Below are 124480 nucleotides of genomic sequence, written 5' to 3'. Positions count from 1 at the left end.
GTTTTCAATTCGCATACGTTTTCGTAAGTTCTTTTATAAATAACATCCTTCACGTATCCCCACAAAAAGTAGTCCAATGGTGTTAGATCCGGAGATCTGGCCGGCCATTTAATATTCCCTTTTGTACCGATCCATGTCTGGAAATGGTTATTTAGATATGTAGTCGATAACCTGCTGTTATGTGCTGGTGCACCGTCTTGTTGGAAAATAAAAGTGTCGTATTCTTCGGGTAGATAATTTAATGCATTTCGCAATAGGTCCAGGATTTCGAGGTATTTTACTGTATTCAGGTGTCCTTCAAATATGTGAACCATAACAACCCTGTTTTTCATTATCCCGCACCAAACGTTAAAAGAGAATCTCACCTGATTATTAGTTTCATGTGTACGCAGCGGGTTTATACGGGACCAATAATGGTTATTGTGACGATTGTACATACCATTATTACTAAAGTTACTTTCATCTGACCATATTATGTAATCCAAAAAATTTTCGTCTTGAGCCAATTTTGCCTTTTTCGTTTACAATTTTCATGGCCTTCCGTTATTCTGATTGTATTTGTTATTTAGAGAAAAATGAACCTTATCAGTAACCCTTTCAATCTGCATCATAAAATACAGCACATTATTTTTTGTCACATTTGACCGGTTCGAGTCCCGACTGAGGCAAGCGATTTTTCATAAATCCTTAAATGCAGTATTTATTGTTTTTAAAAACAAAGGAAAGTCTCCCTTACACAAAATGTGCTATTTACAATATTTAAGGTAGTTGCCATCCATGTGGCATTCGATTTTTCCACCCCGTATAGTTGTCTGAGTACCCACAATACAAGCCTTCTTGGCTTACCGTGGGACTTAGTCGATTTGTGTAAGAATGTTCCTATAATAATAAAAAGATATACATAGAAAGAGTTAGGCCTCGTTTCGCTAATCTATTAACTTTTTTACCAGACCAGGGCTATGGCAAAGTGTTTATGGCTATGGCAGGCAGGAATATATGTGAGTTGAAAGACAAAGGAAAACCAAATACATTTTTGAAATGAGCTTATCTAGTGCCTTGATACATGCATTACAGTTCGGCTCCAAATTATAACATATAATCATTTACTTCATAACTAGGGCCGTAAGCATAATAAATCTCTAGCCACGGAGTACCTAATCCATGCGTTTATGCAAAGACTCAATACAGTAACAAACCACTCTCTCATTCGTTCGTTGGAACAAAAGCATGTAATTTTACATAAAATATTAATACTTCAATATTTTGTATGTTTCCGTCATGCTAATGGCATGTACTACTAGGTAATAGTATCTAGAATTGTTTTTTTTTTTTTTTTCACCTACTTAATCATGTATTCTGCATTCATTATTTAACGATGTTATTGTTTTCAATTGGGACCTCTCTATTTTGTATAATAAACGTAACGTAACGTAAGAAATATATTAACATTATGATGATTAGTTATATGAAGTGCACTCCCGTTGTACCATTAATAAAACAAAAGGACTTACCGATATCACCATATCGCATCTGCGATACAAAATTATGAAAATACATTTCTCTTAAATGTAATTTTCGTAAAATTTATTTATTACTTCATTTCACAACTGCATGTCTTAAAGCACACGAATTAAATTACAAGCATATTGTTTCCAAAATTCCTTGAAGTACATACAGTATATCACTACAATGTATTGTGCGAAATGTATATGTATAACTGCGGCGGCATCATGGTTCCACTTTTATCACTTGTCACTATGCCCGTCACTTTCGCGCTTACATACTTGTTAGAGCGTGACAGGCATGGTGACAATTTGTCACTGACAAATGATAAAGAGCCAACCATCTTAGCCCTACTGGACAAACAGCGTCATCACAGTCATCTGTTTCCTTTCAAATTTTGAACTTAGGTAAGGACCAAACACCTATAATTTCGTTCATTTCGGCCATTTCGTGGCACTTTATACTTTCTTTTTGTTATATTATGTAATATAATGTGTCTTGTTTGTGTTTACGAATAAAAATTATTCTATTCTATATTTGACGCGGTCAATAATAATGGAGGTATGCTTGAATTCGCTTATGAATAGACTTAATTTGAAATAAATAGATTATTACCGTATTTTTAAATAAAACAATGTATTAAAGTACCAAAAAAATCCAAAAACATTTGGCATTGACAGTTACTCCATATGAAAATGAACTGTCGTAGGAATCATGATTGGCGGCGTCAAGTATAGGTATAAGTAATGAGATTCACGGTTTGATTAACTATGTATACGGTAAGGTACCTACTCTACGTACGATCTTGGGAATATTTTTTGTGTCACGTCGTACCTTGTCACAGTGACAATATTCGATCTGTAGGGTGATGTTGATTGCCACTGCGATAAAAAACGAAGTGGCACAATAATTAAATTTTTGTCAGCACATAACGCACGGGTACATTGCAACGTCCACATAACAAAGGGTTTTTTACCCAGAATCAAATTCATTTGTCTTCGTATAATTTTTCATTAGTAAAAAAATATATGGGAGAATTAGCGTTTGACTTTAATACTCTGGGAGGGGTAGCTTTGGCCCCACTCAAAAGATGCATCAGCTGGTTTGGTTTGTGGGCATAATGCTACAAAAAGACCTATTTGGAAAAAAATATTGAAACCAATTTTTATTAGGGGCTAAAGTTACTCTCCATACATTTTCATGTATAATTGTATACCGATGAGCAAATTGCGGAAAATTTCCAAAAAGTTGTAAAAGTACTAAGAAATTTCGGAAAATTTTACAGGAAATAAAAGAAACTTTCATTTTGATGGAACACTTCGATCTTCAGAAAAATAGGAGAAGTTTCCGATTTTTATCCACGTGGAAATTTCGCAATTTTGGAATCTTGCCGATGGCACATCTGGGTGCCTAGCCAAGGTGACAATCGTTTGCGCTATGATAACGAAACTCTTAGTATCTCTATCACTCTTCCATATTAGTACAACAGTGACAATTGCGTTTCTCTCGGTACAGAACGTAAGCGATTAGCATGTTGGCTCCGCACCAAGACACAATAAACTGCATTTTTCCTTAGAACAACGAAAGGTGCCTATGAACGTCTCATTAAATAGTAAACGACATTGCAATCATTTTAATTGGGATCAATATTTTATTTTCACATAAAAAATAATCAATAAAGATCATCAATCATTACCTACTCAAATACATGGTTTGGATTTAAACTAACTGGAAATATCATTTTTTATCAAATAGTTAATGTCAAAATCAGGTAAGTATTTATAAAAACATAACAAATATAATATTATAAATTAATAATACTAGGTATCTAACCTATTTGTTCATTTGTTACTTAATTATAGCGATAGCATTTTTATAGACATCCAGAAAGAGGAAGTAAGCACAGTCGTAACTAGTCCTTTTTGCACTGATATTTCTGAAATAGCCAGTTTATTTGTATATTCACATGAAATTAATGTGAAACATAATGTACAATTACTCGTTGGTGTCAATCTTTCCATTAACTCTGGCATCCGAACTTTCGTTTTATTCGCATAATGGTCCCGTACGGCCAAAGAGCACCGCGATATTCCGATCTATTTTGTCCATATAGAACTTATAGAAAAAAATATATCATAACCCGATGTACATCGGGGTTTTCGGTGCGGGAATCATTTCGTTTATTGTAATATAATTAGGTACTTTAATAAGTAGTAAGCTCCAAATGTGCTTATACAGTTTTTATCTATTTTTAGGCTAGTGTAAAACATTCCCGCACCAAAATTCTCGATGTATGATAAAACATATGTTATGCATTACATATTTGTTACAGCTCCAACAATTAGAATGAATAGTACATTGTGATACAAGTGTGCTAAGTTGGTCATCACACACGAGGGATTTTGTGCGCGCGAGCTGTAAGCGAGCGCGCAATAAGAAAGCCGATGTGGGTAATGACCAATGCACACGCGTTTCATACGACGTTTTTCAACATACTTGCGAGGAAAAAACAGAACTTATACATTCGATTTTTTTTGTCAAAACAGTAAAAGTATAATTTTCAAAATGGTTGCTTAGAGTTTTATCATCGAATAATTGCACCAAAGCGTGTGGGCTTGTAAGCACTTATTCGCCAGTTCATTGAAGTAAGCTACCAACACGTTTTCCAAGAATTACTGGACGTTTTCGCTGATATTCCGTTGAATAAAAGATTCATATGACGCCAATTATTTTTCACCCAATTTTGATGGTAAAAGACTATCGTTCTCGGCTCTTGCCTCTATTAGTATTACTGACAGCGTTCATTTTATGTGTTCTTCATTTTCAATGTTTGAAAATGACATTTCCGTCAATATATAAACTAAAAACATGCAAAACTATTCAAATTTTATGACAATTACGGTACCCCTAGTGTAAATATTTTCGACAGCGAAACGTGACGTACGCGTTTGTATGAGATTTTTGACTTTCCAAAACGTCCCGCTTGGCGCGCTGTTCAAAAACCCATACAAAATGAGACTTAACGCAAACGCGTACGTCACGTTTCGCTATCGACTAAATTTACACTAGGGGTAAGGAAAATTACTGCCCGTTAATTTTTCCCGCACGATTCCAAAGTGCGCAAGGCAAAGGCGCGAACGAAATCGACAAACAGAAAATTAAAAAAGTAAAAAAGCTAATATTTCTGTATTTCTATTCGACGGATGGAAATCAAATCGATAAAATGTTATGTTTATTCATTAATGTAATTTACGAGATAATTTAATCTATAAATTATGTTTGGTGTGATAAAATCTCTTTGAACTAACATTTGAAACCTAAGTTGGTTAAAAAATATGTATTACTCGACCAAATTAAGAAGGCTCGGTTTCATGCATATTATTAGCAATCAGTTACCTTCTTAACACAATCGGATAATATAATGAAAAAGCACGCGTGTTTAATATCTAGGATTATGAGCCCAATATCGGTACAATAAAAACGTTGTTTTGAGCAAGTATGTTGAAAAGTAAATTATACGTGCATAATTTTATCTACATTGTATTTTTGACCCTTAGAGAAGAGCTGAAAAGTAGTATAAATAAATAAAGGCGCGGTAATACTTTTGCATAAAATCTTTTCACAATTCCATAAACGATTTATCCCCAGCCGACTCGACCCACCCATTTCATCCAAACGATGCACACTTCTCTGTAATTCAAATAGCCTGAACTTAATACAAAATTCACAAAACTTCTCTAGCCTACTTTATTTTACATTATTACATGGGTTACACAGGTCCCGCAAAACAAATATTACATTTAAATTTGAGTCCGAGCACTAGTAGCCTTACCACGACTGCCTTAGGGCCTGTTTCACAATGTCCAAGTAAATTCCTGGATAATAGGCTACTTGTCACCTATCTGACAAATAAAGTCATCTTTGGCGTTTCAAAATCTTCAAATAAGCTTACTGGTATATAAAGTGCTAAGTTTTGCAGGAAGTTTTATCGGTTCGGAAGTTTCGGCGGTTAATTTATTTGTTAATTGGCTATCCAATACTTTACTTGGACATTGTGAAACGGGCCCTGAGCCTCCTTAACGTCTGTGTAACTTACTTTATATACATCTTGCTCGTACTATAAGCAAGTACGAGCAAGATCCATAGAAAGTTAGTTACGCACACGCTAGTGACATGTCAGTGTCAAACTGGTGGTAGCCATACGAGTATAGGTACTTATTAAGATTACGAGTTGTTAGACAACATCAAATTATAATTATTTAAAATACCAGTCGGAACCAGTCTTCATCGTCTTCCATACTTAAGTTGCCAATGACAAGCTCGTCTTTTATAATAAGCAAATAGGTATCTTTCTTGCGAGATGGTTTCGATAATTACCTAATTTTAGAGCCCTCGTTTAGCGTAGCTTATGTTTTGATGAAGCTGTAGGTATTATAAAATCATCAAACCTAAGGCGAGGGTTGATGAAACTTATCAGTATTATTCTACAAAGCTACACACTGACATAGATTAATAAGTAAGCTTAGAGTGCTCTAGTAGCAGAGAAAGCGCTATTATTGTTTGTCCTTGTCACAGTCTCATATTTTTTATTCCCCGTCGTAAATTTAGTCATGGTTTATGGTGGCTAACAGATTACCCGACCAAATTACGTAGATTGTATTTGGTATGTTGTCAGAAATGTTAAAACGTGTTTTTAATTTTGTTGCAATGCGTGTGTTCTGACCCTCACGGGCGCACTCGTATGGCTCATCTACAGGATCCTACCAGAATTTATGACAAAGTTTAAGCTTAATAGGTATTAAGTTATATTTATTTTTTATTTTTATTTTTATTTTTTATTATTTATTTATTATTTAACTTAGAAAGCTTCAGTCGGTGTGGATTAATGTTAAATATATGCTATTCAAAACTTATAGTGCCAAATCGAAGGCCAAGATAATATATGTTAGTTACATATAGACGGTGTATAAGTTATTGCTTACTCCCCTTCGTTTTCGCTTCATGAAATTAAAACGCTATAAAAACGAATAAAAGCCCCTAAAACGAACCAACCCTGAGTTGACCGTTTAGTAGACCTCATTTCATTGAATTAAGGTTCATATTTGGTTAATGAGCAATATAAGAGCCAGACATTCAACCTCCTTAAAAGACATAACCACCACTTAATGTAATAGTCAAAGAATTCAATATATTTATACATTTAAAATATATTTGAAATCACATTAACAGAGATCCTTACTATATCAAAATAATTTTTTGGTCATTAAATAGACCACATGAAATTTAACGAAAGAGAATTCATAAGTTATAAGCAATGCACAACTGTGAGTGTAGTCGGTGTATTGAACTATATAATAAATAATAATGACACTAGGGTAAAGGATATTAGCCGGTACCCTTCCTACTCGTATTGTTGTGGCAACATTGACAACAGTGCCAGCGACAAGTCAGTCGCCAACCTCATGAATAAAGCCCGTCGTGTTGGAAGGAGGGCTATAACCGCGAAAATCGAAGTTCGTCAATTGTGGGCATTTTTCTCTGTCACTCTAATTACTTCTTACAGATGCCCGCAATTTTCGAATTTCGGTTTTCACGGTAGGCTGCAATTACTTTACTTACACAGCCGTTATTGATACCTAAATATAAGATGATCTATATCTTAATATAGTTGTACCACCAATTCGTGGCAATAACACAACGAACTGTAGTAAAGCTCATACTCATACTTTCCCTGACTCGTGAGGTTTTTATTATAACATAGGTTCAAGTTATGCGTCAGTTACATACAAATTGTAATACACCCATGTTATTATGTCGCCATATAACCGTTACATGTCCACTCTCAGCGATACGAAACGAACATATGGAAACTACCGTGACATACATACGTGTAGTGCGTAGTTTAACCCTTTGAGCCCTAACGTAATTTATCGCGAGTTCGCTAGAATTCTACTACACCAGTCAGTTTGTTTTCCTAGTAACATGTGTTGTGCCTGTAAAACTGATTTCATACAAAAATATTTCATATAATATATGCACCAACAACAGCAGGTGACTTGACTAACTACTGGCTTGATACGTCAAACATTTGCTAAAGATACGATATGAATTAGATATACATATCCAATCCATATCCTATCTTTAGTAAATTTTTGACGTATCCTAAAGTTCGAATCGGACCGTTATCGAGTTTACTTATTCGGTTTTGGAATCAGCTCGTCCGTCCATTGTCAGTATATGTACACAATAAATCTCCCTAAAAAGAACTACGAAACTGTCTGTCAAACAAAGGAGAAAAACTACAAAAAATAACGTGTAAACCGTTTTTGTAGCGCTTTAAATACAAAAGTAGGCATTGTCTAATTGACGAGCTCAATTCATAATCGAATTAGTACACATCGGCGATACAGCTATCGGCATTAGCGCAATAGGTAAAGTTAAGAAAGCTTATTCAGCCATGTCAAATATCGGTCAACAAAGCTTCTCGGCTTTTGAATGTTTACTAGGCCTAGTGTTGCTCACTGCTCTCGTTGTGACAAACATGTCGGTTTGCGGAACTATAACTATAATAGTAAATGCAGACATTTGGTTCCCTAATCATCTCACGCTTCAGTCATTCAATCGATTCATTTCATATTCGAATTGTACAGTACATTGTACTTAGATAAATATGGTCGATAGAACAAATGTTTTGAAGGAGCCTAACGCGCGACGGGGAAAAATATTGAATGCCGTATATTTTATTGAACCGTCTACTTAAACAGTTAAACGGGCGAAAGTATTAAATATCTGAACAGCTGGAAATTTTGACTTAGATAATAACCACGCCAATAGGTTTTAAAATAACTTCTCCATATTACTCTACCAGTCATCGAGCGATATGGAAGGCACATCATTTTATGAATAAACCAAAAAACAAAACAAAAGAATAGAACATATTTTTGAAATGATTCTAATCTGTTTATTATTACTGCTGTAGTGACTAAATATCATTATAAAATATTATTGCTTACATATCGCCCATGTAACTGTATCTGTATTTACATATAATATAGGCCCTTAACACATCGATTCTAATTACTTGGTAAAATAAGTCAAAGAAGTTTCAGTATACATAATTTAAAAATGGAATAAGTCGTCATGCTTTGAAATAATACTAATTGTAGTTAGGCACTGTGGTAAAATTTTTGTGGTGTTGAAGACGTCACGTACTAAGACCGCATGGAATCTTAGCCATACCCGACACTCGTATAAAATTATACCACCTTTAAAAATATCTGAATATGCTGCTGTAATTACGTCCAAAATCGTGTTGAAGTATTATTTCTGTATGTACCATAAAATTACAAGTCAGTCGTCTAAATATCTGTGCCTAAATGTAAGCCTGTTGTTACTGTTGTATATTATAAATTAGCCTCATGCATGAAGTTTAAATATGAACCAAATATTTTTTATACGGATGATTGTTATCGTTATAGGATGTTACAAATGCATTTCCTTTATAAAATTATCATTTAATTGCTTAAAATAATAAATAAAAATTACATAAATTGCGCGCGTAATGCTCATTAAAGCGAAACGCAATGCCATTGGTCGAAACGTCACGTGACGTCACAGTTCAGTCAGATTTGTTGTTTTGTTCTACGTCGCACTGATTTTGAAACAAATCTGAGATAAAAATGTATTTTAGTCGCGTTTTATTATTATTATTTTTTATTAATTAACTAAAAAATATAACCAATATCTCAAATATCTGTTATTGTCGACTACTTCTAGATAAACACTTGGTTGAGTTTCAATACTGTTATTATTTAAATTTGCACGTACTTACATACAACACGTCGATCAAAAGTTTTATCGCCAGCTACACACTAGTTTCTAGTTTGCAGTTAGTAACACGAAATTACGGATTTTTTTGCATTAGTATAGGTGTGTCGATGCATGTATTATTGTAGATGTCTATCACCAGTATAACTTCAGTTAACTTATTATCAATAATTACAATTCCGAAACAATACATCCAAGTATTTTCCCCTCCTCCCAATATCACACGCTTTGCTTTTTTTTTAATTTTCGCATTCCCGCCAATAGGCAAAACCTCGCCAACAGTGCCAACTTCAGAGCTAATCAGCCAAACAAATTGTCATTTTAAAAGATCTTCTAAAATTAAATTAAACATTGAAAATAAATATTGAACCACACCCAACTTGTTAGTAGAAAAATGCAAGAAATTCAAATTTTCTATGGGAAGTTGTTGTGTCATAGTTACTTAGGAACTAAATATACTTTGTGTATTTTATTTTATTATTTATTTATTTGGAGCCTGTCGTGTCCCACTGCTGGGCAAAGGCCTCCCCCCAATCTCTCCACTGATCTCTGTCGAGTGCTATGTCTGGCCACTCCTTCAAGAAGGAGTCCAGTTCATCCCGCCATCGCCGGTGAGGTCTGCCAGATCCCCGATTCGAGTTTTCGGGCTCCCACTCTGTAGTGACTTTGCCCCACAACTCATTCGGCATTCGGCAGACGTGACCAGCCCAATCCCATTTTGTGTAATAAAACTAAAATTGTAATTGTAAATAGAACCAAATTGTCGCTCAGGGGCGCATGTTAACATAGAATTAATTAATGCATGTATGTATTTCATTAAATGAAATGTATATTTCTTTTGAAATCAATAAAAATTTTTGAACCTCAAGTCAACTCCTTTCTACAATTTACTAGAATCCTTGTAGCTTTTCTCCTATTCGCGTTTCGCCGTGATAGCGTATTTTGTTGTAGCGTGTAATATCGGTGGTATATTTTGTTACTCACATATATTTTTAATAGATTTTTACAACAGTAGCAAATTTTGATGTATCATGTTTTATTATCAATAGCCTATTTAGTTAGCCGCATATATTTTCAATATATGTTTACAACAGTAGCAAATTTTGATGTAGCATGTATTATCAATAGCCCAATTAGTTAGCCGCAAATAATTTTAGTTGCATTTTACCTGGGTCGCAAATTGTTGTAGTGCATTGTATTAATCGTAAAAAAATGGCTATATCACTGGGATATAATAAAAATACGGTCGCTTTTTGACCTCATTGTTACAGCCATATATTAACTAGCTTTGGAGAATTTGTTATTTAGGAAATCTACCTCTAATGCGACACGATGATTTGGGAAAGTAGTTGTCGAAATTTAAACAATTAGGTTATCAATTGATTTTATTAGTCACATCAGTGATATGCACAACGAGGTTACATGTATCACACTCATAACCAAGAGATAGACTACAAGAGCGAAATTCATTTACAAAACAAAACTATAGAGGTAAAGTGCTTAAAGGAAATATCGCCATATGTAATAACGCATTAGAAACAAATATCTATCGAGGTGAAAAGCGACTACAGTGAAGAAAGGCAGGGAAGTAAATATACTATGAATGTTATACACCATTGTAATTGGCGACCAGAAAAAATACTACTAGAAAAAAAATCTGTTCAGAAATTTTGAGATCGCGGCGAAACGCGAATAGGTGAAAAGCTACAAGGATTTTTTGATTTCGAGGTATACGACTAACAAACGCCTAGAACGCATTAGTATGCGTGTTTGAGGACATTTTTTTTTAATTTGAGCGCTTGAATGTTATTGTAAATCTAAAATTGGTGATTAAAATTGTGTATTGTGAACGCTAATAGGTGAGATTGATGCCAATTAATTTACTGATCAAATTGGTCAATTTGATAATCCCGTCTGACGTGCCTTAAAAACTGGCAAATTGTCTATGCTATACAATTTAGTTAAATCAAAAACTTTACATTAAATTAATGAATATAGGTGATATACAGGCTTCATACCTACTACTTACTTCCGAAGCTTATGGTCCAGCCCAAAAGGTAAGAAGTATTTTGTTACCAGATCGATTCATATCTACAAACATAATTGGTTTACTCTTGTATACTTCGATTTAATTTGTATTGGAAAAAATATTGAGTGCTATTATACATTGTGAGCTGCACTTGTATTTCTTTGTATGCTTTGGCAATAGATAATGCCTATATAACGGTTTTCAGGTTCATCCATGGTATTTAAAAATAACAAAACGAATTATTAGTGACATTAGTGTCGAGTAGCTGTAATACACGAACAGATTTTTTTTTTTGACAGAAGCGCCGTGTGAGTCTGTTCACTTTTAGGTTATATTCCTTTATAAATAACAAATTCATCCTTTTTTTATTAACTTGGTTGTGGTTTATTTATATAAATTAGGTTAAATATACATTTGCTCTGATATAAAGCTAGGGTAAGGCCTTTTTGGCCCTTAGGCCAATGGACGGGAATGAGAAGGAAAAGCCCCCTGACGAAGCCGATGGTAACTCTAATGTTGGCATGGACATTGACAATAATACTAGAAAAAGAAACCTGCAAACATTAGGCTTATCACCGGTAGGTAGCCCACAAGAACCAGCTCCTAAAAAAATTACAATCCACGTTCACAAAGAGATCTCGGACCAGGTAGCGACAGTATGTGAGAATGTCGTCATCCCCCACGTAGATAAACAACCCGATGAGAATGCTGCGAACCCACTTTTGTATAAACACCCTGATCTTAGCACAGAAGCCCGCGGATACAATGCTGACGACGATGGCCCATTTGTGGTTCACATCTCAAAGGAATCCTCTGCTGACTCCAAGTCATCACTAAAAGCTATCTACGTAGGTATGCTCTTAACACAGGCAAATGTCACAAATATTAAGAAGGACGGGATAAAATCTGTAGGTCGTAATAGAGTTTCAGTAACTTTTGATAAAGCTGCTGATGCCAACTCCATTCTAAAAAACCCTATGCTAGACAAATACAAACTATCGGCAAACATACCAACATACAACATATCTCGTATGGGGCTAGTTCGAGGAGTTCCAACAGATTGGTCCATGACAGATTTTGTAAAAGGTACGAATTTAGAAGAAGGTAAAGGTAGGATTCTGAAAGCGCGCCGTCTACAGAGAAAGGTGACCAAAGAAGATGGCTCCCCATCCTGGGTACCAACCCAGACAGTGGTAGTCACTTTTGAAGGCCAATCTTTGCCATCTAGAATATTTGCTTATTATACCTCTCTAGTGGTGGAGGTATACCAACTGCCAACAATTCAATGCCGGAAATGCCTCAGATTTGGACACATTCAGACCCAATGTCGCTCAGATGCCCGCTGCTACAAGTGTGCCCAGAAGCATCCGGGTGATGGTTGTAATGTAGCTCCCGAACACATCTCTTGTATTTTCTGCACCGCCCGACACTATGCCACTGATAGAAACTGCCCAGAACATCATCGCCAAAAGTCCATAAAATTGATAATGTCTGAAAGAAATATTTCATATGCTGAAGCAGCCGCACAAGTGCCAGTTGTAAATCGTAGGCCCTATGCGGATGTTGCAAATATAATGTTCGGCCCCACAAGGGAATCACCCCCCCCATCACAATCTCCCTTTGACCCAACTGATTTACCTTCTACCCCTCCTAGAACCTCTCACCGCAAGACAGTCTTTTTGTCACCTAGACCAAGGCCTTCCCTGTCCCCAGGTTACGACAGACAGGCCCATAATAATATTGTCCGACCCCCTCCATCTGAAATTCCCAACGGACAGGCCCTTAATAATCCTTACAATAGAGTAACTCCGAATGAGGACCTCATGGAGCTCCTCCTTAAACTCTTAACTAATATCATCGCCAAATGGAGTGATTGCTTACCGAACGACGTTGCACCTTTAATGTTGACCCTTGTCGAGAAATTGTCTTTCCCTAACGGCCCCCCAGGTCACCTTTCTACAATGGAATAGCCGCAGTCTAATCCCAAAAAAAACAGAACTCACCCAGCTGATCAATGACCATGCTGTGTCTGTCGCGGCCATCTCGGAGACGTGGCTGAGACCCGGATCTCGGTTTCGGCTCCCGGGCTTCTCATGCCTCCGGGAGGACCGCGTTGACGGACGTGCAGGATGTGCTTTATTGATTAAGCAATCTTACCCCTTTTCCCAAATTCCTCTCCCTCCTCATGGAGATGAAATTAATGTCGTAGCCGCTAAGGTTATGGGCATTAATTTCATTTCAATATATATTCCTCATCCTGACCTTGACCTTATTCCTGAAATATCTTCTATCCTAACCTCTGTCCCACCTCCCCTTATAGTTTTAGGTGATTTTAATTCACATAACATTTCTTGGGGATCATACCATTCGGACAGGTTTTCATCACTCTTGTTGGAAATCTTCGATGAGATTGACGTTTGCGTTATAAACGATGGAACGCCCACACATCGAGTCTATCCAGGACAAAACCCACAATCCGTTCCTGACTTATCAGCTTGCTCCCCCAATTTGGCCTCATTATTATCTTGGACCGTACTTCGTCAGTCCTTTGGCAGCGATCACTTCCCCATTATTATTTCCAAGCCCTCCTCCGTTCTTCCATCTCCGGCTCCTGAACCGCTTCTGAAATACAGATTGCAATCAGCTGACTGGTCGAAATTTTCTCTTTATGTCGAAACAAAAATTAAAGAATGGGACACGAACTTAAATGACCATAGGGAAAACTACTCAAAATTCAAAAATTTACTTTTAGAAGCAGCTGATAAGTATTTCCCCCGGAAAAAAACACAAAAAGGATAAAATCTCTTCGCCACCATGGTGGAACGCCGACTGCACAGCTGCCGTAAAAGAAAGAGATGAAGCAGAACAAAGATTTAATGAATCAGGTGCTATGGAGGACTTTATCAATTTTAGGAAAACCTCGGCCCGCACAAAACGCCTATTGTCCAAAACCAAGAAAAAGGGATGGAAGGGGTTCTGTGAGAGCCTGTCCCCTAGAACACCTCCATCAATTATTTGGAAAAACATAAAGCGGTTTAGAGGCTCCTTTAATCCAGATATCTTGTGTTCTGTTGACAAATCGGCTTGGCTCTTGGACTTTGCTGACAGACTGGCACCCCCAACTGCCCCAGAATTATCCTGTGTAGTATTACCACCACTCCCTCGTCCGTCAACCACCCTTGACGAACCATTCTCGTTTGCGGAGCTCAAAATAGCTTTGGATGGACTACGCAACACTTCACCGGGGGAAGATGGTATTCCTTATTGTTTTATAGCAAACCTTAGCTCCTTCTCACAAGAATATTTCCTTGGCATTTTGAATCGCGTGTTTGACACAGGAGAGGTCCCAGAAGATTGGAAAACCCAAATTGTCATCCCAATCTTGAAACCGGCTAAAAATCCAGAAGAGGCCAGCTCGTACCGACCAATTGCGCTCTCCGCTACAATGGGCAAGATTCTTGAGCATTTAATAAAGAATAGGCTGGAATGGTACGTTGAGAGCAGGGGACTGTTAGCAAACACTCAATTCGGATTCCGTAAAGGTAGGAGCACAATGGACAGCTTAAACATACTAACCACGGATATCAGACTATCACTCTCTAAAAATGAGGAGCTACTAGGATGTTTTCTTGATATTTCGGCAGCCTATGACAATGTCCTTCTTCCGGTGCTCAGAGCAAAAATGCTACATCTGAGCATTGCCGTGAAGATTGTACAAATTGTCTCCAAACTATTCATAGGAAGATCCATCAAAATCCGTGATGGTAACTCATATCTTCCTCCTCGTACATTGTGGCAGGGCCTCCCTCAAGGATCCGTTTTGAGTCCAATACTTTATAGCATTTATACATATGACCTAGAGCAGTCCGTGTTACCCTTTTGTAATATTCTACAGTATGCAGACGATCTAGTCCTCTATGCTTCTGCAAAATCCATTGATACAGCGGCTACCAGGTTGAACATGGGCCTTAGTTACCTCAAGGATTGGCTTGAGGAGCATGGTTTGTCTTTGTCACCTTCCAAGAGCTGTGCCGTGACTTTCAGTCGCAGAAGGAACATGCCCATCGCAGATGTTCATTTTGGTGAGGAAAACATTCCCAATGCAGAATCAACCAAATTCCTGGGTGTTGTCTTGGACTGGAAAATGTGTGGAAAACAGCATCTGAAATACATACAAGACAAGTGTGAAAAAGGAATCAACATTTTGCGAGCACTATCAGGAGTTTGGTGGGGATCTCATCCATATTGTCAAAAGCTACTTTATAATGCTATTATTCGCAGCCACATGGACTATGGATCCTTCATATTAGAACCATGTAATAAGGAAGCCTTAGAAAGGTTGGATTTAATACAGGCTAAATGCTTAAGAATCGTACTTGGTGCCATGAGGTCTTCTCCAAAAAACGCAATGCAAGTAGAATGTGTGGAGCCTCCACTGGCACTGCGCAGGCAATATCTTGCCAACAGGTTCCTCATAAGAGCTATCTCCAATTCCAATCACTTGCTGATTCCACGCTTGCAGGCTCTTGCTTCACTGGTCACTGAAAACCCATATTGGATGCATAAGGAGTTTCCAAAAAATATTATTACTTATTCTAAATTAAATCGTATAAACCCTATATTATATAAATCAGGAACAAACCCCATATTTGAAACAAAGTTTGAAACTTTAATTTACTCTCCTAGGATTATTCTAGACCTAGGAATATTTAAAAATGATCCGGGAGCTAATAGCAAATTTAAAAAACTTTTAGAAAAGTGGGCAGGCTACTTACCAGTGTTTACTGACGCATCAAAAAGTGATCCCACAAAGTGTGTTGGAGCCGCAGTGGTGATTCCAAAATATAACATTGTCTTGATGTTTAAGTGCCCTCCAGAATCATCAATTTTTACAGGCGAGGCTGTTGCCATCTTAGAAGCTGTAACGTATGCTGACTCTCACAATATAACAAAAATGATAATATTTACAGATAGCAGGAGTTGTCTGCAAGCTATTATGGGCAATCAGTTTAAAATGAAGACAAAATTTCCCTTAGTACTTCAGATCAAAACCTTATTAAGAAAATGTGACTTAAAGGGGTTAAAAATAGTACTCGGGTGGATCCCAGGCCATTGTGGTATTGCTGGAAATGAGTCTGCAGACTTATGGGCAAGGCAAGCTATTGTGATGGGATCACCAGGTCACGATAAGATATACAGCTCTGACCTTCTGAGCCATGCACAGACTGATCTGTTTAACATGTGGCAAAATCTCTGGGATTCTTCCAGATTGGAGGTAGGAAAGCATTATGGCCACATTCAACCCAACATCCCCCGTAAACCATGGTTTTTTAAATTCCGAGCTTATCCGAAATGGGCCACGTCTACAATCTGTCGTTTACGCTTAGGGCCAGTTTGTACGCCAGTATTTCTTGCTAAGATACGGGTCCGGGATACCTCACTGTGCGAATGCGGGTTCGATGAAGGCACCGTAGATCACATTTTCTTTTCTTGTCCGAGATTCAATTACTCTTTGTATGATGTGCTACCTGAAAATATTCCACGACCTATAAATTTCTACTCACTTCTCACTCTAATGGACCCGCCTCTAACTTCTATTCTTATTAAGTATATACAGGAGCATGATATAAAACTTTAATTTTTACTCTTACTATATTTCTATCTATCTATATATTTTAATTTCTATGTTTTTTCCTCCATTTCATCCGCTATGTTGCTTGCCTTAACAATCTGTCATCCGCTTTCCGCTCTTTTTACTAATGTTGGTATTATGTGAAATGTGTCATGTCATGTGTTTGTCTGTGTTGTCCATAATATTTGTTTGTTTTAGGTTCCCAGTCTATCCTTCCACAAAAATCAAAATTAAACCGAACATTCTCTGCTCACATAAGTCAAAAGTCCACACCTCGACATTGGCAGAATCCACCTTGCTAAATTAGCGAGGAGTAAAAGCCATTTATGGAAAAAAAAAAAAAAAAAAAAAAAATACACGAACAACGTTAGTAACAAACGTCAGTTGTGTCCGAACTGTGATGTCATCGGCTCTGTAGAATTCGCGCCAAAACTTATGAGCGTTTCAACCGCTCAAAATTTTTCAACATTTTAAATATTGTTTAATAAAATAATGTGAAGATTTATAAAAGTATTTTAATTTTTTTCGGTGTTAAACCGATATAAATAATGATTAAAAAAATAAAAAAAAATATTCATGCATGAAGCTAATTGATTGTACAATGTACAGAGTTAAATTTGCGATGTTAATAGGTTTCCCTTTTATTTACATATAAACGGTTTCCAACTCAAGCTACTGACTAAGAGTCGCAATGCATTTCGTCGACCATAATTTATGTACAAAACGAACGAATAAAAAATACGCTTAGCAAAATTATTGCAATTAAATATTAAAAAATATTGCTTATTCTGAGATGCATTGATTACAATGGCAAATTATCGAGCAATATTATATTATATTACAACGTTCATAAAGGCTTGTTAAGTCCTGCATTCACTGCACGATGGGCACCGCATCGCCGCGTACATTCTATAGACAAATATACCGCGGGTGCATATCGCAATTAACCGCGCTATTGTCGCCAGCGACAAATCCGCGTACACCCGCGTGAATGCTTTGTAGTTTAGCAAAAATATCAAGTGCTAAATGGTGTACTTTGTGATATAAAAGTGTTGACCTGTTAAACGCTATACAAGTAGCTGTCGAGCTTCGTCTTGATGGAGGGCTGTGTGAAAGGCGAGAACCAGAATATTGAGAAGCGGCCGAACACTTGCTGGATGTTCTTCCACCGCGACTTGCGCACCCACCGCGCCTGCTCCTTCTTTAGTTGTTCGATGCCCTGTTTAAACATTGCCAATTTAATCGTCGCTCAAGAGAGATCTTAGCGCAATCGGTTCGCGATCAGTTTGGAGCAGCTAACGAAGTAGAGTTTCACAACTTGTGCTTCGTACATAGCTCATGATTCTGAATAAGATCCAAATATAAAATATACACATATGGTATTACTGGACAGTCATCAATCGTGTTAAATGTGTTCAATGAATATCAACAGACGCATTGTTTTCGCTGGCCGCATTCGCAGCACTCGTCTCGCTCGCACACTTACCGTTTCATCGTTCCATATGGCGTGCAACTGCGTGCCGAGCATGACCACGGTGAAGATGGCGAACAGCAGCGCCTCCGCTATGAGAAATAGCAGCAAAACCACCTGTAATCGCAGGCTTTCAGGTTATACGGTGTTCTTGTTTAAATACTAGCATTTCAATGTTGATCTCTGTTTAATTCCTTGTCCCATTTCGTACCTTGTCACAGTGACAAGCAACATGAAACTCGCTGGAGACCTCATACTATTGTCACTGTGACAAGGTACGAAATGGGTAGGAAATTAAATTCTTTGACTGAACCTGAACTATGCTCATTAAAATGGCCAAAATATGCCGATGTTACAACTTCAGAAGACATTTGTTTTAGCAAGTCTTATTTTATGCCCAATGTTAGATAGCTTGAAGACGCATCAGTAGTAAAAGGCTAAGACTGTCAATCCTTTAAAAACCAAAAGATATATTATACTTGTGAATTTCCTACAAGTTTCTCTCACACAGTCCATCCACCTTCTCCTTGCTAGGCTTTCCTCTTACATCCCTCCACATTTATTTGTAAGTAACGCTAGTTAATACTAATTTTTAATAGTCATCGAACATCACTTACAGGTAAGTTCGTGTGATTATCTATTTCTCGACAATTTACAACTAACATTACAAGCAGAAGGAGTTATAGAATTCCAGTTAATCCGGTTATAATATTAGCTGAAAATAGTTGAGCATTAGACTTTTCGTACCGTCGCAACATCTATTGTCAAGTAGCAGTACTGAAAATTCCGCTACTCGATGCTAGATGTCTACTACGAAATAATAAACGTTTTGGTACCAAAACTAATGGAGTAAGCACTAGCTCTATGCTATGGCTAAAGTGTACGCACCGTGGCGGGCGGCGAGTATGTGCTGCAGTCGCGCCACTCGTGCCGTATGCACGTCACGAACTGGTAAAGCGACAGCGCCAGCGAGTGGATCGATATCGCCGCGATATAAAACTGTAACAACGTAACACACATCAGACCAGAGTCGGCAAACCTCGGCTTACGAGCTACATGTCATCAGGTATCTTCTAAACAGGGCATCACAACCTTATTTGCCGTCGAACCCCGTTTGGAAAATGTTCAATATATTTTATTCCTCATTTCGATTCTTTCAATCCGGTTCCTCTGATAATTTAACTTCCTGAATTTTTTTTATAAAAAATTTCATAAAAAATAACGATCCTTTAACCTCGATTGTTCAGTGAAAGTGACATCAAGTCAAGGACGTGTCATGTTTTGTAAAATGTACATTCCTGCCATTTCTAACTCGACTCATAAAGTATCTCGACAGTAATGAGTGCCTTTCATCTCTTGTTTAACAACCTATGCCTGTTCCAATTTTGTGATTCCACGTTTTTTCGTTTCCGTTTTTCCCCCTGCCCATGTTTGTACATCAAAATAACAGAAATCATGTTTTCCTGTCTCCCACACAACGCGTGATTTCTGGACTCAGACTTGCCAAGTCAACCTCTAGCTACGGTACGCCCGGTAAGTAATGAGGGATAACCGTCACAATAATAGGTAAAACGAGAATAGAATAATTCCGAAGAGTCTAGTGACTTATGAATTACCAATGGCGACAGCAAGTGGATCGATATATATCACCCAGTTGTAATGGTACCATAACTAGAACGAGTATTTTAAAAATGTATGACGCCCCAGCCGCTTTTAAGGGCTGCTTTGACGGACTGATCATTGATCAACGGCAATTAGCAGTCACCTATAAAATTTCCGATACATACAATAAAAAATAGTGAAGGTTTTAACGGGGACAAACGGTCTGGGGAGTCTTAACGAACACTTCTTGATGCGTCTAAACTGCCAATAATTTTCAGGGTTTTCTAATGGAAAAATGTAGTAAATATAGGTACATCATATAAATACAACTACAAAGCTACACAGCCTGTTGGAATGCATGTGGCAGAGTTCACGTGATTAAAGTATAGGTAAGATAAATTATTGTCGGGTAGGTATGTTTGAATGGATAATAATGACTTTGCATTCGTAAAATTAAACTGTGGGCACGTGTAAACACATTTACAAGTGAAAAGTTTTTAATGAAGTTTAACATTCATAATAAGATATTGGTAACGAAGTTATGAGCTTCAATGTTGTGTCCCTTACTTATAATGATTTAAACTGACCGTGAAAAGCACAAAGTACTTCTGGTTGTTCTCTCCCACGCAGTTGTTGACCCAGGGGCAGTGGTGGTCCATCTTGCGGATGCACCGCTGGCACACCGAGCAGTGGTGCGCGCGCTCCGGCTTGATGCTGCAGCACTTGGTGCACTTGAAGATAACCTGGCCCTCGCGGAAACTCATCTGTTTGATTATCTTCTTGGTGGCATTGCCTTTTGGCACCGCGCCCTGGAAAGTATGACTAGGGATATGACACAACAGATTCATTTCATCATCTCAGGAGGTATACTTTGGGTACTCAGGTAAATTACAAAATATAGACTAAAATTACGTTAAATGCATGTCGGCTTGATATATCATAAAATGGTTAGGAATCCAATGCAACTGACAGTACTGACACATTTCAGCATGGCTCGCGGCAGTACTAGAAAACAAAAGTAGGCGATGTAATATTCGTAGTGTAAGTTACCGGGTCGGTGAACATGGTGCGGAGATGGCTCGCGAACGCCAGGAAGGCGAGGCTCTGGAACAGGAATATGTTGACGTAGCTGTAGAGCGGGTAGGCCGATACGGCGGGCAGCAGCATGACCATCATCACCACGAACTCCGCGTATAGGATCAACATCCATGTTAGCACCGCGCATATTATACCGCATATGTCCTGAAGCAAAAAAAGGGGTTATTTCCCGATTCACCGGATGCTTGTTTCGCCGGATTCCTGTTTCGCCGGATTTAGTTTAGTAATCCGAATTTACGAGAATCCGACGAAACTAGATTCCGGCGAATCGGGAACTAAGTAACCAAAAAAGGAGGTACAGTCTTTGAGTAAATATAAAAATAAGTTCAAAAATTATATTTAAAAAAGTTTTTTTTCTAAAATGTTATTCTTGATATCACTCTGAGCTTTTCTTTCAACAGTCATCCACTAAGTACTCGTCGAAACTATACTAGTAACCTCAAATTCTATGAGGAGGAGGAGGGGTTATCTTCGGTTTTCATTATCATCCTCATGTCATCATCTAGGTGGTATTATAATGTTGCATTGTCACGGGTCTTATATAAGTTAAGCTATATTGCAGTTCAACAACAAGTGGTCAAAAATTGGTTGACTAATTTTGAAGACAATAAAGGCCTGTGCACACCGGGAGCATGTACGTAGACGTGCACGTCCACGTGCTCGTTGTAATATACAGATCCTTATGAGAGAAGGCACATCCCTTGCGTGACGTGTGCGTGCGCAGATCAGACTCACACACACGACACGACCTCCGTCTACGATCACACAGCCGGTGAGCTCTGGCTTTTGCTAGTGTACCTTCTATTATACCTTATATTATATATTCCATCTCTACACAGATGGTGGAGGTTATTTGCCAAACCTATGTCATCTTCAACAGGTGTATTCTGTACAGCTAATGAAACACTGATCGGGACTTCTGAACAGGCTCGTATAAAGTACCTTAATACACCAGGCCTTGCCACCGCAGCAGCGATTATGCATGTCGCGGTTGGGCCGCGTGAGACCGGCGCGCTCTGGGTCGATGTCACACGGACTCTCGAGGTCCTCCTCATCTGAACTCACGAACATCTCGCGAATCATAGTCCCCGACCTACAAATTTAAAAAGTTAGCGTTTTCTTTACTAGTTAACTCAGGCTTACACTTGAAACTTTGACTTTGTAAGGCATTACTTTCTTATTCTAAGAAAAGTGTTTTTGCATACAAAATTATGCAGCAACATCTAAATTATTATAAATTATAAATATTATAAGGTTCCATGATATTATAATAAAGTATATAAAGTGGGTTAAAAAACAAAGGGGTTAAAAACAATAATCAACAAAGTATGCATTTCTGAAAATGTTTAAATATTTACATGTTAAAAAATAAAAGTTTGCGCTGCAGACTTTCATGTTAAATGAGTTCGCTTTGCAGAAACTAAAAATTAATGTAGTATCTAATTAGATACCTACTACCATACTGAAACACGTCAAATTACTGCACCTTATTTATTAATTAGTTAATATGGAAATAATATAATTCACAGTTTTTTTTCAAAAACTATTCCACTGCAAACCTTAATCCAAGAAATTTTAATTAGTTCTAACCTTTTTCCATACTGTTAACTAACAATCAGTAAACCTGATTGCAAAGTAGATATTGTAAAGAAGGCCTGTTCTACACAGCCGCCTATTATTAGAACGGCGGAAAATCGTGCAAAATGGAGAGCCTTGGGGCACAAAGGATCCTCATGTACTTGCAATGCTCAGTCATGAGCACACGATGAAGAAGATAAATAAAATAAATAATAAATAAATATTATAGCACATTATTACACAAATTGACTAAGTCCCACTTGTGTTGAGGGTACTTAGACAACGATTTCAATTCGCTAATTGGCAGCAAATAATCATCACCATAACACACAATTGATGATCACAGACTTCCGGTCCCAAGAGTGGGCCCAAGCCAAAGAGGATTTGGGACCTCAATATGACTAGGCCAGACTGGTTGTTTTACCTTTGAATCACCCAAGTACACTTGGAAAGATTATTGTTTTTATAGTATCATTAGCAATGTGTGTCCATTAACAAGACTGTATGTTGATGAAAAAGCAATTTGCACTTTAATTAGCAAATATGTGCACTGATTTAGCTTACTTTACTGTATGTTTCAACTAGTGGAATTGCAAATCAATCTAAGAGGCATATATTAAGATTAGAGATGTCACAAATATTCGACAACCATTCTGTATTCTGCCTGTTCAGCCACTTCAAATATTCGGTATTCGGCCGAATGTTGGCTACTATTCGACCGAATACTGAATATCTGTTATACTTGCCTAAGTTGAAAAAATACACGATATATATATAATACATATGAATACGCGTTTTTTGGGAATTTGTTAATTGATTACAAATAATTATATTTTTATCATGAGCCTGATTTCACGGAGTCTAACCACATTCACTGATTGGTGAATGATTATCACAATAAAAGTGACTCAAAATGTTTACATGTTATGCCATGCCATATATTCGTAACATATTTACTGTCTTTACCATGCCACAGGGGAATGTGTGAATACTATTCAAATATAATAATATTATACAAAAAGTCAGTAAACATAAGATAAAATTGCTTGCAAGCATTTTTATCCATTTACACAAAAAATAAGTATGAAGAAGTGTAAAAATATGGGTGTACACATCTTTCTCAAAAATATATCCCATAGCATCTTATTCCAATGTAATAAGAGCGTAGTACCATATTTATGAAACAATTTTCTCGATACATATTTTTGCAGCTGACTATACAAGGTGTTCAGCTTTCATTAATTAATTTATTATTAGGGCCTGTAACCCTTAACTGTAACTTTTGTTTTAAAATCTGTGCGTGACACAAACACAGATTAAAAAAAAAGGTGTCAGTCATGTGGAAAATAGTCAACAGCTTGTGTGCAGGTCAATATTGAATTTATCACACAAGTTCACCCTTCGTATTCCCTTGTCAAAAATTTGCTACTGAATTTATAACCTTGAAATTGTAAGTTACAGTCCAAATCATCTGGGGACAGTGGTTGTACAGACAAGGTCTGCACAAGGTTAATAGAAAATGATTACCTATTTATATGGGAAAGGTTTTAGTTAGAAAATCTAACTTTATAGCCCTTAACGAAGGGTATGTCCACAGGAGTGATATGAACTATTTAGTATTTTTTTTCTCTGATTTGTCTCGATTACCACATGTAATGTATAATTAGGTTTTCAATAAATTAATATTGCACTGAATATTTCACTGGCCAGTAAGTATAACTTATTAATTATAGATATCTTTTTTACATCTTAGTTTTTAAAAATATTTTTTATTATTATTATGATATAATATGCTTTATAATAACTGATGCATTGGGCCTATAATCACTACCTGCTACCAAAACGTACCTACTAAAGAACTTTAAATGCCTTGCCTTGCCCATAATATAATTTTAGGTGAGTACACTTTGAAAATCCCAAATTTATAAAATAAACAAATATTATAGCACATTATTACACAAGTTGACTAAGTCCCACAGTAAGCTCAATAAGGCTTGTGTTGTGTACCTTAAACAACGATATATATAATATATAAATATTTATAAATACTTAAATACATAGAAAACACCCATGACTCAGGAACAAATATCCATGCTCATCACACGAATAAATGCCCTTACCAGGATTTGAACCTGGGACCATCGGCTTCATAGGCAGGGTCACTACGCACTAGGCCAGACAGATCAACAAATACTTGCTAGGACAAGGTTAGACACCCTAAACAAATAAAAAAAAAAAACAGTATACTAACTTAAAGACATTCATTTTACTTACCAGTAAGATATTATATTTTTCTAAATAACACTATGTCCAAAAACTTTTCCAGCTCATATCATAACCACAAGCCCTTTTGAGTTTAATGAAATGACTTTATAGAAAAGAAAATAGGAACTTAACTTAAGATTGAAACTAGGCTAGAAGTGTACAGTAACGTACTTTCACATTTTAGAAACAAGTGAATTTGTCAGAAATTTACGACGTGACTTAAAATCGTAGCAAGTGTATTTGGAATTTGACTTAATTTTCCCTTCAGTCGGACCTATTATTCAAAATCAATAAGTAAAATCGCTGTCTCAACTCGCAACTCAGAACACTCAGAGGCATTTACCTCAAAACGAATCAATGATTCTGACAGAGAAAGAGTTGGTGCTTTGTATTGGCACTTCTAGCCCAGTACGTGTGACGTATGTAACATCAACCAATAACACAGCAGCGTTTTTAAAGAGCTAAACCCACATTTATTTCAACTTTACAATTGTATAGTTCCAGAGTTATCTTTTTGTGTCTCTACGCAAAAGTTAAAGCACTGATTATTTTAGCCGAAGTATTTCAAATGAATATATTTGAAGTAAAAATTGCTGTAAGGTTAACAAGGTGAAATAATAAATTAGAGGTTTACTCGTATAATTTCCGAACGAACTTCCACGGTGCTATGACATGACAGTTTACGTCTATTTCATCAAAAATTGCCAAATGCCAATCTATAGGTATTATATCTATGAGGTAAAAGAAATCGTAACGTTGATTACACGAGGTTATTTTATTTTAGACCAAATAAAAGTGCACTAAAATATCTAACTAAATACAAATAACAGGAAATTCTTATCTTATCTGCTAAAGTGCGAGTTTGCAGTGTTTTATTGATCAAAGCGAAAGAAGAAAACTTTGTTACAAAATGCCTCCAGTAAGTATCGTATTTCTTGCATTTAATGAATTAAAAATAGCTTATAATGTTGTGACACGTGTTTAGGTGAATCGTTTTTTAACAACAAGAAATACTTATTAAAGTCAACCCATATTTATATAATTAATTTCTTTTTTCAGCCACCAAAAAAGGCACCTACAAAAGGTGCTAAGCAAATCCTCAGTGAAAATACAGCTACAGTTCTGTTCTACCGCAATATGGCCTTAGCTGCGAGTGCGTTTTACGGCATTTTGACTAGCGCATTGTACTACGATCAACTCACTGGATGGATCATTGTAAGTTCATTTAGATGAGCTTATAATAGGCATGTATGCTTTTAAATACTAATGTAAATAAGCATTTTACTCACTGTGCAATAACTGGGGTGTCTATTGCCATGCTGTGGTCATCCTGATAGGAGCTGTTCCTGCAAGATAAAAATCAGCTGATAAATATTGCCAAACCTATAATAGTTTATTTGTAACAGGACCTAGTACAAGCCTTATACACCTTGTTTTTATTGTAATCCGTTAACTATGGGGTATCGGTAAGTATGTTTAAGGAAACTAAATGGCATAGTTAATATACAATTTTTTTTTTAATGATTTTTTTGCTATTTTTATTTTGATGAAAAGTAATTAAATGTTGCATATAGCGTTGTTATAATACAGGCTGTACATTTAACTCAACCAAACCATTGAAACCTGTGACATATAATGTCATTTGGAACATCAATTGTCCCAGATAGTATTTATGTTTAGTAACAAATGTATACACTCGAACTAAATACTTTTCGGATTGATAATACTTTTCTAGAGCCATTTATTTTTAAATAAAATAATCTTACACCAGGGCTATAAAACTCATGTCTGGGCATGCTAGGCTCATGACTGTTCAAGTGCTTATGTAATTATTTGTGCCATTGGTATATGACCAATAGCCATTTCACATGTTAACAAAATAGTTTTTCTTCAAACTTGTGAGCAATTCTTTCATCTCAAAAAAAAAATGTGACTGCTGATTTTAGTTCTATCTTTTGCAATAGTTTTATATGATTTAGTTTCTATTGTGATATTTTTGATTAGGTGCACCAAATTGCTTCAGTTGTGTATCTTATACTTATATAAAGCGTTTATTTCACACAATTTAAAAACACATAGACAAACAGAGAAATAGACAATTAACATAGTACACAATCAATTAAAACAAAAACAAAATCTTATAAATATTATAAACAAACAGGAACAGTGGAATAGTAGTAGTTACAATGTGTGCATTGCAGCAACAACAAAAGGGTGCCGACTCAGCTGTACATTTCACTCTTTTGAGCAAAGCACTGGTATTCTGTCAGAACCCAGATCATGTGGTGAGTGTGATGTAAAAGTATATACATATTATATATATATATATATCAGTGGCGGCGCGTCACAAATATTCGTAGGGAACCCGGAGCTAATTTTGCTTTCCTTTTCTCCATAAACCGATCGTGAAAGTACTCAACGGGCTGAAATTAGACAAGCCGGTGGGAATCGAGTTCTTTGAACGATCCGCCACTGATATATATATATACATATATGTGTGGGTTCAGTGTAATATCTCCTCAAAGCTTGGTCACCCAAATATTATTCCTGATTCGTGTATGGGAATGTAGGCTTTTATGGTGTGTGCATTCACCCAGGCCAGAATATCCACTCTTCCACTTCCTTTCCATGTGGTGTATTGAACAGTACTACTCAAGGACAGCTATGCGTACTAATAAGTCCATATTGGAAGAGCTACGCATAAAACGCCGGTTGGCAACAATATACCAGGACCTGACTCTCATATACTTCAGACATCTGTCCCGCCGCACTCCGGATAGCCTAGAGAGAGTTATTATGACGAGCAAAGTTGAAGGCACCAGATCTCAGGGCCCTCCCCCTAGTAGATGGTGTGCTCAAATCACTGCACCTATGCATTTAAAACTGCACGAGGCCATGCGCTTGGCGAGGAATAGAAGCCTATGGAGGAATCTGGTCTTCAACAGAAGGACATGATGTCACGATCCTCAGCATTGAGGGACCGACTGAAGAAGACTCAAGGACAATTTTTGATTAAATTGAAACAGTTTGCTTTCAAATCAGAAACCTCAAAGATTTAAATTAATGTCCAAAAGATTGGGTTGGAGACAGCCTTAGGCAAAAATTAGGTTTATCGAGACCAATAATTATCTTAGTGTCAAGTTTCATAAAACTGTTCTTCCGTCTATTAATTATTGAGTAACATGCATTTAAATGTATTATTTTACAAACTGACTTATTACAATTGCTGCTGATGTGTTGTAAACTTTAATACTTACATTTCATCTTCAATATCCATTGGAAATTCTAATGATCTGCTCACATTATTCTGTGCACTGCATTTCACATTGTCATTATTTTCTGCAAGATTTAAACTGGATATTTACTTGCATTGGGCTAAACTTAAATGGCTCACCAGGCAATTTTGCATCAAAGGTATTTAGAATTGAATTTGTTTCTTAAATGCATCAATTAAACAAAAGTTACTCTGTTTCATTTAATACTAATTAAAATTTCATTGTAGGTAATGAATACTGACATAAGGATGGCCACTAGGGACTTATTAAGAAATATACAAAACGTACCATAACATCTGTATAACTACAAAATTTAACAACACCTGACAAACACTAACCCTCTTATTCATGAACGTGTACTAAAGTTACGATGCCGCATACCAATACGTCGGAAAGGGCCAAACGATGATCAGCGGCATAGTAACTTTAGTACACGTTTATGAATAAGGAGTTAACTGGTGAATTAAAACCTATCAAATATTTGGAGATATTTTCGAACATTCATTTGTAAATACAAATTCACCAACAGTCTCACCCTAAACATATTATATCACCTCCTTTCTATTTTCAGAGCTACTCAGAAGCGAAAACTGGTCAGTTCATATGAAGTTTTAATCTAACACTAAGAGACACACACACACACACATTTTAGAATGTTGCATGTTATGTGTACATGATGAAACGTACCATGCATCAGCAGTATCATCACCACAACATTTGCGTTCAACAAAGCTAATACACATACACACACAGTCTATGCTGCAGTTCATAATAGACTTAAATGACGTGTGAATAAACATCATTTATTATTGATGGTGACAAGCTAGGTTCTTTTCCAACGCCGATAAATTTTAGAGAAATATTGATTGTCCCACCAGAAATACACTCACATTAATGAGGTTACATGCAACTAGGTTAAATGCAATGTTTCCAACTTATGAGACCACCATCAAACCGTACCAACTCCACCATGCATATACAAATAAAAATTACAGAACAATCAGAATGACATAGTCCCACAGTAGGCTTAATAAAGTTTATGTTGTTGTTACTAATATATAGGTAAAAACGTATATACATACTACATAGAAAACATCCATAACTCAAAAACCAATAGTTGTGATAATGATGCCCATAATAAATATACGTTTTGAGCAACTAACTACGTACCTATAGGTCTAACATAGGCAGTTGAAGTTAGCACTCGGAACGTCCATGCTCCTTGTATTAGAGACCTAATAAGTTCTCCAAAACATCGCTCGTGTGATTAAGAATCAAACGCACCCGCTGCCAAATAGGCTCATACAAATGAAGTTACGCTCTCATTTTAAAACGACATGCTAAAATTACATTAAAGTTGGCATGAACATTAAGGTAGCATATAAGTATTTTTGTCTGGTTCTAGTTTTCATTACTAAAAATTGTTATACTTAATAATAAAATAGAGTAAGTAGAAGTTTTGTTTATAAAAGATTTACTGAGAATTTGTTTGTATTATAATATAATTTCTTGCAACGAAAACTAGTACCAGACATAAATACTTATATTATATGCTACCTTAATGTTCATGCCAAGTTTCATGTAATTATAGCGTGTCGTTTTAAAATGAGAGCGTTACTTCGTTTGTATGGGCCTGTTGGGCAGCGGGTTCGTTTGACTCTTAATCACACATTAGTTGCGGCTAGCTTTACAATATCTAAATAAACTTCGTTTCTTCTTTCAGTTTTTGAATGTGTTCGTGTTGGTGATTTACATCGGGTGCTATCGCATGATGACTTACATCAGCCGACCGACATACTCGGACAACAGCCAGCTCATTGATCCGGGGCTCGACTTGAACATGGAGGGTGGCATGGGAGAGTAAGTGTCTCAAGACTGTCTGTACGGTCATGATATTTGATTTATATCGGGTGCTACCGCTTGATGACGTACATCTGCCGGCCGACGTACTCGGACAACAGCCGACTCATTGATCCGGACCTCGACTTGAATATGGAGGGAGGCATGGGAGAGTATTTCGAGACTCTAAACAGTCTTGATATTTCATTTACATAGTAACCTTATGACTTAGGACACATGAGCAGGATCAACCCTATAGTACTCGTAGTAGGTAGGAGTATTAGTGAGACTAAGGTTCATATCCTTTATTTTTAAGTCTTGAAAACAAAATGTTTTAAATTATTTACAACATGTATGGTCACCCTGCAATTACCGATTGTCAAATACCGATAGTTTTTACTTAAGCCGTGACAAGTATCACATTGAATGTTTTCAACTTTTCACCATCAGTGTCTGGTCACTTTTGAAAAATCGTGTCCCACTTCACACTTGAGGTGTGACAATTTACTTTCTTCATAAACAAATTTAGTGCTGTCATATCGGTTAAAGAGGTTTTATTCTGTAATTCATCGTATTTCATGAACTACCCCCACGGTTGTAGAGTTTCACGTTAAATAGGTCTGATGGTGAACAATCTATTAATATTAACTGAATGTGTAAGGTTGGTCCTGCTCACGTCTCGTGTGTCAAACTGTGTGCTATCCTACGGCTTTTACATGAATTGCCACTGTGACGGGTACTACATGGCACAGAAATCAAATTCTTTCACGGTAATTGCATTTATTTTTTGTCCAGAGGCTAAAGCAGTTGATTCGTATCGATTCCGAGCATAGACAAGGAACATTAACACGCGTAATGTATGTAATAGTATGTAGTTAAACAATATAGACACAAATTTGACGATTGAAGTAGATAGCGCTGTACGGCGCCACCACTTTTATTCTGTCAAACGTTAGCTCTTATACGCACCACAGTACAGTGCCCCACTATTTACTACTTTACGCGTTTTACTGTTCGTCCATATATAACTCTGTAAAGTGACGTTTTGTATTTACATTTAACATTTAAACTATCTGAAATTATTTACGCTAAGCGGGCAAGGTGTAAGATGTATTGGATAATTATGAAAATGTATTTTCTGCTATAGCAACAGTCAGCAAGGTGCCTTTGTAAGCGTTGCAGTAGCGTAAGTGTTGCCATAGTGCGAGTTCTGGTTTAGTAGATATTTGTGATTTTCAAAATTATACCGGTTTCGAAGTTGGGGAATGCACGGTTTTGGTTATTGTTTAGGGGATCTGATCTGCATTTTTTTAACACATGACCCGCTTTAGCTACTTTTGTTCGGATTTTAAACACTATAAAATAATTTATTTCCTTCAGGCACGTGAAAGACATAGTGATCCTAACATCCATAACGCACGTGCTCGCCGTCGCGTCTAACTATTTCTGGCTCCTACTGGTTCTGCTGCCGCTGCGAGCCTTCTGGCTCCTCTGGACCAACATCCTCGGCCCCTGGTTCTTCCAAGAGGCGCCACAGGACACGGAACAGAACGAAAAGAAACAAAAGAAGTTGGAAAGGAAAATGAAGCGGTATCAGCAATAATCGAAGTGCAAGCTTCGCGTTGCAATATGGGTCGTATAAGGCTGATTTTCTATGAGACCTGTTATTATCATTGTTTATGAGGTTATCACACTGATGGGGATCCGCACGCTCCAGTGTGTGAGCAGGACAGCGCTATGCACGTATATGGCGAAGTCTCGCTCACACATTGGAGCGGCATGCAGATCTGCATCCAATATGAAAACCAATGAAGACCGAAGTATTTTCCTCAGCCGAACTAGTTTAAGTATAGGATACTTCGATTACGCATAATTTTTATGAACCTCGAGGTGGTTAAAACACAATCGTTTTACCAAAGATTAATTGATTGCGTAAGAAATATCGCTTTACACCCAGCCGCAAAATTCCATAGCCACTTCATGAATTAATTAATTCATAATGTGTCCATGCAATTTTTCAGCTCGCTGTACTGCGTCATACGTTTGTCGTCATTGAATTGCAAACGTGAGGAGGCTTATAGCGTCAGCTACTTATAACATTTGAAGCGACAATAGGGGATATTACTGCAATAATCTGCCGCCAGAGAGCAGCACTAGCACATATACATATATATTCTATGCCTTAAACAGTTATTTGAAAACTTTTCACTATGATATTGATGCATCAAGGCGGTTTGTTTACAGAGGTCCACCGCGAAACTCAAAAAATCTAAAATTCGTTACCTCGAATACGTTCTATACGCTCGAATATTCAAGAGTGATAGAGACGCAAATAACGAAATTTTGATTTTCGTGTTTCGCGGTAGGCCCTCAGTATACGCTAGTGGTGCCCCCTACGCAGAGTTTTGCGTAATATCCCCTATTTTCCTTAAACTTGCATCTTATACGGTCAATGAATTTTTGGTGTTTCATATGGACAAGTATTGAGCGCATATGTTAGGTTGACCATTCATATATCTGCGAATGTAATGGACACTAGATCGAGCCAGTATTTCAGCACTGGCCAGTATTTAATAAAGACAAAATTATGTACTTGGACGCCACTTTCCTTTAAAAAATGACGTGGTAGGTAATCCCATGAAATACACCCGTAAACGTCCGTTTTTATCTCATTCTGAAAGAGAGAATATGTTTTTCCTAGGTTTATATACATAAAGCTTATTAAATACACATGTATTAATTAAAATTAAGAAGTACATTAAGTGTTGTATACTTAAATTTTTTTTTGTTACTTGCTTATATGTGGATTATGGAAATATAAAAAAAAAATTATATAAGGATTACATTTTGTATAAATAAACTTTTAGGTTATATGATATTTCGTTTTATTCACGTTACCTACCTTATACGTACCGTATCTAAAGATCAGTTGATAAATTTAGGAATTATGTACACTTATGGCGTTATTCTTAAACGCCTACTAAATTTAACAAGCCAATGATAATCGTTTGTCACCTTCTGTCATATCAATAAGTCGCAAAGGGACAAATGATTATTAGCGGCTTGTTAACTTTATTAGATGTTTATGAATAAGGGGGTAAGTCTGTTTCTTTTAACTATGTAGATCGTGTCATTCACGAAAACGCGTGCCTTGACTCGTATTGTCATTTTATTAAAGGTTAGATTTGACAAATCTGCGCGTCATCGTCGTGGATGACTCGAACTATAAAGTACTACGCCATACATTTTCTATGCAAGAAACAAATGAGGTAGTTTAAAGTAAGTATGACGTAAATTAGAATGATGCAGATTTTTCACATATGACCCCCTGAATGGATTACCGATAGAGAGTTTTATTACAGACTGCTAGAAATTGAAGACACGTAAAAATAATAACGAAAACATTAAACTGACGAGGTGTGCATTAGGCGGTAACAGGACAAGCAAGATCAAAAATATTTTAGGGGGTTGCACCGGGTGCATTTACCTCAATTAGGTTGTAGCACTGTGTAGCCAGTTTCAATCCACACTGTTTACGTAATACAAATATATGTGCTACACCTTCAGTGCGGTGATTCAGTGATTCTATTTCTCAATTGTTCTGTCTATAAGTCTTGTGTTTTAGAATTGTTGTACCTAACGTCTGAAATGGGCATGGAAATAAATGTAACGAAATAAAAAACATTCACCTCCTAAACCCCTCGTAGTATTACAAATGTTTGACATATTCCACAATCTACTTTGAAATTTTAAAGAGTAACTAAGAAGTACTTAATAAAAAAACTGATTTTACGTCTGAAGAGATTGAAACCAGAATATTATCTCAAAAAAATAATAGAAGTACAGAAGTACTTCTTAGTTACTCTTTAAAATTTCAAAGTAGATTGTGGAATATGTCAAACATTTGTAATACTACGAGGGGTTTAGGAGGTGAATGTTTTTTATTTCGTACGTACGTATGATACGTACGTACGTACGTTACGTATCTGTTACGATTTTGGGAAATTGCACATTTTCCATATGCACCCTGAAATCAAAAATCTAAAACAAAGTTAAATTATGTTTTTTGATATCCAATTATATGGACATTATGGATCTCCCTGACCTACGTGTTCGTAGGTCTTGTTGTAATATTCAGATCTTTCACAATTCGTATATTACGTCAATTCTATGACCCATGACTTGAGTCATAAGAGCCAAAAACGCCGTTATCTCCGCAGTCCTCCGGTGTATGAGCGTGACAGCGCAGTGCACGTATATAGCTCGCTATATACGCAGAAATTATTTTTCTTGTACTCCAACATAATGCCTTCTTACGAAGTTCGAAAGAAGTATGAAAAAATAAAACTTCACTTTGACTTTGATTCGCTTAGGAGGAAAGGGGACGACCGCTTCTCCATACTAACGTAGTCCCCATTTTCCACTCTGGATATTTACATTATGGATAATATATGAACACAATTTGATATATGGTCACCATTGGTATGCCCCTTCGTTTGACTTTTCGATTCTTTGTTTATTATAAGAATTAGGAGCAAACAACAAATTCCATAAGTACCTACAAGTTCTTATAATCTTATAGGTAAGAAGTAATAAAAAATTCGAAAAAATCAAACGTATCCTTCGACTAGCTGTAGTTGAACTAGATGATAGGGACCGTGCGCATTGGAGGGTCAGCCATCTTGTGGCCTGAATGGGAACAATAAATATGTACATTTACACGTCACGTGTTTTCTTGTGCATAGTAGGTTCTGCCATCTTGTGGGCTACATCAGAACAATAAACATCAAATTTAAGCCTGGCCCCAAAAATCTGACGGCTCCTGTGCTGCCTCCTACAGTTCATGCACGTTCCCTATATACATCAAATTGTGTCAAAAAATTTAATAATGTTAATATCCAGAGAGGAAAATTAGGACTACGTTTGTATGGGAAGGCGATTTCGCGCAGTCGTCCATTTTCGTCTTAACGAATGAATATTTCAAAACGCTGAACCAATATAAAAAGCGTAGAAACATATTCACCGTATTTTGTACAGTTACGTCTGGAACTATCGATAATAAGCTTTAATGTTGCCTTACATCATAGTTTCATAGAGAACGTAGATTTATGTAGAGTAAAACGCAAATTTCTCCAGGATGGTACACATTTTTCATGATGGCTGCGATTCCTCGAGGTCCCCAAATGTCAAATTTATACACATACTAAATTTCAGTACTGTTCCAGAGATTTCGAGGTTAGTCCTATTCAGATTGTGCTAAATATCCGATTATATTTCACGGAATTCGCAAATTACAAATTAATGATGGTAAGCGACAAAGTGTGATGTTTTGCCGACCGTGGTCACATAATCACATTTGTATTCTTTTACATCTTTGTTGTGTTTGCAAACCCAACCCTATAACATCACGATTGCAATAACTAAGTAATTTGAAATAATATCTTAAAAAATAATAACACGTTCAAGTGCCTTTCGTACCTATGTACGGAAGTCAGTGATCGATAAAGATGACGACCGGTCTGGCCTAGTGGGTAGTGACCCTGCCTATGAAGCCGATGGTCCCGGGTTCAAATCCTGGTAAGGGCATTTATTCGTGTGATGAGCATGGATATTTGTTCCTGAGTCATGGGTGTTTTCTATGTATTTAAGTATTTATAAATATTTATATATTATATATATCGTTGTCTAAGTACCCTCAACACAAGCCTTATTGAGCTTACTGTGGGACTTAGTCAATTTGTGTAATAATGTCTTATAATATTTATTTATTTATTTTATATTTATAAAGTCGTAAAAACTAAGTTAATAATTGTAAATCATTTTCTTTGTGCGAATTTTAGTAAGTGCCTCATACATATTACGAGTATGTAGGGTACTTCCTGTCTACCTCTACTACCACACCCATATCAATAATCAAATACCTAACGACCACCTCCTAGTCTAGTCGATAGTGGCCCTGCATCCTAAACAGGAGCTCCCGGGTTCGAATTCTGGTAAGAGCATTTATTTTTTTGTTCAAGAATATTTTTTCCTGGGATATGAATCTTATCTAAGTATCTATATATCAAAATATTTATTATTATTGTACTGTGATATTGGCGCGTATTGTGTAATATGTATTTTAATACGCTAATGCTATAATACTCGTAGTAACACGAGCAAAAGGCAATTATCATGGCTATAGAACAGTCCTGGTCACACAAATGTAGTAAGTACCTAAGTATGTTATGTGAGAATTATGCAAATATCGTATAAGCTGTGTGCTAGCATTATTGCATAGTACTGAGACGTGAAGATAGAAGTCGGCGCCGGAGTTTTTTCGTGACATTGTGCGCTTGCGCTTCGGTCCGATCGCCGCACGGTGTTGAGTGCGGATTCAAGCTACGCGCCAACACTTTAAAGGTAGGTACATAATTTTAATTGGAGGAATGGGGTGACTTTGAGTTTGGGAAATAATCTTTAATAGTCGGAAAATTACATTAAAAAATACGGAATTTGGTTCTGATGAAATTTAATCAGTCGGCAGCGGAAGCCCCATTTACATTAGGTACCTACAACCTTAATTTTACCTGTACCAACAATAAGCACATGTATGTTGTCCATTGATATTTTAACATTAATGTTCTCCGCTGCGCATTTATTTATGCTTTGCAAAATTTCTAAAAACTACATTTTAAGCATTACGACTTTTAAAATTGTTTTCCTTAAGACTTTGCTAAAAAGCGATTTGCAGTGCTGTTTTCAGACTGACATAAACCACAAAAACTGAAACATGATTTTTTGTTGAATATTTTTTTATTTAAAAGTATTAGAAATTATATAGATTCTCACCTTTTATTATTTACATTAGAAAACATCTACTTCAATATCTCTCGTTTCCACTCACCTTCTTAGCTCACCTTTTCTATTTCCTTCCGTTTTCAAGAAAGAAGTTCAGCAAATTTTGTTTTCAATATGATATGACTTCAATATTGCAAATAGGAAAATAGAAAATCTATTAACTTTTTGTCGTCTGTGCTACTGTTAAAGTGTGTCAAAAAGGGGACTGCTTCATAATTAAATGACGTTAACAATGAAATTGCTCTTGTAGGTAATTGTGAGGCAATTGTAAAATAATGATTATTGAGTACACGTGGCTAAGTTAGTACTTAATATATGTTCTCACGTTTGACTTTTAAATTTATTTGAATTTTTCCCTGAGCCTTAGTCTTTTTATGTGGCTCTTGATCGATTCAATAAAATCAATATTATCGTTGTCTTTCCGACTAATACATATAAATGCATGAATTAAACATAGACATAAATCCCGTGGTAAAGTGGGCGTTCGTGTTTAATGTAATAATAACGTAGATTTTTAATGTTTCCTCTCATCATCTGTTGACTAATTAGTAATTACCTAGCTATATCACTAAACATATATTTTGATATCTGTTACTTGTTGAATCTCTTGTGTTCTTATACAGAAAAAAACAACAAATCAAATCAACCATCGCATCGCTATGGAACAATTTCGTCAAGCCGCTTGTTCTGAAGAGCGCGCCTCGTTAAATCAGAATCATAGGTTTTTGTTTCATGACAGAGGGCCGTTCTTTGAATTTCGAGTGCTCGATTTAGTTCAATAGTAAAATAGTATCTCCACTATTAGACATTAAAATTCGTACTAAGAGAATTAAAAACGAGTAATCTTTCGTATATAAAATAACCGGTCAAGTGCGAGTTCGTTTTACTCGCGCACCGAAGGTTCCGTACAAACTTTGAATTATCAGTTGCTACCGCTTATAACAACGAAAATATTATACTTATATTATTATTTTTTGAGGTTGTTTTTTCGTCAAAAAAAGTTTATTCTACAAGCTAATCTGCTTGATAGACTATATTTGGTTGTGGTTTTTAAGCTAAAAGAATCGTATTCGTTTGTAAGTAGGTACAGCAGCTACATACAGCTTTTGTTAATTGACTTGTTGACTTAATGGCGTTACCTTTGACAAGAGTAAATAAAACAGTACAAATATACGTAGGTATTATGTATATACACTCGAGCTCTAACTTTTGTGAGGTACTTAACTTGTTATTTACAACGGCGTATAGCGCGACACGCCAGATTGGAAGTCCAATTAAAAAGTACGTAGTTACCACAGGCTTTTGTAACAAATGTATGACGACATGATGCCGTGGTTGAAAAAAGTTATTCGTAGGTACACAAAAACAATTACACAGATGCACCTAGTCTCCTAAAATATTAATTTAGACCTACTAAAATTATATTGGTCTATATGCTCTTTTTGACTTAGCTTATTGTTATAAATTTCACGTTGAGATGAAGAGCTTCGGGAGTTCCATATCACATTGGTTTTTACAACTTTTAGAGTGTAGTTTCCGAAGATCACAGCCCTAGTATATAGGTATACAGTCAGCATCAAAACTAGCGTATCAGTGTATGCGTCAAAACTATCTACCATTCTCTGACATCTTAACAAAAAGAGATAATTGTGTATGTTATACCAACATGTAAACTGCTTCAGATGCTTTTGAACACTACTTTAAATATATCTCTATTTGGGAAAGTATTAGAGGGTGGCAGATACTTTTGGCGCGTTATTTCAACGCCACTATTGATGCTAACTGTAAAGTCACGTCTGAAAACATCGACACAATCGAAGTGTCAAAAATATGTCTACACGTCTTTATGGCCCATATTAATATATTAGAGTAGTGTATACTTATTTTTGGCACTTTATCCGTATCGATATTTTCAGACGTGACTGTACAGTCAACTTGACAACCCGAGTTTTTGAGAGGTACCGAATGCACTGCTGCCCGCAATCGAAGCATTGTTCAATACGCTCTGAAAGTTTTACCGATTAAGCGTAAAAGTGGATAACAACAATATCTCCCTTATTCAAAATAGAAAATTCTTCTGTGATTTATATAGATTTCTGTTGTATCAAATGTGTATAGGTATACGTCCCACTGCTGGGCGCAGGCCTATGATGCACGAGACTTGGGGTATAGACCCCACGCTGGCCCAAAGCCGGTTGGAGGCTTCACGTACACCTTTGAATTTCTTTAAACAGATATGGACAAATAAATTTTTACTGAAATATAAATTTGACAGCAATATTCTGTTTGATTTTCCATCGTGTCCTTCTGAATTGACCTCAGCTTATAGTCAGGAAGCCCTTTAAAGTAGCAAAACCCCCTGCATTTTATAAAACTGCATGTAACAATAACAAGTTCGCTGTTGGCCCTTTTTTCAAACACACATAGTTTGCTACGGTATTTGGTTACTCTGTAGTTAGCAATGCAATGCAATGTATCGAATATTGCATGCAAGTTCTTGAATCGTCTAAATGGGGCTTTATTGTAGGCGTGCTACTGGAACAATCCAAGATATAAGATACTAGCTCAGCGGTTCCTAACCTGGGGGTAATTACCCCTGTGAGTGTAAAACTGGTATTTCACGGGGATAATATAAGCTTCATTAAAGATAACAAAGATTAGACCTATAAGAAAGACTATTGATGATGATTACTGGCAGGAGGGGTAAAATCAGGATCTCTAGTTAGTCTTAGGGGTGACAGGACACAAAAGGTTAGGAACCACTACTAGCTTCTGCCAACGACTTTGTATGTATGGGATGATGATGAAGATTTATAAAAACTATTCTATGGCCTTCTACGGGTTTCACATACGTATATTTCCATACCACATTTCATCTAATTCGCTTCCAGCAAGCTCGGCTCTCCACACATACCAGCTCTAATTTTAAAACGACTACCGAGAGTGCTCTGAAACTTTGTACTTACAATAGGTAAAGGTTTTTGCTTTATTTTGGTTATTTTATATAAATTAAATAAATAAATTAAATTAAATTAAATATCATTTAATTTCAGGCAACTATGGCCCATATATACATACCTTACAGACTAACATACAAACAATAATAAAAATCTTAAAATATAAATATCATTTTGACGACACAGTTTTCGGTTGCGCCACCTGTTATGGTGCGGTGCGGGATTCGGCAGATTCCCACGAAACCGCCGAAATATCACACCTTTCGGCTAGAAGTCCGCGCTCGCGATGGTTTCCAGCAGCGGCCGCGGGACGCGCACCACAAACGAGCTGAAGTGCACGTAATGCCGCGATAAACTGGAGCTATATAAACTAATTACAGGACTAGATATATCTCATTTCATTGTATGTGCAAAGTTTCATTACAATGCAACACGTAGTAAAATGAAAACGAAACTCTGTTTGTATTGCCAGGGACTCTTAATCGTGAAGAGGTAACAGATAGAGTCACTTTCGTATTTATACATTTAAGTACTAGCTGTTGCCCACGACTTTCAACCCCTTTTGAACCCTATTAGGGGATGAATTTTCATAAACGCTGAAATTACTTTTCTCGTATTTTATGAAAATGTCTTATAACGAAGTTTCAAGTTTTTAACTCAAGATAATGTTTGATCTCCATATATTCTTACATTCCCCTTTTCACCCCCTTAGGGGATGAATTTTCAAAAATGCTGAAACTGTTTTCTTGTATTGTAATAAAATATCTTTTTACTAAGATACAAATTTCTAGTTTAAAAAGTACACAAACTTTCATTCCATTACTAACGCCCTTTGGGGTTGAATTTCTCAACTTTGCTTCTTATCTCTTGTACACATTAAAAATCCCACCAAAAACATTTTCATATAAAATGTTGCCAAGACGAAACCACAAGGCTTACACAGTCATAAAGTAATGAGACCTCTGGGCCAAGCTTCTAACTCTACAAGCCTCCTCTCCTAACTTCACAAACTCTACACCTTAGACAAAATATGTGGCTTGGCCGTTTCGCTACCGTTACATGGGCGTAAGGTGAAAAATTTAATAACTGCACTATTAACAATATATCCCCATATTTTTTTTTATCTGGTATAATCGAAACCCAAGTTATGAAGGTTAAAAAAAACGACGAAGCGTTTAGACAAAAGGTAGGTAGTGCCCTTGCGCTTTGCTTTGATCGTCTTGGCGGGGGCACTACTGTGCCCCCAGATGTAAACTGATGTGCACTACTTTCTAGCATTTGTAGTTTAGGCGCGGCGTTGATGAGGCAGTCAGTAAATACACACGCCTTTATATATATAGTATAGATAGATTAGTAGGAATAATACTGCCTGACTCGTAGGGTTCGAACTTACAGCAATTATGAGCTCCTTTATATACTCTCCTATTTATTTTACTCGGAATCCTACTAGAATTTACTAAGCTTAGTTTTACCTATAGTATTATTACTGGTCCTATTTCAATAAGGAAGTAGCTGAACTGAATGAAGGCAATAAAAAGATTGTTGTAGCGTGTCTGTTTGAGTTATGCACTTTAAATTATTTTTCCTTGTCTGTGATGAGCAACATTGTTGTCCATATGAATTCGGATTTTATTTATACACTAGCCTCTGCCCGCGACTTCGTTGCGTAGAATGATGATCAATTTTTTGTATTTTGATAGAGATTTCTCATACATCGACTTCACCTAAAAAGATAAGATAAATAAGAGTCAAGGCACGCGTCTTCATGAATGACACGATCTATGTCGATGTATACAGGGCGTCCCACGACTTTGCCACATGGAGGGGAAGTACTTTAAATAGGGTAGTGGCACCAAAAGATAAGAAACCTGCAATCGAAACCCTCAATCGTAAGAATTTATGTCTTTTAAATAACGTAGCATCTTAAATGAAAAAAGATCATGAATTATGCATTTAATAAAATAATATCAGTACAATTAAGTGCTACTTTTTAAAACTTTTAAAGTAGCGTGTATCACTGACAAACTCCAGGAAAATCGCCTACGATGGTACGGTCATGTCATGAGGCGAAATAAAGAGCATATGACAAGGGTCGTCATGGAAATCGAAGAACCAAGAAGAGGTCCAGGTCGCCGTCCGACGACCTGGATGGGAACCATTTCCAAGGACATGAAGACGACGGATTTAAAACCCGAAATTGCACAAAAACGCCCAGAATGGCGTCTTAGGACTAGGAGGGCCGACCCCAAGAGACATGGGAAATAGGCTCGGGAGAAGAAGAAGAAGAAGAAGACAATTAAGTGCTACTTACAGTAAATTTAGGTGATTAAATGCTCGAAATGTTTGCCTTCCTGTTCTCTACACAATGCAACTCTTTTAATAATTTACTTACATATGTGTACCAAATTTCAACTTAATTGGTCCATTAGTTTCGGAGCAAATAAACTGTGACAGACGGACAGACAGACAGATGCATGAGTCTTTTCCTTTTGGGGTACGGAACCGTACATATTATGACTATCTACTTTTTTGATAGAGAATCTAACACTTGTTAGCACTAAAGCAGACTTTGAACATGGATTTGAAAAAACACTAAACTGAACTGAGTAAATGTGAAATTGGTGACTATTAACTATTTATTGTTTTCATTTTACATCTCTTAAGTATTTCACATTTTCAACTATGTATTCTAATAATATCAAGAAATATAATAAAAGCAATAAAAGAGTTATTATATTGCTTTTATTATAGTGGATAGTTATCCACTGCGAAAAAACTCTTGTTTTAAAGCTCATTTAGATTATTTTGAAACAACTTTGAAATTATGTATAGAAAAATATATCCAAAGCGTTTATTAGCACACAAAATAAATAAAAAGTTATACTTAGACAAAAAAGGCAGAAAAACGAAGATATTTTTTTTTTCGCCAATATCTCAAAAAGTATTACTATTTAAGAAATTTGAATACAATATTATTAAAGAGGAGGAAATTTATACTTTTTATTGAACGCTGAACATAGCCCCCAGCGCCTCATTTTAGGGATAAGTGCGTGGCGTGAAAATGCTAGTACGTAACATTAAATATTAGTTTAAAGGTATTCAATATATATATGTTCATATGGCGTGTTTTGAACATATACTAAATTATAATTAATTATAAACTAAGCCTATGCATCCAATATGAATATCCTCCCAGTGTTCCCAGAAGGCGCAAGCAGGCGACTCTACAGTAAGCACAAGAGTCTGTTGGAACTGTCACGCACGCGACGCATCAGGGAGGCGGTTTTTTTTATTGTACTGGACTACTAGTGTTAAAAACTTATCTTAAAGTTACATATTTTTTCAACAAGTTAGGCAATTATTAATTAACACATTTTTCTCGAACTTTCGTCTTTATCCTCGTAGAGCTCTTCTTATAGACATAGTTAACAAGATCACGTGATACATTTTTTAATAAATATCGTCTACCAAGCTGAAATGACCTTAGAGCATGTTAGACTGTTTGTGAAGAGATTTGATTGGATAACTATATTATGTTATGCGTGTGTGTGAATTTATTCATTGCATTCGCTTCTCTCGTCTCTCGAAAGCCTATATCGTTGCCTAGATTGAATCGTTTAGCATACTACCTACATAGGTACTAGTAAAAAAACCCGGTTTGTTAGTTGCAGGTATTTTTTAGGGGACTATTTTAAAAGGTGTAGTGATTACGTATGCATCTGTTTTCGTGTTGATTATAACACCTCTGTAGTTGCAGGCGTCCATAGACAACGGTGACGGCTTACCATCATGTATGCTTGTTTGCCACCGACGTGGTATAAAACAACTTATAGCTTACCTAGGCGCGACTAGCGTTGAAAAAACCCGGGAAAATACGGGAAAATTTCCAAACGACTCGTTTTTTCATGTTTCTTTCGAAAAAGACAATGCAAATTTCAGTTAATTTCAAATTTCCTACAATACTTCCGTAAAAACTAATAACGCCGAAAAACATTTTTTTTAAACTCGATAATATGTACTTAAATGGGAATTAAAACAGGTAGGTTAAGATTGTATGTCTAATGTGTTAGTTTCTGACATTTTATGGACTTTGACACTGTCGTCACTCATCAATGGCATTCTGTATGACAAATTTAATTTTTATGAATAAGACTGCAAAAAAAAATGTAAAACTGTCGAAAAATTAATTTGTTTTTTTTTTTCGGAATTTTCATACCTAGGCGCGACTAAAGAGCAACAACTGTACAATTTCAGCGCTTCAACGTTGGCCTATAATCTCTATAGTTATAAAATATCACCATGCATAAATAAATATTTGATAATCTACAAAATAAAATATTAAACAATAAAAATTAAACTATAGCCGTTCAGAAAACTTTGTTAGTAGAAAAAGGCGCTAAATTCAAATTTTCTATGAGAGCCTTTCCCTTCGCGGCTTCTTCTTCTGCTTATTAAAAAATTGTACATGAATACGAGTATGCGATATATTCTAAACCTTTCAGAAACTATTTCAAAATTCAAAACATAGCATCTGGTTTTGGACCTCAGAAAGCTATAAGCAAATCAGTTCCACTTTTTTTGGGTATCTTGGATAACTAACATCAAATAGGAAAAACGTTTTTGAATCGAAAGTAGACATTGTAGGTACTATTTTTACCTTATGTTTGGCTTCGTAAATAACTTAGGTAAATACAGTTTAATAAGTTTTAAGATGTATGTATTACGTAATTAGTTATGAAATGTATAATAAAAATGTTTTTTTCATGATGCCTAATCACGTTGGCTGTGTCTCACTAGTTACTTAGCTTTTTTTCTGTATTCTACTTATTGCAGCATTACCTTGTATGCAATAATTTACGGAGTGAATATAGAGGTCATACTGAGCAACTTTTACTACGGGACCAACACCAAAATCGCGAAAAAAAAATAGTCTCCCATAGAAAATGTAAAGGTCAGACAGCCAAAATGTATGAAACAGATATTTTTTTTTGTTGTCCTTAATTGAGTGAATACACAAGTAATCTTATTTTACAACTATTTAGTTTTTTTTATACTGCACAATGTCAAACCTAAATAAATAATAAATAACTCCATTTTTGAAAACAGAGAAATTTATACTAACGTTAAAAGTAAATACAATTCTAAAATAGATTTAGCAGGTTTCCACTCTTTAACAGTAGGTAATCATGCACAGTTTAGTAAGTAAAAGTCTTTAACTTCCTGAACTGAACTGGAAGGAACGCCTTCTAATTATTAATCCTATCCATCTTACCTTAGTGTTATTTATTATAGCAGTATATTTTCATACTCTGAATATAAAACCGATACCTACTCGTATTGGCATTCCCTTTTTAGGGTTCCGTAGCCAAATGGCAAAAAACGGAACCCTTATAGATTCGTCATGTCCGTCTGTCTGTCCGATTATTTTATGTATTTTGCTTTCACATTACAGAGCAGAAATATATTTTAATTTTGAAATTGTTAAAATACATCCTACGACATTATTATGAAAGGAACCATTCACTGGCTCCGCGTTTAATTGAGCATGTCGGCCGGCACTGAACCTTTGGAGATAGGTACGAACTTTTAAATTGTTTAGTGATTAAACTGATGAAAATGAAAAATGTGGGAAGAGAGCGGCGCAAGTCTCTGCTCTCAGAAACATTTAATAGGTATCCTTTGGCTTTTGACTTTCATAATTCCTATTATGATTATATTTTAACGACTGCTTTTAGTACGTTACCTACTAAAACCTATTAGCTTTCGTTTTGATGTTCTTGTCTGTATACGGACTGCACATCAACTGCGCTGTATATAAGTCGTACGAGTATATTGTGAGATGCAGCTCATCTGGTCTTGTCCACGCATAACACCCGTAACCAGTTTGAATTTGGAATTTACTATGCGGTACTGTAACAATGGATTGTTTTTTCCTATAATTGTTACCGTTGATAAACGTGGTGGGGCAGTGTTAAAGTCATCTTAGGACCACTGGAGGTTACCGTAACTGACTTTACAGCTTAAACATAATGTAAATGAATAACTTCCACTATCGGGTAATAGACAACAGGCTCGCCCGAATCATTTGCGCAACGGACCAAAAGTTTAGGAAACTCTTATGGCACCTCCATAACACTACATAGTCGTCAAAAAATCTATTTACTATCGATTACGCAATGTATGTTCAATTAGAGCCGTGCAAATAGTCTGGTAGGTATCGAGTGTTTAGCCGCGACAAATAGCGCGGTTCATGCTTCCGCTAGCGTCGATTTTTATTTAAATCTGTCTGTTCTATAAGTTCCATTATTTTCCACGGTTTACGTGACTTTTAACTTATTTATATCATAATAAACAAAATATTAATTTTAATAAGTATGGTATATATAATGGAAAGCTTTTCAGTTGAGTACCGTATTTAGGCCCAAGTAAGGCACACTAGATTGAAAAAAATGATGAAGTATATCAATATTGTATTACACAAAATGTAATCAACTAACGATTAAAATTAACCGACTTAATCGGGAGCAACGATTAAAAGTGACTATTAATTAATTTTTGTCTTAGAGTTACGATTTATTTAGTCGCGATTAAATTAATCGTCGACTAATTACCCACGACTATTTATTTCAATAATTAATTATTGACAAAACGCTCGCTACACTCAAGATTTCACTTCTCGAACCACTCGCTACACTCGTGATTCAATTTTGGAATCTTTTGCTTGCTCGGATATCAATATTAGCACGAGCGATTAAACAACAACTTTGCCCCCTTGTAAAACAAATAACCATTAAACGGCTTTGGGTGTTGCATGCTCCAAAGTACCAAAGTTGTAAATAACTTTAAGGATTAGGATAAACTAACATTGATATGTAGGCCTTACTGTAACTAACAAATATGAACTGTATTTTGTCTGAAATAATTTTCCTTCATACACACCTTAGGGGACTAAAGTCAAGTACTTAAGTCGCCGTGCGAGTGGAAAATAGGCAATCCAAGTGCAATAGGGCAGAAATTACTTATATCTTACATAGGAGTCCGGGACTCTTAACCAGAAAAAGTGCCAAAATTTAAATATTTTTATTTTGTCAGAATTCTTATATTCTCCTTACGATACCTATTTGGGCATGAGGCCTGCATACATAAAAATTGGTTTTGGTGTACTACTGTTTTATACAATGGTTTTAGTCGTCCACCGGCGCCAGTCACCCATACTCCCCCTATCTAATACAAAATTAATTTACTTAAACTCATCTAGTTCACGAAACCGATAAAAGAAGTGCAGTTTATATAAGATTCCTTAAGTGAGATTAACTATACTAGCAGTAAAACACACGACGAGTTCTAGTTTCCAATTAGTGAAGTCGGATGCGTCATGTTTCATGCCTTGCTTCTACGACTTTATATTTATTCAAGGATTCAAGAAGAACGCGCGAGCAATGTTACAGCTATAATTGAATAATATACCTACGAGCCAATAAATAGGTGTTTACTCTAAGACTGGATCTGACACAGGTAGTCATCAGTAAAAATGTCTCTACCTTTGAGTAATGGTATTGACAGTGTAGTGAAGTAATGATGATATAATAATTAGATGAAATAATAATTGGAATAAGACAAAGAAATGGCCATTATAGTCAGTTGGTTCACCACAAACCCACACTTGTATTTCAATACCTTTCATTCAGTAGCAGTCACATAAGCTACTATTAATTCCAATAACTACACTGTCAATCAATAGTAATGTCATTACTTAGAAGCATTATGATACTCTTTACTAGTATGATAATAAAACCTGGCTTTCCATCAGAGAAGGGACATTGTATTATGAAGGTTGGAAACCTTCACAGTCTCGTGGTAGATAACTGGCAACGATTATTTGAATTCAGAACTATCGCCCTGCTGAAGGAATAAAGATCTGCAGGCGATTTCATTCTGAAAGAGGCAAGCATACGAGTTAGCCGATATTGCTGTTAATAGTTTTGAAGAAAAAAATATCATTATATATTATCAGAAATCTACCTCGAGTGTTTACATTCCCCACCTCAGATAGACCGTATCTCTTTTACATTATGCATATGGAGTATGAGATCCATTTAGCTATGAAACGCCACAAATTAACGACATAATCTAATCAGAAGGGCTCAAGATGAAGTGATGAGTGTGAAGGAATAAGGATGTCAATGTTAACATCTCATTCCTTCGCAATGAGGTCTTGGCTTTTATTATGTTCATAAAAATAAACTCTACCTAAACAACGAATTTACAAAATTTTAATGTAAGCTATCGAGCGATATGTAAATTTAATGTTAAGATGCTTAGCGATGTGAAGATGTCATCTTAACATGCGAAATATATCTTAACAGCATTAAGGTACGAAATATATTGTAAGGTCCATTTACATAAGGCTAAGATATTTCACATTACACTACCATAAGATATCGAGCAGATATATTATTGTAACATTCGTAACTTAACAGTGTGTGACCAGTGTGACGCCCTTAAAACACTTCAAGGAAAATAAAGTACCTACCCAGTTTTAGTTTGAATCGGATATTACCCATTTATGTTTAGTAAAGAATATAAATAAATTTATTGACATCAATATTACCTAATATTTATTATCACGCGGCAAAGTTATATAAAATTTAATATAGTTTGAATATTGGATTGAAAAAAACAAGAGATATTTGCTCACACATGCATAAATATGACATTATCTATAAAAAGGGACCTTATTGTCGGTGGTGCTTACGCCATTATCAACGATGCTCCCATATTATAAACAACGCCGCGCTACGCAGTGCGGCGTAAGCGCCATCGACAATAAGGTCCCTTTTCATAGATAATGTCACAATAGTCGAAATGAATACGATGTTCTGGGGCCCATTTTTCGAACGGTAATAAATAGACTAATATTGATGAATGGACTGCAGAATGGATGTTTTTTCCTCAATACAATATCAGGGGGCCTAGCATAGAGTATATTGAAATCGCTTACGCTACGACAACGAAACGCTTTGTCTCTCTATCACTCATACATATTAGTGCGACACTGACTGTTGCGTTTCGTTCGCTACGGAGCGTAAACGATTGACATGTTGACTACGCACTCAAACATACCAGTAACACAGGTATATTTGTATTTAACTACACACAACGCTCCATATACTTACTTAGCTATTGTTTAGTTAGAATAGAAAATCTGTTCTAGGATCAGTCTACCGGTTTCGAATACATCAAAGCGTCACGCGTCATCGACAGGTTCGATCAACTGAAATCCAACGCTATAAGTAGGTATGAGTATGTTTAATCCATAATTAAGTCGGCGTCACGTTCCACGAGAATGCTGTTTAGATTAGAGTCCTATTGTAACAATACAGTGAATAGTAAGGATAATAGTTATTTTTCTATTTGTTGTAATTATTTTTCGTCTGATTTTAATAAAAGTGGCACGTTTTCGCATGTTTAAAACGCTCCTCATTCAGGGCGGAATCAAAACTAAACCCCAATTTGACTTAATATATAAAAATAAGTACATCGGGATAACTTAGAAAACGGGGTAGGTAATTTTCAAAATAAAGTCCTGCGAAGCTAACTTTGAATCGACTTAAACAGAACAAAGTGAAAGTGTGTCATTATAAAGGTCACACCTTTATCTTACCTATAGTCATTTGACATTGATGATGAAATTTATTTATTTATTTTATTAGTTTCATTCGTTTTATTAAATGCGTTTTATTCGTTTTATTACGATTATTCATTTTATTTATGATATTTATTTTATTTGATATACTAGCAACCATTGGAGGATGAGTGTATATCACAGTACTTGTGTTTATTTTGCACTTTTTAAAGTTCTAAAATGTCTATCTAGTCTATTTACACACATACATACACACACACGTAGCCACACTTTGTCATTGCAAATGCCATGCAGATGCGATGAGTGAAGATGATATGTAAAGGAATTTCATACAGCCTTATACACCAACGCCTGTAAGGCAACATTTTTTTGTTTTAAACGTCAAATTATGGTACGTCTTGGCCTTTGACCATAAAAACCTATCAGCAAAATTCTGCCAATGTGCATGTTTTTCTTTTCTTGTCTTTGAGTTTTTTTTTTGTGTTTGTAAAATATTATTTCAGGTTTTCCTAAAGGGGAACGACAATTAGATTATTTTTGCGCTACGACGCACGGTTTAGGAGATACAGCCCTATAAAGTTTTTTTTATCAGTCATGCAGTAATCTTTATACGGCCCTAAACCGTGCGTCGTATCTCAAAAATAATCAAATTTTCGTTCCTCTTTTAACAACCTCAAAGTAAAAATAAAAAAAGTGTAATGGCGTGCGTGGTAGCGCCAAATTAATCACATTTTTGTTCCCCTTCAATACCCGACGCACTGAATAACCTATCACATTAGGACATGAAATAATCATAATCATCGTCATCCTATTTTTTTATTATTATTATTTCATTGCAAGTTTGAGAAAAGCACTATAAATCTCGGCGAGAAACGGGGTTGCCGGCCGCGTATCCCTATATCTATCTATATCTACTTGGCCTGTAACCCTTCGTTTGCCGTCCTTTATAGTAATGTAATATTCCTGCACACCTAATACATTGGCATTACATTTCTACACACTAAGCACGTGACGCAATAAGTACACGTCCGCTAAACCCGTGTTTCACAGACTTTACTGCGGGCGGACTCTACATGACGTGTATGTTTGCAGTTCTCTTACATAAACATAAAAGTTAGTTAATGGTGTTCCTGTTCGAGTAACATGAACGATGTCATGTTATCTAACGGACGTATGGGAAGGTTAATGTGAAGTAGGTTTCGCATTAGCCTTAGGTACTTTTTAGGGTTGCGAAGCATAAAGGTAAAAGGGTATTATGGTGCGACTCTGTTCATCGGTCTGTCAGTCACATCTTTAAATATTTCAAGAACGCCATCGATTTGGAATATTTTATGGACAAAGCTAGCCCAGATCCATTGAAAGTGTTTTTGTTTATTTCATTTGAAATACTGTGTTTATGTAGTTGTCTTACAATTCATTTTTTAATAAAATGTAAGGTAATAAATAATTCCAATTACTTTTTTCTTTATAAAAGTAAAAAAAGAATTATGATGAGCCTTTTTTTTTATAATCTCAATATGTCTTTTTAAATTCCACTTTTTTATGGATGGATGGCTCATTTTCTATCCATTTAGCTAAATTTTGTTATGATATTCAACATGTGTCGAGTACCCAATTAAGTCTTTATTATACCCTAATCCATAATTAAATTCCATCAAATCTACCAAGAATCCGCACATACTCTAGAAGTACTGAATAAAACATTTTATGTTATGTTCATCTTATCTTATGACATCATTTATAACGGCCCAACCACTACCTATTTGAAGCCTAGCTTATTTTCCAAGTCTAACGGAACTCTACAGAAAGTTCCTATTACTTAGTTTGCTTGACCCCATTTTTAACGAGATTCTATTAAGCATATGTTACCCTGCCCTATACATACATAGCCTGCTAATATCATAACCTCTTATCTTATCGTTGCGTAGTTGGGTAAAAATTTTAAAAACCCATATCAAAGGGCATTTTCAGTATAGCGTTTTATGCGCGCCTATAAGTTCGTTTTGGAAGCGCGTGTAGGCACGTATACATATACCAAATGTACCTATAAAAAGCGCGTGTGTAATCTCGTAACGCTGAAACGGCGCAGAAAAATACGCTAATATGTAAAACCACTCGTAATCAAATGAAACGCCTTTATTCTCTTTTCTTAGAACGCGTGTTATGAGTCCGATCGATGTTAGCTAGGCGATGAACTATGTATAATTAAGTTGTAGGTAAGTACGTCATTTGTATCGTACAGTCAACATCAGAAACGAATGTAAAAAAAAATACAATTTGTTTATTTGTATATAATATCAAGTCGTTTTTGAAATACTCATCCTCTTTCTACTTCAATACCGGCTGGTATTGAAGTAGAAACCTAAAAACCTAAAACCAAATTTGAAAAGAAATAAAAATACCTATCCTGCCTACCATACATATAACTCAAAATAACCCATACATCACGGGAGATCATATTCAAATGAGGCACGAAAAATAACCATTGCTCCTCTGCCATCTTCTCTACCCTAACAGTTTTAGTTAGTCTGGTTCTACACTGTAGCCTGTCAAGTCATTTTTTAATTTTTGAAATAAGTATAGGTAAGTATCTTGGTCATCGTGGCAATAGTAACATTCTCTATCTGTGGCAGGTATGATTTTGCAGAATAACCAAGCCTGATCTGATTGTCAATATTCCTATAAATATCTAAAATTATATAGATTTTGATAACTAAACTAAGTTGCGGTTTACAGAATACATCTACGTTCATGATATCTACGTTCTAAATTTCAATGAAATATATTCTATAGTTTCCGAATAAAATGGCTATGACATACGGATAGACGGACGGAAATGACGAAATTATAAAGGTTCCGTTTTTGCCATGATGGCTACAGAACCCTAATAAAAACAGACAAGAATAAATTAACAGTTATTTCGTGAGATACATAAATTTCTCTTCCGTATTTTCTTTAATGGGCTCGGGTCTTCGACTGCATTCGTTGGTCAACTTTTTAATAATTTTCTAATGTATTGTGGCTACTTCATAATACCTAAAATAAAACTCAAAATTTTCGCAGAACATCGCATTCGCTACTAAAATCCAATTATGTTATTATACGCACAGTTAATTATCTTAATTTACAGCTGTTTCTTGAATTGTAACCCGCATAAAATAAATAACCGCACTTAATTTCCAACATACTTACTTATTTCTTCTGCTGTGTTCTGTTAGAACCGTTAATAATAAAGCACACTGAGTGTAGTACGCGAGTGCATGCTACACTACCGCCTAAATAAGTAATTAGTTGGCTATACCGACGAATGAGGCGATCATTTGGGTCGAATTAACGGAGCCATAAATACGGCCCTTGCACCGAATAGCTGCAATTGTTACGTCTTAACATGCTGGACAAGACAACAAGAATTTTAATCCCTATAATTTTGCTCCCTCTTTTAATCACTTCTTATGCCATGAAATGCGATGACATATTGGAGTTGCCCGTCGACAAGAAATTGTCGCTGCAGGAGCTACAGATGATTCCGCCAAAAGATATGATACAATGTATGGCCCAACTGGGCCGAGAGCAGATGAAGAATGAGGAAGCGACATATATTTGGACGTCAATCATTAATTACTTCGGAGGCGTAGCTGACGTGCCCGACAATATTCTTATGCTGCTCCACTGGGTCACTCCTGGCATCCCCCCGGAACATTTCTCTAACATGACTTTAAGTAGCATCGACGTGATAGAAAACTTTGGTCTGAATTACAACTTAAATGAAGCTCAAATTGCTGCTCTTGCCGACCGGGTGCGTGAAGATTTTGCCGGAAAGGAGCCAGAAGATTACACATACTATGATTTGACAGCTTTGCGTCAAATATTGTGCGGTTTTAACAGAAGTGAAATCGAGAGGATCCACCCGGCGGCGTACAGAGAAGCCGCTCTGATAATAAGTAAGCTGGAGCGCTGTGATCCGGCCGTGTTGGGAGGGTTTGCGACACTTGCGGTCCAGGAGGACGCGTTTGGGCCACCTGCTTCATGGTCAGAGTCCACGTGGGAAGTCGTGGGCAGTGTCGGAGAGTACGTCGGTGCAAAAGGACCTCAGCGATCCACCGTCGTCACCGCTGCTCCGTCTGGCAACAACACTACATAACAATATTCTTTTTTACAAAAGAAGTAGAAAGTCAGTTTGTAGAAGCAATAGATAGTATGTAGCTATTCGATAAAGATTAATAAGTTATTAGCTTGTCAACAAGGAATTAGCCTGTTTAGTTTATGGCTATTGTAGAACAAAACCCTATTTCCAACCTTTGCCAAATGTGCGGAATGAACCGGAATAGGTATTAAGTAAACAACTTGTGAATTCTCTATTACAATGCAGCCAAAATAATATTCAATCAAATGCAGCCGAGGTTTGACGGGTGCAATTTGGTTTGCCATTCAAAAAGTGCGAGGACAAACTTACTATAAAATTATGACGTAAAACATTGTAGGCACAGTGTAGTTTTTAAATACAATACAGTTAGTTGCTTTTACAATAAAAAGAATTGAATTGCAATCAATGTCAGATGTCAGATAGGTATTTACAGTTGTAATAAGAATAAATTAGAGAGGTTTACAAATAGATAATAAAAAGGAACTAAAACTCTTAATTCATATTATTTACTTCAAGAATGAGTCACGTTTGTTAAATATGATTTAGAAATTAGTTGTTATATAAATCGATAAAACTTGAATCGATATTTAATTAATCACTAGCACTGGTTAGTTTTTGCCCCTGAAAAACCGGGATATGTTAATGTGTGACTGTTTTATCCACCTACGTCCTATGATATGTGTATATTCACCAGAACTTAAGTTTTCGGTTTAAATACAATAATTTAAGTTATTTGCCTGTCGCGTTATTACCAATGTATTTTCATAATTAAATATATTATACCTACAGGTATGTGTAAAATTACTATAACCTCTCCCTCTCCCGTCGAATGATTGTCCCTATGAGGCCCAATGACAGTTCCTTCAAGTCTCTCCTGGTTGGGCTTAATTAAAAAAATAACTGCAGAAATATATTTTACGAGTACGGTCGTTTTATTACTTAAATGTTACATTTTTTAATAAAATAACGTGCAAAATAGCCAGAAAATATTTAATACATTTTACGTGGCAGCTACGTTACTCCATATAAAAATTAACTGTCATAGAGACGATCATTGGACGCGTGAGTTATTGGAGTTTTCAATTTTGGCGATAGGTATTAAATACGAATTAAAAAAGAAAACAATGTGGTTTAACGGAGATCGAGCATGATCAATACTTAGTACCTAATCATTAAGTAGGTTAGGCTCAAGGTTTGTTGTCTATACCTATTTCATGTCCCACTCGGACCTGCACCGGTTGTCGGTAGGTATTAATATTTATGAAAGCCTAATACAGATCCTACGTAGGTAGGTAGATAGGTGATGCATAGAGCGATGAGGACACGTGTCTTTTTTTATTGACGTTGTGGGAATGTAGTTACGCGTTGTTCCCCCCCGGGTGTGAGGTGAGCCCATTCTCTGTAGGTATGTGGAACTCTCACCTACCGGCTCTTTTCACTGTGAAAGAGAGGGCGCAGCGCAGCCTACCCACGAAGCCTACACCGGCATTTCCCGAAATGTGCCATTTCGGGCCGTCATCGTCATGGCATCGCGAAGATTAAATTCTAACCACGACGACCCCGGCAGCCCCAATGTCCACCGAGGCATCCGCGCCAGAGGAGGGGAAGGTCAGAAACGCCTTGATCTTCCCCGAACCCTATGTACTGACACTGAAAAACAGTGTACCTCCATGGTTGTAACCGAGTGAGGTAAATGAAAACTAGGTACTTATAGTAAAACTAAAACAATATAATAGTAAAAATATGTACAATAAAACTAACTAATATCCGTCAGTATGTGAGCCGTATATAAGTGAAAGATAGTCACTATACGATATCGTATAGCCTTAACGTCCATAGGTCCGTAGATTCTTGAGGTAACTCTGAAGAACGTATGTGGCTTCGGATGTATTTATATGTCCGACGAAGTGCGTTCACCAAGGCACCTTCAGATAAAATTGTTCATTTTAGCCTCGTCATATGTATTGTACATGTACAATAATAAACATGATTATATGACAACGCACTCCCAGAGCTACCCATATGAAAAAAATACATATTAAAGCTCGTTGGCGCCTAAGTTATTAGCAGCTGCTAACTGTTCATGTAGATTTAAAACATCATATATTTTTATATTTGATCAACGCTAACGAAGTCGTGAGCGACATCTAGTTATAAATAGCTCCCTACGTATTTAACTTGCCGTTTCTTCCAATAACACTGTTTCGATCACAGAGAGAGGTATAATTGTACCCGCATTACGATACAAGTGCAAAAATAGGAAATTCGCAACGAGTGACGATAAAATTAAATTTTCGAGTGCGGTAAAGTAGCACCATATGTACTGTAAAGAATTTTATTCCTTTTACTCCAAACACAATGTATCGCCTCTGACCCTGACACACCATGGAACTCATCCGAGTTGACCTTTATTTGCCACGAAACCTTGCAAAACATATATGACAAATGTCGATCATGAACTAAATAGAAGTTTAAGTTTTGATTCTACAAACATAATGCGTTTCGTTTACCCTATTAATTGTGCGACGTATTAACATATTGCAATTTAGAAGTCCTCTATGTTAAGGAAATTGTGCATTATTTCCTTTAGCATTCCGTACAATGTTATTAATTTTTATTTTCCTAGAACACATTGTCTTTAAACCGGCTATTAAAGCAATTGTCAACAAATTAGAAGCTCTTCGCTTGATGAGCTATTATTAATTTATTTTAGTGCAGTAATTAGGTACATGTTAGTCGTTTAATTATTAAAAAAATGATAAAATACGTTGTTGACTCCCGTTAATTGATTGTAATTTTGCTAACGGAAATTAGTAGGTATACCAAAAATACAAATTTAAACAATTAAGAGTTTTTTTTTTTTAATATCATTAATAAGATAACGGAAAAAACTAGAGTCATTTGATTTGTATATCTTATTTAAGGTTTTTTTCTTATTAATCCTTAATAAACAAAAATATAGAGTTTGAAGATTTCAAAGGACTTTTGCTTAGCCGTATAATATAGATACAGTCACATGCAATAATATACTAAGTCAACGAATCGCGTAAGATATCTGGCACAATCTTATTTGTAGTTAATGTAGAGCCTTAAGAGGATGTCATATGTGTTTGGTCTTAAGTCCATTAAGTCCCTACTCTTATTTATGCTGAACCTGAAGCATTTCTTTGCTCCCAGAACAAGCTAATAGTGCTCCATCTTCTTGTTGTTTGATAGATTGAGGATCGAACAAATGACTACGGTTACTAGACATAATTTTTAGAATTTAGATTGTCGTTAGAGCCTGCTTTCCTCAACTTTGCAAGATCCAGGGCGTACTCTTTCGATTCCGTGTTCCCTAATGAAGTAATGAGTGACTAAGTATAAATACAATTTATAATTTTATCATAGGGCTCCAACCATGACGACAGCAAGCGTGTTGCTGACAGTGAGCACCTGGAGCTGCAGCGGCGATAAATGTGAGCGCGAGGTGGTGGGGCGCGCGGCAAGGTCCGTGGCGGCCGTGGCGGCGCGCGAGCTACGCGAGACGGCCGCCACCAGGGAGCAGGCGCTGCGGCTCATGAGGGAGTGGCTACGGCAGAACAAGGACGTCGCCAACGTACGACAAGGTACCGCTTTGTACCAACTGGCACCTAGTTTTTAATATTTAGTGACTACAACGGGTCCAACGCGAGATAATTTCGTCATTTTCCATTCATATCCAAAGTTTCAGCTGGGTTGCATCCGTTGTGGTCACGGATGACTGACGCCCTAGCAATGGATGGGTAAACAACACTGAACTATCCGAAAATAGTAATATTACTATGCATTACTAACCCGTTACACTTAGCACTGATTGACTAGCACGTTATCAAAACAAACCTTTATAACATTTATAAAATCACTTTTATATACGTCACGACTGATTACTACTTCAGTTTTACTATGTCACTGAATGGTGATATATTTGCACCATACGAGTATCAGCTTTACACAACCTTCTTAGGTCTTTTATAGAACTACTAGGTGGTATTTGAGATAAGTTCTCTTTCTTTTTCCTCGCGTTGTCCCGGCATTTTGCCACGGCTCATGGGAGCCTGGGGTCCGCTTGACAACTAATCCCAAGATTTGGCGTAGACACTAGTTTTTACGGAAGCGACTGGTATCTGACCTTACAACCCAGAGGGTAAACTAGGCCTTGTTGGGATTAGTCCGGTTTCCTGACGATATTTTCCTTCACCGAAAAGCGATTGGTAAATATTAAATGATATTTCGTACATAAGTTCCGAAAAACTCATTGGTACGAGCCGGGGTTTGAACCCGCGACCTCTGGATTGTAAGTCGCACGCTCTTACCGCTAGGCCACCAGCGCTCTCTTGAGATAAGTTCTCTCGACTGTTATAGCAACCCGAAAATGTTTACTAGGACCCCTAACAGATCTATTAAGCTGTGGGTTCTCCAAAACATATGAAAAAAGACGTGTAAGTACTGCTTTATAAATAAAAACTAAACTGGAAATTTACAAAATCTCTAAGTCATGATCGGTTGGGCCGTTCTTTTTTAGTAAAGGGACCTAAGGCCTTCTATTCGGAATAAACATAAGCCGTTTCCAAGAACGCTAATTCTTGGCTGAGAATTTCACCACAAAATGACACTAATCTGAAGCGTTTATGAAGTCCCACACTAGTGCACGTCTTACTTAATTAGCAAATTAAAGTTTTCCAACACTAAATTTCACACCTGTCTTCTTTTCAAAGGAAAGCCTTTGTTTACCCTAGAACTTGCTTCCTGCAAACTTCGTCCGCAAAGTTTTAAAACCTTTTGATACCTGAAGCTCGAGTGCTGAAGGAAAATCTATTTAGATTCCAGCTGAGTTTGGTTTTGAGTGCCTATTACCTACGCGACTAATAGGGGTTTATAATAACGCACCCGTACATGATCGCTCCCATTTTATACAAGTTTTTATTTAACTTGCAATTTACCTATGTATGTTTGTACGGGTCAATTCTTGCAAGTTAAATTTGACCCACTTCCCGACTTCCAATGAAGCTGAAAATTTGCATACATATGTACGTCGGGAGACAATGCAATATTATGGTACCATCGAGTTGATCTGATGATGGAGACAGGAGGTGGCCATAGAAACTCTGTGATAAAACAACGCAACCTAATTGTGTTTGGGGATTTTAAAATTGTATCGGTGAGTCGGTTCAACTTAGTTCTAAAGAATAATTGCCCGCCGCACTGCGGGCTGAAATTCGGCTCTTATTGACATAGAAACCGGAGTTGTTATTTTTATGTTATTTTGATTGAAATAGGTTTTGCCCAGCATTGTTATGGTAACCTATGAGTTTTAGACGATCAGTACCCCTAGTGTAAATTTTGTCGATAGCGAAACGTGACGTACGCGTTTGCGTTAAGTCTCATTTTGTATGGGATTTTGAACAGCGCGCCAAGCGGGACGTTTTGGAAAGTCAAAAATCTCATACAAAATGACACTTAACGCAAACGCGTACGTCACGTTTCGCTGTCGAAAATATTTACACTAGGGGTACTGGAATGAAAATTGTCTAGTTACGTTTTTTTTTTTTCAAAATAAATGTATGGCGCAGGAACAATAAATCATTATTACTCAAGAACCGCTAAACAAACCGTAATATCCTCGCAGGTGGTTATACTACGAATTGGGTACTTGACACATGTTGAATATTATAACAAAATTTAGTTAAATAGATAGAAAATGAGCCATCCACTATAAAAAAGTGGAATTAAAAAAATTATATTGAGATTATATAAAAATACAAGGCTCCGAAATCTCAAAAAAAAATTTTTTTTGTCTTTCAAAAATAGAAAAGAAAATGGTACCATTCGATTCTTTACATTTTATTGAAAAATAAATTGTATTACAACTATACACATAAACGCAATATTTCAGGGTCAAAATGGCAATTTCCTTGATCTTCCATACATTTAGGACAGGCTTGTATGATGTGACGTCACATCACCTTATCATTTTGTTAGAGGCGTTTCAATCGTCAAGTGCGAGCGTCAGACTTTAACTCTCATTTCTGACCTTTGTGTTGCTTAAATGCCATGAGTCCTGTATAGACATTTGATCCTCAGGAAAATCAAGATCGTTTGACATTATTTACAAAAAACGGTCAAGTAGCCAATTATTTGTTATTTTTTGGCATACTACATATATTCGTCACAGGTGCGGTTTTTTTTAAATCATTAATTGTTTCTATGGAAAAAGCACAAAAACCTAAGTCAACATTTTAAGATTTTTTTGATTTGATTTTGATTGAAATGTGTTTTGCGTAGTGTGTTTATGTTAAGTTATAAGTTTTAGATGATTTTAGTTGAAAATAGTAGAGTTATGGTTTTTTTTTCAAAACAAATGTATGGAGCCGGAACAAAATATCATTATATCTCAAGAAATGTAACAAATACGGCAATATCCTCGCAGATTATAATACGAATTATTTGTGATTTTTTGGCATACTACATATATCCGTCACGATATTCTGTGACATTTATGCTCGAAATGTATGCCCTAATTCATAAGCAATCGAATGTTTTTATAAATGTGCGATAGGTAAATGGACAGATAGTCGTGTTTGGTGGCGCCATAAAACTTTAAAGGGGTGCATTTTTAAATGGTTGGGAAAAAACATAGGAATAAGGGGCTATTTTCTATAAAATTCATCGTACTATATGTGGTTAACGGCTCCACTACCACCACATACGTGTACAAACACATTGTATATAATATATACATATTTACAAATACATACTTAAATACATAGAATAAATCCGTGACTCAGGAACAAATACCCATGCTCATCACACAAATAAATGTCCTTGCTAGGATTTGAACCCGGGACCATCGGCTTCTTAGGCTGTCACTACTCACTAGGCCAGACAGGTCGTCAAAGTGTAGTATATGTATCCGTTGAGACGCACAGGCAACTAATACTGATCCCTGCACTAAGCAGAACTCGATATGCTCTTGGCCGGTTTTTTACTAAACTTCTTTGTTTCAGATGAATCTTTCTTACTGCGATTCCTGAGACAGAAAAAATACAGCATACCCATGGCACAACAGACACTTTTAAAATACCTGAACTTGCGCAAGTTATACCCGGAAGGCTTCTCGCAATTAGACTGTGAAGACGCAAACATAAAAGACATAATAAACAATGGGTAAGTTTTCGTAGAACAAAACATAATGAAAGATTATTTTACTACTTACCTGTTATTTTTGGCGAAGGAAGGATGTGGATAATTTCAGCACTGTAAATGTAGATATATTTTAATAAACCTCGAATGGGCAACTAGATTACCAATGAGATTAGCTCAGGACCGGGACAAGTGGCGTATTGGAAGAGAGGCCTATGCTCAGCAGTGGGCTATAAATGGCTGATATGATGATGATGATGATGAATGAGCAACAGATTTTCTTGGTAAAGTCCATTTTAGGCGAGAACTAGAATACTTCCGTGAGTAAAAAATGATCGAACATGTATCATGTGGCAGTATAAATGCTTTTTACGTAAAAAATATAAGTACATTAAAATGTCAGCTAGCTAACATTTTAATTTACTTATACTACACACACATTACAACATACATTTTAATTTACTTGTACTAAATTATATTTGTAAAGACCGGAGGGCTTGCTTATTTAAATGCCCTAGGTATTTTTTTATTCAAGATATGTATTGGGTTAATAAACCGCCCCACTACCCGGAACTATAACTGACGTACCTGACTGACGAGGCTTGCCACAATTATTTGACGCATCTTACGAGTTATAATCCGAAAGGAAATGAGTGACGAAATTTGTACCTGATGGTTCGTGGGCGATAAGTAAAAGAAAGTTTTGAAATACTTAATATAATATTCTCTAATCTAAAAGCATTAAAATACGAGTGTGGGTTTGTGAAACGAACGAAGTAAGATTCATAAAAGGGTCACCACACGAGTGTGTTAATGCCTGACTAATCTAATAATTATGTCCAGTTACATACACTGTTTTATATTGTTGTAAATGTATAATATGAAAAAAGTAATGAAACATCATCAGAGTTCTGCGTTTTTTACAATACAAATATTCTATGTACTTATTTATTATTTGTATAGACATATCCCCATAAAGGTACATCTATATGTACAGTTAAAATAATAATATTTATGTATTTTAGACCAACTAAAAGATTGTCTCTAGAAATATGTACCTATATTACAAGTTTTATTATTTGCGTTAGCACTTCAGATAATAAATCAGATCAGCATTGTAATATTGACACAAACCAAGTCACGAATGTTACACATTTGTATCAACAAACGACGAATTTCTATCCCCGCGCGTCTAAACTCACGCTCACGCGCGGCGTTACGTATCTTATGCACATAAGAGTACTAACTAGTAATTAACCTAAAAACAATTTGAAATTTCAACATAGTTTCCTAATTTATAGGTACATAATGGTGTCTCCGGTACGCGACAGCATGGGTCGTCGGGTCATAGTCTACAGCATAAGTAAGATTTTTATTGCATCATCAAGATAACATTTGTGTATGAGATTGCTCTCTCTGCAATGCGATTTCCTTATTGTTTGGCGCTCATAAATATTTAAGGGGGTATTGTGTGAGTGAGATCGGTGATCATTGACACTGAAGGTCGTTGCATTAGCGAGGCCGAAGATGGATTGGGAACGAGGCTTAGTAAGTGTTACTCCATATTGTCTAGTGCGCAGTAAGTACCCACCTATAATAAAAAGTAATGGCCATACCTCTAACGAGAGCACTAAAGAGTGAGACTATTAAGGCTCTAACTTTGGTGTTATGTTTTAGTTAGGATGCAGTTGCCTGTATCGTTTTTATAAGTATCTATATTTTCACTAAGTACCTACGCGTAATATTCAAAGTAGCGTTAGCCTAGCTGCAAAATCGTTATTACCTGGTATAAAAAAACTGCCTTTTTCCTAGCCCAACAATAGTACTGTCTTACCTTGTTAATAATGCCTTTAAATCATATTTCTGGGCAGGGAAAGCAAGCTTACTGATTTTATTCTATAGACACAGTTGCAGATAAACCACGAAATATCGAGTATGGCTGGCGATATCTTTAGATTATAATAAAACAGAGCCTTAGTTTTGAAGGAAATAGTAATGTTAGTTCTTTCTCCGGGTAATGGTAAAGACATTTTCACCATATCAGCTCGTAACGGCTAAGTATTGTTCAAAAACTGATGAGAAAGTTGCATTTTACGCGTACCCAAAGCAAACAGTAAAAAGTGGCAAAGTAGTTTGATGCTAATTTTGAGTTGTTTCCTTATGTTGGCTGGTAGAATAGACTTTTAAATGATACCAAAAATTTTAATAACGTTCTTTTGGATTTATTTTGGGTTGATTTTGTTTGATGTTTTAAAGTTAGTATTTTTCTCACGTTGGTGTGGTGAACATTTTTTTGTTTCACTTGGTGGCAAAATTTGTTTTACCCTTGTGCCTAGAAACCCACGCACCGCTCAAGATTCTACTTTTCGAACCACTCAATTTCGGAATCTTTTGCTTGCTTGTTAAACAATAACTTTGGCCCCGTATAAAACTACGTATTAATTAGATCCAGAGACTACCGTTTCGACATATTTTCCACTCTGACGCAAAGGAAATATCAGCATCTCGATCGAAATACTTAGCCGCGTATTTTATAATAACCAGCCGTTTTATGTGCGTCATAAAAATTAGTTCCAGTTCACAGGATTTAGCGACGTTTCTAGGGTTATTGTATCGCATGAAATAGCAAAACGATTAGTTACAATAATCACACATTATTGTTGTGATCAATATATTCCTAGGGATGGTTTAGAACGAATAGGATTGCTAATTGTAGTAGGTAAATTAGGTATATAACATTACGAACGTTATATCTTTTTTTAGCTGTGTTTATGTTCCATTAAAGGTGCCTTAATGAAGTAACTAAATTTTATGTGACTACCATATGGTACGTCTAATGTTCTCATAATGTTAATCTAATGTCGGCATAGTAGGTAATTATAACAGCCAGTCATGTTGTTATTCTTTCGAGTGAAATAGGCCTCCACTTGATATGATTTTTAGAAAAGTGTCGACATATCAGTTAAAGAGCAAAATAAATGTAGGGTACATTTGTGTATGAGTATCATTTAGCATAGTGCAGACTGTGCAATATGCATAGGTACAATTGTAAAACTGTCACACGATATTGTATTGCACAAGTTATATAGTTGGGTTTTAAAAACTAGCTTTTTTTAGGTACTCATACACATACACATAGCTTGCATGGTTGTTGATTGGTTTCATGTGTCCTTTAGCTGTAGTCTATTCTGTTTTGAACAATGGTTTCCGCCGTCCCGTTTATGGCCGATTCTTTTAAAGTAGTTCCAAGTAACCATTTACCTACCTACTTGAAAATGCCACCAGATTTAAGGAGTAAATTACAGTACATATGTTATGTACATATTCAAGGAAAAAATATTCACTGCGAAAAAAAGAGAAGTTTTTCGGGTTAATAAATATCTATAAACCAATAGTCGTTCGTATACGAGTATGTTGCGAATAATTTTTGCCAGTTAACTGGTTTCACGGGTATTAACGAACTTTTCATAGAATCGATAGGCATCCATTTTGATACTCCACGTATGTTTTCGACAGCGGAACTACTTATTGTAGGTACTTTGATGTGGTCAGTCAATCAACGTGGTCAAGAAAGTCCAGCAGATTGAGCTGAAATGTTTAAAAATGTTAAATTAACTTCGTTGATAATGCCGTGATTGTGTCGTTTCGTTAAAAATTGTATCGATAAATGAAAATATTAGGTCCCTTATAGGAATATAAGTACCTTTGTACCTTTATAATTCATTATCATTTATTTGCACATAAAAAGGGTTTAGATAAAAGGTGTTACAATTAAAGTTAAAGTTTAGTTCCGTAGGCAATTATTGTGTTTAACTATTTTTGTCTAAGTACCCATATACTAAAGGGCTTGTGCACAAATCACGCGAGGTTTTTTTCTTGACAACAACCTTACATAACCTCACGTGTCTTTTTTTGTTTTTTTTTTTCATTCGACCTTACTTTAAGATAAATAGTATTGTTTAGAGTAAAATCTTGTTTAGAATCGCAATTTTGAAGTGCTAAGTGAAAATGTATGTTTAACGAAACCGAGAAAAAGTATGTGGTCGATATTTTTTCTTAGTTTCGTTCACTATAGAAAAATACACGAATATATCCTTATACCAGCCCCCCGTGATCTGTCGTTATTTTGTCGTGATCCCCCCCCCCCCCCCCCCCCTTCCGATCGTCGCGTGATTTGTGCACAAGCCCAAAGGGACAATACCAGTGGCGGCCGTAGGGTTTTTTTGGTGGCAAGAGATAAAGAGTATGAGTGCTTTCGATTTCCTGGCGCTCAATCTTCAAACTAGCGCCCCATTGGTTCATTTTAGTACTGGCGCTTGGTGCGCACCCCTCTGAACACTACTACTACAATGAAAGTCATATACCATTTCACCTATCAATAGATAAGTTCAACGCGAACAAGTTCACGTGTTGGGACATGTGCCGAGCGCACGCGCTGGTGTACGAGACGTGCATGGAGGAGCCGGCCGACCAGGTCTGCGGGTTCACACACGTCGGAGACGTCGCCGGTGCCAGCGCCGCGCACGTCACCGCCTGGAATCCGACGGACTTCGCACGCCTCATCAAGTGGGGAGAGGTAAGTCCACGTGCTGTTCGAGTGTCTGGGGACGGAGAACCAGGTACTGACGACAGCGACGAAATAATACTATATTGTGATACAAGTGTGCTAAGTTGGCCATTACACACGAGGCGATATTGTGCGCGCGACCTGCAAGTGAGCGCGCAATAAGAAAGCCGATGTGTGTAAAGACCATAGCACACGTGTTTCATACGACGTTTTTCAACACACTTGCGAGGAAAAAATAAACTTACATATAGGACCCCTGTGCCATTGCCAAGAAATATGAAGCGCGACGACGACTGTTTGACGTGAAATTTACGTTGTTGTGAATTTAACGCCTGTGCATTTCATAACAACAAAACTTCTGTAGTGAAATAACTGGGTTCATGTTTAGTTTAGGCGAAGCCCTACCTAACATATTATATCAATATAGGTAGAACTTCTTCATCCTAGATTGTTTGACGGTTTTATCTTAACTAGACCACAGGAACTTAGCTTAGTAAAAACGTTAAAAATGTAATCACTCTTGTATACTCTTTGAAATTAAGGCTCTTTTAAACGGTGCGAAAACTCACATGCGAGTAGGGAATGCAAACCGGTTTTAACCGAAACCGAAAAAACCGGTTAAAACCGGTTTTTTGACGGAAACCCAAAACCGGGTTTTTAGAATTTGAAAAAACCGGTTTCGGTTTTATTCGGTTTTTTTTTATTTAACTAAGTTGCATGTTTTATTCATTATAAGGGTGTAAATCGGTCCTAAACCGGTTGAATCGACATCAAATCAAATAATGTGGTGTTGTGTTAGTTTGATCAACAAACCAAAAAAAAAATTTTATATAATTGGTTTGTTCCTATTCGTAGTTACAAATAACATTAAGTCATTTGACAATTCCCATACAATACAATAAAATAGTCGGATATTCTGTCTTTAATTTCGTGATAAAATCGTGTATATACGAGGGCTGCTATTTATATATCCGGAAACCGGGATTACAATCTTCTTAAATAGTATATTTGACCTCCATGGTAAAATTTGAACTTGTTTAAGTACTGGCCGGTATATTTTTTCTTTCTTATTAACGCTAGTGTTTTGTTTTTGACGGGTTTTAAATGTCATCTCGCTGCAAGAATGGAACGTCGTGAAAATATTCGTGCTATGATTTATTATGATTTTCGGCCTGGTTTAACGCAACAACAGTGCATAGATCAACTAACTTCAACTTTTGGGGATGAAGCTCCATCTAAAACTACTGTGTATCACTGGTTTAGTGAGTTCAATCGTGGACGTAGTATGCTTACGGACGAAGTTAAGGCAGGTCACCCGAAATCGGTCGTTGTACCACAAAATATTGAGGCTGTGTGAAAACTTATAATGAACGACCGACATGTTACGTACCGCGAGATAGAGTCGACTCTGGGTATTTCTATGACTAGCATTAATAGCATATTACATGATCATTTAGTTGTAAAAAAAATTTGTTCGCGTTGGATACCGCACAACTTAACTAAGGAGCAAAAAGATGCTCGCGTTGAATGGTGCAATAAAATGTTAAAAAAATATAACCGTGGTGCCTCAAAGGCCGTTTATAACATCTATACAGGTGACGAATCCTGGATCTGCATGCGATCCCGTAACGAAGCAACAATCAACGGTATGGGTGTTTCAAAATGAGCCGAACCCTACGAAAGTTACTCGTGCAAAAAGTACATTGAAACAAATGGTGGCCTGCTTCTTCGGTATTAATGGCCATGTAGCTACAGTGCCACTAGAAAACCGTAAAACGGTTAATTCAGATTGGTACACGACCATTTGCTTACCGGAAGTATTTGAACAAATTTGTAAAACTAACCAGCGACGAAGAATCATTCTTCATCATGACAATGCCAGCTGTCATACGTCACGCGAAACAACTCTATTTTTGGAAGGTCAAAATGTGGAATTAACGGGTCATCCGCCGTACAGCCCTGACTTGGCACCCAATGATTTTTATTTATTTCCCAATATAAAAAATAAATTATACGCGGTTAACGATTTTAGACCGCTGAAGATGCTGTCGACGCATTCAAACAACACGTTATGGAGGTACCTCAGGCGGAGTGGTAGAAGTGCTTCAAAAATTGGTTCACACGAATGCAAAAGTGCATAGATCATCAAGGGGAATACTTTGAAAAACAATAAAACCATTTTAGCCGTGTACGTTTGTTTTTTTGTTTCCGGATATATAAGTAGCAACCCTCGTACTATACTAGCATTCGTTTTTACACGTGAAGCAATCTTTTCTTTATTCCATGGCGATGAATTTAAGAATTGTTGATTCTAAAAACCGAAACCGGTTTTAACCGGTTTCGGTTTTTTTTGTGGTAAAACCGAAGAAAAAACCGGTTTTGAAAAACCTCCGGTTTTTGCATTCCCTACATGCGAGATTCGATACATTGCTAATTATTGAGCTATGTACATCCAATGCAATCGACCAATCAAATAGAGTCAGACCAAGTTGGCAGCGATTTGGCCAGCCCAGACAGTGCAAGTGTTATTTTAAACGTGAAGCTTCTATGAAATTATATGACGTTTACAGTACATATGGTGCTACTTTACCGCAGTAGTAGTGCGAAAATTAGCATATTACGTTACTATGTCGAACATTTACAGGGCCATATGTACTGTAAAACGTTGTACGATACATGTGCGAATAGGTAATTCACATCTCGAGTCGATTTAAAACACTCCCTTCGGTCATGTTTTAATTTATCGCCACTCGTTTCGAATTTCCTATTTTTCGCACTTGTATCGTAATGAATGTGCTATTACGTAACCCTTCTAAAACTTTTATTGATGCGGGCTCTTATAACAAATGTTTGTTTGTGGTTTCCAGCAATCTTTACCGATGCGACATAAAGAATGCCATTTGATAAACCTCCCGGCAACCGTGCGCTACGTCATCGACTTTGCGGTCAGCAGGGTACCTCCCAAAATGGCGGAAAGACTGAAAGTAAGTACCTGGGTGCATCAACTATTATTTGTTGTTATTCTGTCCCAGCAGCGATAGTAAAGTAGCTCAGTTTGTATACAAGAACTCTTGTACCAAGTTACTTGGTAGATGGCCCATTGTGGAAAGGGCTTTTAACTACCACAAAAATATGTTTGGTTAATTTAAATGCCCAAGCGTATGACCCAAGCGAACCGTAACCAATGCTAGACCAAGAGAGCTTTTGTTGGGATTGTTTCTGCCTATGCCCGGGTTTTTCACGTCTATTTGCCAAGCCATATCAGAGTATTTCAATCAGTATAAAATACAGCGGCTAAAACATCATAAAATGTATTTACAGATCCATCATAATCTGAAATCCTTGCACAAACAAATCGATATGGCGTGCCTGCCTACAAGTTTTGGGGGCGCCATACAGACGCAGGATATGATCGAGTACACCAAAATACTGCTGAGCGAGCAAAGGAAGAAGTTGCTCTCTCTGGACAACATGGAGATACTCAGCTCGCGGGGCATCATCACCTCTCGGAGTAAGACCACGCCTAACGCTGACGCCGTCGAAGGCAGCTTTCGAAAATTAGAAATTGATTAAACCCTTTGTTTAAGACATAGTGTATCTTTTTATAAGTCTGATGCCTCGTGTTACCGTTCGATGATTGTTAGTAAGTACAATCCACAAAATATATAAGTTAATGGGTTAGTTTATGGAAGAGTAGGTACTGAGTAAAGAAGTAATTTACATAGAGATTTCATTGGTCAATTACCTATATAACATTTCGCTTGGTATATTCAGATCGTAAAATCAGGCAGATCATGAAATTCCTTTGCATATCGTGAATTGTGAAAATCATTGTCTAGTTCGCAGAGTCGACGGAGCCCCCGGCTCCTATTTCTGGACAGTGCCCTTCAGGCATCTGAAGCAACCTAACGAACCTATAATATTATCGTGTCATTCACGAAGACGCGTGCCTTTTGACTCGTATGGCCATGTTATTAAAGGTTAGATTTGACAAATCTGCGCTTAATCGTGGATGACACGAACTATACCGTTGTGCATATACACGACACGACAAAAATACGCTTAAACCTACATTATAATTTGTTAAGAAAATTGGAAATCAATTTAATTTGTTTATACATTTGACACAAACTACCCATTGTATATTCATTACATAAAAGTAACCATGTAGGTTACTACTACTCTTAGATGCAGAACTTCATGTGTATTATTACTGTAGGCAGGGCTATAACCGCGAAAATCAAAGTTCGTCAATTGCGGGCATTGTACTCCGTCACTCTAATTACGTCTTAATGCCTTTCGTGATTTTTCTCACTTGATGGTCTCATCGGAAGATCAGCGCTGGAAGCCACCAGCAACATGCTGAGATGAGGCCATTTCGTGGCACTTTATACTTCTTTTGTTTTTGTTATATCATGTAATTTAATGTCTTGTTTGTGTCTACGAATAAAAAATATTCTATTCTATTCTATTCTAATGAGAGTAAAAGAGAAAGATCCCCGTAATTTGCGAATTTGGGTTTTCGCGTTAGGCCCCCAGACTTCCGAGTCCAACAAAACAATATAGCGAGAGTAATTTTGTAATTATTTTTGCAAGAACTATTTTCACTTATCGGAATTCAAAAGAGCAAAATTGGGAACTATAAAAATACTACACGGTGGTTTCATTATCCTCTTAATTTCGACAGCTTGTCAATGTTGCAGATGTTAGGCCAGAATAAGAACCTAGGTTTAATTATAATTATGACAAGGTAATGTAACGGTTATAGAATAAAACGATTTTTTAATAAATATATATTTTTATTTCTTGTCTACAACTAAATGTTTATTAATTATTAAAAGCCCAGAATTAAAAAGCTCAAATCGTCCGGACCATGTCAAAAATGAGCATTTTTCATACAATTACAATCTTTTCCTGGAAACGGGAACCAGCTGAAAGCTCACCTCAAATCACCACCGGTTCGATTTTCGATATTATTTTTGTGGCGCTGAGCTTTGTCCCGTTCGCAGAACGCGTTAGTTTCAAATGCTATAGTATCTATACAAGTTATAAATGCTTGTGTTATAATCATGACAGGTTTATCCGAAAACACCTCAAAGACTAATAAATGTAGAAGAGTGTGTGAAGTGTCAGCAATTTGGACATTTATTCACATCCCATGTCTATTTACTAAAATTATATTTATAATTCCTACTCTCTGCTTACTTGACTTATACTAATGTTTTTTACGACTTTAATATAGACTCCATTTTATATTCGTGCGTGAAGCTTATCTATTACATGTGGATATGCCACTAGTCACGTTTCTGCTATCGCAATAATTTAATTGATAACAAAAAAATACAAAGCAAATTAATATTTATTTTATTAACCTTATTAAACAAAAACATAAATTACCCAAGTATTAAATAAATTAAATTACCTACTTATTGGTAAACCATAAGTGTTATCCTATCTGGACATAAGACATATCTAGATTGCTTATAAAAATATTCCTAAATAATTCCATAATAGTCTTATTCGAGTTTAATATAACGCTTCTTATTGAAGCACAACCCTTGAAGTTTGAAATGGCCATACTCAACCCGTAGCCCGTACTCGGCCTCTGTAAGCAGCCCACCTGGTAATCCTGGCATAAATCACAGTACATTCAAGGTATTAAATATCGACACAGATAGTGCCAAAAATATGTACACACTACACACAGACAATAGGGCCACAGGCAATAAGGTCGTGTATATATATTTCTGGCACTTCTGTACGTAACGTATTATTGGCACCAGTGACCGACAGGGAACCAGAGAACCACGTTTCACTGATATGTCCTTAAATTTGTTTCGAAACGATGCCGCCATAACTTTGGCCTATGATCTATTAGATGGCGCCACTTTTTGATGTTTAACAAATTTTACACATATCAGTGAAAGAATAAGGATACAAGTCAAATGGCGTTCTAAAAATCTTATCATGTAGAGTGCAGTAAAAATTAAAACAATTTTTTTTTATTTTAGAAGAATTTACAGTAAATACTGTGGCTACAAAGTTTTCTTTGACAATCCACCTCTATTGCAAATTCTTTTTCCCTTGCGGTGTCTGGTGCCACTACGTTAAGTATTTAGGTATATACAGATTATTTTGCGATTTGAGTGCCCAATCGTGGCCCCTGGGCCCTGTGAACAAAAGTTTGAGTATGCTTGGTTTAAAATATTGTGTCACTAAGCATACCTTCCTGCAAAGACTAGGTACATTTACAAAGTATTCAAGTTCATATTTGCCAACAACAGGGCGCAGACTATACTTAGTGGTGCTTAGCGCGACGATAAAGTATTGACTTAATCAAACAGAAACATTTATGATGATATTGATGATAAATGTTGCTTACACGTGACACGGGCCGTGTGTTCACACGCGAACCTTGATCCTACCTTTTACTTTGTAACAAGTGGAATCTTCCGGAGTGCATTTAGTTCTACATAATCAATGCTAACAGTGATAGGAGTATATGTGTCTGACCTACGACCCTTTCGTCTTAACACGCGGTAGCAACACTAGAAACATCCACAACTTGCCTTTCTTATACGATAAAATTGCATAAATGATTGAGGACATTAATTTTGTATCATTTGTTTTCGTGCTTGAATCTTGAGCGTTGTGAGGATTTTAAGACTTGAAAGTTAAACAAACTTTGCCACCGCGTGAAACACAACATTTTTTACCACATCAATGCGAGGAAAATACTAACCGTAAAATATCAAACAAAATCAAATCCAAATGAACATTAATTAGCCAAAATAATAAAACATCTCAAAATTTGCTTCTGATACTTAAAAAACTGATAAGAAAGTTGCATTTTATCCACAACAAATCCTCCCTCCTCTGTGGAATTAACTTTTAAGTGATGATTTTGAATGGTAAAAGCGTTCATGTGGATTTGATTTGTAATGTTTTACTTTACAGTTAATATTTTCTTCGCGTTGATGTGGTGAAAATTTTCGTGTTTCACTCGGTGGCAGATTGTTTAACCGCTCACGATTGCATTGTCGCTTGCTCGGATATCAATATTTAGCACGAGGAGTTAAACAACAACTTTGCCCCCTTGTAAAACAAATAACTATAAGTAGTTTCATTGCATCTAAAAGTTACGAGGCAGAATCAAAAAAATATAACAACTGCATATTTATTATTTAAGTAGGTGCAAAACCATTTTACGCATCCATCTTTATTTATTTTGAGTTGTCCTTGTGACGTATTAATTCACAATTATATTCATTTTACTTATAAAAATACTCCAGCCATTACACTGCTATTCAATTATTTTGTATTTTTATTACGTGCCGTGATAGGTACTTGTGTTGTGTGTAAAATGTCAACCAAAGATGTTTTTGAAAAACAATACAAGATTAGTACACCCAGTCCGCTGTGGTGGACAACCTTTCTTCATCGCGGGCCAGAAAGATTAAGAAATATCAAAGGAGGGCTTTCGCTTTTTATAATTTCGCGGCCTATATACAAATTATTTCGAAAGACCGGTGGCGAGCCGGATAATATCCTTTAGCGGACCGGAGCTGGCCCGCGATCCGTAATTTGCCCACCACTGCATTACATTGTTGACACTAATTTATCGTATTCCACTGCCGCTCATGACCTCTAGCCATCCATTAATTACATCGCACGTTTAAGGGAAGGCAGGGGGTCAAGAAAATGTGACATGTTGTGACAAGGGGGCGGGAGGACTCACAAACTTTGTAACGTCACTTTAACTTCATCAGTAACCAAGTTTTTTTTATTCGCTGTACCGTTAAATTAAGAATTTTTGGAACGATAATCGTTTTTATTCGTTTAATTTCCTTTCCTTATCGGTTTTGTGTCATAAAATCACTTATATTTATTTTATCATAAATATTCTGATAATACACGGTATAAGACGAGGAATTTTAACCAGGCACTTCTGAGGACAAAAGAAAAAAAATGTTTAAGTATATTTCACCAAAAAAAAAAATTCGTTTTTTTTCAAAACTGAATGTATTTTTGTACATAAAAAGTTGTACGTTTTTTTTGTACAACCTAAATTTTGCTAATGTTACTTGTCACTTTTTGACATCTGTCAATAAGGATATTTAGAAAATGGCCTTTAGTGGCATCATCGCCATCAAAAAGGTGTTTTGCTCTAAGTTACAATAAGATTTTTTTATTAAATTGATATTAACTCTGAAACTAGGCGAAATCCAGAAATGTTTATATGACATTTTAGTCTAAATGTGATCAGGAATACACTGTAAAAATCTGTCGGTTTCCTGGTATTACACCGTGTATATTAATAATACCTAATTCGATTTACCGATTTCCTTGAAAACAAAAATGACAAAAAATGTGTGACGTCACACCAGGGGCGGAGGGGTTTGCCATGTGACGAAGTGTGACAAAGGGGGGGGGGGGGGGGGGAAGGGGGGGTGTTAAAAAACCTCGAAATTCGTGTGTCGTAATTAATGAAGGACTCTTTACTGGATTGCTGAATTTTGCAATTGGAGGTTTCAAAGCAAATGCTCAAAATTATCCAACATAGGTAATTCGGACACTATATATTACTATTTATATAGAACTAAATTTCGGAACCGAACTGGCGTCTTCATTCATCACATTTTCTTTTGTTTTTTACCCTATTTCTAGGAAGTGTTGATTCACCCCCATATGATGGAATTTTGTTAATGTTATTTATTTTTTTATTTTTTCTATTGCGTCCATGATTCGTTATACCCTTTGAAATACACTTTTGGTTGCCTATTTTGAGCTTGTTGCCTATCTACTATAATGCGAAAAAGTTAAAATATCGTGTCTTAAACTATTTTTTACCAATTCTTCACTTGGTGAATATAAAAGACCGACCCGTTAGTCCTCGTAAATATAATGTAATCTACTATTCTGGATTAATATATTCCCATAGGAATGTTTTTTACTAATGAGTGAGGGAACAAATAGGAATAGGCTATCGGCGAACCTACAAATGTCACGAGTAACAGAAACAGATACATTCATTTATAAACAACACGACCTATGGTTCTACTGTATACAGCCGATGATAAAATAAGCCATGCTTATTGAAATAATAGCTATCACTATCCACTAAGTACCTAAGCTAAGAAGCTTGTGTTGTTTTTGGGTATGAATACTATTTCGGGTATTTTTAGGTGTTAACAAACAATAGTATCACACTTACAAATGCCATAATGGATGACATTATTGGTACACATATTTCGCTAACTTTGGCACAAGTACTTATCTACTTACGGCAAACATATGAGATTCGTCAGCAAAGACCGAATAAATGCCCAGTTCCCTGCATCTAAGATACTGAATCTCTCTCTCTCTCTCTCTCTATTTACCTCTTCACGTTTAGGCAGCGTTTCCACTAGATATATGCAAGGATGCGTAGCGAGGAATGTGTTTGTCATGCATGAACCAATATAAATTCTTCATTTACCTATCCTCGCTCAGCGCAGCTCTAGTGGAAATAGCTCAGCGGAACGAGGTCTTTGTACATAAAAAACAAGGGAAGGATGTGTGCGAGGAATGTTATGCGAGGGATATGTTGCGAGTAACATGTTGCGAGGGATGTGAAGCGAAACGTAAGCAGCGGCCAGTAGCGCGCGCTCCACTCCCGCCTCAACGCACCCTCTCGCTTATTAGAAAAGAGCCCGCTACACACCCTCGCTATGCATGTACGCATCATCGCACCGCTCCAGCTACCGCACATATCTCTGATGGAAACGCAGTCTTAAACCGCTGAACCACGCCGGAACTTTATTTTCGGTAATATCCGGGCAGTCCGGCCGAAATTTTGGCAGGATTCAACATAAACATTATGTTTCGGCCGAAACCGAACCTTCAGTTTCGGTTCAGCAAAAAATCTGGTTTCGGTGGGACACTAGTCATCAGCAGCGAACGATGATCATCAACGTGTATTGTAATGTTGGTAAAAATACCTAAATACACTATAAAATATTCATACAATCGACAACATATTACCGTCTGATTCAGACTTGATGTATTACAAAGCCGCGTTTTCACTTTGTTTTGAGCAAATATTTGCTCTTCCCATTTACTACTGGAGCAATAGTTTCCATTTACCGGACGAAGAAACGATTGCTCGCTCAGATTTGCTCAGAACACTAAGTAAAAACACGGCTTAAGACCTAACGGATTATATTGCACTAATTGGAACAGCCTGAACAGAGAACAATTATTTGTATGACTGCGGGCGAATACGGAGCCGTACATATCACGGACATCACGGTTAAAACCTGACAAGCAATTTAATACAGCAGGATTGTCTGCGGGACCAGTTATTACATACGACTCTTGACGAGAAACTTTTGGTTATTTGGTTATTGGCTTGGTTACATAGTGTTGATTAAGACGTGAGTCCTTAGAGTCTTAGAGTCCTCTGCTTTAAGACTAGACTCGGTCTCTATAAACTCTTGTGGATTCTTATGTATACTTAAGACCTCTTTAGACTTCAAAAATTCATGGTTTAGGTACTGATCGTATCGATATACCATCAGAGCCGCCATTTTATTGGTTAATGCACACATAGATATTTCCAGTCACTCATTCGTTCCATTCATGTCAGCTCTTATGAATTGACCTGTATACAAATGATACAATAACGTCTATTTTGTTTACTGTTATTTAGATAAAACATACAAATTTGTTGACGTAGTCTTTATTCGTAGTCCTTTTGAGTTGAGTTTAAGTTTTCTATAAGCACTCGACTCCATCAAACCTTTTTTTATAACTCAAGAAAAATATTTAATATTGTCTATCAAATTGAACCTTAAGTCCCATTTAGACGATTCAAGAACTGGCACGCAATTTTCGTTGCAATGCGGTATTGGGTCGATCGACTGAATTTATTGTACTTAGTTAGCAATGTATCGAATGTTGCATGCAAATTCTTGGACCGTCTAAATGGGGCTTTACCATGGCTTTACTTTCATAGTTAAAGACAGAAGACATAGTTAGGCTCCAAAGTATCATGTAATATTTAGTTAATTTATAATAGAGGGAAAAATATACAAACATGCCCTATATTCATGAGACTAGGCTCACTAGGATCTCATTGTTACTTTGCACACTGTGTCACTTTGGTGAGTACATCAATAGACAATAAATGCAATGCAATGAATCATATCCAATTAAAATATACTCAAGTCAAGCCTGATGACAAATTAAGTAGGTAGGATAAACAGTGCGAAGTATTTGTCACGGTACAGTAATTGACAATCAAATTTGAACCAATGGTATTAGAAAATAGAATTTAATTTGTTCGATGTTAATGATTCAAATTTAATTGAAAGTAATATGTATAAGTATTTGAGCTGTAGCACGCTAGAGGATAATATGGAGGTAAACCCGTTATCGTTGCTGATGCTGACATGGTTTGCATACAATGAGGATGACTTGCCGGATAAAAATGGTTTCGAATAATTCGATATTTATGTACATTTCACCCCTTTATTTGGTTTTTCTATTTCTATAATAAGCCCTACATTTTATTATCACACATTCCTGGTTCGTACATACATTTCACCCCTTTATTTGGTTTTTCTATTTCTATAATAAGCCCTACATTTTATTATCACACATACCTAGTTCGCACATAACCGTTATCACTAAAGTCTTCTTAACTCAAATATTTCAAAAATCTAATGCAGCTCCTACAAAAATCCTGTATAAACGATTTACCTTGGCCATTCTCACTGAACACAATAAAAACTCACAAAAAACGTTCGCTCTGCTTCAGTGGCATCTGAAACAATCATAAACACCAAAATAGTAACTAAACCCAAATCAATAACATCTGTCATACCATATATGTATGTAGGTATAGGCTAATAAATTCGCTTTGGTTTCATTGCACCTCACTCATTTACACGAAATAGTATCAAAATGCCTGAATCCCATAACGGCTAAATGTTTTCCTCGAAAAACCACATTCCCAAAATGCCTAAACTTCAAATCGACGTGGTATCATAATATCTCAATCTCATGTTACCACAAATGTTAACAGGAAGAGTGATAGAATAATAGCTGGGAAAGTGATGCTGGAAAACGTCACATTCAATCTATAAGTGACGCTCCTCAGAGTGGATGTGATGAATCCAATCATCATAATACTTTATTCGTGAAAACATAGATAGTTTAAGTTTAAAATTAGAAAATATCAGGTATTTTTTCTGGGGTGAGAAATAATTGTTACTGGTATCATTCTACTGCTACTTTCATATATCGTAAACCTTTGAACTAAAATTATATATTTACACTACATATGTACTATCTCATCTTGTTTTAAAGAAAAATATAATGTGCAAGTGAATTTGTTTATACCGTGGCAGATCCAGCTATCCTTCATACGTACCTTATTTTTAGCATATCTGGCCACTGCGATATAATTATGATAAGTGTATATGACACGTGCTTAAAATTATTGTATTTTTTTTTGTATTTTTCTAAAAGCAAACTATATAATTGATTGAGTTTTATCAAGCGTTTCAACGTAACCCGCCGTTCGTGCGATGGAGGCAACGGTGAGCGGCGGCAATATGTGGGCACGAAAGGTTGGGACACTGTGTTCCACTCCAACCTATGGCCGCCGCACGATATGGTGGCCGTGCCGTGAGAGTGTTCTCCTTACATCGATCTACCCTCCATTTCAAACAAATTAGAAAATTGTTTACGCATGACTCATGTCATTCGGCTTTCAACAGTTTGAACATGCGAATGTGTTTTAAATTTCGTTCACGGGAACTGCCCACTTTGAGATTTTTCAGTAAAATAAGAGAGAGTAAGAAATGTTATTTTCATATAAAAATAATTGACAATAATATGCCCGTTAAAAATGTTTACTATCCCTGAAACGTCAAATACAATAGCTGTCAGAATTCCACGCAATTAAAAACGAAGGCTTAGTAGCCGTCACTATCTACTTGGTGCTGACTGTACTAACCCAAATATTTAATTAATTTTGGACGAAGCAAATTCTTACGCGAACATACATTTTTTACAACTTTTAAATTATACTGGATCCAAAAAAAATCGTATGCAAAGAAAGACTAATCGTAGCAAAGCTATTTGCATCCCCTTAGCGTCTTATGACGCTCCTGGGGGCCTAGCCAAGATGACAATCGTTTGCGCCATAGTGAACGAAACGCTATGTCTCACTATCACTCTTCCATATTAGTGCGACAAGGAGACATATAGCATTTCGTTCGACACGGCGCATACGATTGTCATCCTGGATAGGCCCCCTGGATCTATTCAAGCTCTTAATAAAAGGAAATCAGTAGAGTTAGTTTTTTGTATAAGTTTCAAAACTGGTAAATACTACGTACGTAAATTACAAAAACACTAACTTGAATTATAATAGCTCTGCCTTAATAAGATATCGATTATCCTTTAGTAGGCCATTGCGGCCAGTAGCACAACGAAAACCGATCCGAGTCACCTAATTGTGTTCTAGTCACTAATCAAGGTTCTTCACAATTCATTCAACCAGTAGAGTGTTCTTTGTGAATTTATATAACCTATTGATTAATTCATATTACCTATGTTTGCTTTAATTTAACGTCATCTGGTAAAATAATACTTAACGTACTCGACTCGACGATCCCCTTTGACGTCGGTGGAAGGCCCGAAGCGTAAAATTCAAAATTAAAAACAACTAGCCCGCAAGGTTTTTCATAGTAAACAATATGAGTATAACATTTAGTGCCTGTTTCACATTGTGATGTTTCAAGTCCTGAATATGCTACTTGCCACTTATCTGACCTATAGATAAAGTCATCGTTGGCGTTTCGCAATCTTCAAATAAGCTTAACTGGTAGATAAATTGCTAAGTTTTGCAGGAAGTTTTGTCTGGCAGTTAGTTTATTTATTAATTAGATATCTAATACTTTACTTGGACATTGTGAAGCAGGCCCTTAGTGGCAACATGTAGTGACATGAAAAATACATGGCAACATTAATAAATCCGGCCAGTAATAATCGTCACAGGAGAACAGCTCGAAGACAAGCCAATGGTACGGAGACGCAATATCTCGAAAAATTGTATTGAGATGACATATGTAACCGAACTCGAGCTGTTTCAAAATGACTATAAATCCCGGAAAGAATACATAGGAGGCACCTAGGTTAAGTAACATAAATAAATATAGGACATTCTTACACAATTGTTTGGTTTTTGTTGGGGTTACTGTTACTCAGACAACGATAGGTATACAATATACTTAGTCAGATCATAAGTTCTGTCAAGGTTTTGACTGATAAAAAAACTATAGGTACAGATAATTAATTGGTTGACTGGTAGAGAATGCCTTAAGGCATTAAGTCCGCCATTTGTACCTTCATGTATTGTGCAATAAAGATTAAATAAATAAATAAATAATTCCCTTATTATTCATCTATATGGGTTAAAAGCTTATTTAATGCTGAATTACATACAATATAATTTAACGTAATTTGCTGTCTTGGTTTTGCATAATTCAATGTAATATACGGAAAAATGTTGTAAAAAAACATGCAAGAAATACGCGACCTGTTAAAGGTGATTTTGATCCCATTTATTTATTTTTCTTTAACCTCCTGAGTCCCCGCGTCCGTTATAACGGCCAAAATCATGACACGTGTAAAGACCGGGCGCTAAAAAATAAAGTTATCCATAAAGTCCCAGAGTCCGCTATAACGGCCAAAATCATGACATTTGTAAAGACCGAGCGCTAAAAAATAAAGTTATCCATAAACGCCGAGTGTCCGTTATAAAGGTCTAAATGTTTCGCGCTTAAAATCAGGTGATAGTGGCGTGATCTTGAGAACCAATGGCCGTCGTCCAATCCGAAATGTACCTATCTCTCTTTAGCAAAGGCTATTGCCTAATCATCAAGAATATTCCCTTCAGTACGACGTCACAAGTCCAGGAAGATGTCACGTCGCGCAGGTGGAGGTGAGTCCAATCCAATTTTTTTCGCTTAATCCTTTTTGTTTTTGTTTGCCATTTTATGTATTTAAAGAGTATTTTATATATTTATTATAATTTAATTACTAGTTTTATTGTAAATATGATGTTTGAAGTACAATTACGTGTTAAATTAATTTGACCTTTGTAACGCCCTCTCGGACTTAGTTTATAGTATAGGTCGCCATGTTTCTGGCGTCTTAACGGTCTCTCGGTCAATATGCTATACTTACATTATTGTTGACTAGTGATTTTAAGCATACAAGAAATTGTTTGACCCGTATGTTTTTATGTATGTATGTTTGTTTGTTACTTTTGTTTGGCTTTTGGCTCGCGTTTGGCTAAATCGATTTTAAAACGATTTTCAGAGAGGTATGCGTTACATTTAGGAGAAGGGTTCAGTACTAGAACCGACTAAAAAAAGGGGCTCTCAGTTTGACCCCTATGTTTTTATGTATGTTCGTTCCTGATTTTCTTGCGTTTGGCTGAATCGATTTTCAAAGACGTATTTGATACACTTAGAAGAAGGTTTTAGGACTTAAACCGATTTCTAAAGAGGAGGTACTCTGTTTGATCCGTGTGTATCAAAGTGGCTACTTGAAGTTGGTTCTTTTTCCTTAAAAAATATTGTGTATTTTAGCTCTACGGCAAGAAGACATAAGTCTGATCCTCAACAACTCTTACTTTGAAGACGAATCGGCAGATGAAGATCCCGACTACATGGAGCCCAATATATTCTTATCTTAAACTATTGTGATGTGAGAAGTAGACTGATTTAACTACAACAGTTTTGTATTGAATTGGATTTTAAAAGAAAGGTTTTTATGTTTTTTTTTAACAGAATGGTTCTGTGTTTTTTGTTATTTTTCATAATTATAGCATTTTGACAATTCCTAATATTTTATTTTATTTTTCAAAGATACACCTGATTTCATACAAAATGACACATATTCGCTACATTTATCATATAATCTTAGTGGCATAAAAGCCGAGAGGCCTTTATAATGCCCAAATAATTTGTAAAAAAAAATTAGCTTAAATTATTCCTCTTACAGTCTATAATCAACTTTGTTCCAACGAAAATCTGACAAACTCATTTTCAACCTTAAAATAAGCAACAGAAGGTTCAGGACTCAACACTGATAGTGTTATAAAGGACTCCCGGCTTTTATGCGAGCGGACTCGTTTTTTATCCAGGACTTGACGCTGATGGTGTTAAAAAGGACTCTCGGCTTTTATGCGAGCGTACTCATTTTATATCCAGGACTCAGGAGGTTAAGGTTGAACATAAAAGCTGGATCTTTTATCTTTATAAAGTATATACGACCTTCAAACCTTCAAGAAAAGAGCGTACTCCCATCTTAAAGGCCGGCAACGCACTTACAACCCATCTGGTGTTGCAGGTGTCCATGGGCGGCGGTAATCGCTTACCATCAGGTGATCCGTCTGCTCGTTTGCCTCCTCTACCATAAAAAAAAAACATGTGACGTGTTTTACCAAACCTACTCTACTGTGTCACTGAAAAGTACCCTAAGTTTGATGCGATCTAAATAAACGAATTATATTACGTTTTGATCAGTATAAAAAAAGCTCAGCAGCAAAACATGGCAATTTTTTTTTATTAAAAGCTTAGTATTACATTTTATCAGTCAAAACCTTTCTCACTGAACTTATGGCCTAACTAAGTAATGTATAAATACTTAAATACGTAGAAAACATCCAATACTCAGGAACAAATATCTGTATTCATCACATCTTTTCTTCATAGGCAGGGACGCTAACGATTAGGCCAGACTGGCCGCCAAAATTAAAAGTCATAAGTAACATAAAAGAGATCAACCAGCATAACGTTACCTGCATTTTGCGAACTTGCGCCTTAGCGGTTACATCGCATGGTGTATAGGTAGTTATAAACTTTGCTCCTGGTTATCCAACCTGTTGTTTGCAATTCGACACCGATATTATTGCGCAAAAATTCGGAGCATCCGGGGCGCCTCAACGGGAGGAAGAATGTTTTCTGAAACAATAATAATAGGTTTAACCAACATAAATAAGCTGAATTCTTATATTAAGTCCTGTACAAATGGGTGAGTGAATAATCAGAAACTATAAGAAATAAATTAAGTTCTTAGAAACCAGGGGAGGAGAGTTTCCGGTGCATTTGAACCTAAACTCAAATTACCCTATTACACAGTAAAACCTAATGTCAAAAAAAAACACATATTGCCAGATAAACATAAGTTCAAAATAGCTTAACATCAAAATACCTAAATCCCAAAACACCCCAAAATCTTAAAACCAAAACGAACTTATCTCTATTATGTAGTACTACCGAGATCACCTACTGTCATAAAAGCTGAAGATCAAAACGAGTTATTCCCATAATAGACTAGTCTTCAAATACACCATTCACAAAATATAATAGTCTCAAAACACGCTAGTCCCAAAATGCCCTAAATGAGTATGTGTAGTGTTTCTTCCTGACAAGTTGAAATAAGTGCAAGAAAATAGAACCTTCAGCATTGATCACGGATATCAGGCCACTTATAATAAATGAAATATCACTTTAGAGATAAATGAAGAAATAGGTATTGCTGTCATGAACCACGATTTTTCTATCCATCGCAATGGCGAGTACAGTCAGCATCAAAAGTAGCGGATCAAATAACGTTTCATAAGTATCTACCATTCTGTAACAGCTTTACACACAGTGATGTCTTTAATATAGAACAACTAAGACTGTAAAAGATATACTTTTGAGCACGAATTTTAGAAATTTATCTATATTTGGAAAAGTTATCCGGAATATCAGATACTTTTGGCGCGTTGTTTCATCCGCTACTTTTGATGCTGACTGTACAAGCAAGTTAACGTTTATTAAGAATCAAAAAGGGTACTCTTGTTTGTTCTTTGTCGTTGATCCCTGCGTCTACTTTAACATATTTTTTTTTAATGAATAATTTAAACTATTTAAAGTAAACTTAGTGAGTGAGTTTAGTTATTAAATAAATATTTTTACAAATAAGTTCAGCATTTTGTTTCATTTGAGACCAACTTCTTAAGAAATTTTATTTAATGAAAATTCAACAGGTGAATAGTTATTGTACATATATTTATAACATTAAAAAGTTATCTAATGAAACACTATTTGGCTAAAAAAGTTATTCTTTAGATAACTTTAGTCTTAGTCTAATATTAGACTGATTCGCCCATCCTGGGCCCTGTCCCGTTGCCGGCGGCACTCTAGGTTAGGATTTTTATGTTTTTATTGTTCTTGGTGTTTTTTTTTTCTATTTCAGTTTCATAAATATATTGTTAAAAACCTAACCAAACAACTAATAAATAAATGTGTTAAAACTGCCTAAACACAAAACAAAGTTATTTCTTAAATTACGTATAATAATTATTTATTAATATCTTAATTATTAAGATATAGTATATAGGCTCTTTGATTTAACAGTTCGATCGCGCTAATGAGACCTAAATAAACTAATATTTTTGTACGAGTAACTAGTTCAAAATCTTGTCAACATTCCACGGCCTATCGGATGAATGTAAATGATTGACTCCTTGCCAGGGTGGCCGGTCATCCAAAATCGGATCCGATGAACAGATGAGTTTAATATCCCTTCAGTCTCCCTCGTCTCACTTGTCGTGAGTTTTTTTGGTACCTACCTAAGCATTGTAGAGTAAGGACTCGTTAGGAGTCAGGACTAAAATAATTTAGGGTGTTTTAAGACTTGCGTGTTTTGAGACTATTTTATTTGGAGAATGGTGTATATTAGGACTCGTGTATTATGGGATTAGTTTGTATTCAGCTTCAACCTTTATGACATTAGGTGATCACGAGAGTAGTACTATTCAAGATAAGGTGTTTTGGGACTCAGGTATTTTGACTTTAGGCTATTTTGAATTTATGTTTATATGGCAATATGTGTTTTTGACATTATGTTGTACCTTGTAATAGGGTAATTTGAGTTTAGGTTAAAATGCACCGGAAACGAGCTTTCGCCTTCAACACTAAGTCCTACGCCCTTCTTCGAAATTTGAATGGTTACAAAGTTCAACTAACTCACTTTCGATTTTGGTCCTCAAGCCCAAAATCCTCTTGGAGCGATGAATATCTCTAATGAACTTTTGCCTTTCGTCGCACATGCATGCAGTATAATCATGATAGATTTACCTGAAGAGTTCTAATAACCCTGAAAAGAGAAGAAGAGTGCCTATAATGACTCCGGTGAGCAGGATGAGCAGGAGCAGGCCGACGAGGGACGTGATGGCCGGCCGGTGGCACGGCAGGCTGGCAGGGAGATATTTCTACATTTCGACGCACAAAGCATAATTATGATAGGTTTACCTGAAGAATTCTGTACGACGAGCAGATAAATGCCTATAATGACTCCGGTGAACAGGATGAGCAAGAGCAGGCCGACGACGGCCGTGGTGGCCGGCCGGCGGCGCGGCAGGCTGCTGGCGGGGAACCGCACCAGCGGCGTGCTTTCCGACGGACCGGCGTCCCCATCGCTCGCTCGGTACGAGTTGTGACGCGATTCGTGATCTGAAATAATTCTAATAAGTGAATTGCTTGGTTAAGATAATCTCATATGTAAGACATTTTGACAGAGCTGCAGAGTCTTCAAATAAATTGTCCCTTTTTTATTAAACGGTTTACGGTTATTCCGTAGTCAACTAGGAACCCTTATAGTTTCGCCATGTCCGTCTGTCTGTCTGTCTGTCCGAGGCTTTGCTCCTTGGTCGTTAGTGCTAGAAAGCTGAAATTTGGCATGGATATATAAATCAATAAAACCGACAAATTAAGTCGTAGAATAAAATCAAAAACATTTTTTTTTTAAGGCAATATTCCCTAACTACTTAGGGGGTGAATTTTTTTTTTGCGTCAACCCTACAGTGTGGCATATCGTTTGAAAGGTCTTTCAAAAGTAATAGGGGTCTTCAACAAACATTTTTTGATAAAGAGAATATATTCGGAGATAATCGCACCGAAAGAAAAAAACATGTGTGTCCCCCATCTAACTTTTGAACCATAGGTGTTTTTGAGTTATCGCAAAAAGTTTCCCCTTCATAGTAAAAATCCACAGTTCATCCCTTGGTTAATAATCTACTATACTTTAAGCTCCAGTTTAGCTTATTGTGACGGAAGAGTAAATACGGAACCCTACTCTGAGCATGGCCCGATATGCTCTTGGCCGATTTATTTTATATGGTATGGCATTCGCTACACAAATCGTATGAGTCCATGGACATTGGACAGATCCATCGCCGAATACACACTATATACTTGACAGAACCTTAATTTTATTTTATTTAATCGTATGGCTTATACAAAAAATAAGCAGTTACATAAATATCACAGAATAAAAATTACATTACAATTAAAATTTAAATTAAATGTCAATATTCAGAGCGTTCAGCCACGCAATTGCGTCGGGTGTTAGGCACAGCACGACAGCAGGTCTAAAATAGGCAAATATTACGAGAACCCGAACCCGAACCCGAATCCCCGAATTATTACAAAGACATTAAGGACACCAATGACTACACTCATTTGGATGCGTATACATATAAACAGAGATCAGGCAGCCTTTTCAAAATAAAGACAGATGTTCCCCTTAAATCTATGTTCATGACATAAAATGGTGAATTGATGATGAAACGGATTACACGGAAAAACAATTTCCGCAGGTAGCAGATATGTTTTAAACCAATAAAACATTTCATCTATATTATACTAATAACAATATGTTCAATATGTTATGTAAGATTCATTAAATAGGTTCTGTCTCTTTACAACGGCTTGTAAAGAGACAGAACCTATTTAATGAATCTTCCATTTCCAGGAAACCATTCAACCAGTACAGGAGTTACGCAGCGCTGCTTAGTAAGTAAGCAAAGGAATTGCGAACTTCACTATTACTGCTACTCGTAGCTTCTAGTTGTCTGGAACTAGGTGAGAAAACTCTATGCGCCGTTAAAGTTCGGATATCTACTTAAGTTAATGCCTAAGATACCAAGCCCTTTTTTTCTTAAAGAACACAACACAAACACACGATTGAAGATAATGAAGAAATTGCATTTACATACAATATTCCTCAGTATCTCTGAAAGTACGTTAGCTACTTTATTCTAAAATAAACTAAAATAGACAAAAACAAATCTATCAAGCTAACTTTAACCTTTGTTTTAAGGTTTTTCTTAGAGTATGCCTTCGCAAGTATAGTTTAATTCGAGTAAATTTCCCATGCAGTAGTGATTGGAATATAATAAAGCACATTGGTTCCACTGAATCACGATATGATGTGTTCACATGAAAATGCATATTAAATGATATCTCAATGGGTTCAATAACTCATTAAGTGATGAGTACTTACTAGGTTTACATTTATAAAATACATTAATAAAAATAAGTCGCAGAGGCAAAAAAACATATTATATACACGTGTAATTTATTTCATGATGGAATATGCTGTAGATATCGGCGGATAAATATTTTTCAAACAGATAAGAACGTGCTACTGCCAAGTGCCAGCACTACGAGTATGTAGAGCCATGTAATTGCAAGAAACAGAGGCATCATGGCATAAGCTAAGATTTAAAATAAATGTTAGCCATGCGCATAACACAGGAAAACGATGGCCTCATTATAGACCTTAATTGCTACTCTTAAGATTCGATACTAAACTGATATTGCTGACAAGCGTGCTAAAGACATAAGTTCACTTAAGTAACTACTAAGAAGTAGTGTGTAGTATGAAGAACGTTTTTCAGAAAACGCGACCATTAGGACACTATTGATCCCATTCCGTTTACGCGGTGAGTCCTAAAGTCATTTGTTTCATAGTTACATTACAGAGAAAGTACGAATTTATCTACAAAAACACGAGGATTGCCGGAGAGCATATCTTTAATCGTAGTACTGTATTCGATATTTACAAACTTGTCCATTGAGTTGCAGGGGTATAGTCTCGACCATGGTACAACAGGCTCGGTAATACACTTGTTCACATATTCACACGATTTTTTCGTTCAGTTAACTAGTATAGCACGTAATCAGCGCGGCACTGTGTTAGCATTCGAGCTTGTCGGTAATTGATATGGTCTCTGGTCGCTGGTCGGCCATGCCTACATGTATCATGTCATGATATCATATCGCGTATTACACTATTACAGGCGTAGGTACATGGTAATATGACAATAGGTAAAGTGCTTGATAAAAATATGTTTTTGTTAATCTAGTTTTACGTTTATTAAATTCGTACATGTAAACTGCGCTCGATTATATGACGCTTATTATGCATGAAGATTGTTACTACGTATAGTATAGAACCGGCACAGAAAACCAGTATTTTGCGCCATGAGTTGTTGTTGTTTTGACAACAAAACAGAAGCGGAGCGTGAATCTCGCGACATAAACGCGTAAGCACCATGAATTTCACGGCGCTTACGACGTTTTAGTCGCGTGGTACAGTGCATGTGATTGCTTGAATTACATCATTTGGTATGGCTTCTTTATAGTAATAATAAGTTAATAACTCAATGGATGCGAGTAGGAACAGGCTGTACGCTGCTGAAGGCAAGTAGAAACCCTGCCAAAAGCTGCAAAAATAGCATACTGCTTTTTGGTAATCTAATTAAATATACTTACATATTTAATAAGATTTTAATTTGTATTTTATTGTGTATGTATATTTGTACGGCTTTATAAATAGCATTAATCTCGGAGCCATAATGGAGAATAATATAGTAAATAAAAAAGAACCATGGAGTTTATACGGAGTTAAATACCGATGTAAATAAAATTTTACTAAGAGCTATAAATGAAAGAGTGATAGAGTTATAATAACACCCCTCTGCCTCTTGCTGAATGCAGTATCTGTTACTAAAAAACTTGTTGGGTGAGAATAACTTTGTTTACATATGGATCTAAGAACAACATCTATATCTCATAATAGTTAAATCAGTAGCAGCATCTTATTTAAAAGTTATACTTTACGCAAATTTTGGCATGGTATATTTTTCTACTTGACAAAATATTTTTTGTACTTTACTGCAAGTCTCATCCTTTCTCTCACTACTTAATCCGGTCCGGATCCAGACCGTGGTCCGCCATTTGGTAAACCCTGCTCAGGCCTTTCTACTCTTGATGAGCGGCTTCACAAAATCAAGAACCAAACTACAATAGAATTAAACGATCTTTAATTAGCTTTTGTGCAAAGAAATTTTAATTTTTATAGGCCTCTAAGCACAGCAACTTAATACTGGAGAAAGTAGCATGTTAGATTAAAACAAAACAGTTAAATGAAAACATTATACCATGGTTACTCCGTGATAGAAATATCTGCTGCTGCTGGACTAGAAGTAGAGTAATTATTTACAATGCTCGTGTCTTATTATTTCGATGCGTATTACTTCATTCATTTTAATTACAGTGTGCTTACAGAAAATGGACCAAAGACAACAAAGTAGGTGTACATATATGTAGATATATTTATTTTTATGAAAAAACTATTTAAAAAAAAACAAGAATTTCCATTAATGTAAGAAGATCAGGAGTAGGCATGTGTCACGGCTAAGTACTTACATGTTTTGCCTAACAGAATAGAACAAAGAGAAAACACTTGTTTTTAAAAACACAGTTACTTACCAACTGGGGAAACCAAGGGCTGCATTTTAATAATGACTTAACCCTACAAGGATACAAGGAAACACATAATTACAATGACTTTCAGTAATCTACAATGCTTCAAATAATTATTTTTTTAGTTTTCTAGCAGGCACCAAGACTTCGCTAAAACGACCAAATCTATTATAATTAGCACAGTTTGAACAATGCATCACTACATAATTAAATGTATTTGCTTTTTCAGTTGCTCGACGACCTTCACAAAGGCAAAAAATATATATTATAATTATCAGGAAAACTTAACTAACCTAAAACATTAACTTTTTGTTTGACATTTATGGGGCGTTTACCCAACTTTTATAAACCACATCAAGGATCAAGGTAATTTCAAAATATTTCATTATTTAATTTAAACATTCTAAATATTTATTGAAATACGTATTTTATTTACAGAAAGTAAATTACCAGAAAATTTACACATATGGCACATATGACTTGAAACTTAAAAACTTAAATTCAAGCATTGAATGTTTTAATCATGATAAAACGCCTGTACTTAATTAAATAATGAAAATAATGAAATACGATAATAATAGTCATTAGTCACTGCTGCTGCCATTATAAAACGAAGTACCTATACATATATATTATTACATTAATGGCGGGAAATAAAATAAAATCATGACGTGATCTCAAACTTCGTATTGTTTTTATTTTAAGGCCAGTCCGGACCGGACAGAACAATGAAATTGACAATTCGATCAGGAATTAAATTGGCGTCAATCCCATCTCAGTCGAGCAATCGCTCGGAATTAATAAAAAATAGTCCCAAACGCGCAAGCCAGCATCGAAAATTGGATTTTTTTCATCCGTAAATCCAGCGGCGTAGCTAGGCGCGAGCGAAGGGGTCTCGCACTTAGAAGGGCCCCGCAAAGCCAGCCGAAGTTATTACCTTGGGAATACACATTGAATAGGGCTTCACAGGTGTGGTTTCACCCACCGCTAGAATTAAAGTTCACGCTATGCCACTGCCACTGCGCAAATCCATGACTGATTTAATGATCAGTAAGTACAATCTTACAATCGAATCAATCAATATTTCATTTTTGCTTCCACACCACACAATCAAATTGACAATCTAATCAGATTCATGCTCACACTGATGTATAAAAAATAAGGATCAAAGTCAAATGGCGTTCTAAAAGTTTTTAATTATGTGTCGAAAGATGGCAGTAAATTTACGTGGCTACAAAGTTTTCTTTGACAATACACCTCTATTTCAAATTCACTTTGTCTTCACTAACTATATAATATCATAGAAATGTAAATCAAACCAAGTTGGAAGTGATTTTGATAGCCCAGGCCAGACGGTGCACGGGTTATTTTAAACGTCAAACTCCTATGAAATTATGACGTTTACTTGTGCCAATTACATCCACACTTTATCAGGCCTGATATCAGACCCGATTTCGGGCTCGAAAAAGAATATTTTTCCGTTTCACCAAATATCAGCACATTGTTTACAATATTTGAAATGTATAAAAATGGTTCATATGCAAAAATATCAAACACTAAACATTTTTAGCAATTAGAGACAAAGTATTTTTTACTGTTCAAATATTGTTAAAGATGTGCTGATATTCCGTAAAACGAAAACGCTTATCATGCCCGAAATCTGTTATTTTTAAGTATGAAAGTTAAAGCCAAAGAGAATATAACCACGGTAAAGCCCGACCAGAAATATATGATCATTGTCAGGAGGGCGCTGTTATTTTCATGTAAAGGGTGACAGTCCGCAATATCATCATTAGCTTTAATTAGCTGTTTCTTTTTCATGCATGTTGTATCTGCTATTTTAAGGTGCACACAAGTTCTTTATGTTCTAATTGTGACACCCAGTTTGTAGACCTTAAAAAAAATCAGGACTGATTTCGGACCCGGAATCGGGAAGGGTGGATATAATTGGCGCTTTAACACTTGCACAGGCTGGGCTGTCATAATCACTGCCAACTTATCTTGGTTTGTTTCAAAATGGATAATGAATACTTTACGATATAATAAAATAACTCATTTATTGCGGAAAACATATTTTTCTTGGATTTGGCCGATGTACCATGGATTTCCGCCGTAGATTATTGTATTTAATATTGAAGTCACAAAAACAAGAATATTTAAAGTTGGGTTACTTGGGTTATATATATATATAAATTATTTATTCACGACCAACTTGGATCATTATGAGTTAGTGACAATTTTTATCTTAATGCTAATGTTAATATATACATATGTATTTAATTATAGAAAACTATAAACTATATTTGAGTTTCTTATAAATAAATAAATAAGCGGATTCAAGAAAATCCGCCTAGGTACTCACTTATTCCTGCGCACATGAGTCATGCAGCAGTTATTTAAATATAGGCCATCAACCCTGTCCGCAAGCATGGTCAGGATGCTGTTGGAGCTGGCCCGTACTCTGTGCACCAGGGATGTGGCTCGCTTGCGCATCGTGGTGTAAAAGCAGTCTACCCGCGCTTCCGCGAACATCCCTGACGCGCTACAGAATCTAGACAACCCCATCAGCACCCTGTACGCGTTATTATATTGAACGCGCAGAGCATTGTACCGTTTATACGTGTAGTCTGCCCACAGGCTGCTTGTGTAAAAACTAGTACAGTAGGCTCTGAATAAACTGACTTTAACTTCTTTTGAGCAATGAACAAACCTGCGGGCTATCATATTCGCTCTGACGAACAACGCTCTGCGCTCGCGCTCAATATCCGCATCGTCTTTAAGGTCAGCGCTCACCACATGTCCTAAATATTTAAATTGATCAACGATATTTAGCGGTTGGCCATTTAATCTAACAGGTGGGAACACTGGCGGGCATTTACCCTTGACCTTAAAAATAACGCATTCGCTCTTGCTGACGTTGTAGACCAACCCATGGCTCGCTGCGTATCGTTCACAAATAGAGATAAGTTTGGCGAGCCCACACGCCGAGGCGCTGAGCAGTACCATGTCGTCGGCGTAGCTTAAATTGTTGACGCACACTCCATCTATGTAACACCCAACACGGGTACTGCTCAGCTCCTCTATAAGGGCGTTTACGTACAAGGCGTTATAATGGTTATCGGTTCATATTAGGAAGTTTAAATCTTTTCAATAAAATTAAAATTGTAAAAATACTTAGAGTTGTTTCCATCTACAGATCTTAGGGCAGAATCGTATCCCAATAAATTCTTATGGATTATAAGAACATGTTAAACTACCTTTAGTGGACCTCTAATGAGCAAATTATATAAAATATCTTTTTCAACACACTTGCTCAAAACGACGTTTCTATTCCACCGATTTTTGGTTCATAATCCTAGATATTAATTAAACACGCGTGCTTTTTCAGTATATTATAACACTCGTGCTTTTTCATTATATTATCCGACTGAGTTAAGAAGGTAACTGATTGCTAATAATATACATTGAAACGGAGCCTTCTTAATTTGGTCATGTAATACATTTTTTTAAATCAACTATAAGGTTTCTAATGTTAGTTCAAAGAGATTTTATCACACCAAATATAATTTATATATTAAATTATCTCGTAATTGACATTAATGAATAAATATAACATTTTATCGATTTGATCCCCATCTGTCGAAATACAAAAATATTAGCTTTTAAAAAATATTGGCTGTTTGTCGATTTCGTTCGCGTCTTTCCCTTGCGCGCGCATTGGAATCGAGCGTAAAAAAAAGAACGCGCCAACCATTTTCCGTATTTGACAATAATATTGGAATAGTTTTGCATGTTTTTAGTTTATATATTGACGAAAATGTCAATTTCAAGTATTGAAAATGAAGAACACATAAAATTGCCGCTGCCAGTAATACTAATAGAGGCAAGAGCCGAGAACGATAGCCTTTTACCATCAAAATCGGGTAAAAAATAATTGGCGGCATATGAAACTTTTATTCCATGAAAAATCAGCAATAACGTCCAGTCTTTCTTGGAAAACGTGTTGGTAGCTTACTTCAATGAACTGGCGAATAAGTGCCTACAAGCCCAGAACGCTTTGGTGCAACTATTCGATTAACGACAGTACAAAATTTAATACTCAAGCCGTAGCCATTTTGGTGGTGGGCAAGCTGTGTATGTTTGCGTATGTGTGTGTGTTCACCTTGGTGTTATGTGTGTATATACATAACATAGTTGTGTCAAACCGTAAACGATGACGTCACACAATTTTCAAAGAGCGTTATGGGCGCGAAAGCATCTATCAAAAGATATTTAGTTAATTTAACACATTTGAAGCCGTTTTAAGGTAAGACTTGAATTTTAGGACAAGGTTTGGTTAATATAGAACGTATTACAAGCGTTTCAAAAATTTGGAAACAACCCTAGTGCCGACTTTTATCAATATGACTTTACCGACATGACCACTACATCTGGTTACTCATTGTTAATCGTACATAAAGATGTGGCTGCGTGTGCGAGGCTACGGTGACAGCTGGCTTAGACTCTATATTTAACAATATTATATCTATGCGCAGCCGAACGTTAATTTGAATAACGTTAATTACTGTAACCGTCCGTTACGATTGAACCCATTACAAATTGGGTTAATGGGTTAATTTTCAATATTTTCAATTCTAATTAATGTTCGGCCGACATTGATGCGCAGCCCTTAAACGACAAATCTCAACTTATGGTACCCGTACTTACCTAATAAGTATTTGACGTTTACGCTAGCGACTGCGATCGCGTTTACGAGTCGCTGACGAAAACGTCAAGTGTCAACTTATGGTAGCCGTACATACTTAGACTTCAGTTTTTTCTTGGATTTCAGAAGGAATAGAATAGAATATTATAATATTCGGTACTGTGGGTTTTTAACCGCATTAAGACCTCCAGTAGTAAATAAACTTCTGCTTATGTAGGCATAAGTGATATAGGCATTCTAATTCATAACATACCTATACTTATACCTGGTCGTACCTATTTCATAATTATGTATTTTGCCTACACAGTTTAACGATGATTGGATCTCTCGATTCTCCCGAACACGTCTCCTGCCTCTCCATAGAGGCTTCATTGACTACCAAATGCCTACGCTCAGATTATACATGAAGACCATCTGTTTATTAGTCTTGGTAGACTATGTGAAGCCATTCTAGAGTCTGTGCGGAAAGAGAAGAGACGTGAAATGTATGGTATTGGTCCCATCCCAGTAAGTTTACGAACTTACTCGCCCGTCTATCACCCACTTAATAATTGACCGGAGCAATACTGAGCTGAACGGAGCTGAGAATGCCCGAAAGGAGCAGTTTCGCCCCCCTGGCACTGTCTGGGCCAGTGGTGGGCAAAGTACGGCCCACGGGCCAACTCCGGCCCGCGAAAGGATTTTATTCGGCCCGCCGCCGCTCCTATGAATTAATTAATATACTTATGGAGTTGATCCACGATAACCGCACATCAAAATACATTTTTGTTGCAATTTTGGCTCTCCTCTTAAATTTTCTAAACTTTCTGGCCCCCTGTGTAGAAAGTTTGCCCACCACTAGTCTGGGTTATCAAAATCGCTGCTAACATTATCTTGGTTTGACTCTAGTGGTAATCAGTGTTAAGGATATTGGTAATTAATATTTTTTACTCCTGATCACCGATTAAAACTCACCGTGTAAGTACATATTAAATAATAGGGTTCAGTTTCAGTTTGAAGCCGATATATATTTATGAAAACTAAATAAGTGTAGCTTTGGGAAATCAGAAATCTCATTTCTGTTATAAGTACTTAAAAAAAGGTAATTATTTGAGTATATTCTACCTTATTCTCTTTTTGTTAAAACGTGCATTGTTTTTGTTCGAAAAATAAATTCCTCATCCTATATATAATATCCTCATCCTATTAATTTATCGGAAAATAATATATCACATGTCCTAATATGTATAGTTTTAGAGAAATGTTGCTCCCGGTTCGAATCTACTCAAAACCAGCTAAGAATCAACTGTGCCAAGTTTCAGCGCATAGTCACAAAGGGCAATGTTAAATATTTCAGAATGTCGAATGTCGTATGGCGGCGGAGTCAGACCAAGATAAGATGGCAGCAATTTTGATAGCCCAGTCTGTTAAGTAAACGTCATAATTTCATAGATGTTAGACGTTTATAATATAACACTTGTGCTGTCTGGGCTATCACAATCGCTGCCAACTTGTACTCGTATCTTGGTCTGACTTAGGTTTACCGTTGGTAACCTAGCGATAAGGGCGTGCGATCTTTAATTCAATCCCAGCTAGAAACCCCAATAAAGCCCAGCTTGTACCAATGAGTAAATACTAGTATTTTGTATCCTTATAGGTGTTGCTAATGTCATGACAGCTGCACTTTTTCACGTGTCCTTGGTTTTCATCGACCATTGTTATGTCATATCTTATGATATATTATGAAGGTACTGTACTTGCACTTACACAACCTTGCGTGTTACACAGGGGTCGCTTTCTTTGTTACATAAATTCGTACGTGTTTTAACTATACTCCTCTAGTAAGCTTAACCGCGAAAACTGAACTCATCCTCGGCATAACCATAGTACTTACTTAGTATGTAGGGACGCACATTGCGGAAGTGTATCACGCATTTTAATGTATTTTGGTATTTATTGAGGGAGCCTCAACTGCGGGTGGCTATTCGTTTATTTTCTTATACCTAGTAGATTTTTTTAACAGATATATTACGAGGTCCCAGACAAGTTATGTTTAGATTTACAAAAAGCTCGTTCTATGATACTTCACTAACAATAGTGCTATAAATCTAAAGTTTAAAAATTGCGAAATATTGCAACTACTGGTATTTTTAGGTGCGAATAAAGAATATTTATAACTGACGAAGAGGGGCCTAACCCAAAATTGTGATTTGTATATTTAATTTTAAATATATGCTGCAGCTGGATCAAGAGTCTGATGCAGAAGGCAGTAATTTTGGACACGGCGCGTACCTATAGTACGTCGGTTCCTCTCTTTGCGGCCCTGACCACCGGCAGCTTGGTTCCTGCCCCGCTGCTGGCGGCACCCTAGGTTAGGTTTTTTTAGGTTTTTTATAATGTTTTGTAAGTGTTTTTATATTTTACTTTTATATTCATATTATTAAAAAAACCCTAATCTAAGATATGCAATGACGTGGCAAGGGCAGGATGGTTCAAATGGCGATCCCTTACTGGCGTCCCGTGCGACCCAAAGATCCCAATCAAAACAAAGGGCACAGTATACAAACGGGCAGTTAGACCAGCCCTGCTCTAAGGATCCGAGTGTTAGGCCGTGAGACAACAGGATGAACAAAAAATGTATTAAACGTAACGGAGATGAAGATGTTGCGCTGGTCGGGGGGAGTTACAAGGCTGGACGAAATAAAAACACGTATATAAGAGGCACCTTTAAAGTCGCGGATATTCGGAAGAAAATGCGCGAAAGCAGATTGCAATGGTTTAGTCATGTTCAACGCCGTAGCGATGACCATATTACAAAGAGTGTAACCATCGAAGGTGCTGGGGTCACAAGGGGAAGAGGCCGACCGCTGACAAACTGGGCTTCGACCATCAAATTAGACGTACTTGACGCAAGGCTTGACGCCGGATATGACAAAAGACCGCCAAAAATGGCGCCAGTATTAGATGTGCCGGCCCCAAGTAAATGGGATAAGGCAAGGATAATGTAGATAAGTAGGAATAATAATCATTTATTTTCAGTTGTATATGTATAATTTTAGTATGTAATAGCTAGTAATAACTAGAGCCGAAGGACCAGACGAGAAAAAGTTTAAACACGATATATGATAAAGTATTCAGTTCGCAATTTTGAATAAATATTTAAGTATGTGAGTAGTGTGCAATGTGTCATTTTTTAAGGTGGTCTAGACGAGGTTCCGATCCTACTTACGCCATGCGTGCACCTGATTGTTAAAGTTGAACTGCCCTGACTATTATTGCAAATACGATTCCCCTATAAAAGCCTTTTATAGTTTAATGTTACCTCAGTATCAAGTTACCAGACGTACATTTGACTTCAAAAAATTACATTATGAGCTGTAAATTCTTGGTAACTCAATTGTTTAATTACATAGTGAAATTACTTAGGGATTTCAAATTAAATTAAATAAACTCAAAGTTGTCAATAATATTAACAAGGTGTCCAATAACTATCTTTATTTTATTGATTGTAAGGTCTCACAGATTAAAAACTGTTATCTTACTTTCCTAATATAGTAAAGCCTTTTGGATCTAAAACACCAAAGAATATTTATTATTCATCCTACGTACTAATTTAGTTTATTACGTTTTCAGATCGTTTTCAGTGTCCTACTTATAATATTTAACAGCCAAGTGAGATCCGAAACTAAAGCGAAGACAGAAGAGAAATCAGATGCTGGAAAACCAGTCATGTAAGTGTGTTTTTTTTTAATTCGCACATTCTGAATGAGGCGCTAATTTGGAAAACGTCGGAACGACGACATTGCTATGGCCGGTACCGCCAGCGTTCGGGTTTTACGTCTGTGGGGTTCTTTGGTGGTGGCAATCCACTTCGCCTTGGTGGCAATCCGCAAATGGGCCGAAGAGAATTGCCACCCGAACTTACGTCCAATTGCGAATAAATACAATTTTCACATAAAATAAATGAAATTAATAATTTTATCAGTAAAAACAATGCGCCCTACTTACATATTCTTATGTACTGAAAGCATTGAAAGCAAGTTTGTGGTATAAAGTCAAAATAAGTCCATAGTATAATAAAATTATTGTTGCTATCTACATATATCACGTATTTATCTCGTTCTCGATAACCAGTCATTTAAGTGTTTCTACCTGACTAAGTATCTACTAGTAGGTATATTCTATTATTTACCATTCGCAGGCATCATCGACAAAAGTAATTTACCTACGAGTAGCAGGGTACTGTTTATATACTTAAGTACCTTTGATATGGTGTCGACAAATGTTTGTTTGTTTTCAGAGATCGTTCCTCTGCACACCACCACCCCCACGACCCCACGTTTCACGGCTTCTGGAAAAAGAAGTTCGTGTGGCGTCCACGATGGGTGAAAACTTGGCAAGAGAAGAAAGTCTACGTCGCTGTGTGGAAGCGGATGTGGGGGCCCGTGGAGGTCAAGGAGTGGGTGCCGGTGCCGAAGCCTCCCCCGGGGTGGATCAAACATGACGTCAGCTCCTACGTCGTCAAAACGCATCCCCATGTTACCAATAAATAGACAAAGCCAATGATAGTCCGCTTTCAAAAAAATGCTGTGCCAAAACAGAAGTGAAACATCGTATGTGCAACACGTGACCGCATAGCCCCGTGCCGTTTGAGTCTCCCGCTACGCTTAAGATTCTAAACTTCAACCACTTGCTAGGCCTGTTATGCGGCGACATTTGTAAACAATGAGGAGTCAATAACACCGCATAAAGGGCCATAAAAATCCTCATGCGTACTTCTACGAAGTTAATGTTAAAAAATCGAAGTAGCCACAAAGTAGTTACTTTTGAGACTCAAAATCAGCAATTGCACGATTAACTTAAAATAGATTTAATCATAGTGTATAACCGTGTTAACACTTGGAAGTAGGTATGTTTGTTAAGGAGGTAGCTGTAATAACTTATTTTTATTTGTAAGTATTTGTTTGTTATTTATTGCACAGCGAAAATTGCGAAACATTAATTGCGAAGGTTTGTCACATGAAAGTGTTTTTTAGATTAATGTATCATATATAGGTAGGTGCTACTGCTACCTACCTTATAGGATGATATAAGTCAATAAAAATAATTTTATATTCGACCGTTTTTCAATTTCCTGACTAAGTGCAAGTAGTAAGTGGTGTAGTGTTGTGTTCCTGTCGGTGAGTAAGGTTGCTAGAGCACAACTAGGGTGTGGAGAGTGTTAGGGTCGACAACGTGCATGTAACTCCTCTGGAGTTGCAGGCGTACATAGCCTACGGAGACTGCTTACCATCGGCGGGCCGTATGCTTGTTTGCCACCGACGTAGTATAAAAAACTGAGAAATACACTCGCACACCAAATATATTATGTACAGTTTGTGCTCTAACAGTGGGTACTTAATTAGGGGCACTAACGCATGGGGAACGCGTTGTTGTCGAACGCATTCCGTAAAGGTAATCTTACATGCTCTTTAAAAAAATACGAAAGGGATTTATTAAACAAGCTACCTAACTTAAAATTATCGTTAGGGGTCCGTAGCCAAATGGCAAAAAACGGAACCCTTATGGATTCGTCATGTCTGTCTGCCTGTCCGTCCGTATGTCACAGCAACTTTTTTCCGAAACTATAAGAACTATACTATAAGAAACTTGATAAGTAGATGTATTCTGTGAACCGCATTAAGATTTTCACACAAAAAAAAAACACACACAATAATTTTAGGGGGATCCCCATACTTAAACTGAAATTCAACATTTTTTTTCATCAAACCCATACGTGTGGGGTATATATGGATAGGTCAGAGAATGATAAAACTAAAAAAATATATGATATACATTACCATGCAAACTTCCACCGAAAATAGGTTTGAACGAGATCTAGTAAGTAGTTTTTTTAAATACGTCATAAATGGTACGGAACCGTTTATTCATGGGCTAGTCCGACTCGCACTTGGCCACTTTTTGTTTAAAACCAAGTAAAAAAATTAAATTTTCTTATACAATTTTAAATAATCAGCGGTGGTATCATGGTTCCATTTTTATCACTTGTCACTATGCCCGTCACTTTCGCACTAACATACTTGTTAGAACGTGACAGGCATGGTGACTAATGATAAAGAGACGACCATCTTAGCCCTACGGGAACATATACCGGTAACAACTTATTTTTTTTAAATCATGGAGTCTACTCTCTATTCGATAATTTTATTGTAGTATCTATATCTATCTCTACGCCCTGCGGGCTAAGCACGGTCGCGTTTTTATCGCCTGTCACGTTCTAACAGGTATGTAAGTGCGAAAGTGACAGGCATAGTGACAAATGATAAAAATGCAACCATGCTGCCAAGGCTGGACTAATCACGGATCTCTCGAAAAAATATTGGGTTTATTGTTCCCTACTTGCAATGAAATGTACTATTTTCGGTGGAAACTATCCTCATAAGCGCGATAATTATTAAATATGTGAAGTAAGTGACATGGCGAAAATATCAAGCTTGTGATGTCAGGATCAGGAACTGTCAATAAACAGCAATAGCGCCCAGTCAGTATTGGGAATGTTTGTGAAGTAGGAAATCTATTGCAATAGGTAACTTCAAAACTCGCCAGCATCAAGGAATCTGCATCATGTATAGCTTGATGAACAGAGGATGTATCTAAATAAGTAGCTATGACCGTACAAAGTTGCAATTATGTACGCCGGAGATAGCAAGTATGTATAAAAGTCGTTTGATCTGCATTCGTGCATGTCCGCGTCTAGACTCCAGGGAGGGCTAAAAATAGGTCCACGTGTATGTACTGAGTCCGTCTAAGTGGTCAGTGTGTATTTTAATAGATAAGGTGTCATGAAATAACCCCCTAGATAAGGGTATAAAAGGAGGCCCCGCAGCGTCTCGATCTGATTGTGGACCGCGGCGCAGCGGTTTAGGTTGTGGTGAGTGTTCATACAATTTATTATAACGTTGGTTTAATCAATATTTATGTTTTATTAGAAAATACCTGCACATATCTCAACATTTCGAAATATTTTAAATTCAGAATCTTTTATTCGATCAGTGCTTAACAGTTTTTACATAGATTTAACTAATAAGAAGTTATAAGTGCCTACAAACCGTTTATTTACGCGACACCTAACAGGGTGAGACAAAATATTTATATTTAACACTTTCATTGCCTGTCGTTAACTATAAAAATATAAGTACTTTAAAATCTTAATCCCACTGAAATAGCATTTTGAGATGAATTGTGTACCAGTTGTCAAGAAGTGATTTTTTGCTCGTACCATTAAAATTTTACTAAGGTAAACATCTTAGTGCTCGACATGCCCTCCTGTCACTTATATTCACTGTGATGACTCAAGTTCAAAGACGACATGTGGAGTAGGTACTCGGACGTCTACTTTAATACCAGTCACTTTATAATTATTTATTGTAACATCAAACACCTTAGGAATCCCTTTACTCTACATCAATGTCCATACCACGATTTACCATTAACTATAGAGGAAACTAAAATATGTGTAGGGAACCTCTTTAATTTAGTTTGTTTCTGTAACTTGGATAAATATACATAAAAGGAGTACTTAGGTACCTACCAACTGAAATCTAAGTTTCTAAGTCGTGTGTGCATGGTCACGTTGCACGCACGCAAGAAGGATCAAGTTTGCGGTCGTCGGCGCAAGATATACTCAGCTGAAAAATTTAATAGACCTTTTGCCACCCGGCATATTGTATTTGAACTTAATAAAAAATAGGCAAAATACTATGTGCAGTGTATTGTCGGGGCCCACTGTACCTACCACTAGAATATGACTACCGCCAGTTATAATACAACAACCGACTATTATTACTTTTTCAAAGTAGGCATAAGTAAATAAATGTTAGTAGCTATACTATGCATAGGGTTAGTTAGTGTGCTAGTTACCGTCCAGCGCTAGTTTCCGTCCACTTGAACTTGACGGAGTTGCTACAAAGAATTGCGTACAATTTGAGTATAAACCATACGGCACAATTTTTGACTAATTGCAATCCTTAAGAATCTATAAGAATAAATCTACAAAAAATAATATTTTGCGAGTAGCGAATTTAAAATAAAACATATTCGTTGCAGCTTCGCCTCCGTACCTTTCAGAGGGCATAAAACCAAGAAAAATAAGTGCAGACTGGAAATGTTCATGGAAAATTTTATTACTATTCTAGCTATTATAAGTAATCTTTTTAGGCACGTATGTATACTTAGAAGTATAATAAAACCAAAATAAGCAGTCTAATGAGGTTTTTTAAAGAAATCTTAGAGAAATTTAGTAGATGAGTAAAAACATACCAATTTTATGAAATATTTAGTCTTCGTCCACGAAAGGACGTAAACCCAAATACTAAATATTTGCTTATTTGTAATACATTTGTTTTTCCTCTCAATATCACCGATTTCAATTAAGGATTGTTGAATTCGAATGCTTGAGTCCCAAGGAAGGACATAGGTTTATCACGTAAATAATCATTATACACGGTCGAAGTCGCGGGCAGAAGCTATATAAGTAACTAAAAATGATGAATATACAACATCAGAACTTAAAACAAAATATATAATCGATTTTCAACTAAATAATACAAAGGTTGGCAACTAGCTCATACGTGGACGAAAACTAGTTCATAGGCGGACGGAAACTAAATTATCACTACTTTTGCAAACTATGTTTTTTATAAAAAAAACTGCAAATATAATTTATATTCGAGTAATATTAACCTAAAATAGACAATATGAGCAATACAAACAAATACAATACATTTAAGACTTTTTTTTTGCATTTCAAATTTGGCAACTCTTATAATTGGACGAAATCTAAAGCACCTACCCTATACTGGCACTGAATTTACCTCAAAATATATTTTACCTACACTCTAGTTACGTTAATATGAATTTCAAATTTAATTTAATACCCTGTCGTGCTTGTGAGAAGATCTGTGATTTAATTTAATTTGAAACTATAATTATATTAATGACATATATGTTCCGTCAATGAGGGACGCCCGTTTATGTTGTCGAATGCATCTTTAAAATCTTTATAACAACCGCATTAAAACGAAATCGGAGAACCCGCGCGAAATCACCTTTTCATGCAAAGGTTGATTAACGATCATAGCTACGAGCATGCCCCTACGTTTTTGGTTCTGGATTTTTTTCGAATTACTAATTATTATAAGAGTTAGAAGCATTTAAAATTTTGTACGAAAACTGGGTTTCGCTTAGGGGCATAGTTATTGTTAATATACATCAAATTATATGAACACGTTATTAATGTTGGCTGGTTAAATTGATTTTAATGATAAATATTTAATAACGATAATAATTTGGATGTATACTGTTATTGAAATTTATAAATATATTTTTATTTGGATATTCCATAATCCAATATCCAGAGAGGAAAATGGGGTCTACGTTTGCATAGCAAAGCGGCCGTCCCCTATCCTCTTAACATTATTTTTATGAAAATAGAGTGACGCGGGGAGGGTACGGACGCTTAGCCCCGGGCGGCACATCAAGGAAGGTGGCATTTCTTTATAAAATCTTCGGCCGGCCCCGGGTGGGAAAAGCCACTGAAAGCTTTTTTATTTTAAACACAATGTACACAATGAAATGTGGCCATGCACGATAGGAAATCTTATCAATGAATGTGTATTTACAAGCAGCACTCTCTGTAAAATAATTTTCCCCAAACCAGCTCGTAAAGGCTCTCTTGATTCCTTAAAAACTGATGAGAATGTTGCATTTTATTCACAAGAGTGGCAATGTTGCCTGGTTAAATTGATTTTGAATGATACATATTTAATAACGATAATAATTTGGATGTGTACTGTTATTGTAAATATATAAATATATTTTATTTCAATTTGATTTGTAATGTTTTTCTCGCATTGGTTTGGTGAAAATTTATGTGTTTCACTAGGTAGCAAAGTTTGTTTAACCCTCGCGCCTTGAAACTCTCGCAATGCTCAAGATTTCACTCTTCGTTACACTCGCTATGTTCGTGGCTATAATATTTGGCTTGCTCGGGTATCAATAAATAACTATTGTAAATATTAGACAATACAGTGTGTATTTTTGATATAACCTCAAACTTAAACTAGACGTAGGTTTTAGTGCTATAAAACAATTCTGAAAGATTTTTTAGTTTAGTCTTCACTACCAGAGCATAATTATTTTTTGCATTTTTTTCGAGCGGCAATGTTTTTCGTACATCATGATCACTTGTGACAGTTGTGACGTCGTGTCATAGTCGCGTCATTAATGAGACGTTGTGAGTTAAAACAAAGTAGTGATAGGGACCGTGCGCGTTGGAGGGTCTGCCATCTTGTGGCCTGAATCGGAACAATAAACATGCACATGTACACGTCACGCGTTTTCTTGTGCATAGTAGGTTCTGCCATCTTGTGGGCTACGTCGGAACAAAAAACATCACATTTACGCCTCGCGCCAAAAATCTGACGGCTCGTGTGCTGCCTCCTACAGTTCATGCACGCTCCCTATACATTGCTTACTGAATTATTTTGTATGAAATAATAAAAGTCGTCCATTTTTTATAAAACCTATGAAAGTGTGTTGATTACAGCCTAAACTCCCCTTAACTGCTGCGCTGTATAATAATATAATTACAATCACAATGTAACGTTAGGTTTTCGGTATATTTTTTGTCCATGGTCTTCTGATATCAGTCTGATTAGTAAATAAGTCGCGGGCAACAGCTAGTATCTATATATTCTCTCCAAGCATAAGGTTCAGTAAGCAGTACCTAGAAACCTAGATAGTATTATTTATTAATAATAGTTTTAAAAGTATGACAGTGAATTATTGCGATTAAACTGTTCTACTTACTATGTCCTTCCCCAGGCCTCAAAATATCTCGGGTCCATACTAAACGTAATCTAAATCCGTTCATCGTGAAGACGTAACAGATACTGTTACTTTAGCATTTATAGTAGGAATTTTGATTATTGTGACATCTTTGAGCCATTATACTTATTCCTTATACATTTTTCTGTAATTATATGATCGATCACGAAGAAGAGGTGAGGATGAACACGCAAAGCATGCCAGCATCCATAGTATTCAAGTTTCAGTCTTGTTTATGTACTATGAACTGGGAAGGCCGGTAAAAGCTAAACATTGCTAGCGCTCTCAACGATGCAGTAAATGCACGATGGTACATTTTTAGGGTTCCGTAGCCAAATGGCATAAAACGGAACCCTTATAGTTTCGCCATGTCCGTCTGTCTGTCTGTCTGTCTGTCTGTCTGTCTGTCTGTCTGTCCGAGGCTTTGCTCCGTGGTCGTTAGTGCTAGAAAGCTGAAATTTGGCATGGATATATAAATCAATAAAGCCGAGAAAGTCGTACAATAAAATCTAAAAATTTAATTTTTTTTAGGGTACCTCCCCTACACGTGAAGTGGTGGTGAAATTTTTTTTTCGCTTCAACCCTAGAGTGTGGGGTATCGTTGGAAAGGTCTTTCAAAACTAATAGGGGTTTTCAAGAAACATTTTTTGATAAAGTGAATATATTCGGAGATAATCGATCCGAAAGAAAAAAAAAATGTGTCCCCCCCCCCCCCCCTCTAACTTTTGAAGCAAAGGTCCAAAAAATATGAAAAAAATCGTGGAAGTAGAGCTTAAGAAAGACATTAAATGAAAACTATAGCGGACATGATCAGTTTAGCTGTTTTTGAGTTATCGCAAAAAGTTTTCCCTTCATAGTAAAAAGACTTATTTTAATTAGGTACTGATTATGCAAATTTGCCTACTTGTTTAACTCGGATGAAAGGTACCGTTTCATCCCTTGGTTAACAATTTACTATACTTTAAGCTCCAGTTTAGCTTATTGTGACGGAAGAGTAACTACGGAACCCTACACTGAGCGTGGCCCGACATGCACTTGGCCGGTTTTATTTGTATTGTATTTGTATGTAAATTGACAGTCGCCTTTCCCATTGACTGGCAATTTAGCGAAGCGTAAGATATACCATACGAGTAGAGAATACCATAAACCATGTACATACATATATTAGCCACACATTAACCACAGACTTTTGTTTGTTTCCTTAATAACCGTTGGCACCGGATTAATTAACCCCACTTGTTCAAAATGTATCCAACAGTGTGTAATAAAACCGTTATCCTTGGCCACCAAAACGCATGATCTGAGCGTGCACGATCCACGCTGACGCTGACCGTCATTATATAGGATAAATTTTAACCGTTAAAACAAATGTATGGCGGGCAGCGTCAGCATAGAGCGTGCACGCCTGGAACGTGCGTTCCCTGGCCCCAGGGCGAGTGCAATCTGCGATGGTTAATATTGATACTTTACTGTACTGTTTCCAGATGTGGGTAGTGGTGTTACTGCTGCTGGGGGCGGCTGCCTCGCAGGCTTCTGCGGAGCAGACCATCCTTTGCGGCAGAGAGCTGGTCAAGGCACATTCAATGTACTGCTACGGCATAGATCCCTTCCCTGCCGAAGCAGTCGACTCCAATGTTTCATCGTTACCGTTAGGTATGTCAATTGGGGCACTGAATCTAAATATGAGTTCACATCAAAATGGGCCATAGATTGCATCCTCTGTTCTATGCGAGCTTTGTATAAGATTCGCAATCTGAAGCAGCTATGTATTTCGCACTCAGGGTGCATACCTGAACGGTATAGAATGCCTACATAGGTACGTGCCGTACAAATTAGCAATGAATTTAGGTCACTTTTTAAGCAAATCTTCGTGGTGGTCACTTTGTACAGAGAGAGATTTCCTTTTCTCGTTGCTCGTACCAAATAAATTGTTCAATGTCACAACTTTTTAAACTGTTTAATTAGGAATTCATTCTAAGATTATTCAGTTCGTAGTTAATAACGTAAACCTTACGCACTACATAGGCACCCTTGGTTCTTAATTTAGATATCATGAAACAATATTACTTATCTAATTATTTTGGCTTTGATGTTTGAGCTGGCTTCCCTTCAGAATAATACTTTCAATTACCCTCATCCGATTGACCATGACCTAACCTAACTTAGCCGAGTCTTTCAGCATTAGTTCTCTAACTTGACCTGCCACAACAAAGTTTTATTTCCACATTGTGCACTGTGCGTTTATTTGATTTAACTATATTTGCAGATCCAAAGTTCTTGCCAAAGATACCAGAACGCTTCACATTTCGGGCGCGGCGAGCCACTGGGACGCTGCTCACGTCGAACCTCATCGAGGCCTGCTGCTCGAAGCCCTGTCACGTCACCGAACTGCTCAACCATTGCTAAACTTTGCTATTATACCTCTTTTTATACTTTATAGACATGCCATTGGGTTTTAAGTCATTAAATTCAAATTATTAGTCTGCTTTTTGTTGTTCTATTTTTAATCATATATGTAGGTACCTATTGGTCGGCATAACAAGTGTCAAACAGTATAATGCAGTAATTAACTTCAAGTTATATTAAAACGTATTCCTAAAAATTATTTAATGCATTATTTTCTTTATCAGGACGAACTTAGTAAGAAATAAATTTTGCACGAATTCCAAAAAATCTGCCGCAGCAATCCACAAAAAACTTTAAAAAAAAACAGAAACAATTGTTGTAAATCATTGGTTTCGCTATATTTTAAACAAAGTATCTAATTATAAAATAAAACTTAACAATACGAAACAACAAAACACATGCATCAGTGGGCAGGTAAGCCTATATCTAGTCCCAGACGTGAACTAGAAAAGCCTAAATAATTACAATTACAGCACCTTATGCACACTACTCAGACTTATTGATATGGTAACTTACGAGTATTACTTACAATGACTGTTTAATGACGAGTTAAAGCTTTCCTCAGTAACGACCAACATCTTACATAGAGTAAGTCGTCCTGCAAAATACTAACAATCGCATCGCACCACATTTTCGCTTTGCACTTATATGTTAATATAAGAAGGTATATATATACTAACAGTGTCAATAAATCAAAATAATTTACCTATAAGTGCAGTGCGGTGCGTTTTCCTGTTACTCTGGAGTAGTCTCGCCCCAATATTTATTACAGTCTTGAGTAAGAAAACAAGACACGCCTTCCTGATCACAAGAAGACCGATACACGACATACAGACTCTCACGTTTCTGTTCTATATGTACAACAATTAACAATCTCAATGGGTACTTAATATTAGATTATTTGGGAAACTGCCACGTAGACTGTTGCGGTGGTTTGGGCGCGGGCTGCTGCGGCGCCGGCTGAACGGCCACCGATTTCTGACTGGCGGCGGTGTTGTTGTCGCTCCTGTCCCACCCGTGGGATTCGTGGTGGTGCTCGTGGTGGTCTGGAGATGGGAACCACTCGGATATCCACACTGGCTTCCAGATCTTCTTGACTCCCGGAACCCATATTTGCTTCCAGTCCGGAATCCATATCTGTTTCCAAGCTTCCTTCCACTCCAATTTCTTGTCAGGTACCCATATGAGTTTCTTAGATGGCTTCCATATCTGTTGCCAGGCTTCTTTCCAAACTAATTTCTTATCATCGATCCAAATTTGTTTCTTTTCTGTCTTCCAGATTTGCTTCCACTCATCTTTCCATACTAATTTCTTGTCCGGAATCCAAATCTGCTTCTTACCCGGCTTCCAGTACTTTTTCCATACTGGTTTCCAAACTAGTTTCTTTTTCCACAAATCATGCGACGTATATTCCCATCCATCGTGATCCTTGCCTAGGTATTTCTCTCCAGGAACACCAACTTTTACCCATTCCGGTACCCAAATCTTCTTCCATGCGGGTAATTGTATTTCCTTCCACCCTGCCACGACTATGTCTTTATATACAGGAACGGTAATTTTTTTCCAATCCGGAACTTTCACTTCCTTCCACGCGGGCACCTTTATGGGCTTCCACTCAGGTTTGTAGATTTTTTTCCAGTCAGGTACTTTGATTTCTTTCCATACCGGAATTTTAGTCGGTACCCAAATGGGTTTCCAAATCTTCTTCCATGAAGGTTTCCATATTTGTTTCTTTGCCGGTTTCCATATTTTCTTCCATCCTGGCTTCCAGATTAGTTTTTTTTTCCAATATCCTGGATCGTGATGGTCATGATGGTCGTGATGTTCTTCGTGGTGTTCTTCAACGTGGTGCTCTTCGTGGTGGTCATGGATGTCATGAATATCGTGGTGCTCGTGGTGCTCGTGGTGATCGTGGTGCTCATGGTCGTCGTGATCGTCGTGGTGGACGTGCTCGATTACATCGTGGCCTAGATGCCCGTGGTCTTGGAATGGATTCACAAGATCGCTAGGAGGCGCGGGGTAGTCGTACCCGATTCGTTTCTGTGCTGCCTGTAAATTTTGATCTTTCGGCTCCAACTGCTGCTGTGCTTGTTGATTTTGTTGTATTAACGCCTTTCCCGTTACTAGAGCGACTTGCAGAATTACCGCTAAGGTAATCTGAAACAAATTACAACAACATTAAGGATGTGTCCATTAATTATTAATTAAGACAGCAAAATTATTCAAAATTTCTTCGCAGAGCAATGATAGAGTTTTATAATGTCGCGTAGCTTTTAACTCGAAAACGTAAACAAGTATGTATTTTTTATGATGGCCACCATAAAAATATAACGCGGCTAATCTGTAAGTAGGTACAGATATGAATATGATGGATACACTTTAATCGCTTGTATAAGTAATATTAAGTTATTTGTTTAAAAGTGATGGCCCTACAAAAGCGCGACCATCTTCGGCCGACTGTTCCAAACTCAATCGTTGATAGCGCGATTACATAATTTATTGAATTAAATGACTCTCAGAGTTGTTCAAACCACTTGGTAACAACAAATAGCTCATATTTTCACTCGTACGTAATACACGGTTTACATCCTAAGATAATTATTATGTAAGCCATTTGAATCAGATGTAAGAGGAAAGTGCAGAACGTGAGACCCGTTTTATAGTTCAATCGAGTGGTCTGGCAAACTGGAGCCGGTAATAGGAAGTGCCTACTAAATAAATGTGTTCAAGAAATAACTTAAAGCAGTACTTTCTCGTAAAGTATGCTAGCACGACTACCTACGCAGTTTACTTATATGGGTCTAGAAACTACTGTCTGACACTTTTCTATCATATAACATGTAGTGACGGCCAAAGTGGCAAAATAAGTTGGAGCATATCCATAATAATTATTTAAAAACATGGTATCAAAGTCTTAAGTATATATGTATTTGGCCACTTTAGCCGTCACTATTGACGCTGACTGTGCCGGTATTTAAAGTAATAGTATAACATACTAGGGTATTCTATGAAGTTCTTATTTCATCTACTTAATTGCTTTGTAGCCACTGAACTATCTAATATGCAAATAAATATGTAAGTAGGTAATATTTAGAAAAAATAATGATGACCTTCGCATAACCCAAAAGGTCAAAATCAGCTTCTCTAGGTGATTCAGTTAACATCCCAGTGAAAGTCCACCCGTGGTCCACCCGTTTCATTAACGCAGTTCGCACTCGGGCTCGGGGCTAATAACATGGCTCACGATCGCATTATGCAAGAGTTGCGCAACAGCGGTGACCGACGACAGCGGGCGCCCGCCGCCCGCGTCCTGCGCCGAGAGCCCACGCACATTTTATTGCTTCCTTAATAAGGATCACACGCCCTCAATAGGAACGACACATTACGAAAACGTAATTTGCATGTGCCTTTAGAAAGTTTTAATATCACCATAAACATAAGTTAGCCTGTCCTCTAAAGTCAAATAACAAACCACCGCTTTCCGGAATTAACGCGGAGCTTCCAACATTTGTTACGAATTTCAGTAAGCAACGTGAAACATAAAACTACTTAGAGAACCTACTTAATAAGCACGTGAGAGTGAATTAACTAAATGCATGTTATTATGTTTAAATGTTCAGTGAAACGAGGTCGTGGTTCGTGACCCACCAATAATCAGCGGAAGAATAATACGATATCGTTTCTCGTTATGCAATGCACGCAATCGGTATGATTATCGGAACATTGGTAGGTGAGTGGCTCACTGTCCAAACATAGGGACAGACTTCCAAGACGCGTGGTGCTGATATCTTTTAGATCTATATCCCTATAGCCATCTATAAACAATAGTCGGATGAAACTTCATATTTATGTGCCTATAAAAAACGAACTATTGTAAGTTTCTTAGACAACTATCGGGATCATTGTGTTTGATACCTTCTATAAGAATATTATTGATCACGATATAGCTACTAAAAGGGACTAAAGTTCCGGGAACCGTTTACATATTCCTAAGTAACATGGTGCAGGTATGATTCGTGAACTCGTATTTAAATAGTGCAGTTTTTTAACACTCAACAAATATTTGAACTAGGTGCATTTAGCTGTAGAGTTTAATTTAGATAATATGTAGGTTACATGTTAAAATATTTGTTACTGATATTACAAAGGATATGTTAAGCCTAGGTACAGTAGTTCATTATTATAAGCTAATTGAGAGATCATCAGGAATGCAAAAAAAAAAACTAATAAATTAATTACGCTTTAAAATGTAGTTTTACTATTGCCGATGCCGTAAAATGTAGGTACCTATTATCAAAGCTTCAAGATGATTTTTGTGTAGTCTGTATCCCGGTTTAGTTAACCGCGTAACATGAAACTTGACCTATAATTAAAACTAATTGAAAGTAAATATTTGATTGTATTAACAAGTAGGTAAATGATAAATAACTATGTAAGCAGAGCATTTATGGAAATAACAATGCAAAATGAATAATTGATTTTTGGCATTTAAGGTGTTGGGGACCCATGAATGTTGAATATTTTAAAATCTTTGAGTGCTTCTATACAACGACACCAGACTACTAGATAATTTCCAACGGTATTAAACGGTTGTTTGTATTTTAAGTGAGGATAAGAGTATACGGATTTTGAAAAAATAGGCCGTGGGGTCTCAAAGAGCCCCATTTGTCCGTATGTAGGTACGAAAAATATTGCAAAATTAAATAATTACTTTATAGTCTGCCTACATTATCGTTTGTATACCGAGAAACAAGTATTCACTGTATAAACACAAAGTATTGAAATACGTATTTCGATATTAAAACACCAAAGCCAATAAATACTTATTTTATGTAGGTCCCTTCTTTAAAATTTTACTCGATATTTTCTGTAGAACTACTTATTCCGAACATTATCTGAAATAGATAGGTATATTACGTTTTACTATTTGCCCCTTTTTGGGTACTTCAGAGTTAAGTACCCAATTATAACAATTATTTCACTTCTAGAACTAATCACCGCAAGAACTTACCAAAAGTAACAAGTCTTTTGGTAGTTCACTATATATTGAGATGTGATATCACCAGTATGCACCGGAAGAAAAACAAATTAATAAATTAGATATCCTGATATAGGTTAAACTAGCACTGACCACTTGGCTCCAGATCCCTCGCATGATGGGGCGGGGATGGCCGTTCCTCTAGCTAAGGCGCCGGAACTGTTTTTACTCTATTGGTTTACCTTGAGAATCGGTATATATACGATCGAGCCTACCCCATGAGGCGGCCGGTGGGGCGCGCTTTGGCAATCACTTTCGCCGGGCACCCCGCCGGCGGCGCGAGCTGCTCGCCCGCAGGAAGCAGAGGAAACGCTCCGGAAAAACACTACCAACACTGTAGGTACCTCTAGGTCTCTAATAGTAAGATCCTTGTTACTAAACTAGATCGTGACTATTGTACTTATGTGCCGTATTCAAGCAAAAAGAAACCTACACAATGAATAAGACATAGCTGTATGGATGCCTTTAGAAATAACTTTTATCGATATCTACATTTTGATTAAAACATATTGCCCTAGACTTGTTCATGAAAACTATTTAAATATTATAAAAATAATGTTATTTGTATTTCATTTAAATAAATAAAAATCTGAAATTGGAAACATTAAATATTGAAACAAAAGAGGTAGGATATAAAAAAAGTAAAAGCAGGTAGGTATGTGGGGACATGCCGAATTTACGACATAAACCCTATACCATGTTGAGGCCAAAGATGCTCCAACCAAGCGATAGATTGAGTGAAAATTTAATGTTCAAGAAAGACCCTATAACGTAGTCCAGCCACGTTTAAACCAGGCTCCTTGAGCTGCGGTTACCGGTAAAAAGGTTTTACTGACACTGGTTTGCATTCATAGGTATATTATGGACGTGTCAACCTACCTTAAGGTACACCTGTTTCAAGTAACCTCGGTATCATGATAGTTGAAACAAACTGGATTGATGAATGAATTACAAAAGAAAAGTTAATTTTTAACAAGCAGAAGCAGAAACGTCTGCGAACGATGCTATTACATAAGCTTTTAGGATAAATTTAAAAGTGGAAAAATTACTGTCTTGGGTTATACTTGAACTCACGGCCTCTGGATGGAAAAAGAGATAAGTTTTTGAATAGTACACTATGGTAATTCTGTTATGAGTGGTAAATGGTAATGAAATTTGCTACCAGATGATACAGATTTCGTCAAGCTTCTGAGACAACAGAACTATGACCGAAAAAGAAAAAAAAATGTTCTCTCTTTGGTCCCCTACTTTTTATACATAATGAAGATCATAAAAGACGAATGCCATTAGTTTATTCCAGTTTCCCAGTCGCAATTGGTATCCATTAAAAGTATATCGGAGCTAGAAACATCGACAATAGTAACTGAAAACTTTTTGCTCCTACTGACACGTAGTGATTATATGCTCTTTGCTACTGACAATTTGTTAGAACGCTAACGGTCAATGAAAAACAAATAGACACGAAGCGCTTCGCTAACAATGCTGCACACATCTATTGTTAGGGTTACCTACCTAATCAGTTTATGAGTGTGGCATATTCCATTGGTTTTACTAACAACGAACATGACTACAATACAGTCACTCGTGTACAAAATCAATAAATAAAGCGATATAACTTTACTATTAGAAGATTAGCTATTCTATTTCGATCGCGAGCACAAGCACGCACTTATGAAGTTTGTCACAGATGCGAGCGTTACTATAATGCGGTCTTTCAGTGTTTCGTCTGTATAAGCTCGCATCTCCTGCTTCTGCCACCGAGCCACCGCTTCAACTAGCGGTCGTATTCGAACACTGCTTATAAGATATCACAGTGATACGATTCCGATCTGTCAGTGTGAAAAGTGAAATTTTTGTTTGAAGAATATCGCTGTGATATGTTATAAGTATGAATACGGCCGAAGGACTTAGTGAATTCCTCAAACATACAAGTGCGCTATAAAAAGTCAGAATGACTAGTATTTTAGAAATCGACAAAACAAATTAATGCTAATACGTATAGATAAGTTTACACGACAGAGCTCACCTACATATGTTTTTCTTCTAACTACAGTCCGTGAGATCTTAAAATGACATTCGGATTCTAGACAGATACTTCAGGCCGGCAACGACACGTGAATATTTATTAATTGCTGCTATTCTAACTCACAAACCTTTTCAAATCACCGTAAATAAACCCTAATAGCCTAATGTTATGTTTTTATAATTAATATAAACCTTGTTTTTATTGAATTTCGTTAACTTCGGGGTATCAGTAAGTACTTTGAAGGAAACTAAATGGTATAGTTAATTAAAAAAAAAAACTTTTTTATTGTTTTTATTTTTATAAAAATTAATTACATGTTGCATATAGCGTTGTAGTACAGTCAGCATCAAAAGTAGCGGATCAAATAACGTTTCATAAGTATCTACCATTCTGTAACAGCTTAACAAAAAGTGATGTCTTTAATATAGAACAACTAAGACTGTAAACAATATACTTTTGAGCGCGAATTTTAGAAATGTATCTTTATTTGGAAAAGTTGTCCGGAATATCAGATACTGTCGACTGTACCATGGGCATTACATTTAAACTCAACCAAACAATTGAAAACTGTGACATATCAATGTCATTTCGAACATCAATCGTTCGAGATAGTACTTACGTTTAGTAACAAATGTATGAACTGGTACGAGTACTAAACACAAAGTAATATATAAACAGGCCCTAAGGCTAGTACACGCTCGTAAGGGCCTTATAAGGAAAAAATATTATTGATTATCTCCGAAATGGAGTTCATTAGAATACCAGTGTCTTTGAGAAAGTTACTTAATTTAAGCTCAGGGATGTACCCTTGAAATTAACGGATAACAAAAAAGGTCGACGCCTCTAGGGTAACAAACACTTCACATTTATTATGATTACTTTTTTTCAAGTATTTATTTACAATAACAATATACATAATGGATATATACAGAGGATTACTATGAATAGATTAAATCTAAAATTGAGGCATTGTATCAAGGATGCTGGCGGCATTTCCTCGTTGTATCGTAATACTGATACGTTGTGCGAGGAAGCCGCCAGCTCCTCGGTCACCAGTTCGCGATTTCTGCAAAAAACTTGTGCGCGCTGGGACCCCACGGACCTAGAGTTTCAACGCCAAATGGTACCCTCTAGCGATTCGAGGCTCTTATTGAACGAGCGAACGAAGCGAAATTCTTACATTCAACTTGAAACACACGGCTGGCTAGGGGCACATCCCGGCATTTCGATGTTTTCAAGATTAACTATCAGAGGATATTTTGATGGACAATAACTTAAGTAAATATGTTATAATTTAAATGAAATTAGGTAAACGCGTATTTGAGGGCATTGTATTTTAGTCATTCATTTATGAGCAGGCTCGATCAAGGAGTTACGTGGTTACAAGACCCTAGTAGGCCAAAAAGCTATTTGTGAGGGGTCTTGCTATTCCGGTCATCTTATTTGCACGAAAGTATGGTCGAATTTGGTATCAACTGTGCTCGGTTTACACATATATAGGTAGTATTGTTTTTTAATTTACGATTTTAAAATAACTAGCAAGATAAAAACTAAATAAAATTTACATGATGTAGGTAGGTATTAGACATTTGATAAGAAAGATTACGGCTTACCACAGATACAGTTTATTTTAATTTCTATGGTGACTTAAATCTGTTTTCGTTCCTCTGCCGACTAAGTAAATTCAATCTATTTATCTTTTTAGCGAACCACGAGTTCTCTGTTCGGGGCGAACTACTAGTATTAATTACGTTTCAAAATTTCGGCGCTTTCCGTCGCTGCTGATTATATTTACTTTATGACAAATTTTTCTTTATTTTATTATAACAATTATAATTACAATAAAATTAAGTAAATTAAATAATCTTTATGTCATTGATTTAAATATAAAATATTTTAGGAAATAACCAGTACTGTGGAATATTAATAATATTGATTTATTAAACACTACAAAAAAAATGGCACCAAGTATGAAAAGGTATAAATATGTAGGTAACAATTGGCGGACTTTTCGCAAAACAGCGATCTCTTCCAGACAACCTTCAGACATTTAACGTAGTCAAGTCAAGAATATTGATTATTGATATTGAATATTTGTCAAAAATATTGTTATACAACCTCTACAGTATCTCTGTGAATATGTAGGTATGTACAGCCCGCAGACATACGGAGAGAGACGGACATCACGGACAGCATTTTGTCGGCGGAGTTTCTGTTGGCACCTTTCGGGTTTGCGTTCACTGAGCCGAAAAATAATTACTACATACCTACCTAACGCCTTTTTTATTGATCAAGAACCAATTTTAATGAACAAGAACCCGATTTGTTATTGATCTGGGAGCCTAGCCAAGCCGCCGCGAACGAAACGCTAATGTCTCTCTGTCGTACTATATGGACCAGTGATAGAGCGATATTTTCGTTCGCTAAGGCACAAACGATTGGCTTCTTAGCGTAGGCCATCTTGGATGGATTGATTTTGCTTCGTACAATTTTCTTCAAAATAATGCCTATTTTGGTGCCTTAAGGTTTATATTACTGTCTGAGTGATAAATTGATAACATATACTTACTGGTAATGTTAAAAGTGTACATATTACATACATACTGTGGTTGTAAGTATTAACACTCTTATAACTAACGATTGATGGACCTTACATCTCTGCAATAAGGTTTATTACAGTTAACAGCGTGGATGATGGGGCCCATAGCCCATAGCTCCAGGCGTCAAGATAAGCACCTGTTATAAATACACCAAGTATCGTCATTACGCAACCATACCCTAACTAGAGAAAATGACATACGTAATTGCTTACTGGTCGCCTGTGGCATACATACCTAATGCATTACATGTAGGGCAGTAGAGTCATGGGTGTCGAATGACAAGAGTGCAAGTTAATATGGGGTCAGTCAAGTACGTAATTGATTGTGTATAAAAAATATCTGACATTGAAAAAAAAAATGGTGATACATATTAAATAAGGTTTTTGCAATAAAAAAACACATTTGGTAGGTATATGCTTTTATCGTTGAATGTACTTTTCTTTCCACAGGCAACTAATACTCATCAAGACAATTCTAACAACCTCAGACACAATTATTTTGCGTTGTTTCATCACAGAATATCCATGGCCACCTTCTGTCTCCATCAGATCAGGTCCGCATCATCATATAAGTAATATTGCATTGTCATTCGATTTACATAAGTATGCAAAATTTCGTGAGAGTCAGAATGGCGGGTGTACCTAATACCATATTTTTGTACCTAATTTGTACTATTTAGTACCTCCTTTAAAAAAAATTGTACCTCACGGTACTTAAAGTTATTACCAAAAAACAGGTCACCCGCCATCCTGACAGTCAGAATGGCGGGTGTACTTTATTACGCTATGTTCCCGTGGTTATTGATAAATTCTATAAAAGCCAAATTTTTGTACCTTTTTTGTACCTTCATATTCAATTATAATATGAGTCATTTTATTTTTGGTTTCCAAGTTTTACTCATTTTATATTTTGCTTGCTATTACAATTTTGCAGGCGTTATAATTTTTCAAATTATCGATTTCATTTTTAAGAAAAAACGCTAAGGTACAATTATTTTTATTACGCCAGGATTTAGTACCTTTAATGTTTAATCTGTTAAGTTCAAATAACTCAGTAAATCATGTCTTAATGCCCTTAGCGAGTTACCACAATTCGAACCCTGGTCACCTTTTGCTTTGTAGGCAGGGTGACTACCGACTAGGCCAGGAAGCCGTTACTAGTAAATAACCCACTTTTCACACATCTGTAGTCCGTAATTTCAATGAAAAATTAATAACCAGAGGTTTATCTACCTGCATTATATCAGGCTCCGATTACTATTGTAAACGAGCACTCGCATACTTACACTTTTTAAGGATGACTCACGCTAGACACGTCACACGTATCCGACACGTCATTTTCTATGACGGCTGATCGGTGATCACGTGGTGTTTACCATAGAAAACGAAGCTCCGGGCCGGTACCGGCTCGGCCTAGCGGGAGTGTCATTCTTGGAATAAATAATATAAATTGAATCGCGAAAAAACAGTAAACGATAATCAAAAATTCAGTTCTTGTAAATTTTGGTACATATTAGGCAATTCATACATAACATAGTTAGACCGATAGGCTGTTTACATAACATCGGTTTATCGGCAATAGCAAGTGCAAGAACAACAACCAGTGTTATACATAATACATAACATACAATAAGGTTTACCATAGAATTTAGGCTACTAATAGTCGACTCGTTACGCACACAAACTACTCGTAGTTACTATACCTACTAGGACGTTTCATTTTTCAGAATTTGACATCTGACTTCGCTCGAATTCTTGTTCTCACTGATAAAAAAATATTATATGCCAAAAAAATCTGTAAATTTTTAGAGGTTGCACAACATCAACAAAGATTTTCTCAGATAACCAACGACTCTACATCGGAGAGTAGATGGTTTATACTGCTACCATCGAAGAGAAGAGTAGTAGTGATACCTTTACCTGAAATTTTAAAATTAGTAGTAAGCTTGGATTTTGGGTACTCGATAAATATTCTAATTAAGAGGGAAGTATTCCACGAGATCGTCCATATAAAAAAGGAAAACGTTTTTCCACTTCTAAATATTTTCCATTCTCCATGATTTCTTAGTATATTATTGACACAATAAAAACTAGGTTTATAGGTTTCCTTTTTTTTTCTAAATTTGCAAAACAAAAAACAAAGTATTTTTTTCCACCTGTTTCCAAAGAAAAAGTGTATTCGTATTTTAGACAAAAAAATCGAGTATTTTCATGCGATTTTAGTATCAGTTCAATAAATTTTTTATTTATTTTAGAACACAGTTCATTTTCACGCAATGTATGCGGTTCTCTTCTCTCTCGAAAATTCAATTGGATAGTTTTTAGAGTGGGGTTAATTGGCGGGCGAGGTTCCCATAGGTTTCCAGGTCAGATAGGACTGAATCGACTACGTCTATCGCATGCATGAGAATAGATGGGCTAACATAGCCACCAAGTTAATGTATGTCGTGGGCGGGGTAGGCCCGGTGGAGATGACGAGACGCCTTCCTCTAAAACTAGCCGGAAGAAGCACAACATCGGGAGTTATGGAGAAGTAGAGGAGAGGCGTTTGCCCATCAGTGGGTCATTCAAATTGGCAAAATAAAAATGAAACAAAAAACCGGCCAAGTGCGTGTCGGGCCGCGCATCCGTACCGTTCTACAACAAAAAAAGCCATTCAAGCAAATTATACTTACGTTGTGTTAATAAGATAACAAGTTTAAAAAAAAGTCATTAATGCCTCAACCGATCAAATTTAAACTAATTTTCGTAAAGTTTTTATTAAGCTCTATATTCCTAATTTTTTTATTCTTTTTGTTTTGCACGCCCGGTTCAACAGTTAGAAGGTTTGAATTTCTAACCGATTATTCTTTAAAATATTCACTGAATCAAAAAACATTCTTCACAACCTCAATGCTATTTTTAACATTCAGCGTTGAGCTACGGTCGTAGCGCTTCGTCGTAGCTGATAACATGGATTTCACGGTATGTAGCGGAAATGCTTCGTAGAGGCAAAACGACAACGTGTCGTGATTAGTGCTGCGAGCGATTAGACGTATCGAATGATATGCCACAAGTTTATTATTCTTATTTTTTTTTTACTTTAGTTACATATATGCCTGAAGAGCAGCTCTTAAAAAAATATTTAAAATTATACTTTTTAACTACGAGTAAGCAGCGGTTCACAAAATACATCTACGTTCCACATTTCGCTAAGATATATCTTATAGTTTCCGAGTTAAATAGCTGAACACGGACGGACCTGACGAAACCATAAGGGTTCTGTTTTTGCCATTTTGGCCCACGGAACCCTAAAAATAGGATGATGTATGAGATGCTTGAAAGGCGTGCTATCCGAAGCTATAAACCATAATCTTAGTAATGATATTAGGCCAGAAGGCCACAACCCATACCCTTTTACGGGCCACTTCACAAAATAACTACTACACAGAAACTACTAATTGAGTCTTACATTTCTTGTATTTAATGATTTTTATTTATAAGTATATAGTTTACATTATATATTTTATTTAAACTTTATTGTATATATTTCAAAGGCAACTTGTTTTTAAATTCCAAACACCAATCAATGGAAACGTTTGATCTTAGAAGCATCATTTTATCATTACCACAAAAGTGGAACTGGTGATGCTATACTAAGTATACAAGAGCGTGGGAGACCGGATTTCGCTTATATTAGATTTTGTGACATGGCACGTTGTTGTATAATAATAGATTATATCACTATAGAGCAAAATGCTATATTGTAAGGTAGCGAGGGTGAGTGAATCCAAAGCGGGGCAAAAGCCAAAAGACCTGGCCGAGTAGCCAACATGCAAATCGCTTACGATCCGTAGCGATCGAAAAGCAACAGTCACTGTCGCACTAATATGGAAGAGTGATAGAGACACATAGCGTATTTTTGATTGTCGTAGCGATAGCGATTGTCACCTACGAGTAAGCTAGGATTCCAGAATTTGATCGTATTGAGGACTATCTGTCACAGGATCTTTATGAATTGATTTCGAAGAATCGTATTTTAATAAATCTGAATAAATAAATATAGGTATGTTTTATAGCAATAGAACAAGGTTGATAAATCTACTGAAATCTTACTTTTAGTGTTCCGTACAAAACTTTGTTAACACTTAGTATCATAAAACTTCTGCAGTAAATACTTAGTAGATACCAAAGTTATGGATACTAAAGGCTTAATTAGGGGCCAAAGCCGCCACTGGCGTAGTTTTGACCCGTATCGTATCAAAGTTCTGGGCATATGATTCATAAATGAATGTAGTTTAGGGGGAGTTGGACCACTCATAAATATGCGCCATAAAAACTATATATCTGTTCATCTTCAGATGACCAAGAAAAGCCATCATTTCTTTGAAAAAATATTGAGGCTGAATAGGTACTTTTCAAAATAAAAACAGAAAACCACCGATAACCATTTTGCAACGGAATATTTCGCTCTAAAAATCATGTTTGTTAAATAAATTCATCACGTTTACTGCCTGCAAATGATACGTGAGTTGACTGGGATATGCCCAGCGGCAATACATTTGTGAATATACTCGTTACTCACTTCGTACATATTTTGTTGAAGATAAATTGTAAAAAGTTTTTTTAAGCAAATTCCCTTCAAAAAACCTGAGTGTTCAAATAAAAATGTTTGTAGAATCCATTTAGTTAATCTGAAAACCGTTTTTTGTTTAGTAAAAAATAAATACCTACGTACTGATGCTCGATGGCTATTTCGCAGATACCTGGAAATTCGAAAACATGCCTACATGTATTTTATTTATTGCTTTTTAGGGTTCCGTACTAGGAACCCATATCCGTCGGTCCATCTGTGCATCTGTCCGCGGCTTCGGTCCGTCATTGTATTAGTGCTAGAAAGTTGCAATTTGGCTTGGATACATAAATCATGCATGGCGACAGAACGGTAAAATTAAAACTATAATAAAAGATGGTTTAGGGTAATTATTGAAGTGAAAACTTTAGCAGCGCTGTGTACTTTTTGTGATGGGGAAAAAAAAATTAAACTCGCGACAGGTCACGTGAGCGACAGATTCGTCAGATTGAAAATTCGTAAGACGAACACGTGACCTGATCGAAAAACTCCATGATGGTTCTAGTAATGACGATGGTGTTAGAGAAATTATGGATGGAAGTTGATTTTTCTGAGAGATAAACTTTTTAATGTTATATAATTGTAATAGTTCTGAAGTGTTACATTTTTAATATAATATAAATTGTCATGTTTGTGTACGATAGCGCAATAAATGAATATTGTATTTTACCATAAAAAAGATAGTACTTTTATACTGATAATTAAAGCAATTCGTGCAAAATTATTCCCTAACCATTCCAAAATATCAAAAATGCACAACGTTAATATTCAAGTTTTCACTTCTGCCGGCAGTCCCGGAGTGCAACCCGTTGTTATTTTTTCGCTTTAACGCATGATGTGGGGTATCATTGGATAGGTAATTTAAAACAAATTAGACAACTATTCTTTGATAAAGTGAATATTATCCAAGTGTATGTGTAAAAATACAAAAAAAATCTTAAAAATAAAAGCAACAAGTACTTTCAATGAAAACTATAGCAACATGATCCCCCCTTAAGATTTAGTTACTGAAAACCGATTTCTCCCGAAATGGAAATTTCTTAGAAAAAGTACCGTTATTTTATTAGGATCGCTATTCTTCCCTTCTCAATGGTAAATAAAATAAAAATGTGTCAAGAGCTTGTCGAATCATGCTCACATGCTCCGTGTAGGGTTCAGAAGTATCTTTCTAAATAAGAATAAATGTTATTTTTTTCGTCGCAGTTGATTTTAATTTTATATGTATAATGGAATATCGTATGAACATTTGGCATTGAGGTATAGTACTAGAGTCGGCATCTCCAACAAAATGATTCCGCACCTCATTGAAGTGATTGGTTTTGAAGTATTTCGACAAAAAATTACTCACGAACTCGGACAAAATTTAAACATCCATCACGAGCTAGGTATTTATCCCAAACAAGTAAATGTAAATTTAACATTCAATAAGTGATACTAATGTACAGTTTTTAGCAAGAATTTTCAATGTTGTCAAAAACAGATCCCGGACAGGGCACAGTAGTAATTAGAGCCTTTAAGTATTTTTTAAGGGTAGCCTAAAAACAAATTAATCGGTAAATTCATATTTTCCTCGGTGTGGAAATGTGATTTCTTTATAAAAAAAAATTGGTACGTATTATATCTGATGCTACCTTCCCATTTTCATCTCGGACATAAAAAAAGCCGTTCATAAAATGACCCAAATACTTGATTCACCCATCTGCGTCTCGTAAGTTTTGTATTGACAGCGGAAGTCAGTATTATTCACAAAACCGTATAGACTCCGCGCTGGCCAATCGTAGATATAGTACAGACTACCTATACCTATATATACTAACTTCACTTTACTCTTTGGTAGACTCATTGTATGTATCTATGAGCAAACTGAGAACATCGACAAACTGATTCCAAACTCAAAAAGTGCAACGGTGCAAATCGATGTGATTGCAGTGTCTAAGATGATCATCGTGTCTAATGCCTTCCGCCTTGGTGCGCAGCCGCGAAAGCCTGCCCTCTAACCCCGGATGGCTTATTCTATGGGAAGTTGCGCCAACATACCCTTAGCTGTTGTCCAATCTTAGGCTTCACTTATTTAAAAATTACATGATCGAATTCCGTTGGCATTTATAGACTTTCTATTAGCAACCTTATGTTTTTCTTAAGCCTAAGTGTTTATTTAATAATATTTAATAGTAGATACCCTGGCACCGTCCCATATTCCAGGCACCAAAGTTGACGCTGGTGCGGCCGCATCCTCAGCCGAAAGCCTCAAGCGTCGCAAGTATGTCAACCTCGGCAGTAGTTACATATTTGCGGCGTTTGGGGTTGAAACCCTAGGGCCGTGGGGGCCTAGCGCGCGCCGCCTCTATAAGGAGTTAGCAAAACGCCTTATAGAGGCTTCGGGTGATCAGAGGGCTGGCCTGTACTTCGCCCAGCGGATAAGCATCGCTATCCAGAGGGGCAATGCAGCCAGCCTTCTGGGCACCCTGCCAAGCGGTCTCGATCTGGGACAATTTTTTTATTTATAAGTTTTTAATTTAAGTTTTTAATTGTCATTCCACCTATTTGTGTTGTCTTTACAATAAAAAATATTTAATAATACAACCAAGTATAATTATACAGGACAGGCCTAATTAATCGAGAACTCTAAAAAAGCTTCATTTCCATGTCATTTTTTCTTTGCCGGTTTTATATAATAAGGTGATATATAAGAATTCTGATCAGCCATGAAGTTATGAACCCTGTAACTGTAAGGGCACTTCATCCTACAACAAATTATATAGCTTACTAACTAGTAATATTTAAGTAGCTATGAATCACGATTAAAGGTATTAATGAGTATTTAATATTCTGATGTTAGTACATGTGTTTTTTTTTTATTAAAAATGTATTTGTTTTCAAGTAAACACAAATAGGTGGAAAAACAATTAATAACTTAAATTAATAAAAAAATTGTCCCAGATCGAGACCGCTTGGCAGGGTGCCCAGAAGGCTGGCTGCATTGCCCCTCTGGATAGCGATGCTTATCCGCTGGGCGAAGTACAGGCCAGCCCTCTGATCACCCGAAGCCTCTATAAGGCGTTTTGCTAACTCCTTATAGAGGCGGCGCGCGCTAGGCCCCCACGGCCCTAGGGTTTCAACCCCAAACGCCG

At 36.5% G+C, this 124480-nt stretch overlaps 8 protein-coding genes and 1 long non-coding RNA gene across 11 annotated transcripts; 6 read left to right on the top strand and 3 right to left on the bottom strand.

The window, feature by feature from the left end:
- Positions 1 to 17349: 17349 nt before the first annotated feature.
- On the bottom strand, positions 17350 to 26497 carry LOC133534582 (palmitoyltransferase ZDHHC3). Of its 3 annotated transcripts, none has more exons than XM_061873756.1 (7): positions 26295 to 26497; positions 22105 to 22255; positions 21115 to 21306; positions 20652 to 20873; positions 19351 to 19461; positions 18478 to 18579; positions 17350 to 18210 (listed from the first exon to the last, which is right to left on the bottom strand). In XM_061873756.1, the coding sequence occupies exons 1-7, from the start codon at positions 26321 to 26323 to the stop codon at positions 18052 to 18054; spliced, it is 966 nt and encodes a 321-aa protein (XP_061729740.1). In that variant the 5' UTR covers positions 26324 to 26497; the 3' UTR covers positions 17350 to 18051. The 3 variants fall into 3 exon arrangements, with proteins under 3 accessions (XP_061729740.1, XP_061729748.1, XP_061729752.1); XM_061873764.1 differs by lacking the exon at positions 26295 to 26497 and adding an exon at positions 25015 to 25568; XM_061873768.1 differs by lacking the exon at positions 26295 to 26497 and adding an exon at positions 25177 to 25568.
- On the top strand, positions 25724 to 32995 carry LOC133534601 (transmembrane protein 208). Its single transcript, XM_061873780.1, has 4 exons — positions 25724 to 25924; positions 26065 to 26220; positions 30004 to 30140; positions 31500 to 32995. Exons 1-4 carry the CDS (start codon positions 25916 to 25918, stop codon positions 31720 to 31722), a joined length of 525 nt encoding a protein of 174 aa, XP_061729764.1. The 5' UTR covers positions 25724 to 25915; the 3' UTR covers positions 31723 to 32995.
- A 3368-nt stretch (positions 32996 to 36363) lies between these two features.
- On the top strand, positions 36364 to 70224 carry LOC133534532 (retinaldehyde-binding protein 1). Its single transcript, XM_061873699.1, has 7 exons — positions 36364 to 36521; positions 57097 to 57314; positions 60732 to 60891; positions 62169 to 62230; positions 65250 to 65443; positions 68302 to 68418; positions 68756 to 70224. Exons 2-7 carry the CDS (start codon positions 57107 to 57109, stop codon positions 69005 to 69007), a joined length of 993 nt encoding a protein of 330 aa, XP_061729683.1. The 5' UTR covers positions 36364 to 36521; positions 57097 to 57106; the 3' UTR covers positions 69008 to 70224.
- Positions 52857 to 54269, top strand: LOC133534541 (uncharacterized). The gene has a single exon (XM_061873709.1). It carries the CDS (start codon positions 52951 to 52953, stop codon positions 53701 to 53703), a length of 753 nt encoding a protein of 250 aa, XP_061729693.1. The 5' UTR covers positions 52857 to 52950; the 3' UTR covers positions 53704 to 54269.
- Positions 70225 to 85971: 15747 nt separating the features above from the next.
- LOC133534578 (uncharacterized) lies at positions 85972 to 89450 on the top strand. The gene is made up of 3 exons (XR_009802059.1): positions 85972 to 86144; positions 86300 to 86409; positions 89327 to 89450. It is a non-coding gene; the product is annotated as an uncharacterized LOC133534578 (long non-coding RNA).
- Positions 89451 to 91455: 2005 nt separating this feature from the next.
- LOC133529486 (uncharacterized) lies at positions 91456 to 92103 on the bottom strand. Its single transcript, XM_061867204.1, has one exon. It carries the CDS (start codon positions 92101 to 92103, stop codon positions 91456 to 91458), a length of 648 nt encoding a protein of 215 aa, XP_061723188.1.
- A 4822-nt stretch (positions 92104 to 96925) lies between these two features.
- LOC133534552 (uncharacterized) lies at positions 96926 to 98966 on the top strand. The gene is made up of 3 exons (XM_061873720.1): positions 96926 to 97169; positions 97415 to 97512; positions 98082 to 98966. Exons 1-3 carry the CDS (start codon positions 97152 to 97154, stop codon positions 98332 to 98334), a joined length of 369 nt encoding a protein of 122 aa, XP_061729704.1. The 5' UTR covers positions 96926 to 97151; the 3' UTR covers positions 98335 to 98966.
- A 1596-nt stretch (positions 98967 to 100562) lies between these two features.
- Positions 100563 to 107154, top strand: LOC133534526 (insulin-like). The gene is made up of 3 exons (XM_061873690.1): positions 100563 to 100712; positions 106153 to 106321; positions 106935 to 107154. The coding sequence occupies exons 2-3, from the start codon at positions 106153 to 106155 to the stop codon at positions 107072 to 107074; spliced, it is 309 nt and encodes a 102-aa protein (XP_061729674.1). The 5' UTR covers positions 100563 to 100712; the 3' UTR covers positions 107075 to 107154.
- Positions 107155 to 107960: 806 nt separating this feature from the next.
- On the bottom strand, positions 107961 to 112551 carry LOC133534518 (uncharacterized). Its single transcript, XM_061873678.1, has 2 exons — positions 112206 to 112551; positions 107961 to 109231 (listed from the first exon to the last, which is right to left on the bottom strand). The coding sequence occupies exons 1-2, from the start codon at positions 112227 to 112229 to the stop codon at positions 107972 to 107974; spliced, it is 1284 nt and encodes a 427-aa protein (XP_061729662.1). The 5' UTR covers positions 112230 to 112551; the 3' UTR covers positions 107961 to 107971.
- Between the last annotated feature and the right edge of the window lie 11929 nt (positions 112552 to 124480).

This window comes from Cydia pomonella, chromosome 1 (genome assembly GCF_033807575.1).
Source record: "Cydia pomonella isolate Wapato2018A chromosome 1, ilCydPomo1, whole genome shotgun sequence".
Classification (NCBI taxonomy): Eukaryota; Metazoa; Arthropoda; class Insecta; order Lepidoptera; family Tortricidae; genus Cydia; species Cydia pomonella.
Note: the sequence above shows the minus strand (reverse complement) of the source record. Positions and strands in the feature narration are given on the sequence as shown.

Bases quoted from the DNA above. Each gene is read 5' to 3' on its own strand.
- LOC133534532 (XM_061873699.1), top strand. From the start codon at position 57,107: ATGACGACAGCAAGCGTGTTGCTGACAGTGAGCACCTGGAGCTGCAGC. The intron at 57,315-60,731 runs GTACCGCTTTGT...TCTTTGTTTCAG, and splicing joins CGTCGCCAACGTACGACAAG to ATGAATCTTTCTTACTGCGA. The intron at 65,444-68,301 runs GTAAGTCCACGT...TGTGGTTTCCAG, and splicing joins GCCTCATCAAGTGGGGAGAG to CAATCTTTACCGATGCGACA.
- LOC133529486 (XM_061867204.1), bottom strand. From the start codon at position 92,103: ATGGTACTGCTCAGCGCCTCGGCGTGTGGGCTCGCCAAACTTATCTCT.
- LOC133534518 (XM_061873678.1), bottom strand. From the start codon at position 112,229: ATGCGAGGGATCTGGAGCCAAGTG. The intron at 109,232-112,205 runs GTCAGTGCTAGT...AATTTGTTTCAG, and splicing joins GAGGGATCTGGAGCCAAGTG to ATTACCTTAGCGGTAATTCT.
- LOC133534552 (XM_061873720.1), top strand. The intron at 97,513-98,081 runs GTAAGTGTGTTT...GTTTGTTTTCAG, and splicing joins GATGCTGGAAAACCAGTCAT to AGATCGTTCCTCTGCACACC.
- LOC133534526 (XM_061873690.1), top strand. From the start codon at position 106,153: ATGTGGGTAGTGGTGTTACTGCTGCTGGGGGCGGCTGCCTCGCAGGCT. The intron at 106,322-106,934 runs GTATGTCAATTG...CTATATTTGCAG, and splicing joins TGTTTCATCGTTACCGTTAG to ATCCAAAGTTCTTGCCAAAG.
- LOC133534601 (XM_061873780.1), top strand. The intron at 26,221-30,003 runs GTAAGTTCATTT...TTCTTCTTTCAG, and splicing joins AACTCACTGGATGGATCATT to TTTTTGAATGTGTTCGTGTT. The intron at 30,141-31,499 runs GTAAGTGTCTCA...TATTTCCTTCAG, and splicing joins ATGGAGGGTGGCATGGGAGA to GCACGTGAAAGACATAGTGA.
- LOC133534541 (XM_061873709.1), top strand. From the start codon at position 52,951: ATGCTGGACAAGACAACAAGAATTTTAATCCCTATAATTTTGCTCCCT.
- LOC133534582 (XM_061873756.1), bottom strand. From the start codon at position 26,323: ATGGCAATAGACACCCCAGTTATTGCACA. The intron at 21,307-22,104 runs GTACTTTATACG...TTTTTGCTTCAG, and splicing joins GCAAGGCCTGGTGTATTAAG to GACATATGCGGTATAATATG. The intron at 18,580-19,350 runs GTGCGTACACTT...CTGCGATTACAG, and splicing joins CATACTCGCCGCCCGCCACG to GTGGTTTTGCTGCTATTTCT.